Genomic DNA, 142,260 nt, shown 5'->3' with positions numbered 1-142,260 from the left:
AGCTCACTTAAGTGTGTCCTCGCATGGCAGCACTGGAATCGGAGCTATTTCATTGGCTTTAATGTTATATATTTGGTTGATCATTGTAATGGACCCCACTATGTGTCGGTAGCTCCCTATTTATTATATCTATAAAATTTACTGGCAGCAATGAATATATAACATTTCCTCTTTCTTATCTGCCAAGTCAAGCAATAAATCATAAAGGATTGGTAGATTCATCCCACAAGACAAACACATAACAACAAATTTATGGTTTATGCATCAAGCTGTTTTATTATCAGTTAGGTAGGAAGCATTCTCTGCACAGTCTGACCAGCCCCAACATGGAGTAGGCAATCCAAACACAGACAAAATACATACATCTGATGATGATATTGTGTGTAGTATAAAGGTGACAAGAGTAGAGCAGAGGACAGAGAGCGGGAAGAATAAGTGGAAGGTGCTCACAGCTAAGTAAAGTCCAGAGGTTTAGAGTAAACAGTTTGGTGTTTTTTTGTCAATTAAAGCAGAATGACCAGGTGTCTACAAGGTGGCCACAGATAGGGGGACGACTACGCCTATACCATGCTCATGCATGGAAATAACACCAAACTTGTCTATAGGTTATATCTGGTATTCTCTATCAGCCCTATACAAATCAATAGATTGAATGCTCAAAAATGTTTTTATTGCCTGGTTCTTCTGCTTTAATATAACAAGACCATAGAACATAATAAATGTGGCTAGGGTATTCTATCTAATTCTTAGTCTGGGAATAGGATCCACTGCCTGTGCTTCCCATGCCACTTATGCTTCCTGAGCTTCCCATGCCACCCATGCTTCCTGAGCTTCCCATGCCACCCATACCTCCTGAGCCTCCCATGCCTCCCATGTTTACTGAGCCTCTCATGCCACCCATGTTTTGTGAACCTCCCATGCCACCCATGTTTGGTGAACCTCCCATGCCACTCATGTTTGGTGAGCCTCCCATGCCACTCATGTTTGGTGAGCCTCCCATGCCACTCATGTTTAGTGAACCTCCCATACCACTCATGTTTGGTGAACCTCCCATGCCACTGATGTTTACTGAGCTTCCTGAGCTACTGGATATCATTGTTGTGTTTCGGGAAAATGGGCCCCTCCTGAAAAAGAAAAAATAGAAGTTTCAACTAAAATTCATTCTATAATATATACACATGTACATTTCATCAATAACATGGACATGGTCCACAAATGTGTCATTGGGGAATTCTAAATAACCGCGGTCTACTTTTTATGGCCCCATCTACTATACTAGCAAGAGTGGAAACCCATTTTAGCAGAAAGAGAGTAATTACATTTTTGTCCTGCGGAGGCACTATGGAGAGATCAAATATCCACATATATATAACAACAGATTAGGTTTAGAAGGCCGTAATATATGTTAGATAATACTGCACCTCGGTTGCAAGATGCAAGTGAGCCATATTATACGCTTCTACTTAGAACGTTGCCACCATACACAGATACACTCAATATGCTTTTACATTCAGTTGGTTAATACTTACTGTGTGCCTTCTCCATCAAGCAGCTGTCTGTATGTTCTTATCTCATTCTCCAGATGTGTCTTTGCATCCAGGAGACATTTGTAGTCGAAGTTTTGTCTTTCCAGGTCAGACCTCAGCTCTGACAGTTGGACCTCAACATTGGAGATCAAGTCTTGAAGTTGGGAAAGTTGGCAACTGTATCTAGCTTCAGTCTCAGCCAATGCTTTCTCCAAGGCTTCTCTCTAGTTATGGATATGGAAAAGTTACGTAAATGTGCACACTGTAGAAATGTCCACTAGGGACACATAAACCATTTAAGTTGAACTCTTCACTATGCTCATGCAATTGGACTCACCAGGTTGATCTGAGCTTGAAGGTCTATTTCCATGGCTTGGGCTGTTTTTCTGAGTTCGATGATTTCACTGCTCCATGTCTGAAGTTGTTGAGCGCTGCTTGTCATCTGTTGGTTCAGTTCTTCACTCTATGGTGGAAGAACATCATGGTCACCTTCCACTTCAAAATGATCTTGATGATTGCTCAGTGTCCTATCATTGTCCTACCTTTTCTAAGAACCACTTCTCAGCTTCTTGTAGGTTTTTGGCCATTATGTTCTCATATTGATCCCTTATTTCTGATAGGGCTTTGTTGAGGTCCATGGCGGGAGCAGCATCCACTTCTACATTGACTCTGGCACCAAGCTGAGAACGCAGGCTGTTTACCTCCTGCAAAGAAGTTGAAGATGTAAGTTCTCACCTCTAAGGCATAGTCTATGATTCTAAATGGTTACTTATGAGTCTCTGTATAAGCCTAATTCTAAAACATATTTTATGTACTGTATAAAACACAACATTTTAATGCTTATTCCTAATATTTTAGTAGTCTTCTATTGCTTTTACCTCTTCATGGTTTTTCTTCAAGGTGGCCAACTCATTAGTCAGGATTTGGAGTTGTCCTTCTAGATCTTTCCTAGTCAGCACAAGGTCATCAAGGACTCTACGAAGTCCATTGATGTCAGCCTCTACACCAGCACGGAGAGCTGCTTCAGTTTCATACCTGAAATTAAATAAAACCGTAATATTTTAGTATAGGGTAATACACAATGTGCTCCAAAACTTTCCTTCCTGTGGTGATGAGCCTATTTGGATACCGTGTCTCAGAACCTGCAAGATAAGCTTAGACATATATTACAAATATATTACAGATATTTGTTGAGTTCACATTTAGGTAAAGAATGAATTACCCTGAAATCTATCACCCTGGATACACAGTACATAAAAATAAGCAAAAGTCAAAGAACATAACATCTAAGAATGCACAAGAACCTACTTGGTTCTGAAGTCATCAGCAGCCAGTTGAGAATTGTCAATCTGAAGAAGGATGTTAGCATTGTCGGTGCTTGCTTGTAGGATCTGAAAGATGTTTGAGACATTGAGAGTGAGACATTGGCAAATTTGTAAAAATCTGGTACATTGGGTATAAAAAGAACCATTAGAAGTGGCAATTCCATTCGAATATAACTGATTTAGTTCAATAGAATTTGGTAAACTTAAATATAAAATAACTTAATAACTTATATTATATAATGTGAAGATCCATACCTGATTTTGAAGGTCCTCAATAGTCTTAAAATATCTTTGAAAATCAGGGGATATGTATGGGGTCTGCTTTTCATACCACTCACGAATGTTCCTATCAAGTTCGGCATTTTTCATTTCCAATGAGCGCACTTTGTCTAGGTAGGTAGCCAATCGATCATTCAGGACCTGCATGGTTTCTTTCTCATTGGTGCTTAGGATGTTTTCCCCTGCGTTAACTACACTGTTGGCACCACCAAAGGCATACCCAGTTCCACAGGCTCCAGCACTTCCTCCTCCATAACTAAAACTAGAGCCAAAGCCCCCAAGACTGCCAATACCGCAGCTTTGCATGCTTGGGGATCGGAAGGAAGAGTTTGAGCGTACAGATGAGATACGGGAAACACCACAACTTCCACCTCCTATTCCCCTCTGGGATCCGGCTGATGATAGATGCTTCATACTCATGGTCATGGTTTAAGTGGACAAATGCAGTGAGTGGCAAATGCTTCCTACAATGAACCGGTGTGAGTGAGCCTCTTATATACCTCTCTGTAGGGTGGTGGCCACTATGGGTTTAGTCTCCCATGTAAACACGTAATACAGGTTTCTGCATAAATCGTGAAAATCTGTGGCCATAAAAAACTCTTCATTTGGGGTTCCTGGTTGTAATTCTGAGGACACCATATTATTTCTCTTATAAAACAGTTGTATGGCACACCCTATAAGAAATAAGAATGAATGATAAATTGCTGAAGCAGATCTTCTAGACACATTTTTATCTTGGAGTACAGTATAATATAATTACATTGGGATGCTACCCTCTCATTATTTGTCTGCTTACTCTGAAGTTACGCACAGCTGTTTTCCCTTGCATCCTATTTAATGTCATAAAACTAAATATGTAGTCACACAAAGGGCACCACATCTCATGGATCCTGAGCCACACTATGGCCACTATGTGCATAGACAAGTGTTCTGACTGTACGTCCAGCTACATTGCATATGCATAATCTTCATAGTTTCACAAGGCAGTGGGGTAGGTTTGGATAGGGATCTAGTAGAGAATGTACCCTAGAGCTATGTGCTAGGTGACACCTTGGCACGATATTTGGATATCTATCCATCTAAGGTTACTTCTGGTTGCGCAGATGAAAAAAATCTATCTGAGATTGGGACTGTGACATAGTGTGACACAACAGTTGCAAAAAAAGCCATTTTTGATGTACTTTTGGTCACAGGTGTACCAACTGACCTCAATGCAGTCGTGCGCAACTGTGACTTGCTTGTGATTTCTCAACGATTTGGCTATTTTGTAAACAGCCAGGTCGCAATTGGAAAAAGGACACACAACACAAGTCGCACAAAATATTTTGCTTGTACAACTAGAATTGGACTTGCTGTCACCCAACAAGTCACCATGGAGCCCTAAGCATTAAAAAAAAAAGGTAAAGTTAAAGGGGAGAACTCTGGGTCACAAGTTTAAATCCACTGCAGGCAAATGGTGAGGGGGTTGGGGTAGAAAGAATGTATACATACTTGTCCCTGTGCCCCTGTAGCACCTCACTGCCGCTTCTGGACCCCCGCTGGCCTCCTCTGGCTTCCACTTCTGCCACATCCTGACCCAGACTTAGGACTGCCCGCCCAGGCAATCAGCGACTGAGCGGTACATGAGAAACCAGGAAGCCGGGAGAACATTAATCTAGCACCTGTCAGAGAGGTAGAGCTGCAGAGCTAGGGGGGCATGGGGACAGGTAAGTATACATTCTTTATTACAGTATGTTCTTGCAAAAAACCCCATACCACCACCTGCCTGCAGTGGATTTTTAGTTAAGTCTGGACTTAAATAACTGTTCTCTACTGACTATAAGATTACAAGGGATTCTAAGAGAATGAACTGATGCATTTCATGGTTCACATTTACTGTTGGGATGTTAGGCTATGTTCACACTACGTAAAAGTACGGCCGTTGTTGCCTATGCGTACTTTATGCAGCATGGAACATTGCCTATTCCTCTATGGGATCCCGGCCGGAGCATATACACATCGTATACGCTCCGTCCGGGATCCCCTGCTGAACTGACATGTCAGTTTTCTGCGGCCGCAATTCAGTGAATTGCGGCCGTAGGAAACCCTGTCGGTTTACACAATGAAGCGAGCAGCTCCAGCCGCTTGCTTCATTGTGCATTATGGGAAGTTCTGATGTGGACACGCGCTGATGCGCCCGCATCAGAACACTACGGCTATAAAGATCATCCGGCCGATACTGCAGTACCGGCCGGGATGATCTTTGCAGAGACCTGCCGTTCCGCGTTCACATGTACATTGTATGGGGTTTAGGCAGTGGAAAGGGGTCAGCAATGTGCGTTCTAATACTTTTTTTTATATACCCAGCAATAAACATTTTAACCTGTGCATCAGTATCTCTTCTGTGAAATCAGAACAGACAGTTTAGCGTCCCCCCCCCCCATGGGTCAATAAACTTTTAGTGCCCATGACCATTTTACCAATTCACTGGTTGCCCTTCTACAGACAACTTTTGGTAGGTACATACCAGGAACACCCAAGATCTATAGTTTTGGAGATGCTCAGACCCAGTCATGTGGCCATCACCACTGACCCTTGTCAAAGTCCTTTAGATCCTTATACTCACACTTTTCAATATTGTCAGTCTGTCCTTGGTCTGGGACTTCACCTCCTATATAATATAGCCTGTCTATTTCCCTCCCTCCTTGGCCGCGATACAGCCTCAGTTCCTGAGAGTTACTTGACCTAGCATTCCTTCTGACTGTTATCCTGGTTCTTAGATTTTGGCTTTTTGACTACTCTTCTGACTACGTTTTTGTACTGTGTTGACCGACAACTTTGCCAACCTTGCTACTCTGACCACGAGTTTTGCATTTATTTATCTTGTTCATGTTTTTGTGTCACACCTGTGCAGACCAGTGACTGTCAACCAGTTATCCGCTGCCAGTTAGGGCAGTCAAGGTAATTAGGCAGGGACAGCTGGGCGGGTGTCAGTGCTAGGGCATCACCTGTCTTGTGTCCTCTAGTCCCCAAGTCCTGACATCTGCCCTACAACAGCAAGACATTTATAAGTTTTGGCATAAAGTCTGTAAGTCAAACCTAGTGGTTATGTTAATTATTCAGCTGGATGCTTATAGAAGTGAGCACAAGGGTGTTTGTTGCAGGGAAGCAGTGAAATGTTGGGTTTTTGCATTGAGAATGGAATTAACAGCATTGGTTCTATCTTGCAGCTGACACCAAGCTTTGTAGTACAGTACAGTCTATGAAAGATGTTACAGGATGACTTAGACGCACTGAGTGTTTGGGTATTTACTTGGCAAGTAAGGTTCAATGTGTATAACTGTTAAGTTATGCACCTGGGTACTAATAACTAGGGATGAGCGAACCGAACCGTTCCGAACCAGATTCGTTACAAACTTTGCAAAAAGTTTGGTTCGGTACCGAACCGAACTTTCAAAAAGATTGTTACGAAGTTCGTTAAAACCCCAACGGCGTCGCAAAACTGTATTGTTTTCACAGAATGGAAGAGGATATAAGGAATTATTACTCCTATAATCCCTTTTATCCTTTTATTATGTGAATATCAAGATGTGTGACGTCACTACAGGAACAGGAAGTGCCTGAGCGTCCATGCTCTTTCTCATTGTGTGTCTAGACTGCAGAGAGAGAGGAGCTCTGTGCTAGTTAGGGAGGGAAAGCACATATATAGATAGGCAAACAAGTAGATAGCTACAGGGAGGTAGAGAGAGGGAGAGATAGGCACAGATAGAAAGTAAAAAACTTGTGATATCAAGGCAGAGATAGGGATATAAAAAAAAAGACAGAGAAAAGTGAATAGAGTCAGAACCAGCTACCGTTCTGTGACTGAGAGGAGACGCTAGTTGTTGCTGCTTTGGTCGGTGCTGTCAACCCCCATATAGCTGCAACCAAAAAACTTCATTAAAAAAATTAAAAAAAAAAAGCCAAAAAACTAAAAAAAAAAAAGTTTGTTTGTTTGTGATACCCTGTACATTGCTGCTTTGTTGGATGCTGTCAACCCCGTATAGCTGCAACCCACAAAGTTGTTAAAAAAAAACTAAAAAACTTTAAAAAAAAAGGTTGGTTGTTTGTTCGTTTGTGATAACCTGTACATTGCTGCTTTGTTGGGTGCTGTCAACCCGTTATAGCTGCAACCCACAAAGTTGTTAAAAAAAACCTAAAAAACTTTAAAAAAAAAGGTTGGTTGTTTGTTCGTTTGTGATAACCTGTACATTGCTGCTTTGTTGGGAGCTGTCAACCCCATATAGCTGCAACCCACAAAGTTGTTAAAAAAAAACTAAAAAACTTAAAAAAAAAAGGTTGGTTGTTTGTTCGTTTGTGATAACCTGTACATTGCTGCTTTGTTGGGTGCTGTCAACCCCGTATAGCTGCAACCCACAAAAATTAAAAAAAAAAACTAAAAAAACTTTTAAAAAAAGGTTGGTTGTTTGTTCGTTTGTGATAACCTGTACATTGCTGCTTTGTTGGGAGCTGTCAACCCCGTATAGCTGCAACCCACAAAGTTGTTAAAAAAAAAACTAAAAAACTTTTTTTAAAAAAGGTTGGTTGTTTGTTCGTTTGTGATAACCTGTACATTTCTGCTTTGTTGCGTGCTGTGAACCCCGTATAGCTGCAACCCAAAAAGTTGTTAAAAATAAAAAATAAAAAACTTAAAAAAAGGTTGTTTGTTTGTTCGTTTGTGATAACCTGTATATTGCTGCTTTGTTGGGTGCTGTTAACCCCGTAAAGCTGCAACCCACAAAGTTGTTAAAAAAAACATTAAAAACTTTAAAAAAAAAAGGGTGGTTGTTTGTTCGTTTGTGATAACCTGTACATTGCTGCTTGGTTGGGTGCTGTCAACCCCGTATAGCTGCAACCCACAAAGTTGAATCGATCAACTGCTGCCTCCTCCTCAAGTAGCCTCTCTTCCATAATACTGGCCTTGAATCGATCAACTGCTGCCTCCTCCTCAAGTAGCCTTTTCTCGATAATACTGGCCTTGAATCAATCAACGCTGCCTCATCCTCCTCAAGTAGCCTCTCCTCCATAATACTGGCCTTCAATCGATCAACTGCTGCCTCCTTCTCAAGTAGCCTCTCCTCCATAATACTGGCCTTGAATTGATCAACTGCTGCCTCCTCCTCAAGTAGCCTTTCCTCGATAATACTGGCCTTGAATCAATCAACTGCTGCCTCATCCTCCTCAAGTAGCCTCTCCTCGATAATACTGGCCTTGAATCGATCAACTGCTGCCTCCTCCTCAAGTAGCCTCTCCATAATACTGGCCTTGAATCGATCAACTGCTGCCTCCTCCTCAAGTAGCCTCTCCTCGATAATACTGGCCTTGAATCAATCAACTGCTGCCTCATGCTCCTCAAGTAGCCTCTCCTCGATAAAACTGGCCTGGAATCGATCAACTGCTGCCTCCTCCTGCTCTTCAAGTAGTCTGTTTTTAATTATACTGGCCTTGAATCAATCAACTGCTGCCTCATCCTCCTCAAGTAGCCTCTCCTCAATAATACTGGCCTTGAATCGATCAACTGCTGCCTCCTCTTCAAGTAGCCTCTCCTCCATAATACTGGCCTTGAATCGATCAACTGCTGGCTCCTCCTCAAGTAGCCTCTCCTCAATAATACTGGCCTGGAATCGATAATCTGCTGCCTCCTCCTCCTCCTCAAGTAGCCTCTCCTCAATAATACTGGCCTTGAATCAATCAACTGCTGCCTCATGCTCCTCAAGTAGCCTCTCCTCGATAATACTGGCCTGGAATCGATAATCTGCTGCCTCCTCCTCCTCCTCAAGTAGCCTTTCCTCAATAATACTGGCCTTGAATCAATCAACTGCTGCCTCATGCTCCTCAAGTAGCCTCTCCTCGATAATACTGGCCTGGAATCGATAATCTGCTGCCTCCTCCTCCTCCTCCTCAAGTAGCCTTTCCTCAATAATACTGGCCTTGAATCAATCAACTGCTGCCTCATGCTCCTCAAGTAGCCTCTCCTCGATAATACTGGCCTGGAATCGATCAACTGCTGCCTCCTCCTGCTCTTCAAGTAGTCTGTTTTTAATTATACTGGCCTGAAATCAATCAACTGCTGCCTCCTCCTCAAGTAGCCTCTCCTCAATAATACTGGACTGGAATCAATCAACTGCTGCCTCCTCCTGCTGATCAACTTGTCTCTTCTCAACAATACTGGCCTGAGAGGCGAGCAATCTACTGCTGTCTCCTCCTGTTCCTCGACTTGTCTCTTCTCAACAATACTGGCCTGAGAGGCGAGCAATCAACCGCTGCCTCCTCCTGCTACTCAACTTGTCTCTTCTCAACAATACTGGCCTGGGTGCAATCAAGTGCTGCCGCATCTTCCTTGTAAACTTTTTTTTTCCAATATTTTTGTCACTATTTTGGCACTTTTATTTACTATATTTTATTATTATTTCTATAATTTTTTTTTTTCTCATTATTTTTGCACTTTTTTCCCCCCACTTTTTTCATTGTAATATCAACTGCAACCAAACGAAACTATACCCTATCACACTCCCACTATTGTAGCTGCAATTATTCAGCCGTTAGAGCAAGGTTCGTTTTCGGTTCGGTTCGGACCAATTCGAACTTCACGAAAGTTCGCCGGATCGAACCGAACCGAACTTTTCAAAAGTTTGCTCATCCCTACTAATAACCCACATGCATTATATGTCCTAGGGGGAGTTATTCTGGGAGCATCACTGATAGAGAAGGATCTGGGTGTACTTAGATAATAGACTACAGAACAGCACACAATGTCAGTCAGCTGCTTCTAAGGCCAGCAGGATATTGTCATGCATTAAAACAGTAATGGACTCTAAGGATAGGGATATAATATTACCGCTTTATAAAGCTTTGGTGCGGCCTCATCTGGAGTATGCTGTTCAGTTCTGGGCCATGATTCATAGAAAGGACGTCCTAGAGCTGGAAAGGGGACAAAGGCGGGCAACTAAACTAATAAGGGGAATGGAGCATCTTAGTTATGAGGATAGATTAAAATAATTGAATTTGTTTAGTTTCTAGAAGAGATGTTTGAGGGGAGATATGATTAATTTATTTAACTAAATAATTGGCCCCTACAAGAAATATGGGGAAAAGATGTTGCAGGTAAAAACCCCTCAAAAGACAAGGGGGCACTGCCTCTGCCTGAAGAAAAAAAGGTTCAATTTCCAGAGGCAACAAGCCTTCTATACCATGAAAACAGTGAATCTGTGGAATAGTCTACCCAAGGACCTGGTCACAGCAAAAAAAGTAGAGGGCTTCAAAACAGGCTTAGAAAAGTTCTCACTTCAAAATAACATAAATGCATATGTATAGAACCTACCCATCATCCATCCCCCTCCTTGGTTGAACTTAATTAACATGCGTCTTTTTTCAACCGTACTAACAATGTAAGGGGGAACACCCCCTGGGCTTTTGGAGCTCATTTTCATATTAATAAAGAGACAGCTATCTTTGCACTGGAGGTCTTAATCTGTAACAACTGAGGCAGGACACTGCTACAGTCACTGATTGGCTGAGCAGGTACTTTGTCCTGGATCATGGCGTACCAGGAAGCCGGGAAAAAAGTCCAGCACCTGTCAGAGAGGTAGTGCTCAGCTGATGGTCTTTTAACATGTCCTATTACACCAAACGATTATCGGCCGGAACGACCCCTAATCGGCCAAGTACAGCCGTTAATCATTTGGTGTTATAGGGCCTTTGAATATATGCCTGGAAGTACTGTCAGAACACTAGTCTATTTACATAGTGGCAGTGTTGTGGCTCTGGATCTATGAAGATGTGGTGCCCTTTGTGTGACTCCTGCATTTTCAGTTTTATGACATTATATAGAATATAAAGAAAAACTGTGTGCAACTTCAGAGTAAGCAGATAAATAATGAGAGGGTAGCATCCCATTGTAATTATTTTATACTGTACTCCAAGATAAAAATGTGTCTAGAAGATCTGCTTCAGCAATTAAAACTTTTTTCTTATAGGGTGTGTCGTACAACAGTTTTATAAGAGAAATATTATGGTGTCCTCAGAGTTACAACCAGGAACCCCAAATGAAGAGATTTTTATGGGCACAGATTTTTATGATTTATGAAAAAACCTGTATTACATGTTTACATAAGAGACTAAACCCATAGTGGGCACCACCCTACAGAGAGGTATATAAGAGGCTCACTCACACTGGTTCATTGTAGGAAGCATTCGCCACTCACTGCATTTGTCAACTTAAACCATGACCATGAGTATGAAGCATCTATCATCAGCCGGATCCCTAAGGGGAATAGGAGGTGGAAGTTGCGGTGTTTCCCGTATCTCATCTGTACGCTCAAGCTCTTCCTTCCGATCCCCAAGCATGCAAAGCTGCGGTATTGGCAGTCTTGGAGGCTTTGGCTCTAGTTTTAGTTATGGAGGAGGTAGTTCTGGAGCCTGTGGAACTGGGTATGCCTTTGGTGGTGCCAACAGTGTAGTTAACGCAGGGGAAAACATCCTAAGCACCAATGAGAAAGAAACCATGCAGGTCCTGAATGATCGATTGGCTACCTACCTAAACAAAGTGCGCTCATTGGAAATGGAAAATGCCCAACTTGATAAAAACATTCGCGAGTGGTATGAAAAGCAGACCCCATACATGTCCCCTGATTTCCAACGATACTTCAAGATTATTGAGGACCTTCAAAATCAGGTATGGATCTTCACATTATACACACATTGAATATAAGTTATTTAATAGTTTAATTTACTAAATTCTGTTATTTGAAATCAATTTTTTTTCTAAAAAAAATGTTCACTTCTCATAGTTCCACTGTTTATACCCAATATGGCAGATTTCTCAAAATTTAACAATGTCTCAAACATCTTTCAGATCCTACAAGCAAGCACCGACAATGCTAACATCATGCTTCAGATTGACAATTCTCAACTGGCTGCCGATGACTTCAAGACCAAGTAGGTTCTTGCACATTCTTGAATGTTATGTTATTTGATTTTTACTTGAGCTTGCTCAAAAAATATAGCCAGGTGTACGAGTTTCTGAGCAATTCATTGCTGCAATATTGGGTTTATTCAATTTCAGGTATGAAAATGAAGCAGCTCTCCGTGCCGGTGTAGAGGCTGATATCAATGGACTACGTCGTGTCCTTGATGACCTTGTGCTGACTAGGAAAGATCTAGAAGGACAACTCCAAATCCTTACCAATGAGTTGGCCACCTTGAAGAAAAACCATGAAGAGGTAAGGAATAGAATACTGAAAAAAGAATACTGTATTCACAATTTTTCATTAAATTTTGTGTTTTATATAAATGAATATATTAGATAATAGGTATTTTCTTAATATAGGCTTATCATAAGTAACACTGCAGAATCATTAACCATGCCTTAGAGGCGAGAACTAACATCTACCACTCCTTTGCAGGAGGTAAACAGCCTGCGTTCTCAGCTTGGTGCCAGAGTCAATGTAGAAGTAGATGCTCCTCCTGCCATGGACCTCAACAAAGTTCTATCAGAAATAAGGGATCAGTATGAGAACATTATGGCCAACAACCTACAAGAAGCCGAGAAGTGGTTCTTAGAAAAGGTAGGACAATGATAGGACACTGATCAGTCAAAAAGATAATTAATTCTGAAGCGGAAGTTGATCATGATGTTCTTGCATTATAGAGTGAAGAACTGAACCAACAGATGACAAGCAGCGCCCAACAACTTCAGACATGGAGCAGTGAAATCATCGAACTCAGAAAAACAGCCCAAACCCTTGAAATAGACCTTCAAGCTCAGATCAACCTGGTGAGTCCATTTGTGTAAGCTTTGTGAAGGTTTTCACTTAAATGGTTTATATGTTAATAGAGTATTTCATGCATCCCAGTCAGCCAACAAAGTATATCCAGTTTTATATTGTGTATATTCACTTGTTTTTCCATGTCCCATAACTAGAGGGAAGCCTTGGAGAATGCGTTGGCTGAGACTGAAGCTAGATACAGTTGCCAACTCGCCCAGCTTCAAGACTTGATCTCCAATGTTGAGGTCCAACTGGCAGACCTTAGGTCTGACTTGGAAAGACAAAACTTCGACTACAAATGTCTTATGGATGCAAAGACACATCTGGAGAATGAGATAGGAAAATACAGACAGCTGCTTGATGGAGAAGGCACACAGTAAGTATTAACCAACTGAATGTAAAACATATTGATTGCCCTTATGTATGGTGGTCAATGCCCAACGTAGAGGTCCACAGTAAGACACCCTCACATCTGGTATTATAAATAGCAGACAATGGGTGAGGCAGCTCTGAATCAGATTTTGTACTGAAAACCGAGTGATTTAGGTCATGCCTCTGTTAATGGATACTCTATTACACAGTACTAAATAATATTAGATAATGCGGCCTTCTAACCATCTAACAGCAATCTATTGTAATAAGTGGGAGAATTAAGCTGCAATTATTTTATTTCCCTACAGTGCCTCCTCAGGACAAAAGTTGAATTACTTTTTTCCTACTTAAATAGCTTTCCATTTAATGAAGAGAAATACTATGTCCTCTATAGTGAGAGGTGCTTCTTGCACCTCTTGTCCACTCTGTATTGTACAGTAGATAAGGCCAGAAAAAGTTGACATCCCTATTATTTAGAATTCTCTAATGACACATTTATAGACCATCTCCATGCTATGGTATGTGCATGTGTATATATTATTTTAGCTGAACTTATATTTTTTTTCTTTTTTAGGAGGGTCACCTTTTCCTAAAACATAACAATGATATCCAGTGGCTCAGGGGCCTCAGTTAACATGGGAGGCACAGGAAATATGGGTGGCAGCTCAGGAAGCACTGGAGGAATTAGCGTCAGCAGAAGACCAAGGATTCTAACCAATGATGCAATATAAACCTATTCTTAATGGAAAAATTCGATAGAATACCCTAGCCACCTTTTATATTATCTATGGTCTTGTTATATTAAAGCAGAAGTACCAGGCTATAAAATATTTTTGAGCATTTGTCCAAAATCTTGTGATGGTAAAGGGGGAGTTGCCCCCTATCTGTGGCCACCTTGTAGACACCTGGTCATTCTGCTTTAATTAACACAAATTACCAAAGTGTTTACTCCAAACCTCTCAACTTTACTTAGCTGTGAGCTCCTTCCACTTATTCTTCCCGCTCTATGTCCTCTGCTCTACTCTTGTCACCCTTATACTGCACACAATGTCATCATCAGTTTGTTGTATTTTGTCTGTTTTTGGATTGCCTACTCCATGTTGGAGCTGGTCAGACTGTGCAGAAGATGCTTTTTACCTAATTCATAATAAAAGAGCTTGATGCATTAACTATGAGTTTGTTGCGGCGTGTTTGCTTTGTGGGATGGATTATTAAATCATATATCATTTATTGTTTGACTTGGCAGATAAGAAAGAGGAAGTGTTATATATTCATTGTGGACCAGAGGACCTGCGCGGTGGTACACGGGGCAATATGGCTTGATCAATTCATATACAGACACTCTGGTGTTGATTTTTAATATAGGCCTAGCGGCATTAGTAGATGGGATGTGCAGCGGTTCCATTCTCTCCAGTTCGTGTTTCACAGTTCTCCCTCTCTGAACAGCTAGCACTCCTTTATAAGACCCACATGACCAAAATTAGCAGGATATGTCTGTGCTCACATGTCCGGACCTTATGTCTTCCCCATTCTGTGAGAGCAGCAATGGTAAGTGTAATACCATATCCATACTTGTGTCGTTTGGGGGCAGCCTTCCCCGCCGGTGGTGCTGGCTGGGTTTTGGTGGGGCTTTTTGGGTCTGGTCCTGTGACATTGGGGTTGCAGGGCCGTTCCTGGGCCTCCCTTCCCTGCATGTGCACGCTTTGCGGGGTTGGCGGTCGCTGACCGACACGGTGTGGAGTTAGCGTAGGGACCCGTGTGGACCAGAGGACCTGCGCGGTGGTACACGGGGCAATATGGCTTGATCAATTCATATACAGACACTCTGGTGTTGATTTTTAATATAGGCCAAGCGGCATTAGTATCAGCCATAGATGGGATGTGCAGCTGTTCCATTCTCTCCAGTTCGTGTTATATATTCATTGCTGCCAGAAGTTATCGTAGAAATAGTAAAAAAGGAACTGTAAAACCAGGGTCAGACTGGGACTAAAAAACAGCCCTGGCATATAAACCCTTCTAAAGCCCCCCCCCCCCCCCCCCCCCCCCCCCATGGCACAAAATCTCCAGTATTTAACCCAGGTGTCGGGAAGGCAGGCTGTGGGATGAAAAAAGACGAGTGCAGCCCTAGAACGGACACCTTCCCCAGCTGTCCCTGCCTATTGCCTCAACAGCCCTAATTGGCAGCAGACAACTGGGTGACGTTCCCTAACCTGATGCAAGTGAAAATACAGAACAAATACAAGTTGTACACAAGAAAGGGATAGTCAGAGGTCCTAGATGGTAACAGCCGGTCAAACAAGGTACAAAATTGAGATCCAAGGAATAGTCTGGGTACACGCCAAAGGTCGGGTAGTTAGAAGTACCAAACAGTATAAATTGCTAGGTCAAGAAACACTAGGTAACTAGGCTCTAACGCTGGCAAGGGATGGGAAACAGGGGAAGGTGCTTTTGGAACCTGTAGTCCTGATTGGGGCTGAAGCTCTAGATCCTGCCCAGATACCAACAGCTGACTGGTGTCAATCAACAGTCAGTAAACCCACTACACCTTGTGCTGATCGGCCAGGGGAGCCCTAGCCACTGCTACAACAAATATCAGAGTAAAACATGAGAAGCAGTCTGGCCGCTATGGACGTCGTCGTCACACCCCTAAAAACTGGCCTGAGCGGTTGTTATGTCTGCTCCACAGTGATTATTTTTGTCATGGTGTCTGCCATTTTAAAAAAAATAAAAAATAATTGAGCAGCATGCTTCAATGTTTTGATAAGCAGTTTTTTTTGTTTTGTTTTTTCCCCATGAAACCTGAAAAAGATTTTCTGTAACTGATAAATGACTTTAAAATACAAAGAAAACTAGTGAATGTCACTCAAGCACCCAATCTGGGCCTGACATGATGTGAAAGAAAATGTGATTAATCAGTCCAGCTTTTTCCATTGCTCCATGGTCCAGTTTTGACGCTTATATGCCCACTGCATAGGTAATTTTCCTTTGGTATTGGACCAGGAAGATTTACTCACCTTCACTCATGGGTCAATTTGCTTTTGGTGCCCATGACCATGCTGCTAGTTCACTGGTTGTCCACTTTTGGAAGGTACTAAGAATATACAAAAAATTGTTGTTTTGGAGATGCTCTGACGCAGTCATGGGGCCATCACAATTTGGCCCTTGCCACAGTCCGTTAGGTCCTTACACTTTTCCAGTTATCTGCTTTCAGTACAGTACTGTACATCAACAGTCAACACCAAGAATTGACTGATCACTAGAGATGAGAGAATTTACAGTAGGAACAAAGCGAAGCACTTCAAAGTCTGCAGCCTGATGAGTAGAATGACGATAGGAACAAAGCACTTCACTTTGTTCCTCTTGTAAATTTGCTCATCTCTACTGATCACTTGCAGGCACATGTCAGGTGCCAATGTCATATTGTTTGTGTCCCCCCCCCCCCCCCTTAGTCACATTGTGCATAGTGCATGGTTCCATGAAGGCCCGGACTGACAATGTGCCTGACCAGGCAGATGCCCAGCGGGCCATTTGGATCTTCAATCAATGTATCATCTGAGTTCCTTTCTCATTATTATTTATTATATTTAAATAATACCCAAAAGACGTGTCTAATTAAACAGTAATTAAAGTTTTGAAGTACGGCTGTCAAGATATATGGGACCAGCAAGACAAAGGACAGCTGCAGCCCTAGCACTGGTACCCGCCTAGCTGTCCCTGCCTACTTGCCCCAACAGCCCTATACGACATCGGATAACTGGTCGGCTGTCCCGATCCCATATAGTGTGAACATGTAAATAACGAAATCTGATAGATTGGTCCAAAAAGCCAAAAGTCAGAAGTACCAGATATACCAAAATGCAGGAAACGCTAGGTCAAGACACACTAGTAAACTAGGTTCTATTGCAGGCGAAGAGGGAGGGGAATAGACAGGCTTAAATAGGAGGTGAAGTCCCAGTCCCAGAACTGATTGGGGCCTGGGACATTAGCGGCCGGTTACCACGAACGTCATCGTTGCGTCTGACAGGCCGGCCCGGCAGTGCCAGGAGCAAAGCGTGTGGCCCAGCTCGTGACAACGGCACTTATTTGAATGTATGTTGTTCGCTGGTCAAATGCTAGTAGGGGACTCTGTACCTCCAATCAAAGACTCGATAGAATAAAATATATATATGCATTTAGTGCCGCAGACTGGATATGGATAAAACTTTATGTACCTAACTGTAACTTGCAAGCATTGCAGGAGACTTACTGTTCAGATGACATGGAGTGTGGCAATTCCGCCTTTGGACTCCGGACAACAAAAGGCAACAAAAAGCGCGTCGGGGTGGTGGCGTCCCAGAGGCTATACACCCACAATATACTAAAGGTATACTTTTTTCTATATGCCTAGGAGCTAGTGGGGTTAGTGACTACAAGGCGGTGTTTCAATAGTTGCACCATTGATGTCGTAAACCTTAACCCTTTCCCGCAGGAGGACGTAACTGTACGTCCACGTGCGGGTGTGGGCGTTCAGAGCGGAGCCGCGCCGTGACCCCGCTCTGAACCGCTGCGATCCCGAGTGCCTCATGTAGCCCGGGATTGCGGCTATTAGCGGGCACGGTCCGATCACCGTGCCCGCTAATTAGATAATCGGAGGCAGTTGTCAAAGCTGACAGCTGCCTTTGATTACCGGATTCAGCCGTTCCCTGGTGTCTAGTGGTGGAGATCGCTCCTCCGGGACGTTGTCCCGGAGGAGCGATCTCCGTTACTGAAGCCGGCCGGGGACCGCTCCAAGATGGCGCTGTCCCCGACTCGGCACTTGTTTGTTTTCGGCTGCAGCAGCCGAAAGCAAACGAGTGCTGATCTCATTGATCTTTGCTGTATAAGTATACAGCAAAGATCTCAATGAGAGATCAAAGTGTATATACTAGAAGTCCCCCAGGGGGAATAACCCTAACCCCAGGGGGGCTTCTAGTATATGTGTAAAAAAATAAAATAAAGTGTTGATGTCAATAAAAGGCCCCCTCCCCTAATAAAAGTCTGAATCACCCCCCTTTTCCCAGGTTATAAATAAAAGTAAATAAATAAATAAACATGTTTGCTATCGCCGCGTGCGTAATCGCCCAAAATATTAATTAATCACATTCCTGATCTCGCACGGTAAACGGCGTAAGCGCAAAAATATCCCAAAGTGCAAAATTGCGCATTTTTGGTTGCATCAAATCCAGAAAAATTGTAATAAAAAGCGATCAAAAAGTCGCATATGCGCAATCAAGGTACCGATAGAAAGAACACATCATGGCACAAAAAATGACACCAGACACAGCCGCAAAGACCAAAGGATAAAAGCGCTATAAGCCTGGGAATAGAGCGATTTTAAGGAACATATATTTGTTAACAATGGTTTGAATTTTTTACAGGCCATCAGATACAATGAAAGTTATACATGTTATATATCGTTTTAATCGAAACGACTTGAGGAACATATGTAACATGTCAGTTTTTCCATAGGACACACGGCATAAAAACACATTCCCCCCAAAGAAAAAAAATTATGTTTTTTTTTTTTTAAATCACTGCGCATATAATTTTTTTCTGGTTTCGCAGCATATTTTATGCAAAAATTCAGCCTGTCATTGCAAAGTACAATTAGTGACGCAAAAAATAAGGGCTCATGTGGGTCTGTAGGTTTAAAAATGCAAGTGCTATGGCCTTTTAAGCACAAGGAGGAAAAAACGAAAACGCAAAAACGAAAATTAGCCTGGTCCTGAAGGGGTTAATGCTTGATATGCACTGTGCACTTTACAGCCATATATGTTGTTTACCCTATGAATTTTCCATGTGATCCGCCCCCATATATTTATTTATATATTTATTTATATACTTTCATCAGGGATTTTAGCATATGTCATTATAATAATCCTCTGTTGCGAAGATTCGACCTCTGCGCCAGAGGCTGCGCTTTTGACATGAAGTCCGTGCCTGGTTTTCTTATGTTCTTTGCTTATGTCTTTTGTAATCCGGTCCATGTTTTCTCAGTTCTCCCTGCACTTTCCTTGTTGTGGTCTATTCACTAATTGTGTCTGCTGTGTTGTGATTGACAGGTCTCCTCACCTCTGTGATTCTCTTGTGTGTTTCTCCTGCTCAGCCTATTAGCTTGGAGTCCGGGACTTCTGCTGCTTTATAAGCTTCTCCATCCCTTCAGTCTGGGCTCTTGATAGCGTTGTCTAGCTAGTCTGTACTGCTAGATCCAGCCTTTGCTATACTGCCTGTTTTCTTGCCATTCTTTGTCTTTAGGTTCTGTTATTGTTTAGTCCTCAGTGTTCCTTGTGCTGTCCCCAGTTCATCTTGCTACATTCTCTGGCTTTGGCTCCACTGTTACCTTGTTGCATCTCTGGCTTTTGTCCTCCATTGGTTTGGTCCCCTGTTCCTTGCTGCCTTATTTGTCCTGTCCTTCTGTGCCCCTTTGATTTGTCTACTGTCATTGTACCTTGTACTTCCTGTACTGTGTCTTGTCTGTGTTTTGCACTTATTCGAGTGCAGGGATCTGCACTATATATTTATTTAAATGAAGTTTAGATAAGCGGCAGCACTAGTGTGGTGTTCACAATATGGGATACATAATGTCATATTTACTGTGTACCTGGAATTTTTTTTTATAAAGAATGATTATCAGGCAGCTCTGGGCTCAATCACCATTTTTTAAAGTACTTCCCTATGTACCTTATCGGAGGCGCCGTTGTCTCCGCTCCCTGCTGTCTGTACCTCAGGAGGTGCCGTTGTCTCCGCTCCCTGCTGTCTGTACCTCAGGAGGCGCCTTTGACTCTGCTCCCTGCTGTCTATACCTGAAAAGGCGCTGTTTTCTCCGCTCCCTGCTGTCTGTACCTGTGAATTAGGAGGCGAATCTTCCTGATCTATCTCCAGTGTGACACCCAGTGTAATGTGATTCTGTGGTGCCGTCTCCTAATGCACAGGTACGCTCAGCAGTACAGTTGATCGAACCTCGGGAAATCCTAGTTTTGATCGAACTCGAATATTCACGAACCTGCCACATTATATTGCTGATGCCTGCCTAGTCCGTGGGGAAGGAGAGTGCCCGGGTACTGCCTGGAATTCCGGGATTCAGCCTATTACCTATTCCAGGCGGTACCCTGGCACACTCCTCCTTCCCCACGGACCAGGCAGGCATCAGCAATCTAATGCGGCAGGTTCGTGAATGTTCGAGTTCTATAGAACCTAGGATTTCCTGAGGTTCAATCAACTCTACTCAGCAGCGGAGATAACAGTAGCAATACCTCCAGTAAAGTATTCCATCACAAAATTCAAAATAGAAATAATTTAGAAAAATGGCTCTTGTATCATGGTCGCTGTATATATAGATACAGGTGCTTTATAGATCGGTGTAGGGAAGCTTGGCTCCCCAGCTGCTGCAAAACTACAACTCCTATTATACATGGACAGTCAAAGCTAAAACGTTGGCTGTCCAGACATGATGGGAGTTGTAGTTCTGCAACAACTGGAGAGCCAGGGTTCCCTACCTCTGCAGATGTTAGGTAAGGTTTATATAAATGTAATATATATTTGGAGAGGGCAGTTATTAAGGGGTTAAGTATATAATAATGTACAACCAGACCAGACCCCTAAATAGACACCAGACACTCTCTTGTGTGTCTCCCCCCCATCCCAGAATGGTGTCACCCTGTACCCGCCTGCCCCCCTCCCCACTCCAGACTGGGCACCCTTCACCCCCCTCCCCAGACTGTGCACCCCTGATTGTCCTCCCCTTTCCACACACCTGTATTTTCTTTCTTCCTCCTCCATAGTGCAGTGTACATACAGGACCTGCGGTGACATCAGTGGCGGATTATAATGTGGGCGGTTTGGGCGGCCGCCCGGGGCCCGAGGCTCCGGGGGGGCCCATGCCACGCCGCCCACATTATAATGCCTCCCGGGAGGCCCCCTTCCCCTCGCCACTGCACTCTTGTGACCGCAAGCATTGTTTCGCTTGCGGTCACAAGAGTCTCCGGCTGATGCGCGGCTGCCGGCGGTGTCCCGTCCTCTCCCCGGCAGTGCGCGCATCACACAGCTCCTAGTGCCGCCTGGGGCCCTGACTTCCGGTACTGGGAGCGCACGTACCGGAAGTCAGGGCCTGAGGACCGGACACCGCCGGCAGCCGCGCATCAGCCAGAGACTGCAGAAGGAGAGAGGATCGACGGGGGAACGCAGGGTAGGTGAGTTGTATTTTGTTATTTTTGTGTTATTTACTGACTGAGGGGGGGGCATCTATAAAGGGGAGAGGAGGGGGACCATCTATTAGGGGGAAAGAGGGGGATCATCTATAAGGGGGGAAAGAGGGGGATCATCTATAAGGGGGGAAAGAGGGGGATCATCTATAAGGGAGGGGGGAGAGAGGGACCATCTATAAAGGGAGGGGGAGAGGGGGACCATCTATAAGGGAGGGGGGAAAGAGGGGGACCATCTATAAGGGGGAGAGGGGGACCATCTATAAGAGGGGGGGAGAGGGGGACCATCTATAAGGGAGGGTGGAGAGGGGGACCATCTATAAAGGGGGGAAAGAGGGGGACCATCTATAAGGGAGAGGGGAGCATCTATAAAGGGAGGGGGGACCATCTATAGAGGGAGGGGGAGAGGGGGACCATCTATAAAGGGGGAAAGAGGGGGACCATCTATAAGGGGGAAAAAAGGGGGACCATCTATAAAGGGGGAAAGAGGGGGGCCATCTATAAGGGGGGAAAGAGGGGGGCCATCTATAAGGGGGGAAAGAGGGGGGCCATCTATAAGGGGGGAAAGAGGGGGACCATCTATAAGGGGGGAAAGAGGGGGGCCATCTATAAAGTGGGAAAGAAGGGGACCATCTATAAAGGGGGAAAGAGGGGGACCATCTATAAAGTGGGAAAGAAGGGGACCATCTATAAGGGGGGAAAGAGGGGGACCATCTATAAGGGGGGAAAGAGGGGGACCATCTATAAAGTGGGAAAGAAGGGGACCATCTATAAGGGGGGAAAGAGGGGGACCATCTATAAGGGGGGAAAGAGGGGGACCATCTATAGAGGGGGAAAGAGGGGGACAATCTATAGAGGGGAAAGAGGGAGACCATCTATAAGGGGGACTATCTCCTATAGGATTAGCACCCTCCTCTCCTGACATCCTCTGTGCTGCTGGGCGCTGCGACCTCCCCTATAAGACCAGCACCCTCCTCTCCTGACATCCTCTGTGCTGCTCGGACCTCTCCTATAGATCAGCACCCTCCTCTCCTGACATCCTCTGTGCTGCTGTGACCTCCCCTATAGATCAGCACCCTCTTCTCCTGACATCCTCTGTGCTGCTCGGACCTCTCCTATAAGATCAGCACCCTCCTCTCCTGACATCCTCTGTGCTGCTGTGACCTCTCCTGACATCCTCTGTGCTGCTGTGACCTTGGGGGGGCAACATCAGGGGACCAGGTGAGGTGGCAATATGTTTATTGGGGGCAGTGGAGGTGGGGTGGGCAATGCTTACTGGGGGTAGCAGCAAGGGACCAAACATTATGTTTATTGGGGCCATCAGGGAGGGGAGGCAGGCAGTGTTTATTGGGGACAGTGTGTGTGTGTGTGTGTGGGGGGGGGGGGGGGGCAGTAGCAGATTATAATGTGGGCAAATTGACTGGGGGGGGGGGGGCCAGGTTGGGTGGACAGCCCGGGGCCCAGGGTACATTTAATCCGCCACTGGGTGACATCATAGTCACATGTCAGGACATGTGAGGACGCTTCCAGGCTGCCTCATCCACTGTGATCCTTCTCTCTCTGCTCCCTGTGATGGCGCCCCCCCCCCCCCCTGCACCCGGGGCTGCTGCCCCCCCCCCCCTCCCTACGGCCCTGCTGTGCTGTGTTGTTCCCACAGACACTCCTCCTCATAGCCAACAACTGGTCACACCGGCGACACACCTTAGTCACTGATTGGCTGAGTAGGCAGGTTTTGAAGGGACAACATGTCACAGAAAGCGGCAGGCAGCAAAGGGGGCAGAACACTCTAGAAACATGAACTACAGGAGGAAACAGGGCAGGAGAGTATGGCTTGTTCTTTATTTTTTTCTGAGGTAACTATAAGTAATTTTATGCTGCAGGAGCTCAATAATGTTTGTACGCTGGTAGAATTTGTGTGTCAGGACTGCTCTTTAGTCGAAGACTGTCCCTGGTTCTATGACTTTATTTTTTTTGCTATTTTTACAGTATCTACTGGCAGCAATGAATAAATAACAAAACCAGAAGCCCTCTGTGATCCTTCCCTCGAAACAAACAACAAATTCATGGTTAATGCATCAAGCTGTTTTATTATCAGGTAGGAAGGATTCTATGACAGGCCCCAACATAGACTAGGCAATTCAAAAATACATAAAGTACAAAAATCTGATGATGACATTGTTTGTAGTATAAAGGTGACATGATAGACAAGAGTAGAGCAGAAGACAGATAGCAGGAATAATAAGTGAAAGGAGCTCACAGCTAAGTCAAGGTAAGGTTTAGAGTAAACAGTTTGGTTATTTTTGTTAAGTAAAGCCGAATGAATAAGTGTCTACAAGGTGGCCACAGATTGGGGGCTCAAGGCTTCGGCCAACATGCCAAATAACTTTTCCATCTCAGCCATATACAGATCAGTGGATTTAATGCTCAAAAATGTTTTATTGCCTGGTACTTCCGCTTTAATAAAACAAGACCATAGAAAATATTAAGGGTGGCTAGGGTATTCTATCTAATTCTTAGTCTGGGAATAGGTTTCTTTTGCTTCATCAATTACGATCCTTGGTCTTCCACTGCTGCCAATTCCTCCAGTGCTTCCTGAGCCTCCCATGCCACTTATGCTTCCTGAGCTTCCCATTCCACTTATGCTGCTTGAGCCTCCCATGCTGCCCATGTTTCCTGAGCTTCCCATGCTGCCCATGTTTCCTGAGCCTCCCATGCCACTCACGCTTCCTGAGCCTCCCATGTTTCCAGAAGCTCCCATGCCACCCATGTTTCCTGAGCCTCTAATGCCACTCATGTTTCCTGTGCCTCCCATATTAACTGAGCTCCCGGAGCCACTAGATACCATTGTTGGGTTTCTGGAAAATGTGTCCCTCCTAAAAAAAAAAAAGAAGAAAAAATATAAGTTCAGCTAAAATTTATTCTATAATATATACACATTTACATTTCATCAATAACATGGACATGGTCTACAAATGTGTCATTGGAAAATTCTAAATAGGGTCAACAATAGGGTCCATAATAGGTAAACTTTTTATGGTCCTATCTACTGTAGTAGCTAGAGTAGAGAACAACTACAAAAGGCAACTCTCACTATGAAGGAAACAATTGTTCAGTTTGCTGAATGGAGAGCATTTTTTTTTTATTTCTTTAATTATTTTCCATAGTACAAAATCATGTTAAAACCTTCAATTATCCACATCCTACCCCATACAATCTCCATTTGCTAAATATACCCGGTCTAGTTCATTACCATTCATTATAAAACATAAAAACATAACCAAACAACATTATGCTCCTGAGGGGATTTCACCAGGGGGCTCAATCCATCCCTTTACCAGGTACTATCCAATTTTTAAACATCTAAAATCTTACCATCTTAACATCTTACCCCTTACCATCACTATATCACAGTTTACTTACACCACCACTATATCTTACTATACTAACCGCAGAACCCCTACACCGCCGGGAGAGCACAACAAACTAGCTTAAAAATTTAATTAAATTTAAATTTAAAAATTATAAAGTTAACTCATTTAACGCATTTTTAATAGTAGGGGACTTAGTAGGGGATTTAGTTTGTCCTGTGGGGGCACTGTAGGGGAATAAAAAAACTTGCTGCCAAATTCACCCACAGATTACCACGAATTGCTCTTCGTTTTTAAAGGCTAAAATATATAATATATAATACTAAACCTATGTTGCTAATGGACTAGATTATCTAAGACCCCAGGCGTTCTCCACTCATCATCTCTTATTTATAATACTAGAAAACCATTGTCTTCTTGAATAGTAAAGGAGTCTTTGAGTCTCCTCAGTTTCATCCTACAATGGGCCACATGTAATCTCCGTGTTTATTATAGACCTCTACGTAGGGCATTGGCCACCATACATAGAGACAATCAATATGCTTTAACATTCAGTTGGTTAATACTTACTGTGTGCCTTCTCCATCAAGCAGCTGTCTGTATGTTCTTATCTCATTCTCCAGATGTGTCTTTGCATCCAGGAGACATTTGTAGTCGAAGTTTTGTTTTTCCAGGTCAGACCTCAGCTCTGACAGTTGGACCTCAACATTGGAGATCAAGTCTTGAAGCTGGGCAAGTTGGCAACTGTATCTAGCTTCAGTCTCGGCCAATGCTTTCTCCAAGGCTTCTCTCTAATTGTGACATATGGCAAAGCCAAGTAAATATACGCACTAGAAAGGTGACTAACATGCTTTGCTATCTGACTAAGATGTATGAAAGGGTCTTTTATGGATATATCAACCATTTAAGTGAAAACCTTCACAAGGCTGACCCAAATATACTCACCAGGTTGATCTGAGCTTGAAGGTCTATTTCTAGAGTTTGGGCTGTTTTTCTGAGTTCGATGATTTCACTGCTCCATGTCTGAAGTTGTTGGGAGCTGCTTGTCATCTGTTGGTTCAGTTCTTCACTCTATGGTGCAAGAACATCATGGTCACCTTCCCCTTTAGAATTATCTTGATGATTGCTCAGTGTCCTATCAATGTCCTACCTTTTCTAAGAACCACTTCTCAGCTTCTTGTAGGTTGTTGGCCATAATGTTCTCATATTGATCCCTTATTTCTGATAGGGCTTTGTTGAGGTCCATGGCAGGAGGAGCATCTACTTCTACATTGACTCTTGCACCAAGCTGAGAACGCAGGCTGTTTACCTCCTGCAAAGGAGTGGTAGATGTTAGTTCTCACCTCTAAGGCATAATCTATAATTCAAAAGTGTTACTTTTGACAAGTCTGTATTAGGCCTAAACTCTAGAACATTAATTCTAAGCATAAAACACATCATTTAATGCTAATTCTTAATATTGTGAATAAAGTAGTCTTAATTTCTTTTTACCTCTTCATGGTTTTTCTTCAAGCTGGCCAACTCATCAGTCAGGATTTGAAGTTGTCCTTCTAGATCTTTGATAGAAAGTGTAAGGTCATCAAGGACACGACGTAGTCCATTGATATCAGCCTCTACACCGGCACGGAGACCTGCTTCATTTTCGTACCTAAAATTGAGTAAAACCTTAACACTATAGCACAGAGCTATGGTATAATTCACAATACTGTGTTCTCCAGAACTTTATTTCCTGTGGTTAGGAGCCTACTTAGGTACCTTGTCTCAGCACCTGCGAAAAGTCAAAGAACATAACATCTAAGAATGTGCAAGAACCTACTTGGTTCTGAAGTCATCGGCAGCCAGTTGAGCATTGTCAATCTGAAGTGTGATGTTAGCATTGTCAGTACTTGCTTGTAGGATCTAAAAGATGTTTGAGACATTGTCAAATTTGAAACAATCTGTTACATTGGGTTTAAATAGTAATTATTTTAGAAGTTGCAGTTGTATTTAACCTTAATTGATTTTCTATAATACAATTTCGTATATTTAATTATAAAATAATCTATATGCATTCAGTCTATTCAATGTCAAGATCCATACCTGATTTTGAAGGTCCTCAACAGTCTTAAAATATCGTTCAAAATCAGGGGACATGTATGGGGTTTGTTTTTCATACCACTCACGAATGTTCTTATCCAGTTCTGCATTTTTCATTTCCAGAGAGCGCACTTTGTCTAGGTAGGTAGCCAGTCGGTCATTTAGGAACTGCATGGTTTCTTTCTCATTGGTGCTGAGAATGTTTTCCCCTGCGTTAACTACACTATGGCCACTTCCAAAGGCAAGTCCAGATCCACAGGCTCCAGCACTACCTCCTCCATATCCAAAGCCCCCAAGACTGCCAATACCGCAGCTTTGCATGCTTGGAGATCGGAAGGAAGAGCTTGAGCGTACAGATGAGTTACGGGAAACACCACAACTTCCACCTCCTATTCCCCTCTGGGATCCGGCTGATGATAGATGCTTCATACTCATGGTCATGGTTTAAGTCGACAAGTGCAGTGAGTGGCAAATGCTTCCTACAATGAACCGGTGTGAGTGGGCCCTATTATATACCGCTCTGTAGGGTGGTGGCCACTATGGGTTTACTCTTTCATGTAACCACGTAATACAGGCTTGTGCCTAAATAATGAAAATTTGTGCCCATAAAAAAGTTTTCATTTAGGGTTTCTGGTTATTCTGAGGTTAATATATTATTTCTCTGATTAAACAGTTGTACGGCACACCCTATAAGAAATAAGAGCAGCACTAGACACATTTTTAGACACATTTGAGTACAGGTTGATGTAATTACAATGGGATGCTACCCTCTCATTATTTGTCTGTTAACTTTAAAGTTACGCCTACTCTACCTATACGTTTGTATGTTCTTTATTGGTGAAAAATGAATCTAGCTTAGCAGTAGCAATTTAAATGCATTCACCTAAAACACCTGAGCATGTACATTACACATACAGTCTATGACACACAATAAAAGGAACATTTCATGTTTTTCCTTCACTAAAACATGGGATACAAGTTTATTTTTAGCAATGTATCAGATGGCAAAATTTGCAGCTCATATTTATTGTTTAGTAGTGATAGAAACTCTATACTCTGCTGTTCTAGAGTAAGTGGCATGTAAATTTGAAGAAATGTTCTCTCCGTGTTCTTTACATGGAGTATATGTAAAGGTAGAAGACGGCACTCTGTCCAGTAGTGGGGCTCGTGGTAGGAGGCAATCCTAGGCAATGTAGTAGAAGAATCCCGGCACTCACAGATAAATTATGCTTAATTTATCTGTGAGTGCCGGGATTCTTCTTCTACTTTACATATAGTAAACATTCACAGTGTAGGGAGAAAAGATAAATAAATCCTTAAATTTAATCAGATCTAAAGCCAACTTTAGTGCTGACTGGTCATCCTATATATTACAATAATTCCTGGGGGTATATGAGTACTAAGAGCTATTACTACAGGTGATAGCTAGTTCTGCCTGTTCATATTTGCACAGGGCTGTGGTACACAGTTGTAATATTGTAAGTGCCCGTGATGCTAGAGCTCTGTACATATGATCAGGGGTGAACATACAGAATGTAACATAAAATCAAGAAAACTACATGAACAAAATAAATAACAGGCTGGTACGTAGTGAGAAAAGACCCTATCCGCAAGGGTTTATAGGAGAGGCTGAGGAAGGGGAGAAAGTAGGTAAGGGAAGAATATTGTGCTTGCGACTACATTAAAATAAATCTTGTACATGTATAGGCCACGTTCACACAACGTATATTTTAAATTAATCATTAATTCAAAATATGAATTGCACTATAATTAATGGAATCCCGGCCGGAGTGTATACACACAGTATACACTCCGGCTGGGATCCCTAGCGGTCGCAAGTAAAACTGACATGTCAGTTTTGTGCGGCTGCTATTCATTGAATAGTTGCCACACAGAACTGTCAGTTCACAAAAGGGCAAGTGCAGCTCTGGCCGCACTCTCCATTGTGTGCGCCCGCATCCCTTTCAACATAAATGAAGTTCATCCGGCCGGTACTGCAGTTACGGCCGGGATGATCTTCACTGTCGCCGGCCATTCTGTGACTCAGCCGGGTCAAAGAACGGCCAGTGTCTTACACTGTGAGAACCCGGCCATATAGTGTATACTCATATTAGACAGTACTAGTCACTGTGGGTCCAGAGTGTATTTATACATTAGCATTTCAAAGGCCTTGATTACAGGAAGCAGCCATTGAAACCAGGTATGGGTGTTGGTCAACCCCCACTGAAAGGTGTATGAGTGGTCTAAGGGTGGTGACCATGGAGTGGGTGGTAACAATATTTAGGTGATTTGAGCCATGTGATACCCTCTGTTGTCTCGCTCTTCTTCTTCTGCCACCCTTGGACAAACATGAATTTACTAGGAAATAATATATTTGTACCTTCGTTGTGTGTATATAGAGAGGGACCATGCAGTATATTATCAGTGCACCGTTCAAATGCTTGCATCTCTGATGGTATAATGGTATAGGCTTGTATTAGTGCCTATACTGTGCGCAGCTTACACATCTGGAAAGGCACTATCAGCGCTGAACAGTATATAGAAATTTTAGGTCAACGTTTCTTTCAGGGAATGCCAAACCACATACTAAATTCATCACATTGGCATGGCCTCACTAAATAAGAGCCTGGATGTTGAATGGCCTAGACTTTGGTCTAAACATTTGACGTATTATGAAACAAAGTTATTCAGCAAAGAAGACCCAAGACCGTTGAGTAGCTAGAATCCTACAGACGAGAATGGGGTAACTTTCCTCCAAAACTCTGGCAACTGGTCTCCTATTGCCCCTGATATTTACTGTGTTGTAAAAACAAGAGGGGATGCTACGCAATGGTGGATATGGCCCTGTGTCAACTTATTTGGCTCGTGTTGCTGCCATCACGTTCTAAATGAGATAATTTCTTTTCATGACACAGTAAAATGTCTCACTTTCAATGTCCGATGAGTTTTCTATGTTCTACTGTGAATAAAATTGGAGTCTATAGGATATGCAAATCATTGTTTTGTGTTTTTCTTTACATTTTACATGGCATCCCCACTTTGGAATTGGGGTTTTGGATAGCAATATGGAAAATTAAAAAAAAGAAAGAAAAAGGAACTTGATTGCTGGGGCCAACTTTAATCTCGAGATGGGAACCCTGAAAGTCCTGCTGAATAGAACTGTCGCACATGTGTGCTGTCACCCCATTCATTCATTCTCTATGGAGTTGCCTAAGATAGTAAAAATGCTGCATATGTCTATCTTTGTCATTTTTATAGAGAATGAATGGAAACATGGTGCAAGCTAGGATTTCATGGCCCCCAGTTGTTGAAGCCCCCACGTTGGCTTAGTTTTTCACTATCCCGTGGATACTGTGGATAGGGCAAACCTTGTCAAAATGTGAATGCCCCTTTACATTTTAGGTCATTTTCTAATGGTCATTCCTACTAATGATATTCTTTCTCCTCCTTTCTATATAAATTACATTACCTGGGTTGCCCCTTGACCCCCTTTTCTTCATATTAGTAATGAAAACTTTAGTATAAAATACCTTCAACACATTATATGGCTGCATTTATGGGCAATCATTTAACTTTTATTTTAAAAAAAATAGTCTCCAAAGCAGAATCCTGAGTGTGACCTGAGTGTGAACCTACTACACAGGACTGCTCATCACTTTAAGGTTTCCACTCCCTTCCCCTGGCCCTCCTTGTCCATGAAATGTTTGGGTGTGAGCCTTCTGCCTGACCCACGGAAATTATATAAATATAATTACAAGTCCTTTCTTTAAAAATGAGTAACACAACTAACTCAATTCAATGTCTAATGATAATCTTGGTTAGGGACATTTCGGTACAAGATTTCCTTTAGGCAAATATCCAGGAAGTTTGACAATCAATTTTCAGTTGTAACATAGCTATACCATTTGCAAGGTTTGCAGCTGCAACCAGACCCAGGCCCATGCAGCAGCACTGACAGGAGCAGACACAATTGTTAAGGATGTCTTGATTATATTTAGTATTTTTAGTGAAGCCATTACAATATGGTGCTGACCTTCTAAACAGGTACAGATCTTTACATTCCTTAAAGCTTAAAAGGAAATACTAGTGCTGCACAAGGTAACTCAGCCAATGAAGTACTGACACGAGCCTTAGTACACTCGCCCCCATGATATATACTGCCTGCCATCTTGGATATATATATTGCCTGATGTGATAGTGATAGTGTGATTCTTCTGTGCATGAGACAGTCATTATGACAGCACTCTTGGTATGGTATCCCATGCTTCCAAGTTACTTTCAAAATCTTATAAAGCCCTTTTGACAAGGCCAGCCCAACTTCCAAAAAAATGATATTGCGTAAAGGTGATTCTAGCAACAAATGCTATCCTGTCACAGATATGTCGCTAGAATTGATCATATTGTAGCTTTCCACCAACTAAGTTCACCCACTAAGTTCATTCATAACCTTCACACCTTCTAATGGTGCAGAATTGCTAATCATACTTAGGTGGAAGGATAGAGACCCAGCAACTCAATGGGTTTCTAGAATGGAGGAATTCGACAATTGAGAGTAGGGCTCACATATTATGTATATGACAATCTAGAAGCTGGGAAAAGTATTCTTTGCATGTTAGAATTAAGTTTACTTTGAATCTCCTGATGTGCACCAATTGGCCTGGAAGTAAGCAAAGGTTTTCCTGTTTCTGTATGTACTTGGGTGCTACACAATTGGTGCACTTTTGGAAGTATCTCTGGTTTAATGCAAAGTTCTGGTTAGTAGGTTTTTGGTCCAGTTGTAGTCTTATATTAATGTCAATCTGGATTTTCCTGTTATGTGTTTGTGGTTACACTTTATCTGGACCACTCTGTAGGGCAACTACTCTTAGCAAGGCTACTACTTCCTTTGGCTACTGGCATCTCATGGTACGTTGCCACTTGTTTTTGCTTCTAACATTTGATACAATCTTGCATGAATTATTTGGATGACTGCTGATTTTTCTACAATAAGTCCTAGGAGTATCTGAGTACTCTGAGCCATTGTTTGGACACAGGAAAGGTGACTGCTAAGGGTGAAGCCTAGTTATGCAGTCTAGTGGCCTTTCAGCATTCTTACACAATGTAGTGACCCTTCAATATGTCTGATTATAACCTACATGGTTACTCATTGTTTGGAGGCTGTCATTACTTTTGATTCTTAATATAAATGGCTTACATATTATTATGTCAGGTCTGTGTGCCTAACAACTGTCATCCTTTCTCTGACATCTGTTTCACCTTTTATTATGGTGCTCTAATTTTTTTTTTACCTTTAACTGAGGGCACAATAAAAAAAAAAAAAAATAATAATAATAATATTCTTACAAGGTGATACTCACCTACCCTGTTCTCCTACAGCTCCCATTTCAGTGTCTTCTAATCCAATTTTTGAATCTGCTTGTTGCTACTTCTCAGAAAAAAATATTATTAATATTTATTTTTAAAGTGCCCTTGATTCCAGAGCGCCATACAAGCTATAGGGGGTGGGTTGACGACGACAAATAGAACATTACAAAATCACAGTTTACATGAATGGCAGACTGGTACTGGTAGGGACAGGGGACCCTGCCCGTGACGGCTTACAATCTATAAGTTAAGGAAAAGGAGACAGTAGGTAAGGGGGCAGGTAGTCAAGGTGTGGTGCAAAATTATTGTAGGTTGTAGCCTAGTTTAAAGAGATGTGTTTGATGGTCTTAAGAGCCAGATGTGTCGGGGTAGTGAGTTCCACAGTTTGGGGAGACTCAGGGAAAATCTTGGGGGAGGTTGTGTCAGGTACAAACAAGGAGAAAAACCAAAAGGAGGTCATTGGAGAATGCAAGGTTCCCTGAGGGACGGTAGCGGGATATCAGGTCAGAGATATATGGAGGGCACAGGTTGTGGATGGCCTTGTACAGTCATGGTCAACAATGTAAAATGAATTTGTTGGGCAATGGGGAGCCAGTGAAGGGATTGGGAAAGGGACAGAGGTGTCAGAGCGAGGGGAGAGGTGGATTAGATGTGCAGCACAAATAAGGATAGACTGGATGTGGGCAAGAGTGTTAGATAGAAGGTCAGAGAGGAGGATGTTGTAGTAGTCCAAGCAGAAAATAATGAGAGCATGTACCAGCAGTTTTGTTGAGTCGGGGGTAGAGAAAAGAGCAGATTTAGAAAATAAGGTGAAGGTAGCATGAGGTGGTCAGGGCCTGAATGTGTGGTTTAAAAGACAGGGTAGAATGAAAGGTGACCTCAAATGGACTTGGGGGATGGAGGGCAGAGTGCAGCCTTTCATAGTGATTGACAGAATAAATAAGGAGTGGAGCTATTGGGGGGATTAGCTCTGTTTTGTCCATGCTGAGTTTTAGAAAGTGGGAGGAAAAGAAGGAATATATAACCAATAGACACTCTGGGATCCATGATAACAGATAGTTGACATCCAGACAAGGTCAGGAGGACGGGTCACAGTGACGTAGTTTGCTGTGGCCGGCCTTCCCCTCGGCGCGCGCGTCTGGTGACGTCACATCCGGCGGGGCGGGCCTGGACCGTATACTGCATGCTGCCGATTATGGACTACAGGTGCTTTTTCCATCACACACGTGATGTGGATCAGGTATATAAGATGTGTCCTGCTGTGATGACGTCACCCCCTGATGAAGGAGACGAAACGTACGTCGGGGTTTGGCGGCATCCAGGACGGGCAGTGAACTGTAGATGGGTATGCTCTGCACATTGCTTTATGCACTTTAGCACTTAGTCACTTTGCCATGGATGGTTTACTTAGGTTATTGTATAGGCTCTAGAGCCGTTTATCCTGATTATATATAGTATTAGTGCATGGTTATTTGACAATCCCCCAATATCTCACAGCGTGTTGCAGCCTGCATTATCAGGTTACCCGGACCTGCCCATACCTGTGGTGCTGTTTTCCATGTGTGGTTTTTGAACTTTTTACTGCTATTGTTGTTAATTTTTTAACTAATAAAATTTTGAACTTTCATATTCTATTTGGATTGATTTCAGTTGAATATTACACATAAGGTCTTTTTTTGCTTCATAGGATTATTATTGATTTAAGACTGTGTTTGTGATGTATATTATAATAACTCAACATTGAGTATCTATACATATGTGCATGTGTGTATCCATTTTGGATGTATATAAGAGAGATGAGAGTAGATTTGCATGTCAGTGGCATAGAGGTGGTACTTGAAGCTGTGGGATTCTATGAGGTGTCCCAGGCCAAAAGTATAGATGGAGATGAAAAGATGCCCTAGGACAGAGCCTTGAGGCACACCAACAGTAAGGGGGTGAGGAGTGGAGGGGGTGTAGAAGTGGCAGTTGGAGAGGTAAGAGGAAATTGAAACCCAGGAGAGGGGCAAGCTGGTGACACCAAGGATTAAAGAGTTTTTAGGAGTAAAGAGTTATCAACTGTGTCAAAGGCAGAAGATAGGTCAAGGAGAAGTAGCACAGAATATTGCTGTGAGACTTTGGCAGTTAACAGGTCATTGGCCACTTTGGTGAGGGCAATTTTGTGGATTGGTGGGGGTGGAAGCCAGATTGCAGGGGGTCGAAGAGAGAGTTGGACGAGAAGTTAATGAACAGTTCAAGGTTGACATGTTGTTCAAGTAGTTTCGAGGCAAAGGGGATAAGTAAGATAGGGCGGTAGCTGGACAAGGAGATAGGGTCAAGGGATGGCTATTTAAGAATGGCTGTGATGGTTGCATGCTTAAACGGAGAGGAAAAAATACCATTAGTTAGTGATAGATTAAACACATGAGCTAGTGCTGGGACAAGGTTGGGTATAAGCTGGGATAGGATTGGGTCAAGTGTGCAGCTGGTGAGGTATGATGTGGAGAGTAGTTTGGAGAGGTGTTCTTCAGTTATGGTGGAGAGGTGGGTTAGTGGGAAAGAGCACTGAACAGGGATGAGGGGTACCTGATGGGACTGCAATGTGAAACTTTCTCTGTTGTTATTAATTTTCTGTTTGAAGTCCTTGGCAGAAATGGGAGATGTTGTGGGGAAGGAAGTTTAAGGTGTTGAACAGTTGCCTAGCGTTATAATACAAAGAAGATATGAGGGAAGTAAAGAAATCCTGTTTAGCATGAGGTAAGGGCAGATCTGGAAGTCTTCTTTGAAGTATGTTTTCTTCCAGTGCCATTCAGCAGCCCTAAACACTTGCCTTAATCGTTTGGTTAAGTTGGTGTACAGGGCTGTCCGTTGCTTTGTCCTGTTCTGTTGTGTGTTAGAGGGGCGACAGAGTTGATAGCTGAAATAACATATTTTCTGTTGGTTTTGGTTTATCTGTGTTCTCCTGGTCCTATGCATCTAGGCTGTTTTCTGGTTTACCCTTTGCTTATTGTCTTGGTTTATCCAACTGTTTGCCTATCGTATGTCCTCTAGTTTCTGGCACTGGCTAGTTGACAACTCTCTACCCATCCTGAACCTTCAGGGTTTGTTTTCACCCTAAATTTTTTAGCTGACATCATCCTAACACCATAGTGCATCTTAACACCTGCTATGTCACTGCTCCTGTCCATACTTTCTGTGACACCCTATCAGCGTATAGTAAACTGAGCTTATTCTTTTGCTTGGCTAGTGGCTGGCTTAGTGAATGTACTGAGCCTAAGTGGTCATGAATACAGCATTGCTGCTCATTGTACAGGAGCAGGGACTTCTGCCTTTGATAAGAGTCACTGCTCCTCCATATACTTTCTATAGGACAGGTGATGAGCAGCTGAATGCAGGTCTATGAGACTTCCTAAGATAGCCAAGTGCTGCCCTTTGGCGATGGCAAAGTCAATGGAGAGTGGCAAAGCATGTGCACTGCTGCGATATTCATTTAAAGGTCAAAACATCCCTATTCTTTTGATCATTGGGGATCCTAGCAGTCAAATCCCGATCTGTCAGTTACTGTATTTACTACCTATCCTGTAGTTCTTAAACTTTAACCCCTTAAGGTCAAAGCCAATTTTCGTTTTTGCGCTTTTGCTTATTCCATTTTAAGTTTAAAAGTCAACAGCGCTTGCATTTTTTCACCTAGAAACGTATATGAGCGCTAATTTTTTGCGAAACCAATTGTACTTTGTAATGAGAGGCATTATTTTTCCATAACATATGCTGCGAAACCGGAAAAAAATCATTTGCGCTGTCAAATTGAAAAAAAAACTAATTTGTTTTGATTTCGGGGAGTTTTGCATTTACGCTGTTCGTCCCATGGTAAAACTGACTTGTTATGCATGTTCCTCAAGTCGTTATGATTACTATGATATACAACATGTATAACTTATATTGTATCGGATGACCTGTAAAAAATTCAAACCGTTGTTAACAAATATATGTTCCTTAAAATCGCTCCATTCCCAGGATTATAGCGCTTTTATCCTTTGGTCTATGGGGCTGTGTGAGGTGTCATTTTTTGCGTCATGATGCATTCTTTCTATCGGTACCTTGATTGCGCATATATGACTTTTTGATCACTTTTTATTACATTTTTTCTGGATTTGATGCGACCAAAAATGCGCAATTTTGCACTTTAGAATTTTTTTGCGCTGACGCCGTTTACCGTGCGAGATCAGGAATGTGATTAATTAATAGTTCGGGCGATTACGTGTGCGGCGATACTAAATATGTTTATTTATTTGTTTATTTATTAATTTATATTTATAAAATGGGAAAAGGGGGGTGATTTGGACTTTTATTAGGGGAGGGGATTTTTTATTAATAAAAACACTTTTTTACTTTTTTTTTTACATGGACTAGAAGCCCCCCTGGGGGGCTTGTATGTATATAGACAGCACTGATCTCTCATAGAGATCAATGCTGTGTATATACACAGCAAAGATCCATGAGATCGGTCATAGATTGCTATGGCCTGCTGCAGGCCATAGCAATCTATTGCCGAGCCGGGATCAGCGTCATTCCAACGCTGAGGCCCGGCACGGGCAGAAGAACGGATCTCCCCCCCGCGATCGCATCGCGGGGGGGGGAGATCCGACCCACTAGGCACCAGGGATAGTGTGCATAAAGCACTTCAATGCAGCTGTCAGGTTTGACAGCTGCATTGAAGTGCTTAATTAGCCGGCGCGGCAACGGGACCCGCGCCGGCTAACAGAGGCACTGCCCGGCTGCACATGTCAGCCGGGATCAGCGCCGTTCAGAGCGGGGTCCCGGCGGGACCCCGCTCTGAACACCCCCCACGGCACCATGACGTATCAGATACGTCATGGGTCGTTAAGGGGTTAAATAACTGAAATGTTGTTTTCCAATTAACTCTTGCTGAAGTTTTTAGTAGATTTACTTACTTTTTCCCCCTGTATTGTATTGTGGATGTTTACCCAGTGTGTTCAATAAAGGACATAAACAGTACAACCGTCTGTTTATTATTAGCCTACTTAGAGTTTATTTGTTCAGAATCGTGACTTTGTTCTGACCGCTATAACTTAGTAATACTTTTTCCTTGAAACTGTACACTGTTTTTATAAGGGGGAGTCAAAAGAGGTGTGCATCTGCCCATGTTCAGACTATATTTGGCCCTTGTTAGTACCTACTGGCAGTGTTGAATGTGTAACAAATCCTCTCTTCGATTTATTGACTTTAAAAACAACGGACCCATCCCAAAAAGCAAACACAAAGCAAGAACCAATCGTGATTGATGCATCAAGCTGTTTTATTATGAATTAGGTAGAAAGCTTTCTCTTCAGAGTCTGAAACAGGCAATTGAAAAACTGACAAAATATAAAAAATGTGACGATGACAAAGATCGACCTCCGAGAGTAGAGCCGAAGACAAAGAGCAGCAAGTATAAATGGGGAGTGCTCATAGCTAAGTGAAGTTGAGTGGTTCAATATATATATATATATATTTATTTCAGTAAATGTTTGTCAATTAAAGCAAAAGCATTAGTGTCTATGTTGGCCACAGATATGGGGTAAAATGTGTTTATGGGTTCAGCCAGAATACTTGTAAACAAGGTTGTTAAGATGCTAGCTCTTTCCAGAATCAGTGCCAATCCTGTCTACAAGTTGTGTTTGGTATTGCATCTCCAATACCAAAGACAACCTTGGACAAAAATGGCACTATTTTTGTAAATCACTTGACATCTAATATTCTAGATTGTTCTAAATTGGATGCCTCCATTTAGTGACATTCACAGAGATTCAACAGCTACTTCTACACCCACAATGGCATCACAAAGAAATAACCAACACACACCAGATTTTTCTTAGACGTGGTTCGTAACATTGGTAGGTGTGACAACAATATCTGACTTTAGTTTTCGATTTAAGTTTTTTTTTCTTTTATTGGCTAGCTTTTGCTTTAATATAACAAAATCACAAAAAATATAAAAGAGTGGTTAGGGGTTTTTGGCTAACTCCCAATTAGTTTTTTCCACTGCCACCCACACCAACAGAGCCTCCCATGCCAACTGTGCCTCCCATGCCTCCCATATTCATTGAGCCATTGGAACTACTGGACATAACTGTTGTGGTTCTGGAATATGTTCCCCTCCTGAAATAAAAGATGTATAAGTTTAAGTTAAATCAATACTATAATGCATAAACACATAATAAAATGCACATCTCTCACTATGGAGGAACCAGTGGTTCTGCACATTAAATGAATAGCCCTTTGATTTAAATGGCAAACGTGTAATGCAGCACTTGTCCTGTGGTGTCACTGTAGGGAAACAAAACTCTTGCTGCCAATGGTTTACTGGTGGTTTGGACGGTGGACTACATATCATTTGTCAAAATGATAACTTGTAGAATAATAGTACTGCTCCTCTAGTTCTCATAGAATAGAATATCCATAAGTAGAGGAATTACTATACCAGGCCTACCCCACAAACCATGAGCCATGTATAATACTAGTGTCTTCTTACATGGCAAAGGAGCCTTTGGGTCTTTTCATACCCAGACCAAGCCCAATGTGCATAGCTCCCTCCAACTTTCCTACCAGATCACTGTGGTAAAAAAAATCACCTCACCATAGATGTCAATTATGGACACCACCAGAACTTCACCCACCTAATACTTTTTACAGATTTAAAGGGAATGTATCATCTCATTTTTCGTTTACTGGTTAGAGTCAGATAATACAATGTGCCACATGAAATGTGAGTCCTGTTATAGATCTATATATGGGGCATTCTCCACCATGTATGGTTACAATGTTCATTGGAATAATGATCAGTTGGTTAATACTTACTGTGTTTCTTCTCCATCAAGTAGGTGTCTGTATGTTGCTATTTCTTTCTCAAGATGTGTCTTTATATCCATGAGACATCTGTATTCGAAGTTTTGTCTTTCCAGATCAGACCTCAAGTCTGCCAGTTGGACCTCAACATTGGAAATCATATCTTGAAGCTGGGCAAGTTGACAACTGTATCTAGCTTCAGTCTCAGCCAATGCATTCTCCAAGGCGTCTCTCTAAATGTATAATATTTGAAAGCTATGTAAATACACACCTTACAGAGATGTCTTGCATGCTTCTATTATCTCAGTGATATGTTTAAAATGATTGACTTCAAGCTCTAGACATACAGTTTGTAGACTTACCAGATTGTTCTGAGCTTGAAGGTCTATTTCTAGGGTTTGGGCTGTTTTTCTGAGTTCGATGATTTCAGAGTTCCATGTCTGAAGTTGTTGGGCGCTGCTTGTCATTTGTTGGTTCAGTTCTTCACTCTATGGTGCAAGAACATCATGGTCACCTTCCGCTTCACAATTATCTCTATGACTACTCAGTGTCCTATCATTGTCCTACCTTTTCTATGAACCACCTCTCGGCTTCTTTTAGGTTGTTGGTCATAATGTTCTCATACTGATCCCTTATTTCTGATAGGACTTTGTTGAGGTCCACGGCAGGAGCAGCATCTACTTCCACATTGACTCTGGCACCAAGCTGAGAACGCAGGATGTTCACCTCCTGCAAAGAAGATAGTGAATTTTGGGATTTTTTTTAGCCCTCAACCTTACTGCATAGGCTATGGTTATAAATAGAGTCCATCCGAACCCGATCGTTTGGTATTTGATTAGCTGGGGCTGCTGAACTTGGATAAAGCTCTAAGGTTGTCTGGAAAACATGAATACAGCAATGACTATATCCATGTTTTCCACATAGCCTTAGGGCTTTATCCAAGTTCAGCAGGCGCCGCTAATCAAATGCCGAACGTTCGGGTTCGGATCGACTCGAACCTGAACCCGGTTCGCTCATCTCTAGTTATAAACTGTTATTTACAACAAGTCTAAGAATATGCCTAACTTCTAGAACATTCATTTCAAGTCTGAAACACAATTTTCAATACAAATACTTGTTGAGTGTTACAAACATCCAGTTCCTTTTACCTCTTCATGGTTTTTCTTCAAGGAGGCCAACTCTTCAGTCAGGGTGTAGAGTTGTCCTTCTAGATCTTTCTTGGCAAGCAGAAGATCATCAAGGACACGACGCAGTCCATTGATATCAGCCTCTACACCAGTGCGGAGAGATGCTTCATTTTCATACCTGAAATAAAATTTAAACTTAAAATAATAATAATAACAACAACTTTATAATGTAAAGAAGAACAAGAGCATCAATGTAGTAGTACAATGTTCTTCTGAACTTCAAGTCCTCTAGCTAAATGTTTACCTGGATACTTTCTATCAGCACCTGCTAGAAGCTACAAGAAGAAGTTACAAACAATACTGATACTAACTGAGTTGACTATACGGTAAAAATGATTTACCCAAAAACCTATAAACCTATTACACACTGTAATGACTAAGAATGTGCAAGAACTTACTTGGTCTTGAAGTCATCTGCAGCCAGCCGAGCATTATCGATTTGAAGCACAATGCTAGCATTGGCTGTGCTTGCTTGTAGAATCTGAAAGGTATTTGAAAAATTGTGAAATGAACAATTCATATGATATATTTTTGAAAATATAATTTTTGTATACTCAACATATAATTCGACTGTTGACCTGTTTCTAAGCCGGATACAGTAGGATGCCAAAACCCTTAGTCATACCTGATTTTGAAGGTCCTCAATAGTCTTGAAGTATGGTTGGAAGTCAGGGGATGAGTATGGGACCTGTTTGTCATACCACTCACGAATGTTTCTCTCAAGTTGGGCATTTTCCATTTCCAAAGAACGCACTTTGTTTAGGTAGGTAGCAAGTCGATCATTCAGTACCTGCATGGTTTCTTTTTCATTGGTGCTGAGAATGTTTTCCCCTGCGTTAACTACACTATGGCCACCACCAAAGCCAAACCCGGATCCATAACCAGAACTACCTCCTCCATATGAGAAACTAGAGCCAAAGCCTCCTGCATTGCCAATACCACAGCCAAGACCTAAACCCATACTCCCCGCACTTCCTCCTCTACCTATCAGACCACCATGCATGCTTGGTGATCGGTAAGATGTACTTGAGCGCACAGATGAAATACGGGAAACACCAGAACTTCCACCTCCTATTCCCCTAACAGATCCAGCTGAAGATAAGTGCTTCATACTCATGATGATGGCTTAAGTCAACAAGTGTGGTGAGTGGCAAATGCTTCCTATGGTGAACCAGTGTGAGTGAACCATATTATATACCCCTCCATAGGGTGGTGCCCACTATGGATTTGGTTTTCCATGTGAACATGTCATATCAGGTTTCTACATAAACCTAAAAAATATGCCCATTAAATCCTTTGTTTGGGGTTCCTGGTTATAATTCTGAGGATACTATATTATTTCTCTTATAAAACAATTGTATGGCACACCCTACCAAGAAATAACATTTTATGATAAATTGCAGCATCAAAACTTCTAGACAAGTAACAATTTTGCTTGAAATACAGTACAACGTGCAATGAATTTACAATGGGTTGCTACCCTCTCATTATTTGTCTGCTTACTCTAAAGTTACACCTACTTGCGTAGAGTTTATTCAATGCCAAAAAGGAAATTTTCTTGCTGTAGCAATTTGAATGTGGTCACATAAAACACTGCAGCTTCAACATGACTAAATACTACGTTGTTTATGACACATATTTAAAGAAATATCCTTCTTCTTGACCAAATATTAGCTACCCTTTCTGGCCTGTTGGTGCCTAAAAGATGCTTGACATCAAGGATCCAATGCACATGGCCATGCTACAAAACTATGTTGTATGGATCCATAATGTGCCTCCAATACCATAACTTGATATATGGGAGCACCAAAAGAATTTTTCATTGTATCCCATATAACATTGATATTCCTCTGTAAAGGTATGTGCACACTATGGAATACTCACAGAGACTTCAAGCGAATTCCACTGCTCGGCCTCTGCTTCAAGTTCCACCTGTCCCATAGACTCAATGACATTCGCCGGCTAATTCCGCTGTTCGCCCAAAGAATTGACATGTCAATTCTTTGGGTGGACATCGGAATTCATTGATGGAGGCCATGCATCGGAATCCAGCTGAAGTCTCTGCGTCTATTCCGTAGTGTGCACATACTCTTTGAGAATTGTTTTTATGAGGGAATACTGTCAGGATGGTATCTTTGCAGAGCATTATGCGCCCCTCGGCTCGTGCTGTGCGGCCGAGAAGGCGCTGATATTCTTGTCTTCTGTTTCTGTGTTTTTGTTTGCAATGTGTGAACACTGGTTTATATGTTGGGAGACACACCCGACTTCACCTGCTGAGTTCTGTCTGGCCATGTCTGGGTTAATCTGTGTTTTGGTTCTGCTGTGACTGACAGGTCTTCCTGCCAGTGGATCTGTTTTGTTCTCAGCTGCCTGTGCTTGGAGTTCAGGGGGATGGTCCAATTACGTTCTGGACCAGAGCCCTGGTCTCCTATATAACAAACCTCAGTCTCTGCACTCATTGCCGGTTATTGACTTAGTCTCTGCCTGCTTGTGGATTCTGATTCTTTGCATCTCCTGACTACTGCTTTGTATCTCTGACCTCCCTTGCTTGCTGCCTGCCCCTGATCATATTGCCTGTTTTCTGATTTCGCCTTTGGATCCTGATTTTGTACTTTTGCTGCCCGACTGTTGTGACCCGGATTGTGGACTTTTCTTCATTGTGTTTGTCTGTCTGTTTTGTATTTGTGTCCCACCTAGCCAGTGCAGGGACTGCCGCCCAGTTGCTCGCCGCCATCTTAGGGCGGATAGTGGCAAGTAGGTAGAGGACAGTGGGCGGGGCTGAGCTTAGGGCTCACTGTCTTGTCTTGTCCTGCTGTCTGGTTCCTAACAGAATAACCAGCCATACTTTTTTTTTTTTCTCTCCACCTGGCTATGGACCCCATGGAAGCTCTGGTTGGGCAAATGCAAAGTCTCAACCAGCTTGTTCTGGACCTTACGCAACGGGTGCAGCAGGTAGAGTCTTTCCTGGGCCAAAATGCCATGCTATCTGCTGCTGCTCCCCCAGAACCTCCTGTGCAGCTTCCTGATAGGTTCAAAGGCGAGAGAAGGGCCTTTCGAATCTTCAGAGAGGGATGTAAGTTGTTTTTTAGACTTTGTCCCCGGTCCTCTGGGGATGAGAGCCAGAGAGTGGGCATCATTATGTCACTCTTGCAAGGACCTCCGCAGGAGTGGGCCTTTTCTTTGCCTCCAGATGCCACTGAATTGTCTTCTGTGGATCAGTTTTTCTCGGCATTGGAACTACTCTATGATGACCCTGACAGGGCAGCAGCAGCTGAGAGACAGTTGACAGTTTTGAGACAGGGCAAACGACCGGTGGAGGAGTATTGTGCAGAGTTACGCCAGTGGTGCGTTCCATCTGGGTGAAATGATCCGGCACTTAGATGCAAATTTAAGCAGGGGTTATCTGATGGCATTAAGGATGCCTGGACAGGACATCCAGATCCTTCCACCCTAAAACAGGCCATGAATTTGGCTATTCGCATAGACCGTAGGCTCCGTGACAGACATAGGGAGAAAGTAGGCTCTGACCCTTCTAAGACCTCTGTCCCCTGCTCTGTCAAAAACTCTGTTGATATCCCTGATATTCATGAGGACGAGCCCATGCAGCTAGGACTATTGGACGCCAGGACTAGGCGAGAATACCGGAGACACAACGGTCTATGTTACTACTGTGGTGACAGTGGCCATTACATCAGTTTCTGCCACAAGCGTCCCAAGCGGCAAGCTAACCGGCTCCCGGATCATCGGCGTCCAGGTGACTCCCAGGAAGGTCACTTGGGCGCACAGGTACCCTCATGTGAAATTAATATTTCAAGTCCTACTGTAACTGATTTGCCCATATCTGATGTGAATTTATCATGTTCTTCTGCTCGTCCTGTCAGTAAACCTGTTCTACATGCCATGGACTCTTCTACTGATGAATGGGAGTCAGATGGCAATCTTCTAAGTGAAGTTGAGTCCTGTGAGGGTCCTGAGGCCCCTCGTAAAAGGGGGGGTACTGTCAGGATGGTATCTTTGCAGAGCATTATGCGCCCCTCGGCTCGTGCTGTGCGGCCGAGAAGGCGCTGATATTCTTGTCTTCTGTTTCTGTGTTTTTGTTTGCAATGTGTGAACACTGGTTTATATGTTGGGAGACACACCCGACTTCACCTGCTGAGTTCTGTCTGGCCATGTCTGGGTTAATCTGTGTTTTGGTTCTGCTGTGACTGACAGGTCTTCCTGCCAGTGGATCTGTTTTGTTCTCAGCTGCCTGTGCTTGGAGTTCAGGGGGATGGTCCAATTACGTTCTGGACCAGAGCCCTGGTCTCCTATATAACAAACCTCAGTCTCTGCACTCATTGCCGGTTATTGACTAAGTCTCTGCCTGCTTGTGGATTCTGATTCTTTGCATCTCCTGACTACTGCTTTGTATCTCTGACCTCCCTTGCTTGCTGCCTGCCCCTGATCATATTGCCTGTTTTCTGATTTCGCCTTTGGATCCTGATTTTGTACTTTTGCTGCCCGACTGTTGTGACCCGGATTGTGGACTTTTCTTCATTGTGTTTGTCTGTCTGTTTTGTATTTGTGTCCCACCTAGCCAGTGCAGGGACTGCCGCCCAGTTGCTCGCCGCCATCTTAGGGCGGATAGTGGCAAGTAGGTAGAGGACAGTGGGCGGGGCTGAGCTTAGGGCTCACTGTCTTGTCTTGTCCTGCTGTCTGGTTCCTAACAAATACACTGCCATTTGGTGGTGCCATATAGTCTTCATATGAAATTCACTATATGCTTGAGGTCAAAACACTTTAGGATCAGACAGATAACTGACTAAAATCAGTTTCAACCCTCATGGTGTCACCATGAATACTGTTCATAATGACGATGACTTGTATTATGTTACAGCGACTATAGTTATATGTAGTGCAAATATAATAATGAGTTGAGCGAACTTGCCAAAAGTTTTTGTTCACATTAACCGAAGAGAATGTCATGTGGATACAGCCGTAAGCAGTAAGCAGCCGTAAGCAGTCTAACCATCCCACCACAAGAAGTTTGGAACAACCAGGTCTCACCATCCCACTAAACTAAGTAATCAGGGAAGAAGAGCCTTGGTAAAATAAGTGACCAAGAACCCAATGGTCCAAAGATCCTATGTGTAGATGGAAGAAACTTCCAAGAGGTCAGCCATCACTGCAATACTCCATCAATCAGGACTTAACGAAGCCCCTCCTAAAAAAAGACACATGACAGTCTGGAGTTTGGAAAAAAACATCCAAAAGACTCTCATAATGTGAGAAACAGGACTTTTCTGGTCTGATGAAACCAAGATTGAACTTTTTGGCCTAAATTATAAGCATCTTGTCTGCAGGAAGCCAGGAACTGCCCATCACCTGCCCCATACATCCCTACAGTGAAATGGTGGGAGCAGCATCATGCCTCAGGGAGAGAGACTGGTCATAATATAGGGAAAGCTGAATAGAGAAAAGTACAGACATATTCATATTGAAAACCTGAGGGATTTTTACCTCTGAGACAAAGGTTCGACAAGACATTGACCCTAAGTACGTAGCCAAGACAACACAGAAGTAGCTGTGAATGTCCTTGAGTGACCCAGCCAGAGTCCTGCTTTGGAGAGACCTGGAGAGACCTTGAACATCTCTGTAGAGACAGCGTCCAACAACGGCCCCCATCCAACCTGACTAGAGGATCTGCAAAGAAGAGACCGAGTAAAGAGTCGGAATACTTAATACAATGTTTTTTATTTAATAAATTCCCAAAGATTTCTAGCCTTCCATTTTTACTTTCTTTGGGGCATTGAAGGCAGAATGACAGGGATACTGGATTTTGTTTTCATTTTAGGGCAAGTCCGTGACATAACAAAATGTGAAAAAAGTGAAAGGGTTTGAAGACTCACCAAATGTATTGTATATATATATTTTTTTAGCATTTTTACGTTAGTTAAATGGTTAACCCGCGTGCCCAATAAAAGTACAAACAAGCAGAATTATTTTTTTATGAAAATCATGTGCTTATATTCTGATGTCTTTTTATGAGCTTTGACATATGTTTCCACTAGCCTTATTTAATTGGCTTCACACTAAAATTAAGTTGCCTATTATTTTAGGTGTAAAAGATGACAACTACTAATAGAATTCAGAGATTTATACCTCATGCGTTCTCCTCTTAACACCCTGTCTGCAATAAAAAGGTTACCAAAGCATAAGGCTTATGTCTAATCGATCACCTCGTTGTGTATTCGTACAAAATTGATTTGGATAACATCAAATTTGCTTAAAATTTTGCAAATCAATCAGAATCAGCCTAATCTCTTTTTTCGGGATTTGTGAAACCAGTACTGGAAGAGGGCACTGTGGTCAAACTTATTATGTGTGTAGATATACCTGAAAAACTTGATAATTTGCACACCGAACCATAGATGTCCCTATTTTACCATTCAAAATTTTGGTTGGCTTGCCTATGGGGTCTAAATAGGGGCAGACCAAAGTAGACCTAACTCAGATGTCTTTATCTAGTGACATGGGAAGATAAGAGAGGAACTGAATATAAAGATCAAACATGGCCTATTATGGGGAAAGGTAATTGTCTCCTCCTCCATGTTGAACTATCTATTTCATACCTGAACTGTTTTTTTTTTCCCCAGTTCCGCCGAACCTGTGAAACCTGAATATCGACTGGTCCGCTCATCCCTACTGCTGACTTTAATCCAGCTCTCCAGATAGTTGACCCTGTTAAATTTTGAAGTGTCCTACCCAGTGAATAGCTGCTGCTGGAGCTATCTTAAACAGCCTGCCCCTTCCTTTTAAGGCTTTGAGGCAGGTGATATACTAAAGGCAGGTGTATACTAAATTAACATTGACTGACATCCACTGAAGGTGTATAGCATGTTCGCCTTGAGGCCGGGTTTACACAACGTATGACACCGGCCGTTCTGTGACACGGCCGTGTCACAGAATGACTGGTGTCAGTGAAGTTCATTCCGGCCAGATAAACTTCATTTCTTTTTAATTGGGAGGTGGGCACATTCGGGTGTGCCCACATTTCAATTACCCAAAGCCGACAATGTAAAGTGGGCCGGAGCTGCACTTTAGATTGTTTGCTCTGTCAGTCTTGTGTGGCTGCTATTCAATGAATACCAGCCGCACAAAACTGACATGTCAGTTTTTTCTGCGGCTGCATTGACTCCCGGCCAGAGTGTATACAGAGTGTATACACTCAGGCCGAAATTTCCCTAGTAATCAATGTGATCGGCAATTTCATTAAATAATGGCAGTGGTTTCAAGACTGCAACTACAGCCACTGTTTAAAGAAATTATATGTAGTGTGAACTTAGCTTGAAGGCATTTTCCAGGATAATACAATTAATCTCACTGTAATATGGTCAAATATCAGCATGGTACTTTCACTTTAAGAACAAAGTAATATTCAAGAAGTTGTTAGACAATAAAATTGATGCTGAGTTTACCTGTACAATTACTGGTCTATTTTTGTATAATAGCCAAAATAGTCTCATAAAAGTCTAAACCTGACTGGCTGCTATGTGCTATATATATTATGAAAAATAATTGGGTGATTTATTAGGTCGTACTTCCATGTTGTTTGGATTTCCTTTCTTTTTCTTATAGTAGACAGGCATTAAGTGAACTCAGCAGGGGTGATGGTGTTTAGTTAACCCTTTCATGACCGAGGCCATTGGTGCCCAGTAGGGATGGTCCGAACCCGCCGAAGTTCGGGTTCGGCTGAACCCGAATGCTCGGCATCGGATTCCCGCTGTCTGCCCGCTCCGTGCAGCGGGCGTATCCAGCGGGAGGACCGCCTGGAAAACTTGGATACAGCCTATGGCTATGGCTGTATCCCAGTTTTCCAGGCATTCCTCCCGCTGGATCCGCCCGCTGCACGGAGCGGGTAGACAGCGGTAATCATTGCGGATGGTTCGGGTTCATACGAACCCCGTCTGAACTCGGTTCAGACCATCCCTAGTGCCCAGATATCTGGGTCAAATTAATGCAATGTTCTTCCCTGCCTTCCAAGAGCCATAGTGCTTTTATTGGGGGGGGGGGGGGGGTTATAAGGGTTTTTATAAAATACTTTTAAAAACTTTTTTTTAATTACACTTTTTTAAATGCTTTTATTTTACAGTTATACATGCAATCATTAGATTGCATATACTGATGAATGCTATTGGGATGAATACCGTTGGCGATCTGTACATAGAGTCTGCCTGAGAGCAGACTCTATGAACAGAACGCCGATCAGACATGACGGAAAATGTCTTACCCCAGCCCGTCGGTACAAGTGATCAGTCAGTGACAGGTGCTTAACCTGTTATTGACTTCCTTAAACGCTGCGATCGCTATAAAGGGGTTAATGACAGGCAGCTGCGGGATTGCAGCTTTCTGTCAGTATCCTTGGCTCTGGACACATTGATAGGCCCCTCACAGTCAGGAACGAATATATACGTTCCTGCAGCACTGGGCATCTGCGTAAGAACGTATGTATACATATTACTGACTTGAAGAGGTTAAAGTGTCACTGTAGTTTTCACTTTCAAAATTTAAATTAACAGTAGATTGCAAGTTTGCAATTTAAATTCATTATTGTTATTTTTTAATTATCATGTGAAACATGGCACTTCCTGTGCTTAGACTCTTCGGAAAAAAAGAGTCGGAACACAGGAAGTGCCATGTTTTCCATGATAATTAAAAAAAAATTAAAAAAGAGTGTATATTGCAAACTTGCTTCATACCACATCTACTGCTGATTTAAATTTTGAAAGTTATAACGACATGTACACTTTAAGGCTGGGTTCACACTACGTATATTTCAGTCAGTATTGTGGTCCTCATATTGCAACCAAAACCAGGAGTGGATTAAAAACACAGAAAGGATCTGTTCACACAATGGTGAAATTGAGTGGATGGCCGCCATATAACAGTAAATAAAGGCCATTATTTCAATATAACAGGCGTTGTTTTAAAATAACAGCAAATATTTGCCATTAAATGGCGGCCATCCACTCAATTTTAACATTGTGTGAACAGATCCTTTCTGTGTTTTCAATCCACTCCTGGTTTTGGTTGTAATATGAGGATAACAATACTGACTGAAATATACGTAGTGTGAACCCAGCCTAAGGCCTCGTTCACACAACGTATATTTTTAAGTAATCATGGCCGTTGTTGCGCTTTGCATCAATGTCCGTGATTAATTCAAAATATGCATTGCGCCAAAATCAATGGGATCTCGGCCGGAGTGTATACACACAGTATACACTCTGTCCGGGATGCATAGCAGCCGCAAGAAAAGCTGACATGTCAGTTTTGTGCGGCCGCCATTCATTGAATAGCGGCCACACAGAACTGTCAGTTCAAACAATGGAAGGTGCAGCTCCGGCCACAATCTCCAATTCAACATAAATGATGTTTATCTGGCCTGTACTGCAGTATTGGCTGGGATGATGTTCACTGACACTGGCCACTCTGTCACACGGCCGGGTCACAGAACGGCCAGTGTCTTATGTTGTGTGAACCCGGCCTAAGGCAGAACAGTAAGTAGATATTGGTAGGTACACAGATGTGGATTCTTCCTGCCTCCTACAGCTTCTACCTGCCTCCTACAGTTACCACCCCCTGGGCTATCATAGCAGCTAATAACAATCTAAGTAAAGAAATGCTCTAAGAATCATAATGTGACTATAATGAATGGAAGTGCAAAGTGCAATAATACCTGCAAAAATACGTAATGCCATTATTAGGTGATATTCTTATATCATAGAAAGTGTGCCAGCCCACAATGTAAATTACATAAAGTGAATACAATGCTATAAATAATAATGATAGTACATGATCGAATGATGAATTAATAACTAGTGTGCAACCTATAATCATAAAATAAAATAATACATGATAAAAACTATAATTGTACAATCCAATCCAATTATCACCAATAATAAACCTATATTGATAGATGTACAATAACATATTTCTGTGCCTACATAATCGTCTAACGTGTCATGTGCCAAAGCAAAAATGCACAATAAAACACTCAAGTGAATATTTTATGTAGATGTTTTTCTGATATTTGCGCACGTTCTTTTATGTATTTGACTTATCTGATGAACACATGGCTTGTAGGGTCTAGTCTTCTGTCTTGTGTGCCAATCCATCATATATGTTGTGGATAGGCTGTAAAGGTAATGGTTGTCTGGAGGCACAGGATAAAGTCACAGCAATATATATCCTCATGGACCGACATGGACCACCAGCTAGGACAAAACACAGAAGGTAGTTTTCTCTATCTCTTTCTCTGCGGCCGCAGAGCTCTGATGCGGGCGCATCAGCACGCGCCTGCATCAGAGCTTCCCATAGCATGCAGTGAAGCAAGCGGCCGGAGCCGCGCGCTTCACTCTGTGAACTGGCAGGGCTTTCCTACGGCCGCAATTCATTGAATTGCGTCAGCAGAAAACTGACATGTCAGGTATTTGCGGCCAGGATCAACAACGGCCTTACTTTTACGTAGTGTGAACATAGCCTATATGAAGACCCCAAGTCATAGGAACCATCCACGAACCTTGGCTACATCAACTTACAAAACATAGCCTATAGTTGAACTTTAACACACTGATGTATAAATGGAACGCACCACTCGTGCACCGGTGCATCGGTTCTCCCTCCACTGCTTAGTTTAGCAATGTGCAAACGCCCCAGAGAGATTAATTGAAGCACTGGCCATACATACATACATGGTGTCCTCTTACCATTTAGAGACAGTTCACTGGATCGGGGAGGTCCCAGAAGTCAAGCCTCCACAAATAAGCGTGTTATTTCCTATCTGACAAGAAGGGTACCTTGGAAGGAAGTTAGGGCCCTATTACACGGAGCGAAAATTGGCCGAATGGTCCCGAAATGGAACGATTATTGCTCAGTGTAGTAGAGACAATGATCAGCCGATGAAACAATTGTTGGCTGATCGTTTCTTTAGGTCCAGACCTAAAATCATCAGCCGCCAACCACACATCGCTACATGTAAGAGCGATGCACGGCCGATGAACTCTCCTGCACTCTGCATGTTTCCTGATTCCGTGGCTGCAGGAGCGTGGACAAGTAAACTATTAACTGTTTGGGCAAGGGTTGCATGGACATCGATAATGATGTCTGTGCAGCCCTTGCTAAACGATTGTCGGGCCGTGTATTAGACCCAGTAATCTAGCAGATCGGTGCTAGTTTACAATATTGATTGGGCCTTTATTGACCCGTATACTAGGACCTTTACAGTAGTTGTAGTGGTCTATAAGATATCATAGAGACTGATCTTCCTTGCAGTTGCTTGCAAGTAATACTTTTTGGTTGGCTTAAAAAATATCACAGTGATGTGATTTTTTTCCCCATTTTTATTATGTCTATTTTTGATGACCAGCCGGGAACTATGGCCCACAGCCTTTACTGGACTAGGGTCTATAGATACAAGTGCTATGTATGTAGGTCCAAAATGTCTAAATCAACTATGGTAAGATCATTCCATTGTTTAAACAAATCTTAAAGGGGAACTCCGGGTACAGGTAAAAAAAAATGAAACTTCTGCTGAAGCATATAACAATACTTACCTTTCTATCCCAGTTTTGAAACTACCAAAAATCCATTTGTTTGGGGTTTTTTTGTTCTGTTTTGTGTTTCTGTATTTCCTGGTTGAGCAGATGTACTCAGTACTACAGGTTCCAGAATGCATTGCTTTCCCTCAGCTGTTCCATCACAGTCCTCCACCCTGCCTATTCCCCGCCCAAAGCTGTTGCAGAACATCTAGGCTGTGTTCACACATTGCAGTTTCATTGTGTTACTGAATTATCTGCAGTACTTTATCATTTCATTGTGGTCCTGTAATGCTGATATTGGAATAAAGTAAAGAACTTTTTAAATTATATATTTTTTTTCTTTTCTTTTCTGTTCATCTCCACGCACATATTATCATCAAGCATCTTTTCTCTTTGAAGTTGAGCCCCACAATAAGGAAATTATCCAATATTATCTTACATTGGTTATACTGTTTATGCCTTGTTTTTTGTGCAGGTGGGATTGGCAGTGCCGTTTTTTATCCTCTCTGCTGTTTAGCATTATCTATTTGTGTTACTGTATCATTTTTGTGCAGATGCTGCAGTACTGCAATGACACTCCAACATGTGTGAACACAGCCCTAATTTCTCTGTAGACTTTTACACAATCAGCGAAGTTGAAACACCTGCTTCTGGCCAGTCTGAGATGGTGAATCACACCCTGCCCCCTGTCTGCATCATCAGCCTGATCTCAGCAGACACACACAATGTGAGACAGAGGCATGGAACATTTGTCTCCTAAGGTAGGAGAGCAGTGGGAGTAAGAGACAATGTGGATTGGCACAGGGGCCATATTTCTTCACTTCTTCGATTTCTATCAGCTACCAGTGTGGCAGAACCGTACAGATACGGTAATACATTGTATATACACATCTATATAACTTTTAATGTACTTTTAGTAGAAAACAAGTTTTTCTTATCCAGAGTTCCCCTTTAATACTGTATGGGTTAAAGGAAATGCCTACTGGTTGCCCATACAATTTCCAACCAAGTAATACAAGAGTTAGCAATTATAAGATGAAAAATTGTATGAAAAGCATTACAATGTATATGATGTCTAATGTTCAAAGACTTTAATGACTTTCATTTGCTTCTGATGCCAAATACGTGTAAGGTCACGCTGATGCTGCTACAGAGTTGTGAATCCACTAGATGTCCTCAGCTGCTGCTAAGAGAAGTTTCACTCCAACCTGAGCATGATATTTTTATACTATATAACAGTGTTTCTTAAACTGTTCTGCCTGAGAACCCCCATGCCGTTCTAACCGAGTACCCGCCAAGGAAGCGATCAGTTATAAATGTTGACTAAAAGGGCAGAGATCACACTGCCACCATAGGCTTTGTTTACTGTCCAGCAGTCCCTTCCCAGATCAGATTCCCTTTAAAAATTGGACTGATCTGTATGTCCCAGTAATAATATCCCCCTGAAGCCCTGAAGCCAGACACAGTTTCTGTCACCAGATAGGTGCCATGTAGCCAGTAAAAATTACTCAGTAGTGTCACGACTGGAGGCAGTGGATCTGCGTAACCTACACAAGCGATGGTATTTAAGATGTACCAGGGAGCGGAGTCCAAGGGGCCGCTGGTCTTCACAAGGAAGGATGCGTTTGCTGCGGCTGGGGAGCCTCAGGTTGCTACCTCTGGCGCAACTTGCTTGTGTTAGTGGCGAGGAGAGGTAGGATACAAAGTCGTAGGCCAGGGACGTGGTCAGGTACAGGCAGGAAGGTCAGGGCTGGCGGCAGACAAAACAGAATCGTGGAACGTAAGCAGGAGGACTGGTACACTAGGAATCACTGTATAATGAACGCTTTCTCTGATAGGTAAAAGGGCACTATAGATCGGACAAGGAGGAACAGGAAGGGGCAGACTTTATTAGGGCAGGGAATGGCCAGACCAATAATAGGGATGCAGTCCCTTTAGGACATAGCAGAACCGGAGTGTGCGTGCGCCCTAGGAGCCGGGGACGCGCTCACCGGCTCAGAGATGCAGGGACGCGGTGGCGCATGGACCAGGCGCCGGGAGCTGGAGAAGAGACAGAAGCAGCAGCCCGAGGGGATGTGTGAGAGCTCCTGCGGTGGGTGAAAGAGAGCGGGCCGGTTGGTGAGCGTAGCGGGCGGCCGTGATAAGTAGCCAGGTATTCCCCATGTAGCTAGATATACCTCCTTTAGCCAATTTTCCTCCCTGTAGCTGGTTATACCCTCTGTAGTCAGATATACCTCCTGTAGCCAGTTATATCCCCTGTAGCTAGATATACCAGCTGTAGCCAGTTATATCCTCTGTAGCTGGTTATTCCCCCTGTAGTCAGATATACCTCCTGTAGACAATTATACCCCCTGTAGCCGGTTGTCCTCCCTGTAGTCAGATTTGGCTCCTATAGTCAATTGTACCCCTTGTAGCCGGTAATACCCCCTGTAGTCAGATACAGTATACCTCCTGTAGCCAATTGTACCCCCTGTAGCCGTTTATAGCCCCTGTAGCCAGGTGGTGGTCACTGGGGGTGCAGGATGGTGGCTGTTGTGGACTTCGTAAGGGTGGTTGGAAATGCTGGAGGAGGACATCATTCCAGTATCAAATGCATGCTGGACAGAGACTGATGGAGGAAAGAAGGTGGGTAGGTGGGTGGCCTTAGCGATGACTGGCACTTCGGGATATTGCTGAATACTAGCAAGTTTTAGGCACTAGCATCATGCACAAAGTCCCTTGTTTTGTATGTATATTTCCTTGCAGAAACACTGAATGTATCATTTTGCTTAGTAGAGTATATATTGGTAAGGAAGACACATGACAACCATTTGCATGAAACAGAAAAAGAGTTTAATGTACAATGACATGAGAGACATGACTTCTACACGTGATACATGGGAAATAGTAACATATACTGTACTTGTCTAGCTTTTTATACAATACTGTATGTGTTCATTTTCGAAAGCATATACTATTAGAATTATTTATTTATCCAATATGACTATAAATATGAAAACAGCTATGCTGCCTCTGTATATATATAGCCTATAACTCTTTATTTACCACCTACCGCAATCTACTCCAAAGAGTTTTGGTGTCTATCACATGTGAAGTGTAGTGTATCTCATTCATGTCCATCAGAAGCTTAGCTCATAAAGGGTGTGTAGAATATAGACAGAGGTTCATCTAGGAGTGACGAACAATCTTTAAAGAAGGGTGGTCAACCATTAGCATTTGCTATGGACATGGCTTGCAGCATGGTAAGTCTTCACTGAGTGGTGGGATCCTGAAAGTAAAAGATGAATTTTATTCCACGAAAGGTCAAACTAAAGTATTAGCATATTAAATAGTGCTAACAAACTCAATAAAAAAAAAAACAACACAATTATAGAAGGTCTGTGTGTAAAAGTTTGAAGGGACAAAGCATTAAAGGGAATCTGATAGCTTTATATCATGCTTATAGCTGCAAACATGGTTAGATAGCTGATAGAGGTAGATAAAACACACAATACTTGTTTCTTAGTATATGACTACTTGCATGGTTATAAAATCATGTTTTACTGCCAAGCCAAGTGTCATAGAGGCTGTGCTGAGCTGCAGCATGCATGCTTTCTCCATCCTTTCTATGCTCTGCATGATTGATGTACAGGCTTTGGCTTCCAGCTCTGTGAGGAGGCATGAATGCTGCTGCTCAGCACCTTTATCACACTTGGAAAACATGATTTTATTACTATACATCTTTTAGCTAAATGTCAGGTATCCCTTGTTTTGTCTTCCTATGAGGTATCTGAACATGTCTGAATCTCTATACATGATCTAGAGCTGATAGCTTCCCTTTAATACGCAGGGGAGAGAACCTGTTTGAGGTGAAAAAGAGAGTTCACAAAACAGAGGCCCCTAAGGTTCTTTAGTCCTGCATGGGATGAAGTTATACAGAAAAGACATAGACATGTGGCTGTTAGAGGCCCCTTAGAGAGAGGGGACCCCATGCCCTTTACTATAAGGTGTAGAAATTAATCCTGGCACTCACCTCATATAGTTGCTTACTTATTCAGTGTAGTGCACATCAATACAGATCAAGTATGTGTTTCGGCCTACATGGTCTTGATTAGCTTGGCCAAGCTGATAAAGGCCATGCAGGCCGGAATGCGTACTTGATCCGTATTGATGTGTACTACACTAAATAAATAATAAACTGTATGAGGTGAGTGCCAGGATTCTTTTCTATACTTCTCTGGATTTTTTTTGAGCACCACCAACCAGCGAAGTGCCATCTTGTCTTGTTATACTACATTGCTATAAGGTAGCCTGTGCACAACCTCTGTATCCAGAGGAAATGGATAGTTTACAAACAAGGGGTTGGGAATTGATCCAAGGAGAAAGAATAGCTATAGGAAAGCATAGAAAGTTATGTCTGTACCTAAGAGTTAAGGAAAGGACACAGTGGGTACAACAAACACCAGGTCCAGGTATCATAATGAGGGGCACAGTTTAATCTAAGCTATAAAGAAAATATTACGTACCATGTTTGGCCAAAGAAACATGATGATCTGATGCACTGAAAAAGTAAAAAATGAGCAACTTAAGTACAGCAATATTTTTTTAATAATAGGATAAAGTCTAACACTAATGTCACTATACTCAAAAATCAAGGGTTTAGTTGATCTAAAATCTGACTTTAGATACTTGGCTAGATACTTACTGGATATCATGACCTTCCAGCAGACGTTTGTAGGTAGCGATCTCCATCTCCAGGTGGGTCTTTTGGTCCATAAGGATTTTGTACTCATGGTTCTGACGTTCTAGATCAGATCGGATCTGAGTCAGTTGACATTCTACGTTGTTGATGAGACCTTGTAGCTGGGCAAGTTGGGATCCGAATGTAGCTTCTGTCTCTGCTAATGTGCCCTCCAGAGCAGATTTCTAGAATGGTATTGAGAAAGTATTAGTAAAAAGTTATCATTAAATAGAGTTTATCAAATAATTTATTAAATATGTTTTTTCTTGAGCATGATCACATAATGACCATGGTCATATAATAGGAAACCAATGTTATGCATGATGCATAATAGATAAAGGGCCCAGGAGCTTCAACTTCAATGTTCTGCAGCACCTACCATGCTCAACTGACTCTGTAGTTCAATCTCCAAGGTTTGAATTTTGCGTTTCAGATCAATGACTTCAGTTTGGACAGACTGCAGCTGCTCAGAACCGGATGCAACCTCTCGGTTGAGTTCTTCTGTCTATATGTAGGGAAAAGAAGAAATTCTGACTTTCTGAATGAGACTACAACTTTGAGTAAGAAAAAGGGGCATTAGACCTTTTTTTAATTGTCGTAGTGGCCCTCTTTGGGTAAAACCAGGTAGGTAAGGGACTTTATGTCACCTTCACATATTGAATGATATGAGGTACAAATAGCTTCATGGTGATGGGGACCAACATGAGGTTTAAATGTTGAAAATGTAAAAAGGACCATAGTATAGGCCTCAAATGTGAGGTGGTCAAAAAATTAAATGGGTTTAGAAATGTATGCAAAGGTAACTGGCATGGAGATATACAACTTAAAGTATTAATATTGCTCACTGAGGAGTGAGACCCAGTGAGATCAATAAGTTTTGACATGGCCGAGGACATGTAAAAAGTGACTAGAAATAACAGTAATGTTTTATGTTTCCTTTACCTTCCACAAACTAACATCTGAGATATGATGGGTCTATTGGCAGTCATGCACCTGTCTGGATATAAGCAGTTAAACACAACATACCCTTTGGCGAAACATTGCTTCTACTTCTCTTAGATTCCTTTCCATCAGGTTCTCATATTGTTGTCTTATCTCATCTAAGGTTCTGTTCAGATCTACAGATGGAGCTGCATCAACTTCTACATTGATTCTGGCACCCAGTTGAGCTCGTAGGGAGTTTACTTCCTGTGAATAGAAAATCCATGATGTCCAATATCATTCTATTAATGTAATGAAATATTGGTATAATTGACAAAAGAAAGTGTGGTAGGACGTCCTTCTGCCATGAAGCTCCTTGGTTCAGGTTTGGAACGCCATCAATGGTTCTTGAAGGTTGATGTTCTTCAGCATATATATCATTATATAAATTGTGATGAAGATGACTTGTCAGTAACGCTCAACTATCGTAATACTGTCACCCCCCCCCCCCCATGTTATCTCTTCAGATAATGAAATGCAATAGTTTTAGAGCAGAAAGAAGACACAGACAAGCTTTATACAGAAAAATATCAAATGTGCAGGATCTAAGTTTGTGGATGGTGTGGATAATTTCACAAAGAGTAGGGGGAGGGGGTTGACAATATCAACTCTTTAATAGGGACCACAAACATTTTCTATAACAATACTTGTTTAGAACATCATGGTCTTGCTGTGTTCTACCACTAAATATTTTCCATGATGATCTTTTGGGGAAATATCTGTATACATTGGTTACTTTGGATGATCATTTTTCCATGTATTTTACCTCATCATGGTTTCTCTTCATGTGTTGCAGTTCTTCTTGGAGGTGTTGAACCTGACTCTCCAGGCAGCAGATCTCCCGATTCAGCTCTTCTAGAAGTATCCTCAAGCCATTCACATCAGCCTCAACAGTCTGACTTAACTGGCGTTCCATTTCAAACCTTAAGACGTGAGAATAAAAGTATAATATATCTTCCCTTTTATAATCTATTACGTCTTAAACACATGTCACATTTATAACTTACTTGTTTCTGAAATCATCTGCTGCCAGCCTAGCATTGTCGATTTGGAGCTCAATGCGAGCATTTTCTACCCGTGTTGAAAAAATCTATAGAAAATTAAGAAAAAAATTTAGAATTGGAAACACACTTAGGGAATTCATAGCCATTGACCATATTGTGTACATGGATCATTTTACCTGGTTTTGTAGCTCTTGGATAGTCCTGAAGAAGCAGCTGAAGTCAGGTAAGAAGCTTGGTTGATTCCTCTCATACCAGTCACGAATATTTCCTTCCAGTTGGGCATTTTGTTGCTCTAGAGATCGAACTTTATCCAAATAGGATGACAGACGATCATTCAGATGCTGCATGGTTTCTTTCTCATTGACACTAAATAGCCCATGGCTGTGGCTTTTCCCATGACTGTGGTGACCAATATGAATGGTCCCATGGGAAGCATGATGCTTGGAGATAGAGATTCCTTTGCCTCCTGATCCTCCGTGAACACTTGGAGCTCTGTAATGGCTTTCATGGTGGCTTTTGTGGGAACTTCCATGATGTGAGAGATGGGATCCTCCACCATAATGGACTTTGTGAGAATATCCATGGTGAGAAATGTCGGATCCAACGTGATGAGAAGTATGAGCACTTTTTTGATGAATATTGTGAGATTTTCCATGATGAACACCAAAGGCGTGGGTTGAGATCCTAGGTGAATGACTGCCAACATGACATCTTCCATGATGGGATCCAGCAGATGTATAGGCACCGTGGCTCATGATTGAGGAATATGAGAAGTTACAGAAGATTAGGTTAACTAAATAATATCAGTCTTACTGATGCTTTCTTGTTATGTCCTCAATCTGCTCTAGTTCCTTATATAGGGAAGACTGGGAGTGTTGCATAAAAATAATTTTTATTACGGTAATACACATTTAACTAAGGCATTCATGTGTTTTATATGCTTTCTGGAAGGAATTAACATTAAACATTTTGTGAGCTGTATAAAAAGCTTTAGACCTTATAAAAGTTCTTACAATAAATCAATCTTTGACCAATACATGAAAGGACCAAACACTCCCCACCCTGACAGTAGCACTGGAAGTCAAAACAAACTCTAACTTGTAACATTGTAGCCTGATTTGTCCTTCTTCTTCAGTGTTTATTCATCTTTCTACAGCACCATTGAGGCCAAAGTCACGGCCAATAATTTGTTGCTATTGTCTTCTTCATTTATTCTCCTCTGTACATTTCTTAAGAACAAGATATCAGATTTCAAATACAAACATACTGTATGTCAAACATGTCATTAGGAAAGTTATTAATCACAGCTGGTCCTACTGTGGAGAGATTGCGGCTGCCGCCATCCCCAGCTGACCATGCATTCTGTTGATATTTTTCAATATAAGTCTATGAGAAAACACTGACGGAATGAGTGGCCGGCTGGTGAATGGCTTTCAATCTGTCCATGGCTATATCTCCTGCAAACCTGCTGGTGCTAGTGCCTGCTGGTACTAGTGCCGATTGCCTGGAGCAGCTATCTATGGGTTAATTAATAGAAAAGCAGCAGGTATAGACCATCCGGCACCATGTGTATGCAAGATGGTGGTGACTTGGTGACATATGCATGGCAGTACAGGGAGATGTTTAGACTAGGTCCTGGGCAGTTAAAGCATTCACTGCTTGGGTTATGTCTGTGAACACAGAATCTAGACTGCCTGAACTACCAAAACTACTGCCTGAAAATACTAAGACGGTTTAGAGGTCTACTTACAATGATCCTACTATAGAATAAATTCATTCAGTCTTAGTTCATGTAAATTATATTGAACTAGGAGATATGATAGATTGGCAGCTTAATCTCAATAAAATGACATAACACTATGGTCAACATTTGTATCATAACAGATTGCAGCAGCATCTCTCGAAAATGTGAGGATTGTCCTCCAGATTGATAATTCAAGACTGGCTGCTGTCCAAGATATGAAATCGAAGTTAGGCCGAGAAGATTTGTCAAGAATGACTTAAATGTATTACGCAAAGTTCTTGAAGGCCTAACCATAGAGAGGGCAGATCTGGAGATGCAACTTCAAAGTTTACAGGATGAATTGCTTCAGATGAAGAAACACCAAGAAGAGGTAAACTATATTAGAGCTCATCCAGAGTACCCTTAAAGAGGACCTGTCACCCCAGTGCCGGGGTGACAGGCTCCTGACCCCATGCTAGAGCCCCCTATACTTACCTGAACGCACTGGGTCCCGCTTCCTGATCCGGTCCAGTGATGGAGATTTCAGCACCCGAAGTCCGGCCCGCGCTCCTGAGATGAGTCTGATGCCCATAGAGAATGAATGGTGAGTCCGACACTCCATTCATTCTCTATGAGCGTCTGACTCATCTCAGGAGCGTGCGCGCCTGGCTTCGGGTGCTGAAATCTTCGTCACTAGACCGGATCGAGAAGGGGGACCCGGCGTGATCAGGTAAGTATAGGGGGCTCTAGCGGGGGGGTTGGGAGCCTGTCAGCCCGGCACAGGGATTTACAGGTTCTTTTTAAAATGGAAATGGAGCTTTTGAGTCAAGCCTAAAATTTAACCCAAACTGTACCCTTCTTGAGATAGCAATGTGATGTCTGTAATGGCCATAACTACATGTCAACCGAAAAGCTTTGCTGTATGGGAGTCCACAGTGGCTAGTAGCTGTAGTATTTCCAATGAAACTTATGGCTGGTTCACAACAAATTTCTTTGTCTTGTGTTTTGGAAGGACATTACTGCTCTTTGCAGCCAGCTGGGTGCAAGGATCAATGGGTGCCAGTCCATGCTGCACCATCCATGGACCGCAACAGAGTCCTATTTGAAATTTGGGAACAGCATAAAAAACCTGATGGACAGAAACCTCAAGGAGGTTGAGAGCATGTTCAATGTTAGGGTATATTGCTGTTACCAGTTTTACTTTACTTAGTAGAATGTGTTTACTCTCTTTCTGTTCATTTGTGACTTAAAGGGGTACTCCAGCGTGGGGGCACATTTGCGCTGGGACCGGGGCCGAGGTGACCGAGGGAAAAAACGTCCACTCACCACCCCGGTTCCAGCGGTGGGTCCCGCATCGCGGCGCCCCAGTGCCCGGTTCCCGCCTGCTTCTGGGTGTCTGACGCGCGCCCGAGACGTGATGTCTCAGGTCCGCTCAGCCACTCAGTGAAGGAGGCGGGATCTTAGCGGACTTGAGACGTCACGCCTCGGGCCCGCGTCAGACACCCAGAAGCAGCCGGGAACCGGGCACCGGAGCGCCGCGATGCGGGACCTACCGCTGGACCCGGGGAGTTGAGTGGACGTCCTTTCCCTCGGCCACCTCATCCGGTCCCAGCGCTTAAGTGCCCCCACGCTGGAGTACCCCTTTAACCCCTTAAAGACAGAGCCAATTTCTATTTTTGTGTTTTCGTTTTTTCCTCCTTGTGCTTAAAAGGCCATAGCACTTGCATTTTTCCACCTAGAAACCCACATGAGCCCTTATTTTTTGCGTCACTAATTGTACTTTGCAATGACAGGCTGAATTTTTGCATAAAGTATACTGCGAAACCAGAAAAAAAATAAATGTGTAGTGAAATTGAAAAAAAAAAACGCATTTTGTTTACTTGGGGGAAATGTGTTTTTACGCCATTCGCCCTGGGGTAAAACTGACTTGTTATATATGTTCCTCAAGTCGTTACAATTAAAACGATATGTAACATGTATAACTTATATTGTATCTGATGGCCTGTAAAAAATTCAAACCATTGTCAACAAATACACTCACCGGCCACTTTATTAGGTACACCATGCTAGTAACGGTTTGGACCCCCTTTTGCCTTCAGAACTGCCTCAATTCTTTGTGGCATAGATTCAAAAAGGTGCTGGAAGCATTCCTCAGAGATTATGGTCAATATTGACATGATGGCATCACACAGTTGCCGCAGATTTGTCGGCTGCACATCCATGATGCGAATCTCCCGTTCCACCACATCCCAAAGATGCTCTATTGGATTGAGATCTGATGACTGTGGAGGCCATTTGAGTACAGTGAACTCATTGTCATGTTCAAGAAACCAGTCTGAGATGATTCTAACTTTATGACATGGCGCATTATCCTGCTGAAAGTAGCCATCAGATATTGGGTGCATTGTGGTCATAAAGGCATGGACATGGTCAGCAACAATACTCAGGTAGGCTGTGGCGTTGCAACGATGCTTAATTGGTACCAAGGGGCCCAAAGAGTGCCAAGAAAATATTCCCCACACCATGACACCACCACCACCTGCAGCCTGAACCGTTGATACAAGGCAGGATGGATCCATGCTTTCATGTTGTTGACGCCAAATTCTGACCCTACCATCCGAATGTCGCAGCAGAAATCGAGACTCATCAGACCAGGCAACGTTTTTCCAATCTTCTACTGTCCAATTTCGATGAGATTGTGCAAATTGTAGCCTCAGTTTCCTGTTCTTAGCTGAAAGGAGTGGCACCCGGTGTGGTCTTCTGCTGCTGTAGCCCATCTGCCTCAAAGTTCGACGTACTGTGCATTCAGAGATGCTCTTCTGCCTACCTTGGTTGTAACGGTTGGCTATTTGAGTCACTGTTGCCTTTCTATCATCTCGAACCAGTCTGCCCATTCTCCTCTGACCTCTGGCATCAACAAGGCATTTCCGCCCACAGAACTGCCGCTCACTGGATGTTTTTTCTTTTTCGGACCATTCTCTGTAAACCCTAGAGATGGTTGTGTGTGAAAATCCCAGTAGATCAGCAGTTTCTGAAATACTCAGACCAGCCCTTCTGGCACCAACAACCATGCCACGTTCAAAGGCACTCAAATCCCCTTTCTTCCCCATACTGATGCTCGGTTTGAACTGCAGGAGATTGTCTTGACCATGTCTACATGCCTAAATGCACTGAGTTGCCGCCATGTGATTGGCTGATTAGAAATTAAGTGGTAACGTGCAGTTGGACAGGTGTACCTAATAAAGTGGCCGGTGAGTGTGTATGTCACTTAAAACCGCTCCATTCCCAGGCTTATAACGCTTTTATCCTTTGGTCTATGGGGCTGTGTGAGGTGTCATTTTTTGCGCCATGATGTGTTCTTTCTATCGGTACCTTGATTGCGCATATGCGACTTTTTGATCGCTTTTTATTACAATTTTATTACAATTGCGACCAAAAATGCGCACTTTTGCACTTTGGGATTTTTTTGCGCTGACGCCGTTTACCGTGCGAGATCAGGAATGTGATTCATTAATAGTTCGGGCGATTACGCACGCGGCGATAGCAAACATGTTTGTTTATTTATTTATTTATTTACTTTTATTTATTACCTGGGAAAAGGGGGGTGATTCAGACTTTTATTAGGGGAGGGAGCTTTTTATTAATAATGATACTTTTTTTTTACTTTTACACTTATACTAGAAGCCCCCCTGGGGGACTTCTAGTATAAGTGCACTGATCTCTCATAGAGATCTCTGCAGCATAGATATGAGCCGGGGACGGCGCCATCTTGGAGCGGTCCCCGGCCGGCTTCAAACAAGGAGATCGCTCCTCCAGGATAACGTCCCAGGGGAGCGATCTCCGCCACTAGACACCAGGGATAAGCTGAATCCGGTAATTGGATGCAGCTGTCATGTTTGAAAGCTGCATCTGATTACTGTGTTAGCGGGCACGGCGATCGGACCGTGCCCGCTAATACCTGTAGTCCCGGGCTACAAGCGGCACCCGTGACCGCCGCGCGGCCCCGCTCTGAACACCCTTACCGGCAATAGGGCGTAAATATACGCCCTTTGTCGTTAAGGGGTTAATATCCATTCTCTTTCAGAGTGAAGAACTGAACCGCCAGGTGGCTTCTGGTTCTGAACAACTGCAGTCAGTGAAAACTGAAGTTATTGACCTGAAGCGATGCCTGCAGACCATGGAGATTGAACTGCAAAGTCATCTTAGCATGGAACATATGGCTTTCCATTAAAATGCATTTTATCAGTAGAACATTGAGCCAACAAATGAGGAAAACCAACCCTACTAAAGAGATGAGTGGTTGTAGCACTGACAGTCAATTTTATTATTTTAGTTGATTATGTAGATATAGATTTATCTCCTTAAAAAGAGACTATAGTGGCTAGAAGATAAAATGGCTTCATCTGCCCTGCCTGGCTATGAACAAGCATGGATATTTCATTGATGTTTCTTCAAGGAATTTTCGAAATCAGCACTCGAGTGCTCCCTTGCAGAGACCGAAGCAACCTTTAGCTCTCAACTTTCAAATTTACAAAGTCTGATAGACAGTGTAGAAGATCAGCTCTCGAAGATCCGTTCAGAACTAGAGCGCCAGATCCATGAGTACAAGATTCTTATGGACCAAACCACCCATCTGGAGATGGAGATCACCACATACAAAAGACTGCTTGAAGAACAGGACATCCAGTAAGTAAAATTTCCATAATACATACTGTATGATAGTTATAAGTATACAGCTTCATAGAGCCACCAAAGAATGAATATGCCATTTTTTTTTTTAAATAGTTGTTGGTTCTTGAAACTTTCAAGCAAATACCTTCAATAAAGCATGATTCCTAATACAATGAAAATGAATATTATGGACAGAATTAAAGTGGACCCAGAAACATGACTTTTTGGTGATATTTACGACCTGAGTATTACAGTCTGGTAAAATAGAAAAATGTCAATTGTTGTGTCCCACTGTGGGTGTTGCTATTATTTACACTCTTCGTAAAAGCCTGTACTTGTCTGTGATTTTGCTAAAGCTGTTGTGTTACTAAAGATGGCCACTAGAACGCTCGCTATAGTGTGTAACTAAGGTTTAGAAACTGCATGGCTGAAGTAAACTAAAAGTTTATTGTTTATGTATATACCAGATTCTGTTGTCCAGTAGGATTTCTCCTTTCTTCTGCCCTATTCTCTCTTTTCTTTCCCGTTTCCCAATTGCAGTCTTTCCACCCAACCACAACACAGCACACGCGCTGGTTAGGAAGTTAGTCCCTTGGGAGAGGGGGAGTCTTAGCTGAGCTTTGGAGGAGAAAGGCCGAAGCTCAGATAGCTCTTCTTAGTGGTTCTACATGGGCCCTGGCCCTCTGCCAGGTCCCCTCTACAAGTTAGTTCTTAGTCAGTGCCCCGCATGGGTAGGACGCAGAACAGACAGCTCACACAACCCCTTTTCATGAAGCACCAAACATTCTATATGATGCGCTGCTAAGCCCTTCAGGAGAGGACTAGCCTACAGATAACTTCAACCCACGCCGAGGACAAGGAGTCAGTACAGTGCAGGATAGTCTTTGCAGAAAAGCCAAAGAGCTAGGAACTGATCCGAGTGGAGCAAAGTTACTAGAAAGTCGATGTTCTTAGAAACTCTAACCATTTCGCTCATCCCAGGTAACAGGGTCTGGGGCCTGTGTCACCCATCAGTACGGTTCAGCCAAAGCTAGTGGGCAGAAGGCGGTGTGAAGACTATAGGAAAGGTCAAAACGCAGGCACAGGCTATTTCTTCCTTTTATTACTATTCTACAAGTATTCTTCTAAGCAATTCAACCTCCGGGCAGAGCACATTACTAATTAGGTTGAGACTCTCACGGCACCCTCCTCTCTACTACCTCAGTACAACCCTATCAACTCTGCTACATCCTACTCAGCATTTATCCCACAGATCTGGTGGTTCTATGTACGTGTATGTATTGGAACTGTTTCAAGTGTACCTGAAGATTCGTTGTATTACCTGCTGCACGTTTACAAAGAGTAAAGCAAGGCAACGTTATTACTGGATCTGTGATTACTGGCTACCACCTGCACAGCACTACACCGCAACCTTGGGACATTTCCCTTTTCTGTGGGTGGCGGATCCTACCACTATTAAGGAGGGTTACTACACCCCTCTGGACACCTGTGACATAATCCCAAGGGACCCTGCAGCAACCCGGCAGGACACCGACCACAGGGGAGAAGGGTACAACCGGCCTTACACTATAAAAGCAGGCGTGCCATCACACCTGTGTGCCCACCAGGCACTGGTGTCACATGACAAAACCCTTATGGTCTGGCTGTATCTCGGCCATCCACCACCGGAGTGGCGTCACACTTCCAACTTGACCTATAGAATAATGGTATCATGCCACTTTTACCATATAGTGCATTATGTAGACACAGAACCCCCCCAAACGTTACCATATTGCATTCTTTTTTATGATTTCACCTATTTATATCTTCATAAATAATATATTTTGGATTCCGTCATACATGTTATGGTAAAATGAAAGACACCATTACAAAGTACAACTATTCCTGTAACAAATAAGCCCTTACATGGCCCTGTAGATAGAAAATTGAAAGTGCTAGAGCTCTTAGAAGGGGAGGAGGGAAAAAGGAAAGCGCAATTATCAAAATTTGCGCGGTCCACTGGGTCATTTTGGGCCTGGTCCTCAGAGGGTTAATTACAAAATGAACCTATTGATTCATTACTTGTAACAGCCTTTGACTCGTGCAATATTTTTCCAATGACATTAACGGCCCGTTATTCGACTATATGTCCTAAAGTCTATCAATTGCTTGAGTTATCACTAGTATTATCTGTTTTTTTGTTACTTCAATAGTGCTGCAATTCCCATTTAACACTTCATAAATAAAAAGTTACTTCTGCCTACTGCATATTGTTGTAGTATGTATTTTTTCTATAATCGTTTATTTACTCAATGTAAAAGGTTACAATTGAAGGGGGTTGCATGAGATTAAAAAATGGGTATGATTAGGATGACTTAAATGGGCACTGTGTAATACTTGATTCCCCCTGCGATGGTGCTGCAGGCTAATGAAACTGCTGGACTGTTAACCACAGATTACACCTGATCCCTGGGGATACCAGCATTGAAATACACAGTAATCAATCTAACATCAGTGGATAGGAGTTAGGTTAGCATCCTCCTTCATGGCTTTTTGGTTTTTAAAGGGAATATATTGCTTTTAAAGGGAATGTATTATTATTATTATTATTATTATTATTATTTTTATTATTATTATTATTATTATTATTATTATTTTTATTTTTTTTTACTAATTGAAGCCAGGTACTGAACCATTTTATTATTTTCTAATCTGTTTCTATCTTCTGATTGTATTTGATGATGCAGAAAAGGGATAGAGAGGATGGTGCAGCTATAACTGTATAACCACACAGTTCTGTCTAAGAACATAAAAATTAGTACAGGGAGGGGAAAGAAAGGACTGTGCAGCTGTAACTGCTCAGTGACCTTTAAATAGGTCATTTTACAGGGAGAGAGTGAGTAACAGCTCTGTTATCTATCTACTGGTATCACCTCTCATTGTACTCCTGTCTGTGTTGATAAGGAGGAGACTGCTGGGAAAGGATCTGTGCAGAACAGGAAGCCTCAGCATAGTTTTAGAAGTAGTGTCCAGAATAGAAACTGCAAGATTTCCTGAGTATTTTTAAATATAGATGGTAAAATAGAAAAACCATCACACAAAAGTCATTAAAATGTGATTTAAACAATGTCATCTTCTAACCACACATTCCCTTTAATATTTTCATTTTCTTAGAAGCAACATTTTCAACATACATCAATAGCCTTAAATACTCTTTCATGTGTCCATAATGCTGACTTCCAACCCTTTCAGTTTAGCTCAATAGGTGTGGTGAATATAATGCTGTTGAGCGCAACTCCAATAAACTCGTCACAGTTTCCACCTTCCTTATGATCTTTCTCAAGCAGTCACACAAATGACTTCAATATAAATTCCATTAGCGGCTAAATAAAACAAAATATGAAGCTTGTAAAGCATTTTGCCTTTTTGCAACACCCCCTGTGCTTTTTATAAAATGAGCACTTCCACTTGGATTTTCGAAGCAGTCTTGCAGAACTCTCAACATGAGCCACTGTATCAAGTCAAATCATTCTACTGCTGGTTCCATCAAGGGGACCAGCCATAGGATCACCAGCCATATCTCAACTCTCCACCATAAGATGCATCATGGAGATTCACATAAAATGTCCCATCATGGACCATCTCACGGGTCTCTTCATGGTGGATTTCATAAAGTACATCATGGTCATGGAAGCTCCAGCCTATCCCACTACAGGACCCCAAGTGTTCATGGGGGATCTGGAGGAAAAGGAATCTCAATTTCCAAACATAGTTCATTTGGCCATGGCTATGGATTTGGAAGTGGTCATGGTCACAGCAGTCATTTTGGTAGCCACAGCATTTGGAAGGGTGATGGTCTCTTCAATGTCAATGAGAAAGAAACTATGCAACATCTAAATGATCGATTGGCTTCCTACCTTGAGAAGGTCCGATCCTTAGAACAAGAAAATGCCCAGCTGGAGAGGAATATAAGAGAGTGGTATGAAAAGCACCAACCCAGCAGCCTTCCTGATTTCAGCTGCTACTTTAGGACTATCCAGGAGCTTCAAGGCCAGGTGAGGATCTGAAGATAAGTTGTGGCATCTACAATGTATTCACAAATGTATTGTAATTCTAAATAGTATTTTCTTAATATATTTAAAGAATTGTTCCATCACACTAAAGGCAGAATTGGCCCTTGCCTAAGGCTGCAAGGCAAATTGTGGCAACATATAATTGTTACCAGGTTGACTGGCTGCATTACCTCATAGATCCATGAGGACATGACTATATATTCTGTTACCCCCTACTGGGTAATTTACCATCATTTTCTTCAATTTCATATAGATTTCTTCTGCTACTCTTGAAAATGCCAGAATTGTGCTGCAAATCGACAATGCCAGGCTGGCTGCAGATGACTTCAAGAATAAGTATGTTACATCAGTACAGTAGACTAGGCGAATATCTCAGTCATCACTGAAGGTGGTTGTCCTAAACCTCAATCTTGTGCTTGTCCTTCTTTTTAGGTATGAGATGGAGCTAAGACTTAGAAACAACGTTGAGTCTGATGTTAATGGTCTGCGCCATGTTCTAGAAGAGCTGAATAGGGAGGTATGCCACTTGGAGAGTCAAGTCCAGAGTCTTCAAGAGGAGCTTCTACAGATGAAGAGGAACCATGAGGAGGTGATTACTTATAATATGATCTTATCAATGACTGTATAGACCATTTTCCATATAATAGTATAGTGTACGAAAATCCACTTCTACTGGAAAGAAGCATATGAATTTTTACTGATTTGCCATTATTTTATTGTAGGAAGTAAACTCTCTGCGTGCTCAACTGGGTGCCAGAGTCAATGTGGAAGTGGATGCAGCTCCATCAATGGATCTAAACGGAGTATTGTCTGAGATCCGCGAACAGTATGAAAACCTGATGGACAGGAACATGAGGGAAGCTGAGAGCATGTTCCTTCAAAGGGTTTGTATTAAGATACCAATACATGCATTATAGGGATTCCCAGGGCATTTTACTGACATTGCGTGAAATTCTAAGCTTAGCCAATGCAAAAATTTTCATGAGAACACAGCGCTTTTCTTCATCGGTAGTTTTTTTGTTCCGATCACCATCATATGTTAGAAGTATTAATCAGATTTATTTGCATTTTACGGTTTACAAAAGGTGGATTGTGCTGTACAGTATCATCTACTGGATGGTCAATCCTTGAAGAGCCTTAAAACATGATTGGGGGTTATATCCTATCCAGAATCTCCACCCCTAATCATGTTTTAAGGCTTCTTTAAGCTCCAAAGCTACCTACAGTAGGCGGCACTGTACAGCAAGTTCTAGTCCTTCTGATAATTAGCTACTTTTAATATTTTTTCCCCCATGAAGCATTGCATTGCCAAGAAGGCAAACCATTTCCCTAGTCCCACCTCAACTATAGCTGAAATAAGGTAATGGAAAAAAATAAAAAATATTTAATTGATTGTCTATATAACATAGTCAATAAAGTTTTCATATAGCTTTTATTATTTACCAGAGTGAAGAGCTGAGCCGTCAGATGGCATCTGGCTCTGAACAACTCCAATCCGTCCAGACCGAGGTCATTGAATTAAGACGCAGTGTCCAGACCCTTGAGATCGAACTACAAAGCCAACTGAGCATGGTAAGTGTGGACCTAGTACAACAAAGTAAGATAGAGGTTAGTATAGACTAAGGCTATGTTCCTATGATGGGATTTGATCGGGAAAAGACTTCCATTTATTGATAATGACAACAGCAAAAACTGGTCATCATGCAGCTTTTTCTTGATAAATGCCGGACTGTTCCCATAGTGGGAACATAGCCCAAGGCATACTAAATGGACCATGAGTGTCAGGGAATCCACTGGTGGGCCCCTGCTCTTACACAATAGGACCTGAGAAGTCCAGCAGAAGACAACCCATACTCATTCTTGTTTTTGTTTCATGCCACAGAAATCGGCTCTGGAAGGCACACTGGCCGAGACAGAGGCAACTTTTGGCTCCCAGCTTTCCCAGTTGCAATGTCTGATCAACAACATTGAGTCAGAGTTGTCACAGATCCGTGCAGACCTGGAACGTCAGAACCACGAATATAAGATCCTCATGGACCAGAAAACACATCTGGAAATGGAAATCGCCACATACAAGCGCCTGCTTGAGGGTCACGACATCCAGTATGTTATAACTTTTTTACTGTATTTTATTTTTATTAAATTTGTTCTGATACTTTATATAGAAGATCTTTACATAGACTCCAAATGTTTCTTGTAGGTGTCACTTTAAGACTATTCTCCAAACATTATAATGACATTAAAATATAATTACTGCATATTGTTGTAGTATGTATTTTTTCTATAATCGTTTATTTACTCAATGTAAAAGGTTACAATTGAAGGGGGTTGCATGAGATTAAAAAATGGGTATGATTAGGATGACTTAAATGGGCACTGTGTAATACTTGATTCCCCCTGCGATGGTGCTGCAGGCTAATGAAACTGCTGGACTGTTAACCACAGATTACACCTGATCCCTGGGGATACCAGCATTGAAATACACAGTAATCAATCTAACATCAGTGGATAGGAGTTAGGTTAGCATCCTCCTTCATGGCTTTTTGGTTTTTAAAGGGAATATATTGCTTTTAAAGGGAATGTATTATTATTATTATTATTATTATTATTATTTTTATTATTATTATTATTATTATTATTATTATTTTTATTTTTTTTTACTAATTGAAGCCAGGTACTGAACCATTTTATTATTTTCTAATCTGTTTCTATCTTCTGATTGTATTTGATGATGCAGAAAAGGGATAGAGAGGATGGTGCAGCTATAACTGTATAACCACACAGTTCTGTCTAAGAACATAAAAATTAGTACAGGGAGGGGAAAGAAAGGACTGTGCAGCTGTAACTGCTCAGTGACCTTTAAATAGGTCATTTTACAGGGAGAGAGTGAGTAACAGCTCTGTTATCTATCTACTGGTATCACCTCTCATTGTACTCCTGTCTGTGTTGATAAGGAGGAGACTGCTGGGAAAGGATCTGTGCAGAACAGGAAGCCTCAGCATAGTTTTAGAAGTAGTGTCCAGAATAGAAACTGCAAGATTTCCTGAGTATTTTTAAATATAGATGGTAAAATAGAAAAACCATCACACAAAAGTCATTAAAATGTGATTTAAACAATGTCATCTTCTAACCACACATTCCCTTTAATATTTTCATTTTCTTAGAAGCAACATTTTCAACATACATCAATAGCCTTAAATACTCTTTCATGTGTCCATAATGCTGACTTCCAACCCTTTCAGTTTAGCTCAATAGGTGTGGTGAATATAATGCTGTTGAGCGCAACTCCAATAAACTCGTCACAGTTTCCACCTTCCTTATGATCTTTCTCAAGCAGTCACACAAATGACTTCAATATAAATTCCATTAGCGGCTAAATAAAACAAAATATGAAGCTTGTAAAGCATTTTGCCTTTTTGCAACACCCCCTGTGCTTTTTATAAAATGAGCACTTCCACTTGGATTTTCGAAGCAGTCTTGCAGAACTCTCAACATGAGCCACTGTATCAAGTCAAATCATTCTACTGCTGGTTCCATCAAGGGGACCAGCCATAGGATCACCAGCCATATCTCAACTCTCCACCATAAGATGCATCATGGAGATTCACATAAAATGTCCCATCATGGACCATCTCACGGGTCTCTTCATGGTGGATTTCATAAAGTACATCATGGTCATGGAAGCTCCAGCCTATCCCACTACAGGACCCCAAGTGTTCATGGGGGATCTGGAGGAAAAGGAATCTCAATTTCCAAACATAGTTCATTTGGCCATGGCTATGGATTTGGAAGTGGTCATGGTCACAGCAGTCATTTTGGTAGCCACAGCATTTGGAAGGGTGATGGTCTCTTCAATGTCAATGAGAAAGAAACTATGCAACATCTAAATGATCGATTGGCTTCCTACCTTGAGAAGGTCCGATCCTTAGAACAAGAAAATGCCCAGCTGGAGAGGAATATAAGAGAGTGGTATGAAAAGCACCAACCCAGCAGCCTTCCTGATTTCAGCTGCTACTTTAGGACTATCCAGGAGCTTCAAGGCCAGGTGAGGATCTGAAGATAAGTTGTGGCATCTACAATGTATTCACAAATGTATTGTAATTCTAAATAGTATTTTCTTAATATATTTAAAGAATTGTTCCATCACACTAAAGGCAGAATTGGCCCTTGCCTAAGGCTGCAAGGCAAATTGTGGCAACATATAATTGTTACCAGGTTGACTGGCTGCATTACCTCATAGATCCATGAGGACATGACTATATATTCTGTTACCCCCTACTGGGTAATTTACCATCATTTTCTTCAATTTCATATAGATTTCTTCTGCTACTCTTGAAAATGCCAGAATTGTGCTGCAAATCGACAATGCCAGGCTGGCTGCAGATGACTTCAAGAATAAGTATGTTACATCAGTACAGTAGACTAGGCGAATATCTCAGTCATCACTGAAGGTGGTTGTCCTAAACCTCAATCTTGTGCTTGTCCTTCTTTTTAGGTATGAGATGGAGCTAAGACTTAGAAACAACGTTGAGTCTGATGTTAATGGTCTGCGCCATGTTCTAGAAGAGCTGAATAGGGAGGTATGCCACTTGGAGAGTCAAGTCCAGAGTCTTCAAGAGGAGCTTCTACAGATGAAGAGGAACCATGAGGAGGTGATTACTTTATAATATGATCTTATCAATGACTGTATAGACCATTTTCCATATAATAGTATAGTGTACGAAAATCCACTTCTACTGGAAAGAAGCATATGAATTTTTACTGATTTGCCATTATTTTATTGTAGGAAGTAAACTCTCTGCGTGCTCAACTGGGTGCCAGAGTCAATGTGGAAGTGGATGCAGCTCCATCAATGGATCTAAACGGAGTATTGTCTGAGATCCGCGAACAGTATGAAAACCTGATGGACAGGAACATGAGGGAAGCTGAGAGCATGTTCCTTCAAAGGGTTTGTATTAAGATACCAATACATGCATTATAGGGATTCCCAGGGCATTTTACTGACATTGCGTGAAATTCTAAGCTTAGCCAATGCAAAAATTTTCATGAGAACACAGCGCTTTTCTTCATCGGTAGTTTTTTTGTTCCGATCACCATCATATGTTAGAAGTATTAATCAGATTTATTTGCATTTTACGGTTTACAAAAGGTGGATTGTGCTGTACAGTATCATCTACTGGATGGTCAATCCTTGAAGAGCCTTAAAACATGATTGGGGGTTATATCCTATCCAGAATCTCCACCCCTAATCATGTTTTAAGGCTTCTTTAAGCTCCAAAGCTACCTACAGTAGGCGGCACTGTACAGCAAGTTCTAGTCCTTCTGATAATTAGCTACTTTTAATATTTTTTCCCCCATGAAGCATTGCATTGCCAAGAAGGCAAACCATTTCCCTAGTCCCACCTCAAACTATAGCTGAAATAAGGTAATGGAAAAAAATAAAAAATATTTAATTGATTGTCTATATAACATAGTCAATAAAGTTTTCATATAGCTTTTATTATTTACCAGAGTGAAGAGCTGAGCCGTCAGATGGCATCTGGCTCTGAACAACTCCAATCCGTCCAGACCGAGGTCATTGAATTAAGACGCAGTGTCCAGACCCTTGAGATCGAACTACAAAGCCAACTGAGCATGGTAAGTGTGGACCTAGTACAACAAAGTAAGATAGAGGTTAGTATAGACTAAGGCTATGTTCCTATGATGGGATTTGATCGGGAAAAGACTTCCATTTATTGATAATGACAACAGCAAAAACTGGTCATCATGCAGCTTTTTCTTGATAAATGCCGGACTGTTCCCATAGTGGGAACATAGCCCAAGGCATACTAAATGGACCATGAGTGTCAGGGAATCCACTGGTGGGCCCCTGCTCTTACACAATAGGACCTGAGAAGTCCAGCAGAAGACAACCCATACTCATTCTTGTTTTTGTTTCATGCCACAGAAATCGGCTCTGGAAGGCACACTGGCCGAGACAGAGGCAACTTTTGGCTCCCAGCTTTCCCAGTTGCAATGTCTGATCAACAACATTGAGTCAGAGTTGTCACAGATCCGTGCAGACCTGGAACGTCAGAACCACGAATATAAGATCCTCATGGACCAGAAAACACATCTGGAAATGGAAATCGCCACATACAAGCGCCTGCTTGAGGGTCACGACATCCAGTATGTTATAACTTTTTTACTGTATTTTATTTTTATTAAATTTGTTCTGATACTTTATATAGAAGATCTTTACATAGACTCCAAAATGTTTCTTGTAGGTGTCACTTTAAGACTATTCTCCAAACATTATAATGACATTAAAATATAATTATTAGTTTATAATTTATGAATTTGCTTATTGAAATAGAAATGTATATAATTTTGACTAAATTCTGTTTTCTAGTGTTTCTGGGCATCATCTTTCAGGTTCCAAAGAAGGTAAGTTTTTAAGTAACTGCTCCTCTCCAGGCTCCGTGTCATGTGATTAATTTGGCTCCAACTGATTGTCTATGTAAGTCTATGGAGCCCAACTGATATCACATGACACACAGCAGGGAGAGGATTGCACTTAGATCCCATGTAAATGCCAAAGGCATGCACATAGCACGTACAGTAGAGTCACTATGGGGTGAAATCCAAGCATTGTCTTATTATGTGCTTATAGGGGCCAAGTTGTCCCATTGTTGCATGGTTTTTGGGGAAGAATATCTTATAGGCTAAGTTCACACAATGTAAAAAAATGGTTACATTTCAGAGGCAACTTGAGCCAAGACCAGTTGATCTTCTACTTCTCCCAAAAAAAATTATTATGGGAAACCCACTTGCCATGTGCCACTTATAATGCTTGTGTCTTCTTATGTGGCAGAGGGGCTTTTGGGCCCATTTAGGTATAAAGGCCTGGGTGTTACTGGTTCGTCATGAAAATATAAATGAAAACCTATCTTCTCCCTTGCTTTATTCCCCTGCAGTGTCTCATCACTCTGTGAAGATCCATACTCCCGAACACGTCCACCACTCCAAATGTTAATATGTGAACTGTCAGGAGGACATCGTATAAGGCTGTAGAAACTCATGACAAATGCTAGTAACATGATATGGATGTAGTCATTGTGGAATTCTTTGCTTCTTCTTCTAAGCATTGTTATGGGTGCTTTAGTTCAATAAAGATTTTTCTTGTGCAAAATGAAGTGTTGTGGCCATTTACTGTGAGGGTATTATCATTATACTAATAATTCTATCTATTATAAGCCTCGATCAGCCATGGGTCGCACATCACTATTAAAGGGGTAGTCCACCCCAAAAAATTTTCTTTCAAATCAACTGCTGCCATGAAGTGCCAGAGATTTGTAATTTACTTCTATTAAAAAATCTCAAGCCTTCCAGTACTTATCAGCTGCTGTATGCCCAACAGGAAGTTGTATTATTTCCAGTCTAGAGAGCAGGAGAGGTTTGCTATGGGGATTTGCTACTGCTCTGGACAGTTCCTGACATAGACAGAGGTGGCAGCATAGAGCACTGTGTCAGACTGGAAAGAGAACACCACTGCCTGCTGGACACACAGCAGCTGATAAGTACTGGAAGACTTAAGATTTTTTAATAGAAGTGAATTACAAATCTCTGTCACTTTATGGCACCAGTTGATTTGAAAGAAATTTTTTTTTGGTGGACTACCCCTTTAAACGCAGCGATGCACGGCCATCGATCAGTCAATGGGGGGGATTTTGCTAGGGAATAGCAGTATGAGTATTATGGTTAACCTTTTATTTTACCCCAGGACACCCCTACTGAATAAAGTTCTAAAAAAATACTAAAGAAACGTCATTCAGTGACTCACAGGTGACGTCTTTTTTGATCTGAGGTGTTACTTTCCCTTTTCCTCTCCATCCGGCCAAGACCACCATAATTAGTGATGAGCGAATAGTGAGATATTCGAATATTCGACTATTCGATATTCGTACGCATATCCCGCGAATATTCGAATATTCGATCGAATATCTATTCGATCAAACAGTATTCGCTCATCACTAACCATGATGTTTTCTTTCAGCTACACTTCATCTCTTGAGAAAGGGGTTATCTGGAGAGCAGAAATAGTCCTACCTCTTCTGCTCTTTGGCGCTCCACTTCCTTCCTCTCACTGATAAATTCTGCATGCTAGAGGGGGGCGGGAATGCATTGAGGGAAAAGATTAATAGCTTCCCGATGTTATAGAGGTCGCAGCGACATCAGGCAGCTATTGGAAATGTTCCCGCCGCCCTCTTGCATGCAGAGTTTATCAGCAGAGATGGTGAAAGGGAGGAAGTGGAGTGCCGGAGAGCAGAAGAGATAGGACCTTTTCTTCTCTCCAGATTACCTCATTAAGGAAGCAGTCCAGGCAAAACTAGACCAGGTGTCCTAGGTAGTAAGTGTCTTTAACAAGGGAGTAGATCATCCATGTCTTTCCTTCCTCCTCTCTGACTGGCTGTAGTGGCCCCCATGCAAATTAAAAATGAATAAGCCAAAGGCCCTCTGGATTTGTGACGCTGAGATGTGGCAGTAAAGGGATACTCAAATTTCATACTCACAAAGGAGTTAAAGTGTCACGGCCGCGTAATCAGCTGCTCAGCCGCGATTGGCTGAGCATAACTGTGCTCAGCCAAACGCGGCTGAGCACAGTTGTGAAGTGGCGGAGGGGGGACGGCAGCAGAGATTCGTCCGTCCGTCCGAAGATGACGTTTGGCACAAGATGGTGGACGGCCTCGACACGGATCAGGTAATGTATAATGCACCACACACTTCCGGGTACACAGGCGGGGGTGGTGGGACACAGGGAAGGGGGCGATTCACAGACATAACATACATTACAAAGTTGTATAACTTTGTAATGTGTGTTTTTCTGTGAATAATTTTTTTAGCGCCGCAATACCCCTTTAAGCGCACCCAACACCCCAGTCCACACACCCCTCTCTACATATGTTATTAGTTTGGCAAAAAAAATCAGTGTGGCAGAATTGTTGAATTACTGGACAGCCCTGCACAGATAGGTTGCCTTTCTTGAGTCTGACCACTTGGGATTTTCCTTAACTGACTTTTGGGTAGTTTTAGGCTGGCTTCACACTGCCTTAAAATCTTGGAAAAATGCCAATAAAAAAGGCTTGTTTTTTGTTCAATGAAAGTTTATGATCTGCCTTACACACATAGGGGGAGATTTATCAAACTGGTGTTGAGTAGAATTGTCTCAGTTGCCCCTAGCAACCAATCAGATTCCATCTTTCCCTTTTCAAAGAATCTATGAGGAATGAAAAGTGGAATCTGATTGGTTGCTAGGGGCAACTGAGACAATTCTACTTTACACTAGTTTGATAATTCTTCCTCATAGTGTTTTTCTTTTGGTGTGGTGTTTTCCTCTCTTTTCTGGCATTTTTGAGGCTCTTATTGTGGCAGTTTTTCAAAACACAGCATGCTGAGGGCGTGGTTTTTTTGTGTAAACTGTGTTTTTTTCCCCCTATAGATTTCAATGGGAATGTTCTGGTCATCTCAAAAACGCTTTTATTTCTGGTGTTTTGTACCCTTTTGGTCCAGCAACTAGGTCATGTGATGGCAGTGGAAAAAGAAGTTAAGCCATCTTGGTACAAACAAAAAGACCTGAACCACAAAAAAGTAAAAAAAACACCAGAAAAAAATGCAAAAGCATGGAAAAAATTCATCCCCCACATTGCCTTTTTTCTGGCGATTTTTTTTTAGGCCGAGAATTTGGCACAAAAAAACAAGTGTGTGGGCAGTCTTTTCCAAACCCCCTTAACCCTCCTAATAGTTGTATGCACAAAGCACTGTTCTATGACATAATTTTTCTTTTTGCCATAACTCTTTAGAAGGGTGATATGACTACTTGATTTGCAGTATCAGTATTTTACTAACTGGTCAATATTTCATTCTTCCCTCTGAGGCCAGGAAAGTAGCTGAGTTTGTGGATCAAAATTATATGGGCTGAAAACATAAATTATAAGGAGGTGGCTCTGTGGCATGTGGGACAAAGAAGATGAACTATATCTAGGTGTTATAAGCATCTGCTTTGTCCTGGCGACTTTTAGTGTCTGTCACTCAAATCTACTAAGGTCACCCACTCAATAGGGATTTCCCCACTCAGTAATTGGCCTAAAAATGGCCTTTAGTTTCCAGTCTCAGTAATGGTGTCTCTATAATGCAGTTCTGAGACCCATAATGCCCTTGACTAAGTAAAAATGCCTTCTTAGTACCCACCACTCACTACCTGTGTCCCTCACTGACAATGCCCACCTTTGTGCACCCCACTTAACAATAATGCCCTTTTCATTCTTCTCACCTGAAAACAATATCACATGATGCCTCCCACTCATGCCCCCCCCTTATTGCCCCTCCCCACTTTTTGTAATAATAATCCCTTTTGTGTTCCCTGCTTAAGTTTCCAAAACAAAACCTAATACACAATTAGTACTATTCCCATAATGCCAGTATGTGTCTGTACAGGCCTACAGCTGGTGAGATGTTGCACAGGATCCCTTGGCAGGCGTAATGATTTTATATTATTCCATTGGCCTATTCAATGTCTATTTTTCCTGTGGGCTCGTAGGATGCAGGCATGTAGTGCCAGCAAATGGTGGAGCGGGCATTTGACAGCTCTCTGCTTCACCACTGTATTCAAGGTTGCATACGCAGTTGAAGGAGATCTTTAAAAAAATCTGGAGCTTGCACCCAACCATTTGCCCATTATATTATAAAAAATATTTGTGGTTAAAAAAAATCTTTCTAATTCTAATAAGTCTTCGTTAGTGATGGACGATCTTACTAAATCCAAAGGCTTGGGACTATTACTTTACTGAAATATTGACGTTACTAAGACTAAAGATGAGCGAACTTTCGGGTTATTCAGCTAATGCGAATGCTCAGTATTTGACTCTTGATGGCTGGAGAAGTTGGATGCCGCCTTAGGGAGTGCTGGAAAAAATGGATACAGCCTATGGCCTACGGCTGTATCCATGTTCTTCTGGCAGCCCTAGGGCTGCATCCAACTCCAGTCTCTGGGAGTCAAATGGCGAGCATTCAGGTTAGCTGAATAACCTGAAAGTTCAACAAGTTTGCTTCTCACCGGTCTTAGTAATGGGAATGTTTTTGGTAAAGTAATAGGGAACATCATTAGTATATATGTTATATTTTGACTCCTAAGTGACTCTTTGGTGTTCTTTGTATCACTGTGTCAGACATCGCCCCTTCAGTGCTTGCACAAAACATACTATAGTATATTACTTTTAGCAACCTGCTTGGTGATATGGCTTCCCCCACAGTTTGTGATTTTTCACCCACTGCGATCTTTATGATTCAACCCATTAAAAACTATAATTCCAACTGTAAATGTATTATTATTATTATTATTATTATTATTATTATTATTATTATTATTATTATTATTTGTTATATCTACATTTTCCAATGATTTAGAAATCAAAACCAACCAAATGGAGACTTTTGGAAGAAGGTGAAATTTTATTAATTTAAAGGACAAGTAAATAAATATATATTTTTTTAATTTAGTAGTTGCCATCACACATTCCCTATGCCCAAAATACTGTTTTCTACAGTATAAATTCCTTATAACCATCCCAGTTTGTAATTTCCTATTAGAAAGTTGCTTCTAGTGCTCTAGCGTTAATATATGCCATATTAAAATTTGGTGATACAGTCACGAACATGCAAAAGAATATACCACAGATAGCAGAGATGGCTAAATAACTGACTATCCCTATGAAAATGTGCTGTTTTTAAGAACAGAATATATTAGCTAAAGATACTTTACTTTACAAGAAGAGACTTAATATAATACTTCATGTTTATAGTATTTTACGTAGATATTTTTATATAGACATTTAGTATTACTGTAGACATTACTGTATATAGTCATTTATATGGTCATTTATATAAATTAAAGAGATAAAAAAAACTGGGGGTATTTTGATCTGATGGGGTTATCTATCCACAGAATATGCTGATCATTTTTTTTTATTATTTTTTTTTTTGGGGGGGGGGGTAACCATTGGGGCTCCCACTGTTTCTGAGATGAGGGACAAAGTTTCCCCCTGAATAAATAGCTTGCATGGTTTTACCTAGGGATGGTCCGAACCAAGTTCGGTTCGGGTTCATACAAACCCGAACCCTCGGTAATGATTCCCGCTGTCTGCCCGCTCCGTGGAGCGGGCGGATCCAGCAGGAGGACCACCTGGAAAACTGGGATACAGCCACAGCCATAGGCTGTATCCCAGTTTTTCATGCGTTACTTCCGCTGTATCCGCCCGCTCCACGGAGCGGGCAGACAGCGGGAATCTGCTGCCGAGCTTTTGCGTTCATACGAACCCAAACCTCGGCATGTTCAGACCATCCCTAGTTTTACCCTTGGAAATATTCAACAATCCCATAGAGAATAAAGACATTGATGCACATTTAGGGCCCGTTCACACTGAGCAAAACAGGTGGAATCCCTCCTGCCACAGTGTCAGTGTCTCTATGGGATGGCTCACATGCCTATACTTCCGTACCTCTCTGATCAAAGAATTGACATGTCAAGAGCATCGGGAGTGGAGGTGCGGGAGCCTTCTCATAGAGATAGTAAGGCGGACGGTATCTCTCTGCTGCAGAATTCCACCTGTTTTGCTCAGTGTGAACATACCCATATGGTGTACGCTTTTAATTCAAGTGTTAATTTTGACCAGTTGGACCTCCATCAATTAGCCTGTTATTCCCTATCTTGTACATAAGGGATAAGTTCTTTAGGACAATCAGACATAGAAGGGTCCAGGCTTTGAAATGATAATGTGGCTCAGACTCACCAGGACCCATAAGGTCATGTGCTGGAAATCTGAGTAGATGGAGAACCTGATTACTTGTGCAAGGTCTTTACTTTTTTCCCATGTCTACAAAAATAAGTATAGAGATAGAAATAAAGTTTATATAATTATGTTCTAGAGAGGAGACCTTCAGAATAATGTCCTCTGGTGAGCCAAAGTTATCTCAATCCATTACTATGAGTGGGAATCCAAAAGATCCTACTTTAGTGGAGAGTTGGCTTCATCTGTGTGTGTAGGGAGTAATGAAAACTAAAAGGTTTTGGGGGGAAAGTGGGTTTCTGTAACCCTTTTGATTGCAGAAACTCCTCCACTGAGAACGGGGCTTGCTTTCTCTCTAGACTGATTGACCATTTGGATTTTGACCATTCGGACTTCTATGACATTTCTATATCAATGTGAAGCCCTCCTTAGAACATCGGAAATTAACATTCTTCTACATACTGTACTTCAACAGCTCATTGAATTTGAAACTTTCAAAAATATCATTCTGCTGCCTGGCTGGCTTTCATGGCTACATATCTCGAGGCCTTTGATATTTTACTTGTTTTAGCATACACATGTCATTTTTACATTCAAACATGGTAGACTGGCCCACCTACATAAAAGAGGATAGGCACAACCTCTCTGGGCCCATCTAGAACAGACTTACTAGACGAGGGATGGAGAACCTTCTGCCCTCCAGCTGTCGCAAAACTACAATTCCCATCATGCCTAATACAATTGTAAGTGGATGTGCCCACGTTCCGTATGCATGGACCATTTCCTTTGCTGGGTTATACCCCAAAACATATAATCAAGATCCAGGCATGATATAATTATGTACAGTTTGCGAATATTCTCTAAAACAATCCAATTTTTAGAAGCCTATAGGGCACAATGTAATATTTACCTTATAAAAGACGACCACTGACTTTTAAGAAGATTTTCAGGGAAAATACTAACCTCTGCCTGACCACAGTGGGGTTTAGTAGCTGGAGCCCTGCTGCAGTCAAGCAGGGGTAAACTGAAGTTGAAGGAAAAAAAACAAAACAATCAACTCACCTGTCTCCCGTTTCTAGCAGCCGCGCATCTCCCATCATGTTCCCGGGTGCAGGCAGTGTGATGCAGAGACACTGCCTGCGCCAGAGGTCCCCAAAGCTCTCCCGGCAGCTGAGCATCTCATTGGAGAAGTTTGGAGATGCTCAGCTGCTGGGAGAGCTTCAGGAGAATGACAGAGACCCCGGAAGTCCTCAAGACCTCTATCATTCTCCAGAAGCTCTCCCGGCAGCCGAGTGTCTCTGAGCTTCTCCAATAAGATGCTCAGCTGCCGGGAGAGCTTCGGGGACCTCCAGCACAGGTAGTATCTCTGCATTAGACTGCCTGCACTGAAAACATGACGGGAGACGTACAGCTGCTGGGAACGGGTCACAGGTGAGTTGAATTGTTGTTGTTTTTTTATTGCTGTCACCGCACACAGTGGGGATGTGGCCATTTATGAGCACCCCCACCGGATGTGGCGACCATAACCGTATAAGATTACCTCCGACTTCTGAGAAGATTTTTTTAGGGTTAAAAAGTCATCTTATATGCCCAAAATTACAGTATTTGCTATGATGGTGAATCCTCATAATTTTCTGGATAGATATGCTTTTTTTATTAGTAATGCAGATTATATGACTACTTTTGATGACTCCATAACTTCTGGATCATTTTAAACCAGTGACAATGACACATATACAGTAAAAGGCAAACCTTCTATGAGTTGCCACCCACCAGCATGCCTACAGTAATTTAGCCTCTCCCATAGATCATAGTTTACTCATAATACTGATGCATTGAATAGATATATTAATAGATTCTATGACTTAATAAATATAGAACTAACTAAATAAAGTGAGACCACCGCCCCTACCATGTATAAACAGAATTCCAAATGTTAATTGTAATATAGGGGGAGTGATACTATCTAGCTACATAAAATATTGTGAGGTTGAAGGTTGAAGCTATCATGTCAACAGGACCGGACTGGTCCACTAGAGTACAAGAGGATCCTTTTAATGGGCCCAAGCTCTAAAACAATAATGAGCCCCAAATTTCTACAGAGAGCGACCCCATTTTGAGGTGGCTGGAGCCAAATACTGTACTTGTTAGTAATGTCTATTTCTTAGGAGTTGCTCACAGATAACCAATTAGACCATAGTAATTAAATGGATTATCCAGGATTAGTAAAAGCACAGCTACTTTCTTGCAAAAACAGCACCACCCCTGTCCTCAGATTGTGTGTGGTATTACAATTTACAAATGGTGTCTTCTAGTATTTAACACGCCTCTGTACCCTCAATCTCCCCCTCCCCCAAACCGATTGTACTATTGGATAGATGCTTTTAATCCAAGATCTGTCCTTGGATCAGTTTGGCAGGTGATGCAGCTATTGTCCTAAAAAAAAAGTTTTAAACCTGCAGCCCTGTGTCAAATTGGTGTGGCCTAGAGTGTCTGCGCCCTAGGCCTGCACCGCCACTTCGTCCCTCCTCCCCGCCCTCTTCATCATTAGGAATGCCCCAGGCAGGATTTCTCCTATTCATCAATTGTCTAAACACTGCACATATGCTTTGATGATCCAGCACATGTGCACTGCTAAGGGTCCATTTACACAGAAAGATTATCTGACAGATTATCTGCCAAAGATTTGAAGCCAAAGCCCGGGACAGACTATAAACAGGAAACAGGTCATAAAGGAAAGCCTGACATTTCTCCTCTTTTCAAATCCATTCCTGGCTTTGGCTTCAAATCTTTGACAGATAATCTGTCAGATAATCTTTCTGTGTAACTGGACCCTTAGGGTACTATTACACCAACAGATCTGACGACAGATTATCTGCCAAAGATTTGAAGCCAAACCCAGGAACAGACTATAAGCAGAGAACAGGTCACAAAGAAAAGACTGGATTTCTCCTCTTTTCAAATCCACTCCTGGGTTTGGCTTCAAATCTTTGGCAGATAATCTGTCCTCAGATCTGTTGGTGGAATAGTACCCTTAGACAAGTGATGAATAGGAGAAGTCCTGCCTGGGGGTGTTCCTAATGATGAGGAGGGCAGGGAGGAAGAAAGGAGAGGTGTCGCAGGCCTAGGCCACAGAAACTCTAGGCCACGCCAATTTGACACAGCGCTGCAGGTTTAAAAGTTTTTTTTTAGGACAATAACTGCATCACCTGCTGAACAGCATGGAGAGAAGTTAGTTACTTGTAATGAATTTCCTCCCTGCCAAATTTTCATTGGAGTACCCCTTAAATTTTGATGAATCTCAGCTGCAAAGCCATGCCAAAATTGAGGACGGGAGAGGTGCTGATTCTGGAAGAGAGTGGCCATGTTATTCAAAGGCTAAGTAACCCCTTTAAATGTAGATAAGTACAGTATAGATCGAGATTAACCCTCAGAATCATTTCCTCTGGTCAATCCAAGTAATCCGACATGGCATGTCAAAAATTCCTAATAGTTTCCTCTTGGGGATACAATTTTTCGGTGTTCGATTTCTTCTGTGACGGAGAGGACTCTTACAAGTTTTGAGCGAACTAAAAGAAAGAAAAAATACAAACTTTTTTTTAAAATTGTGGAATTTTTTAAGGTATCATAGATTCCATTGGGCATCCTACATATGAAAAACTGCTTCTATTACTTTGTGATTACTTATATTGCTTTCCCATATACCTTATTCTTTTGTCGGCTGTACCTGCCACTCATGGGTGTATAGAAAAATCATTGGCCAGCCAGCAATGTTCTTGGAGGGATTAGCCGCAGCCAGAGTGGTCTGGCTATGGCTTGCCCTTTCCTTAGAGAACCCAGGAACTCCGTTGTGCTGAATGTTCCTGAGTATAGGGTGGAGGGTAGAGATTACTGATGGCCTGATGATCGACCTTTAGAATGTTCTCTACTTTCAATTTTAATTTTTTTTGCTACTTTCTGCAAAGTTCTGAAGCTGAAAATTTTAGTAGGTCAGCATTAAAATATACTGCTTTTCTATAATATCAGTGTTGGCCATTGGCCAACCAACTTGGCCTTTAAAATGGTCAGGTCATATGTGACACACTGGTTACTCTAATATCTACTCATGCTGTCATATTGGGGGGCACATTAATATAACAAAGAAATCCAAGGAATACTATCAAATTTCTGATTTAGATTTCCACTTGCATGTCGTTGAGTTAGCCAAAGTTTTGGAAATGGATTACAACCCAATAGTGGTATTCTAAAAACTGGAATTTATCTTTGGCTGGTCTCCCTGAGATCAGTGATATGCTTATGGCTCTACCAGGCATTACTCCCACCTAGCCACAATCCTGCTCCACACTGATGAGGAGCGACACCCTGAAACAGCTGTATGTGGATGGTTACCTGGCCTTGGTTTTTCCCTTGCCATTACATTGACTTATAGGGCCACTTAATATGGTGGTTTTGGTGGTTTCCCTACAGGAGCCACCCCTTGGCTTGGTCCTTCCCAAAGGGCTATCTGGCTAGTCCTGTGTTTTGATACTCTTAAATGAGGATCCAATGGAACATGAGGCTTTGTTCACACACCATAAAATGTGGCCAGCATTTTGACTTTAAAATAAGGATGTAATTTCAATACAGTAATGCACTAAAGTGAGGTCAATAGGAAATTGGCAGTGCACACATCGTATAAAATATTGGCCGTAATTACATACAACTGTCCAAACAATGAACATGCTCATTAATTTCAATATACTTTTTTTTCTGTTCGCATAATGTTTTATTTCTACCCGAAATTACAACCTTATTTTTTTTTTTTGTATAAACAGCTCATTTTTCATACTCACGTTTTGATGCAGGTGGTGAAGACTCTGTTGTACTGCAAAACAAATCAGAAAAACACACTAACTAATCCTTGTATCTCTATTGTGTTTGGCTGTGATGTTTTCAGAGTATTTTGGACCCTGCCTGTCCTTTACAGCATTATGGGCCCCTGGGCAGACACACACATATGCAGCAGTCACACATATACATGCACATACAACAGTCACACATACAGCTCTGCTCTTCCCATCATTCCTCTTCTTCTCTTTCCTGCCCTTCATAGATACAGCAGCCCTGCTGGCCCGGCTCCCGAAAGTGTTGTTATGGAGGCTCCAGGGATTCTGGGAGGAACCTCCTGTTACTGGGAAACCATGTAGATCACGTGGCTACATGGGAGGGGTGAGTAGAAATCATTAAGAAAGAGAAGAGAGAGCACTTGATGTGTGCGGGAGAGAGAGGACTCTGCAATATTGCGCTCACAACTGTGTGCCCCTGTATGTCTGTCACTCATACATCTATATCCTTTGTGAGCTTCTCTGTACCCTGTGATCCCCTCTGTGTCCCCCATGAGCTCCTCTGTGTCCCTCGTGAACCCCTATGTGTCCCCCATGTTTGGAGAGCAGAGAGGCCCCCTATGAGTTATGGGCCCCTGGGCAGCCGCCTACCTTGCCCAATGGGAAAGATTTCTCTGCCTGCAGGTCTTTCACCTTAAATCTGGCCCTTCTTTCTTTTCTGTAGGTTACCCTTCAACAGGGGGAAGAGTAACACATAACTACAGTATCAGACTACACACAGTTTGTTTGTAGTCTGTATCCATGGAGACACATACAGTTGGTTTGAATATAAGCAGAATTTTTTTATTTAAAATTTGAAAATTAAGAAGTCGTTTGTATAAGTGTATAAACCCTTCAAGAGAATTTACTTACTGTGTGTCCTGGTCATCCAGCAGGATTCGATATGTAGATATTTCTCTCTCCAAATGCGTTTTCACGTCCATTAAAGTCTTGTAGTCTTTGTTCTGATATTCTTGCTTGTCTCGTATCTGTGACAGATTGGCTTGTACTTGATTGATGAGCTCTTGTAAATGTGACAGCTGGGAACCATAGCTGGCTTCCTTATCGGCTAATGTGGTTTCAAGGGCCAATTTCTGCCATGGTAAATACATAGTTTATTAATATGTCCTATAATGAGAGCAAAACAATGTAAAGGGGTATTCCTATTTCTCAAAGTTAAAGAGGATAACAGACTAATCAATGAGAGTCCAACGCCTAGGGATTCTATTATGAGATTCTGCTCCAATGGACTTGAGCCAATGACTCGACAATGTTTGGAAGCCTCATATGGAATGAATATAGAAATGGCTGCATATACAAGGTGGACTTTATACCTTTAGGGACACTCTGTTCCTTCAGACAATTTTCCCTATTCTTAAAATTGATAGGATCCTAGCTGTTGGACCCCCATAATCAGCATGTTTTCATCTATCTTTTGAATAGTGGATAGCTTTTGGGGATAGGAATACCCCTTTAATTACACCTTTAGCCATAGGAAAAATTTTTGAAACTGTAGGGGGGAACAAAGCAACCTATACTAACTCACCTCTCCCCATGCCTCTCCAGTGCTGGATTGCCGCTCCGGGATATCCAGCAGAGCCAATGTCATGACCAGGTTAATGAACTGGCGGCTTAGCTAGTCAATGACTGGGGCAGGCCACCGTTACAGTTACTGATTGGCTGAGCTGCTTGTCTATGAGCCGGGACTGGCTTAGCTGCCATTGTCAATTACTAGAGATGAGCAAACTTGCCAAAAGTTCAGGTTTGCACTCATCGGAATCCCGCTGTCTGGAGATGTTGGATGCAGCCCAAGGACTTCCTGGAAAACTTAGATCCATGTTTTCTAGCTAGTCCTCATGCTGCATTCACCTTCCCCAGGAAATGGGATAATTCGGGTTTGTGTCAACCTGAACTTTGGCAAGTTTGCTCATCGCTAGTAATTATATGTAAGTACTGGAATTACACTCTACAAAAAATCTCATATATTCAGGTCCTATTTACAACTCACCATGCTCAGTTGACTTTGTAAATCAATATCCAGAGTCTGAACCATTCTCTTCAGTTCTATTATCTCACTCTGGTAAGTCGGAATGTGATCAGACGAGCCAGTTTGTACTTCACGTTTCAGTTCTTCAGTCTGGAAAAAATTAATTCAGATCTCACACAGTAGCCAAAGTTATTCCTTACACAATAACTACCTCTATTTATAGTGAAGTCTTAATATAGGGATTATAGGATAGCACAAACCTTTGCCAGGAACCATTTTTCTGCCTCTGATTTGTTATTTTCCATCAGTTCTTCATATTGTTCACGAATTTCAGATAACAAATTGCTCAAATTCACGGTCTGGGGGGTATCCACTTCCACAGTAACTCTGGCACCAAGCTGGTTGTAAAGACTGTTTATAGCCTGGTAACATATTTAAAAAAAAAAAAAAAAAAAAAAAAAAAAGCAAATGTGTAATTTAAAAGATCACTGGGAATTCTGTAGAACCATAAACCCAAAAATGTATATGGCAAAAAATGGTCTTTCTCTAATGTCAAACTCATCACCCTACCAAAAAACACCCCAAAAGACCCCATGTATTTGGCCAAGTCACATCCCTTCTTGGTCCAAGAAACAAGACTTTTTTGGAATTTTAGAAGGCTATCACAATTACCAGACATTGTCTTAACTTAAATATACTTTGTCGAAGGAACCTTTATGTTGTACTAGTACATTACATCTTGATTGGTCTTCTTCTTCTTAAGCAGATCTTGTTGAAGCGTTTGATGATGCACATCGAGATCTTCAGCTTCGTCATTGATAGCCTCTAACTCTAAGCGCAGAGCCTTCACATCCTGTTCAACGTTAGTCCTTAACTTGACCTCCAGCTCATATCTTGGAACATAAAAAAGGGTTGTCTGTTAAAAATAAAATGTATATTCAGTTAATTACCCCCCTCCCCCACATTATTTACAAAAATTGCGATGTCCCCCTAGTAAAGTGACCATAATCAGATTTAGCCCAGGACAACACAACCAGGGTCAAAATGATCAAAACAATCACATTTAATTTTTACCCTAACATAATATTAGTAATTCTTCCTATGACAGGTTTAACCCAAAGATATATTTTGACCTGATCAACGTATGTAACAAGGTCTTCACAGCTAAAATGCACTATTTACTAGTATTAATCTCCTCTTATAAGTTAGAGGGATTTTTGGGATCTGGGTGCAACCACTACCTCTGCACCTCATATAGAAAATAAACTTTTATACAGGACCATGATCAATATGTATAAAATTGAAGACATTGTACTTACTTATGTTGGAAATCATCCACAGCTAAGCGAGTATTGTCAACCTGTCGAGACAGCCTTGTGTTCTCCATTGTGAACGTGAAAATCTAAAAATTAAAAATGTGGCTTGAAATAATTTGCACATCCCAAAATATGAAAAATGTCCCCCATAATACACCCAAAGAAATAATAACTTCATTCCATTATTACACAGAAACATAGAAGATTGTCGGCAGAAAGAGACTACTGGGTCCATCTAGTCTGCCCTTGTAGTATTTCCCTTCTTATGACCCTAGGATAGATATATGTTTATGCCAGGCAGGGTTACATTCTGTTGACTAGTGCTACTAGTGCTTAGCAAGCATGCTTGGTCGAGCATAGTCCTTGACCGAGCAACTTGTGGTGCTCGGGTGAATGAGGCCATACACCTTCAATAGCTGACGGCTAAATGATCATTCTGTTGTCAGTTTTATCTCCTGCCAACCACAGTTCCTTATTTAATTTTTGCATTCTAATTTTTGTATATTTGGGCCCTGAAAAAGAGTTCTGAAATTTGAACGGAAAAATACAATAGTTGAAGGTGAACAAGGCACCTTTCGCTGTGCCGAGCATTGTTTTCCCATTGTTTTCAGTTGGGTTCATTACTCGAGTCAAGCTCTTGAGCATTGAAAAACGCTTGGCTTGAGTAACAAGCTCTTGAGCATTTTAGTGCTCGTTTACCGCTAGTCAGTACTAGTCAGTAGTCCCTTTCCAAATGAGATCAACCATCTTAAAAACCCCCAAGGGAAAAAAAATGCCTATTTACATTGAGAAAATAGTAACTCAATACAGAGTTTCACCTAAAATGGACTAAAACCACAGACCACCTACAAAAAAATGCTGTACCGAAAAAACATGTAATAAAATAAATCTTTATTAATCATGATTAAAAATACCATGTTGTAAAAACAATAAATAAATGTTGTAAAAAATTAATCAGAACAACTGATTGCAGACACAAAGGCAAAAAAGAAAAACATAGTATGATTATGGTACCCATAATGACATTAAGTCAATGTATAGATAGTAATAATAAAGTGCCTAACACCAGTAATCCAAGTGTTCTACATAACCAGTAGGACTATGTACAATGTGTACAAGACACGTGTCACAATACAATTCTAACAATATTCTCTACTGAGCATTACCTAAGGCGCTGGTTCACACTATGCCCATGCGGTACGCCCTGACGCGTGTTTCAGCAACTCGCCTTTCTCGAGGGTTTTTACAACATGGTATTTTTAATCATGATTAATACAGATTTATTTTATTATGTGTCTTTTGGGTACAGCATTTTTTTGTAGGTAGTCTATATTGTTTTGCTGGGGTATAACCATGTTTATTACCTCTACAACTGTATTACATGCACTGGCTTTATCTATTTCTGAGGGGTTATTGGATTAGCTATTACATATTAGTTGTTTTTAACCACCGATCACATTAGTACAAAGGAAGCGTGCTGAACAGCCCCAAATATAAAGAATCATTATGGAAATCTGGAAAAACAAGATTAGAATCACCACCAACTGAGTCTATTGGTGTGGTATCCAACCACTTAGGTGATGTGGTAACTATACTTTGTCATCTAATTTATAGACTAATATCTAAAGTTTTGTAATTTCCATTAAAAAAATTTGATAATTTTAACATTTTCAAAGCATTGCTGCGCTCAAAACAACAAAATTTAGCTATGTCTACAGTCATGCCCAGCTATGACCAGTCTTAATGTTATCATGTATCATACCGACATTTGACTATTTGGAAGAATTCTACTTGGTGATCACCCATATTTTTAGTTTCTTGACTTATTAGTCCAAGGAAATTATTTTATAGAGAAGGAAAGTCATTAGGACTTCATTTTTGGACTTTACCACATAATATCATTTTTTAAATAACATTTTAGATTTTTTTTTTCTTGCTTACCTTTCTTTGCAGATCTTCAATTTCTCCAAAGAAGCCATTAAAATCAGGTAGCATCTGAGGACGATTCCTGTCATACCACTCTCGTATCTTCTTCTCCAGGTGAGCATTTTCTTCCTCTAAGGAACGCACCTTCTCCAAGTAGGATGCCAGTCGGTCATTTAGAGTCCTCATAGTTTCCTTCTCATTCGTGTTGAGTAAATTATGTTTTTTGGGATCTCTGTTAGGAGAAAGGTCCCTGATAAAGCTCCCATGTGTTTTTGCAAAGGTAGATCCATGAGTAAAAGAATTGTGTTTGACGATGGGACTTCCGGACGGTTTTGCTCGAAAACTAATCGGTCTCCAGGTAGAAGAAGCGGTGGCTTTACTGAAACCTCGGAGGTTAAGAGAATTAATCTGGTTAAAGATATTAGGAGATAGATTTTCTTTGAATTTTCCTGGCAGAGACTGCTTGGAATTGTGGCTCATGGTGTCAGTGTAGCATATATTATACCTGGCAGGCTTGACAGTACAAAGAATGTTTTAGAATTTAAGACCTCTTTTAAGAAGCATGGCAAAGGGTGTGAGAATAAAGCACCTTCTTTACAGGCAATATAATCTAATCATTTCCTTTCTTAACTCAGTAAGTGGATTTGTCAGAGTGAAAAAAAAAAACATCTAAGAGCATGGGGTGGCGGGTGAGATTGCAGACATTTACAAGTTTAAAATGCTCCATCCATGAAACTTTGACACACCCAACTAAGCAACATGACAAAAACAGAACAAAACCTTTAAAGCGAGAAAGCTTAGTATCCTTACAGAGTCATCTCCATTAATATCCATAATTGGTACACTGATTATTAAAGATATGGAAGTTCACAGGATGGTGATTCAGAAGAAGGAACGTATAAGCCTTCACATTAGATCTAAATCTCTAAAAATTCACGTAGTTGCGTGAGATGCAATCTGGTTTTCAGTAAAAGAGTTTCGGATTAAGCTTATGCGTGTTTGTTGCCTTGTTTGTTTCATGTTTTGATATTTTTCTCTACTACTTTACTACTGTGTCTTATGTGTATTTTATGTTTATTATGATGAGTCATATGTTACATAAGACAGGTAAGGGACAAAGAGGTGCCAGCAGACCTTACAACAGATGTGTCGGTAGGGGTAGGCTGGATATGTATAGTTAAAGGGGTACTCTGGTGAAAGAAAATAGTTTTCACATCAACTGGTGTCAGAAAGTTATACAGATTTGTAAATTACTTCTATTTAAAATCTGAAGTCTTCCAGTACTTATCAGCTGCCTTATGTCCTACAGGAAGTGGTGTATTCATTCCAGTCTGACACAGTGCTTTCTGCTGCCACCTCTGTCCGTAACAGGAACTATCCAGAGCAGTAGCAAATCCCCAGAGAAAACATCCCCTGCTGAGGACAGTTCTTGTCACGGAAAAAGGTGTCAGCAGAGAGCATTTACAAATCGGTATAACTTTCTGACACCAGTTGTTTTTTATTTATTTATTTATTTCACCAGTTTGACACCAGTTGATATGAAAAAAAAAAATATTTCACTGGAGTACCCCTTTAAATCTCAAGTTAGAACTATAGCTAAAGGTGGGTAAAATGTTCTCTTACAGAGACCAGATTTTTATTTTATTTTTTTTGCCATCTTGACACAAAATGGAGCTATATTGATTGTCACAGATATAAATATTCAGACAACTGTGGTCAGGCAGGGCAACTCTTTGGAATGGATGGATTTTCACTGCCCAACCCTTCTCTTTGTCAGAGAGTCACAAACAAAAAACAAAACAAACAAAGAGACAACCAGAGCGGACACAACCAGAATATTTATAGCCAAACTAACCTGGTGGAGTGCTGATATGCATGCGCAACTCTACAACTGTCTTAGGAAAATGATCCGCTGCTGGACAGAGGAAGAGGTGCTGGCATACTGAAGTGCAGGGGTGGATTATAATGTGGGCAGTTTATGCGGCCGCCCAGGGCCCAAGGCTATAAGGGGAGTCCATGGACGTACAAACACCAACATCATCATACACTATGCAGTGGCACTGTGGTGCAGCACATCAGCCTCAGATTCCTCGATCCTCCAGCAGGCCCCTGAGCGATGTACTGCACTACAGCGCTGTCCCAGGACATGTGTTTTCCCCTTTAAGGAGCACTGACATGCAAGCATGACATCCGGTGCAGGCAGCGACTGTAGCACATTCAGCCTGTGTCAGAAGACAAAAGAAAGTGCACTGGAAGAGGAGCAACAGGGGAGTACGTGGAAGGTGATTTTTTTTTTTTTTTTTTATCTAGTCTTTATGGGGGCCATCTATGAGCTATGTATTATTGGGGGCAGCAGCATATGGGGCAGAAGCACAGGGAACCATCTACTACAGGAAGACCACTCACGGGGAGATTTTACCATAGGAGGAGCCCTCACAGGGAGACATTTACTATAGGGGGAGCACTCACAAGGGGGGCATCTACCATAGAAGGAGCACTCACAAGGGGGGCATCTACTATAGAAGGAGCACTCACAAGGAGACATCTACTATAGAGGATCACTTACAAGGGGCCATCTATTATATTAGGACTAGTGGGACGTCTACTATAGTGGGCAGCACCACAGGGGGCAGACCACCTTCTATAGGGGGCTGCACATGTTTATACTGGACTGCACAGGGGGCCATCTGCTATAGCGGGCTGCACAGATTTATATGGGACGGCACAGGGGGCTCTGGGGTCCCACTGGAGGAGGGTTTGGAGTTTGCATCTTCTTGGATTCTATGCCTGTGACTTTTAGGAATTTTTTCTTATGCTGTCCATGTTCTCGGAGGGATATGCTGTTGCCAAAGCAGTTTAACAGCAGCTTACCCCTTCCCTTCCAATAGGCAACAAAGAAATGCCAAATGTCTATGTGTATGTAAAGGACGGGAGAGATTGACTGACAGTTATAGAAGGTATATAGGTTTTAGAGCCCCCCTTAACTGTAGTTTCAATAACATTGGTAGTGAAAACCCTTTATAGACATATTATAAAGCTGGTGACCCCTTTCAAGGCCTGGGCAACACAAGCTGGTCATTGATACACATCCAATATTGGAATATGTAAATATTACTGTCACAGTAAACCTAGTACATCTATTAACTATTACCCATCATGCTACTGAATCAGAAACAAACATCAATTCATTCTATCCTTGGTGGCAAAATATGGCTTTTTAAAGGGGTATACCATAACTTTTCATTTGTTGCTGCCCATGGTGAAACTAACAATTTATTCCATACTTGTTATTATCTATTCAGTCTCCTTCCCCCATTTCTGAGATGCTGCTTTCTGCTGAAAACACAAAAATCGGTGTGTGAGCTTTTCTCTCTGCCCCCCCCCCCCTCCCTTCTGAGACATAGGATGTAAACAAGTTTCTGACAGGCTTTATCTGCAACTTTGTAGCTTCTTTGTAATACTGGGATGTTTATTTTGAGGTCAGGTTGCTAATGGACTGTGACGAATCCTCCCAGCATTACAAAGAAGCTACATTGTTATAGATAAAGACAGTCAGGGGCTTGTTTACATCAGCTGTCTCAGAAGGGAGGAGGGGGACAAGGGGGAGACAGAGAGAAAAGCTCACACACCGATTTTTGTTTTTTCAGCAGAAAGCAGCAGCTCAGAAATGGGTGAAGGAGACTGAATAGTTAATAACAAGTATGAAATAAATTGTTAGTTTCACCATAGGCAGCAAAAAATGAAAAGCTTTGAAATACCCATTTAACCCCTAGACGACCTAGGGCGTACCGGCACCGGTACGCCCTGGAAGTCTGTGCCCAGACGACCCTGGGCGTGCCAGTACGTCCTGACCTGTGGCAGACTCAATGAGCAGATCGGCGATCAGACCGCACGGAGGAAGGTAAGAGACCTCCGGCGGTCTGGCTGAGCGATCGGGACCCTGCAGTCACACTGCGGGGGTTCCAATCCGTAATTGACAGCGCGATCGCTGCAGCCTGCCATTAACTGTGAGGGCCAGGCTACTGATTCCAGCAGGCCCCCACCTGCTATGAAGCGCGCTCCGCCACAGAATGCGCTTCATAACACAGGACGTACCGGTACGCCCAGAGTCGTCTGGAGAAAGGCACCCAAGGCGTACTGGTATGTCCTAGGTTGTCTAGGGGTTAACAGTTAGGATATTTGCTTATTGACCCTCCCTGTTTGTTAATACCATTGGACTAGCATTGTATACCATGATATAGTATGCTCTACTTTGCATACTGCATATGTATTCATTCATTTTAGAGATTTATCAAACATGGTGTAAAGTGAAACTGGCTCAGTTGCCCCTAGCAACCAATCAGATTCCACCTTTCATTCCTCACAGACTCTTTGGAAAATGAAAGGTGGAATCTGGTTGGTTGCTAGGGGCAACTAAGCCAGTTTCACTTTACACCAAGTTTGATAAATCTCCGCCAAAGTATCCAAAGAATTGAATTGTTAAACTATTTCATCTCATCTTAATTAGCCAAAATAACCAAATTATTAACTCGTCTCAAGAATGTTGACTGATACTTCAGTATGTCATTGGGAACATAAGTAGGAAAACAACAGATCATGGACGAATCTAGAGGTTTAAGTCCATCCTGCTGTAATAATAGCCTGTAATAGACAGATTATTCATCCTAATGAGCCATCATTATGGCTTCTTGTAAGTGACATGTGTTGATTTGATGCTTTGTGGTTTTTTAAGTCAACAAAATTTAGAGCAGGGTATATATTACATGAACCTTGTAAAAGGACAGTGATACACAGTGCAGTGGGTGGATATGAATAGATCACCTTAGCTACCAAACACCTCATCTTTTTAATTTTTGGAAACTAATGGAAATTCTACGTCCGATCTTCACAAATATGGTATTAATAAAAACTAGAGATCATGGCGTAAAAAATGACACCCCATACAGCCCCATAGGTGAAAAAAGAAAACTGTTATAAGCGTCACAATAGGCCCATTTTATTAATAATTAATTGCCAAAAAAAAGGATTTCATTAAAAAAAATATATATAACATTAGAGAATCTGTGTAACCTGCATATGGTTGTGTTCGGACTGACCTATAGAATAATGGTATCATGTCGCTTTTACCATATAGTGCATTAAGTAGACACAGGAACCCCCCAAAAGTTACCATATTCCATTGTTTTTTATGATTTTACCCATTTATATCTTCATAAATAATATATTTGGGATTCCGTCATACATGTTATGGTAAAATGAAAGACGCCATTACACAGTACAACTATTCCTGTAAAAAACAAGCACTTACATGGCCTTGTAGATAGAAAACTGAAAGTGCTAGAGCTCTTAGAAGGGGAGGAGGGAAAAACGAAAGCGCAAAGATCAAAATTTGCCCGGTCCACTGGGTCATTTTGGGCCTGGTCCTCAGAAGGTTAAATTACGTCCATTATTTTGAGTCTAAAATACCAGACGTCATGTAGCTGTCTAGCCAACCGTAGTCCAATGATACATTATTCTAGTTTTGATTACTAATTGGCCTTTGGGTGTGTCTTAAAGGAGAAGTCCAGCAAAAAATTGTATTAAAGTATTGTATTGCCCCCCAAAACTTATACAAATCTCCAATATACACTTATTATGGGAAATGCTTATAAAGTGCTTTTTTCCCTGCACTTACTACTGCATCAAGGCTTCACTTCCTGGATAACATGGTGATGTCACTTCCTGGATAAAATGGTGATGTCACTTCCTGGATAACATGGTGATGTCACGACCCGACTCCCAGAGCTGTGCGAGCTGTGGCTGCTGGAGAGGATGATGGCAGGGGGACACTGAGGGACACAGGGCACTGGAGGGACACTAAGCATCCCTCTGCCATCATCCTCTCCAGCAGCCACAGCCCGCACAGCTCTGAGAGTCGGGTTGTGACATCACCATGTTATCATGGAAGTGACATCACCATTTTATCCAGGAAGTGACCACCATTTTATCCAGGAAGTGAAGCCTATATGCAGCAGTAAGTACAAGGGGAAAAAAACACTTTATAAGTATTTCCCATAATAAGTGTATATTGGTGATTTGTTTAACTTTTGGGGGGCAATACAATACTTTAATAAAAATTTTCGCTGGACTTCCCCTTTAACCTCTTAGGGACATATGCCGTACCCGTACGTCATATGTCCGCAAGAGGAGTTCAGCTTTGAACTGCCGCGATCCTTACTGCTTTCTGCAGCACGGGACCACGGCTATTAGCGGGAGCGGTCCGATCGCCGCTCCCGCTAATTAACACCATTGGATGCAGCTGTCAGACATGACAGCTGCATCTAATAGTGTTAAGTGCAGCCCATCCCTGGTGTCTAGTGGCGGATTCTCTCCCCCCATGATGCGATCGCGGAGGGGGGATCCCTTTAGCTTACAGGGCCGGGCCTCAAGCGGCGTAATGACGCTGATCCCAGCTCGGTATTCTATTGTATTGGCTTGCAGCAGGCCAAAGCAATAGAGCACCAATCTCATGGATCGGTGCTGTGTTATACAGCTACACTGATCTCTATGAGAGATCAGTGTAGCTGTATTAGAAGTTCCCCAGGGGAACTTCAAATTAAAGTGAAAGAAAAAAGTGTTTCCATTAATAAAAACCCCCTCCTCTAATAAAAGTTTGAATCACCCCTCTTTTTCCATTTTATCAATAAAAATAAATAAATAAACATGTATGGTATCACTGCGTGCGTAATCGCGCGAACACATAATTTATTACAATCCTGATCTCGCACGGTATACAACGTAAGCGCAAAGACCCGCCAAAGTGCAAAAATTGCGCACATTGTAATTAAAAAAAAAGCAATCAAATAGTCGCATATACGCAATAAAGGTACCGATAGAAAGAACACATCATGGCGCCAAAAAAGCATAAAAGCGTTATAAGCATGGGAACAGAGCAATTTTAAGGAACGTTTTTTTGCTATTTTTTTTAAAGCCATCAAATAATATAAAAGTTATGCAAGTTGCATTTCGTTTTAATCGTACCGACGTGAGGAACATGCATAACATGTCAGTTTTTCCATAGGACAAGCAGCGTAAAAATAAAAACTGCCCAAAGAATTTCACCGCGCACATAATTTTTTATGCAAAAATTAAGTCTGCCTTTGCAAAGTACAATTAGTGACACAAAAATGGGGTTTATAGGTGAAAAAAAATGCAAGTGCTATGGCCTTTTAAATACAAGGAGGTAAAAACGAAAATGCAAAAAAAAAAAAAAAAAAAATTGCTCTGTCCTTAAAAGGTTAATTGAAAAATCCATTGAATTTAATAGTAAAACGGCAAAAGAACAGTGGAAAAAGAAAAACTGTGTGTGAACAACTAATAAAAAACGTCCGCTGTTTGCAAAAGACGTCTGAAAATAATGATAATGTTCATTATTTTGACGTCCACAGTAAAAACATCCATTATTCAATACATTGCGTGCATTGGATGTCTGTCTTTCCATTTATTTCAATGCCTTGCCATTGCAGGCAGTTAAATCGCGGCAATAAAGAATGCTACTTTAAATTGCCAATTTAAATTTTTGCATTTTTGTTTTTTTCCTCCTTGTGCTTAAAAGGCCATAGCACTTGCATTTTTTCACCTAGAAACCCACATGAGCCCTTATTTTTTTGCGCCACTAATTGTACTTTGCAATGACAGGCTGAATTTTTGCATAAAGTACACTGCGAAACCAGAAAAATTTTTTATGTGTGGTGAAATAAAAAAAAAAACACACGCATTTCTTTTATTTGGGGGGTATTTGTTTTTATGTCGTTTGCCCTGGGGTAAAACTGACTTGTTATAAATTTTCCTCAAGTCGTTACGATTACAACGATATATAACATGTATAACTTTTATTATATCTGATGGCCGGTAAAAAATTCAAACCATTGTTAACAAATAAATATTCCTTAAAATTGCTCCATTCCCATGCTTATAGCGCTTTTATCCTTTGGTCTATGGGGCTGTGTCAGGTGTCATTTTTTGCGTCATGATAATTACTTTCTATCGGTACCATGATTGCACATATACGACTTTTTGATCGCTTTTTATTTCAATTTTTCTGGATTTAATGCGACAAAAAATGTGCAATTTTGCGCTTTGGTATTTTTTGGCGCTTGCTCCGTTTACCGTGCGAGATCAGGTTAGGGTTATTCCCCCTGGGGTTAGGGTTACTCCCCCTGGGGGACTTCTAGTATAAGCACACTGATCTCTCATTGAGATCTATGCAGTATAGATATACTGCATAGATCAATTGCTGCAGCCGAAAGTAATCGAGTGCCGAGCCGGGATCATCGCCATTACAGCGCAGACCCCAGCCGGTGCCGGATGTGTGGATCGCTCCCCCGGGACAAAGTCTCGGTTGGGCGATCCACCTCACTAGACACCAGGGATGGCTGACAGCAAGTAATCAGATGCAGCTGTCAACTTTGACAGCTGCATCTGATTACATGATTAGCATGCACGGTCCGATCGCTGTGCCCGCTAATCAAGTAATCAGATGCAGCTGTCAAAGTTGACAGCTGCATCTGATTACTTGCTGTCAGCCATCCCTGGTGTCTAGTGAGGTGGATCGCCGCTGCTAATAGCTGCGGTCCCGGGCTACACGCGGCACCCGGGGCCGCGGCGGTTCATAGCGGGGGCCGCCATGCGGCCCCCCTCTGAACACCCGTAGACGATCCTGGACGTACCTGTACGTCCAGGGTCGTCTAGGGGTTAAGCCCATCCTCTACTACTGCCATAGTCCCTAATTCGAGGTTAAAGGGGTACTCCAGAGAAGAAGAAATAAAATCTGTTTAAATAGGATGGTGTCAGAAAGTCATACAGATTTTTAATTTATTTCTATTTAAAAATCTCAAGTCTTCCAGTACTTATCATCTGCTGGATGTCCTGCAGGAAGTGGTGTATTATTTTCAGTCTGATCAAGTGATCTCTGCTGCCACCTCTGTCTGAGATAGGAACTGTCCAGGGCATTTTCTCAACCCAACCATCTACACAACCAATCATTCCTTCATGCATTCATTTATTAATTCATTCATTCATTCATCCATCAGCCAACCTAAACATTTATTCATACACCAACCAGCTAAACAGCCAGTTCATTCATTCATTTATTTATTCATTCAAGGGGTTATTCAACTTTAGATAAACATGGCCACTTTCATCCAGAGACAACACAACTCTTGTCTCCAACTTTAATGTAAACCCCTGACGTCATGCTCAGCTAAGCAGCGGCTGCGACGAGACAGCACACTGATTGGATAAGTGGGACACCAGGGAACTGGGAGCCACAGAAGCAGGCCGGAGCACGGAAGGGTAATGTATTAGCCAGGCCGGGCAAACTTAAGGGGGCTTTACATACCTGCAGCGGAATAAACAATTGGCTGCGAGTATATAAACCTATAGAAAATGACAGGACACAGGATCGCAGCGGATTTTGCTGCAGAACTCGCAGTGTGAAATCAGCTATGATACTGTATGTGTGAAACTCACCCTAAACTGACTTTGTAAGTACTGTAAGTACACTCACATTTTACACCTTTTGAGCTTTCTGTAGGTTTTAATTTTAATTATTGCACATGGACAGACTATCCTGTCTGTACATATTTTGGACATCTTTTTATTTAAAAAATGAATAGGAAAATGACATATCTGAAGGCTATGTCCAGAACATGGCCACAATCTTGAAATAAAGATATTGGATTAAGGGCAAGTTTCTAATGTGGCAATTGATTTCTGAGACAATTCTGGTCATAAGGGACACCGATGAGACAAAGGTCATAAGGGACACCGATGAGACAAAGGTCATAAGGGACACCGATGAGACAAAGGTCATAAGGGACACCGATGAGACAAAGGTCATAAGGGACACCGATGAGACAAAGGTCATAAGGGACACCGATGAGACAAAGGTCATAAGGGACACCGATGAGACAAAGGTCATAAGGGACACCGATGAGACAAAGGTCATAAGGGACACCGATGAGACAAAGGTCATAAGGGACACCGATGAGACAAAGGTCATAAGGGACACCGATGAGACAAAGGTCATAAGGGACACCGATGAGACAAAGGTCATAAGGGACACCGATGAGACAAAGGTCATAAGGGACACCGATGTGACAAAGGTCATAAGGGACACCGATGAGACAAAGGTCATAAGGGACACCGATGAGACAAAGGTCATAAGGGACACCGATGAGACAAAGGTCATAAGGGACACCGATGAGACAAAGGTCATAAGGGACACTGATGAGACAAAGGTCATAAGGGACACCAATGAGACAAAGGTCATAAGGGACACCGATGAGACAAAGGTCATAAGGGACACCGATGTGACAAAGGTCATAAGGGACACCGATGTGACAAAGGTCATAGGGGACACCGATGAGACAAAGGTCATAAGGGACACCGATGTGACAAAGGTCATAAGGGACACCGATGAGACAAAGGTCATAAGGGACACTGATGAGACAAAGGTCATAAGGGACACCGATGAGACAAAGGTCATAAGGGACACCGATGAGACAAAGGTCATAAGGGACACCGATGAGACAAAGGTCATAAGGGACACCGATGTGACAAAGGTCATAAGGGACACCGATGAGACAAAGGTCATAAGGGACACCGATGAGACAAAGGTCATAAGGGACACCGATGAGACAAAGGTCATAAGGGACACCGATGAGACAAAGGTCATAAGGGACACTGATGAGACAAAGGTCATAAGGGACACCAATGAGACAAAGGTCATAAGGGACACCGATGAGACAAAGGTCATAAGGGACACCGATGTGACAAAGGTCATAAGGGACACCGATGTGACAAAGGTCATAGGGGACACCGATGAGACAAAGGTCATAAGGGACACCGATGTGACAAAGGTCATAAGGGACACCGATGAGACAAAGGTCATAAGGGACACTGATGAGACAAAGGTCATAAGGGACACCGATGAGAAGTAGGCTTGAAGGTCAGTGAGCAATAGGATGTGGTGGATTTTTAATACAATGCAAAGGTTTTTCAATCTTTGCTTTTTTTCCCTCTTAATACTAGATATAGATATTTTATATATGAGCATCAGAAGCAAAACTTCAGAAAAAGTCGGTGGATAGACCTTTTGTGTGATACAGTGCTCCCCAATCAGTGCTTAACCCTTAGGCCCCCTTCACACGTCCGGAAAAAACATCCGGATTTCCTATCAGGAAATCCGGACGGATTTCCGGACCCATAGACTTTAATTAGTCACGGACACCCTTCCGGATTTTTCCGGAAGGGTGTCCGTTCCGGAAAAAATAGGACATGTCCTATTTTTATCTGGAATTCCGGCCCGGACGTCACCATAGAAGTCTATGGAAGCGTCGGAATCACGGGCACTTTCCTGATGTACATCAGGAAAGTGCCCGTGATCTGGATGAATGAGAGCCCGCCGGACCCCGCAACCACTGGCACCCCTGTCCACCGCCCGATCAGCCAGCCGCGCCTCCCTTCCAACACCCCCCCCCTCGGACCAGACATCAGCCGCCCGCCGCCCAGAGACACCCCCCGACAGGACCCCTGCATCTTGTGGCCATCCAGGTTGCAGAAGTACAACTCTCATTATGCCTCTGCTAGCAGGCCATGATGGGAGTTGTACTTCTGAAGCCTGTGGCCATCCAGGTTGCAGAAGTACAACTCCCATCATGCCCTACTGACAGGTCATGATGGGAGTTGTACTTCTGCAGCCTGTGGCCATCCAGCAATCCATTTGCTTTTAGAAGTTTGGGTACCCATGGATACACATAGGTCGGATCTTAAGGGGAACGAGCCAAATTGGATCAGAATGTGGTGCGTGCGCAGTACTGGCCCGGTCATCTCATGCATAGACACACTTACAGTTACAAATGGATTAAATAGGTTTGGAAAGGTTTAAAAAGTAATTTTATAATTTCTAGAGAAATCCGCAGACAAGCATGCTCAAGTCCAATCGTTCAGCATTTGAACACCGTTGGCATCTAACTTCTACCAGTCACCAGTAATCAAATGCCAAACGATCAGACTCGAGCAGCTCAAGTTGCGCTCATCTCTAATAATTTCTTCACTCAATTTTAGTTCAAAACAAGTTGGTTAAACCAATCTTTATTTTCTTTTCATTTGTAAAAAGTGGATGTGCCATATCAAAAATCCACTCAAAAAAAAAAAAAAAAAAATGCTGCCATTTTTATTGTATTAGTAGCTGTTCACAAACAACAATGAATTTGTATCAGATTTTCACCATGTGAATATTACATAATGAGAGTAAAGTGAATGTTTTGATATAATAATTTTTTTATTTATTTTATATGCACAACTTCACAAATACATAAAAAATACAAGTCTGCATCGAAAAGGGATTGTTGTTGAGTGATTTAAATCACCATAAGAAAATCTTGACAATACAGTCCAATACCATCGCACATCACGAATACACAAGCAAACGTTTAATTCGTTGCGAACACTTTCAATGTCCCAGTGGTTTTGCTTAGTGGGTCTCTTTGTAACACTATATTCTGCTTAACTTGTTCTTTGCATTTCAGATCTAGAAGAGGATCTACCATCTCTGTTGTCATGCCCCATGCCCATACCTTCTCATAAAGGCTCAAGATGATCAAGAGATCATAGAAATTAGATACATTCATAGAGAACTTTGTACATATACTATTCATGACGATGCCCTACAGTATCTCTATCCCATTGTTGACCTTGTATTACAAGTAGGGCTACACATAGAACAGAGAGGATCCAATAGAATAGGCTCTCTATTATGGTGCCAAGTTTTGCCACCAAATTACACAAAATTTCACTGTTTGTCTCCATGTCCATTTCTTGACCCTTGGGCTAAATGTTAATATTGCAGTACCTCTTAAGAGGAGGGACTTGTACAGGTGCCAGCCAAACCTATTAAAACATTATCTGATATGCCAATGTCTCACGTTCTTCATGGTCTTCATGGTCTAGGCACCTGTTGCACTGATAAAATATTACCCCAAAGTAATAAATATATCCATGAGATATTTTTTTCAACGTGACGCAATTTCTTTCATATGTTTCCAAAAGTTAAGCATTTTCTGTATGGAGTTCCCACAAGCCAATGGATTTATCACATGCTATATGCCTTCTTAACTGTTATAAAGTGGAAAAGCGTTGTCTCCAAACCAATTTAGAGGAAAAATTTGAAGGTTCATAAATATAATATAATAATATAGCAATAACAATTACTTATAAAATGGTTCTGGAGGACCCAAGCTGCCCATACACCTTTGACAACTGAGCTAATGAGAAAACGTGCATGGGAGGTGCCAGAAGTTTTGTCACGGACACTAAAAACCTTAGGTTAATCAACATGTCTATAGGGATCTCCTAAATGCCCCCTAATGGCAGATGTTGGGGCAAAAAAATTTATTGCAGAAATAAACAATTGACCAACCAATCGTGTGTGCCTAGCGGAGGAAGTGGCTGTAGTGTTAACGTGTATTGGCGAACAGCTATCTAAAAAGTATGGTTGGCTTTAGGGGGCGCTTTACATAGATTGGACTTTTTTGTTCCTAAGACATACCCTATTCTGCTTTGCAAAAAAAAAAAGTAAAAATTATTCTAGTAAATTAAAAGCTTATTCCTTAGCTGGTTGATTCAAATATATCAATATGCAGTCACTGGCCTAAAACTACATAGGATAGGGCATCAATAGTTAAGAAGTGGGATGGTGAGTACCCAGCTTCCCCACTGATCAAATGATCGGCACCACCACAGCACTAGAAATAAACAGTGTACAGAAGCATACATTGTACGTAGTGGTGAAACTGTGTGACTGCAAAGCAACTCCCATTAACTAAACGGGGATTGCTAAGCCATTATACAGCACTGCCACTGTATTTAATGTACACAGCCAAGTCTTCTGTTTATTTCTGGTAGTGTTGTGGAACCAATCAATCAATTGACTGGGGTGCTAGGTCCTAATACCCCATTCATAGGTCAATAATAGTTTCAGGCCAGTAAACTTCTTTAAGTTCTATGTTAAAAGAGATCATGGCTGGAATAAAAAATCCAGTGCTGGCAGGGCACGATGGAAAAACATTTAAAAAAAAAAAATCATACTTACCCGTCTGTGTGCCACTGCAGTTGCCACACCACCAGTACGCTGACAACCTCCAATGTCTTGTTTTCTTCCAGTTCGCATGCAGGAACTACCTGCACTTTCTTAGCCGAGTTGTGATGTCATCACATCAGAAGCTACAGGAGGCTAGCAAGGGATGCGGAGACAGGTAAGTATGACTTCCTTTTATGTTTCCACCCCACCCTGCCAGCACTGGATTTTTTAGTTTTCTCAGAGTCCTCCTTTAAGATAAGATGTTGACAGTTTGGTCCTAGTTATAGTTTAGTTAGTTTTCTCTTCTTTTTCCATTTTTTTCTCTTGTCTTCTGTTATTTAATCCTGGTGCTGATTGAGAACTCGAATCCCACGCAGGTCCTTCCACAGCTGGATAAGGTGCTGAATGCAAATCTGGAATTTTAAGATTGCTTGTTAGTTGTTTTATTCAGGTGTATGAGATGAAAAGTCAAGGGCACTTGTCACCAACAACTACTCTACCCCGTAAAAAGACACTGGTATTATAATAGGTTAAGGTCCCTGTTACAAATTTGACATTTGGGCTACGTAGGTGTAAAATACTACTTCTAATACTACTAATAATAATAGAACAACTACAAGGATACATATTATGTAAAATAATAATTAAATGTTAATCTGTAAACTTTATGTACTATGTAATTACTACTGTAATGGAATTCTCTTTCTAATCTCCATAGTTTTACATTTACCTTCTGGAGGGCTTGATGTCATTGGGGGTGATTCTTTAAATCTTGTAAATTCTTTAACTCTAAATTGTAAAATAAAGATTAAAAAATGAGATCGTTTTCAGACCCAAATATCTGAAACAATGAATTATTGAAAATTTTTTTTTTTTTTTTACCATCTGTGTACAGGACAAAAATATGTGGACCCATACAATGCTTTTAGTGCTCCACTGTCTTGTTTTCTTGCGTCACACAGGTAGACATATTGGATCTTGGAGCTGGGGTCTAACCAGTGGGACCTCCCCCCATCATCTTAAAGCGAATGTATCATCAGATACATTAGTTGTTAGTGTTGCCCATGGATAGAACGGCGCTGGTGTGAGGAAGCCGCTGCCGCAGTCCTCTTTTCGAACAGTGGCCCAATACCCGTATACGGCACTGTTCTATTTACAGGCACTGCGAGGGGGTGAAACTGATGGTACATTAGCTTTAAAACAGGGCTCAGAGTATTTGCTGTAAATCGAGCAGTGATTAGCTCATGTGTGATTAGCTCAATGCATTGTCTATTGAGATAGTTGAGTACAAAACATGGCTACCTTCTGCTGTATTAATGGAGCCAGGGGGAAGTGCATGGACCACTGACCACTCTATTCACACAAAAGCTCAGAGCCCTACTCTCAGACCCTCGCAGTGTCACACATCCAGTATCCTATGGACAGATCACCTGTTCTATCTTACAGTGTGAGCATGACTGGTGTAGTTACCAAGTCAAACCAATGGCCTCAAGTCTGAGAGCCAAAAGTGCAAACCACTGATAAAATGGTGTTATGCACTCATGCAATACAATAGTGTTACAGTATTAGGAAAGATCATGAAGATTTTAATAATCTCCCATGAATATATACAGTAGAGGATATACTTGGTTTTTGTATTGCCCAAGCCACTATTACTGACACTATTCAATATATTGGATAAATAATATGTTAGTTTGATCAGGTTTCCACTCACACATTGTCCTGTTCTTCCAGCAACCTCTTGTACGTGGCAATTTCCATTTCTAACAGATTCTTCTGGTCCATAAGATTTTTATACTCTGCATTTTGGCGTTCCAAGTCATATCTGATCTGCACAAGTTCTGCCTGCACGTTGTCAATCATGTCCTGGAGTTGAGCAAGTTCTGAGCTGTAGTTGGCCTCGGTTTCTATCAGATTACTTTGTAGAGCAGATTTCTGCAATTAAAACAGTATCGGAGTCAGGAAAATCTTGTTTATTAGCATAGAATGCCACGTCGATCAAAAAGTGGTTATCCACCAGGTCTCTAAGTGTATGTTAGTGCTAACCCTACCATGTTCAGTTGACTCTCCAGGTCAGTCTCCAGGTTCTGTACACTTCGCGTTAAGTCAATGATTTCAATTTCCAATGACTGTAGATTGGCGGAGCTTGACTGGACTTGGGAACTCAGTTCTTCAGACTGTAGAAAGAAAGAAAGTCTGGTGACCATGTGATGGTTTAGAAAGTGGTAAAACAAGATCAAGAAAATAGAAGAATATTACCCTTGCAAGAAACATGGCTTCAACATCTTTAAGGTTCTTTTCCATCAGGTTCTCATATTCATCTCGAATCTCAGACAGGACTCTGGTTAGATCTACAGCTGGGGCAGCATCTAACTCCACATTTACTCTGGCACCAAGCTGACCTCTTAGTGCGTTGACCTCCTAGAAAAATAGAGATACAGTGGTACCTTGGTTTAAGAGTAACTTGGATTGAGAGCGTTTTGCAAGAAGAGCTCAGTTTTTCAAAATTGTAACTTGGTTTAAGAGCATTGCTTTGATTTAAGGGCTTCCTGTACTGGGTGGGAGGGCGAATGGGGGAGGGGAATGGTCTGCATAGCGGGGTCCACAGCCCTGTACTCTGACCCAGGAAGATCCATAGCAGATCCACTTCAGGCTGGGGCTTACATCAGGGGACAGGAACGTGGAGGTAATCTCTCCATAGCTGTAACCCCTCTCTTCCCAGACAGAGTGCTGCATGTATGTGCCCACATCTGCCCTGTTCATTCCTTCATGCTCCCTGCAGTCTCTGTAAGCCCTTGGTGTTCCAATCCTCTACATTACTGTACAGTAACTTATAACATGACATATTCAGCTGTTTTATAAATGTTTGTTTCATTTGTTTTACATGTTATTCAGAATAAAAAAAACAAAAAAAAAAAACATTATTTTTGGGGTGTGGAACCAATTGTCTGCATTTCAATTATTTCTTATGGGAAAATTTGCTTTGGTTTAAGAGTTATTTTGATTACAAGCGCGGTCCCGGAACAAATTATGCTCGTATTCCAAGGCACCACTGTATAATGTTCTGATAAAAAAAAAAAGTATTATTCATGGTATGGTACTTATTACATTGTTAAAGCGAATGTAGAAGTAGTGATTTTTTTTTCACTACCCACTGGGATCCTGGTGGCAGGGTCCTTTTTTCAAAACACTGCCCAATTCCCCGCAATAGGTTCCATTTTCTTCTTTTGCAGCAGCCCGCTCTATGCACTGGAGGTGCTCCCTGGGTAACGATATCCCCTCCCCTCAAAGATGCGACTCTGATTCTAATGAAGGTGTGTCCTGGGAGGGCATGGCATTACACTGGTGGCACTGGACCCACCTGGACTGCACAGAACCCAGTGTGCAAGAGTAAAAAAGCAGCGTTTTGAAAAAAGGACCACCCCAACAGGATGAACAACTCTTCTCCATTATCTAGTGACTATAACCTGTAATATTAGATATCACAAATGTATCCAGGCCCCTTTTGAAGTCATTATTAAGTTCACTTGACATCTGGCATCTGGCGTTCCATTGCACATACAGAATGCATGGTGCTCATTTTATTGTTATGTTACCTCCGCATGGTTCTTTTTTATTTGCTGTCGTTCTTCTTCCAGGTCCTGAACCTCTGTATCAAGGGTAGATTTCTCCTTGGTGAGTCCGTCTAACATACTACGAAGCCCACTCACATCTGCCTCCACGTTGCGTCTTAATCCAAGTTCAATATCATACCTTGGGAAAAATAAAAAGTATCACAATTGGTTTATGTATTCTAATTCCCAATTTCTTAGTAATTCTTCTTGGACTTTTTATCTTCACTTTAAAGTCTGTGGGGGGGGGATTTACGAAGACCAGTGTACAAGTACGCCGGTGTTATATTAGGCCCCGCCTTCTTTTTTGTGGCAGGAGGCGTATGCCTCCTAGTGAATCTGACCGGCCGGGCGCATGAATCTGTGCCTGGCGTAACAAATCTACACCTGCTTCCAGGTGTAGATTTGCGTTATGATTTGTGTCTGCGAGCAGGCGTAAATCATGATAAATGAGGCGCAGGAGAAGGCGTACGCCAGGGAGAAGGGGCGAATTTTCGTAAATCCCCGCCTATGAGTCTCACCACTATTGGGGACTGTGCACCCTCTATCTGCTGTAAACAGTGAACAGGCTTTTGTGTAGTAAGTGAAACATATTAAACATCCAAAAAAACATCCAAGGAACTGGTCTATGACATTTTGTTTCCCAATCAGTTGGTCTTCCTCTATCACAAACAATACCCTATTGTTTCAGATGATCATAATGGGGGTATACTTTGTAGTGTCCATGTTGTCACCACAACAGTCAGTCCCTTCCTAATTCTACTGAAGTTGATCTGGTTTGATTCCAAAGAACCTTGGAAAGATGGGAGGTCTTCTGGCTTTATAGCTGTAATACAGATGATAAAGGTGGACAGGGGAAAAAACTTGGATAATTTTCATTTATATGACTATTTTTTTTTTTCTCCACATACTCACTTATTTCGGAAATCATCAGTGGCCCACTTAGCGTTGTCTACTTGGAGGGCAATTTTTGCATTTTCTCCAGTTGACGTGCGGATCTATGTGGAAATAATTTACTTTAGGTATGTTGAGTAAAGAATCTTTAAGGAGAACATCTTCCAACAAAACTGTATGCAGTACTGTGCAAAAGTTTTAGGCGGGTGTGGAAAAAATGCTGCAAAATAAGACAGCTCCTGTCATGAGGAGCCTGATTGCCTCCCAATTTTTATTCTGCAGGAGGGCAATGACCCCAAACAAACAGAAAAAGTCATTAAAAACTACAATCTACAATGTAAACATGAACAAAGAATCTTGGAAGGGATCTTTTGGTCCCACAGAGCTGTCTGGGATTTGTGTAGCATGATCCACTGAATATCTGAGGTTACTTCTCCAAGATGTCTGGAACAACCTCCCTGCCAATTTCCTTCAACAACTGTATAAAAGTGTATCTAGAAGAAGGTGATTGAACCAAATGTTGATGGGATTCTTTACTTTAATTTTATTAATTGATAAAAATGAACTAAATTACCAATTCTAAAAACAATCTTACTGAGCAGAACCCCCCACACACACACACACACACACACACCACCACCACCACCACCTAAAACTTCTGCACAGTTTGTTGCCAGAAGCATAGTGTAAATATCTACCAAATACATACAATAAATAATTTCAAAAAGTTTACCTGATTTTGTAGCTCATCAATAGTGTTTAAGTACTGAGTGGAGTCAGGGGGTGTGGTTGGAGCATTGCTTTCATACCACTCAAAAATCTTCTTCTCCAGTTGGATATTTTCCTGCTCTAGAGATCGAACCTTATCAAGATAAGATGCTAAACGTTCATTCAGATACTGCATGGTTTCCTTTTCATTAGCACTAAGGAGTCCCACCATCTTCCAAGTTTGATGGTCCTCCGAGTGACTTCCGTGGCTTTGAGCATCATAAGAATACCCATGACTTTGTCCAGCACCCAAAGATGTATGAGTTCTTTCTTTATAGGTTGAACTTCCATGAGCACTTGTAGACTTGAGGTGATCTCGAGTAGGGCTGTGGAATCTCTCATGGTGAGAACTGTTGGAATAGTGGCACTTGTAGCTTTTCACAAGAGAATCTCCACCGCTTCCAGTGCTGGATTTATGGGTAGAGTATCCAGACTGGACTCCACCAGTTTCAGGGAAATAAAAGCTTCCATAATTGAACTTCTGGGATGAAGCTGGGGAGTAACTTTTCTTGATGTTGTATCTCATGGCGTTGGTCAAGGTGAAGTCTTGATTAAAGAACAACTATACTTTGTCTGAAGAACCCTTTTATATTGAATACAAGGGTGTTGTGGATTACTGAGCAATGTTTATAGGCTTTTTACAAGCATCTAATTCCTTTATCTATGGTTCATTGAAGCAAGAATGACGTTTGAGCCGCAAGTGACTTATATATACGGTCTGAAACATAAACATATTGGGAGGCGTAGAGTCTGTCATACCTTTATTGTGCTCAATAGTTTACAGCTTTTAGGGTTGTGTCAGCATCAAGGAATCATTCATACTGGATGTTTACAAAGATGTTATTACAATTGTTATTAAAGTAGGAATGCTAACTTTATTGTTATGATTTTTTATGCTACTCCTAGGGCCTGTTTTCCATTGTCTCAGGGTTAGAGATTATTATAAGGGAATAGGATGGGTTCACATGATTACATTTTTTTTCTATCTTTATCTATAGAAATTATCACAACTCGAGCATGCTCAAGTCCAAATGTTCAGCATTTGAATACCAATGGCTGAAAGCGTTGGATGCAACCCTAGGGACTCCAGGATGGCCTATGACACTTTGGCAAGTCCGATGGACGCTACCCATAACTTTTTTTCCGCCAATAGGACATCAGACATTAAAGTATTGCAATGCTAACCATACTAACCAATCAGATCCCTGCTTCAATTGTCAATCCTGCCCTAAAAAGTTATAAGCACTAATCTGATTGGCTGCCACAGTAACATAACAAGCAAAGTGATGCCATGATGCTTCTAAATGACATCACAATATTTCAAGGAATCAGGGATCAGAGAAACAGATCTCATCCGCACCTTGCTGCCACCATTGAAAATAAACCACAAAATATTAATTACAGGACCATCCTCCAAATGCTCTGCTACAAAGACAACTGGATAAACCGGATGTCAACTATGTAACTATTAACCAATATTAATATTTGGACATTACAATGTTATAAATGTCAGAGAGATGAAAGCTGAGCTCTAATTGTTTGCTATAGGGATATACACATATTATCTGTTAGACAGTTTTGATAAATTCCCTGAAGGGTTTTTTTTTCTTTCTTTTGAACATGCCGAAAACTGGAAAGAGGATGACCCTTGTTCAAAGAGTACTGGTGACATATATATGCAACATTACTAGGGGGGGGGGGGAATGATTTTATGAACAATGGTTCTATTAATGTTATTTAGAAGAGGATAGATATGATAGATAATATTTTTGGTCATGTGAGTGTTATATGATGTATGATAGTTGCGGCTGATGTCTGTGATCATGTGCTAGGAGTGGATATGGGTTTCTATCTGCAAGATCTGAAGACTGTTATCATACCCACAATTTCTCAACACAGGCTATCTGTAACATCTGTGCCCATGGCGGGATTAAGCGCCAGCCTTTGTCCATATGGTATGGCAGAGGATGCGCTATTGACTGTGGTTTTGTGCACATTTTGTATTTTGTATTACACTGACAAGAACACTGCTTTATGTGTTCCATTGCTGTGGATTCCACCACACCCATCTGTTTCTTTGGCTGACTTTTTTTCTGGGCTTCATACGATTAGGGCCCTATTACACGGCCCGACCTCATTCCCCGCTCACTGTTATATGCTTCGACAGTGATGGGCAAGGGCGAGGGGGGGGAGGCTGCGGGAGGGGCTCCCCAGACAATATTTAGATCATCCGGGTGGCCTATAGAAGAGAGCTCTGGTGTCCCTTGCCTCTTCCGAGCTGACCACAGCCGCTGATAAAGTTTTTAGAACTATCTTTGAAGTGACAGGCAGCTCAGCCCCCCCCCCCCCCCTTCAGAACAGAAAGCCCTGCCCCCTGTTGTTTCAGGAAGCCCCACCTCAATATGTTTAACCAAAAGCACTCCTAATGAGTGCTTATAGTTGAAAAGTGCACTGACAGAGGGAGGAATCATTGGCTCCCTTCTCTGACAGCAACTCTTAAGGCTACATGCAGTATTCTGCCTCCAACCACAAGAGGGTGCTCTCTTCTCCTGGCTCCTGGGGCATGAGTTACTTCACTCATGCAGAGCAGGGAGATGAGTGCTTGGAGGAGAGCTGCAGGCAGATGAGCATGCCTTTGTGTTTTTTTATTACAGATAAGGCGATGCCTATATGGTTGGGAGCTGGTGAGGGGAGGGTTAACTAACAAGGGAGATGCCTAACCTCATGGGGGGGATTACAGGGGGGTGTTTACAGTGGAGTCCCAACAGAGGGTGGCTACCTACAGGAGGAAAAGGGGGACACAGGGACCTAACTACTGTACGGGGGGCAAAGAGGGGGACTAAGTACTATATTGGGGCACAAAGGGGGCTTATCTACTATATGAGGGTACAGATGAGAGGGCTTATTACTGATGCCTGTACTGAGGTCTGTAATATGCTGGGGTCTATAATATGCAGGGAACCTGATACTGGGGTGTGGTTATATGCTGGAGGCCTGATACTGGGGTTTGTAATATACTGGGGGGCCTGATACTGGGGTGTGTAATATGCTGGGAGCCTGATACTGGGGTGTGTAATATACTGGGGGCCTGATATAATAGGACAATATAAAACTGGAAAGATTAAAAAAAACACCAGGGGCGCACCTAGTGTATTACCTAGTGTATTACTGCAAACTGTACATTCAAGTAAAAATGGTGGCTTTGGAGCCGCTTACCTGGGGTGGTGACAAGCTCGACACCGCAGATCGCAAAATCAAATAACAAGCCTTTTTTAGGTTAAGGTCCCTGTTACAAATTTGACATTTGGGCTACGTAGGTGTAAAATACTACTTCTAATACTACTAATAATAATAGAACAACTACAAGGATACATATTATGTAAAATAATAATTAAATGTTAATCTGTAAACTTTATGTACTATGTAATTACTACTGTAATGGAATTCTCTTTCTAATCTCCATAGTTTTACATTTACCTTCTGGAGGGCTTGATGTCATTGGGGGTGATTCTTTAAATCTTGTAAATTCTTTAACTCTAAATTGTAAAATAAAGATTAAAAAATGAGATCGTTTTCAGACCCAAATATCTGAAACAATGAATTATTGAAAATTTTTTTTTTTTTTTTTACCATCTGTGTACAGGACAAAAATATGTGGACCCATACAATGCTTTTAGTGCTCCACTGTCTTGTTTTCTTGCGTCACACAGGTAGACATATTGGATCTTGGAGCTGGGGTCTAACCAGTGGGACCTCCCCCCATCATCTTAAAGCGAATGTATCATCAGATACATTAGTTGTTAGTGTTGCCCATGGATAGAACGGCGCTGGTGTGAGGAAGCCGCTGCCGCAGTCCTCTTTTCGAACAGTGGCCCAATACCCGTATACGGCACTGTTCTATTTACAGGCACTGCGAGGGGGTGAAACTGATGGTACATTAGCTTTAAAACAGGGCTCAGAGTATTTGCTGTAAATCGAGCAGTGATTAGCTCATGTGTGATTAGCTCAATGCATTGTCTATTGAGATAGTTGAGTACAAAACATGGCTACCTTCTGCTGTATTAATGGAGCCAGGGGGAAGTGCATGGACCACTGACCACTCTATTCACACAAAAGCTCAGAGCCCTACTCTCAGACCCTCGCAGTGTCACACATCCAGTATCCTATGGACAGATCACCTGTTCTATCTTACAGTGTGAGCATGACTGGTGTAGTTACCAAGTCAAACCAATGGCCTCAAGTCTGAGAGCCAAAAGTGCAAACCACTGATAAAATGGTGTTATGCACTCATGCAATACAATAGTGTTACAGTATTAGGAAAGATCATGAAGATTTTAATAATCTCCCATGAATATATACAGTAGAGGATATACTTGGTTTTTGTATTGCCCAAGCCACTATTACTGACACTATTCAATATATTGGATAAATAATATGTTAGTTTGATCAGGTTTCCACTCACACATTGTCCTGTTCTTCCAGCAACCTCTTGTACGTGGCAATTTCCATTTCTAACAGATTCTTCTGGTCCATAAGATTTTTATACTCTGCATTTTGGCGTTCCAAGTCATATCTGATCTGCACAAGTTCTGCCTGCACGTTGTCAATCATGTCCTGGAGTTGAGCAAGTTCTGAGCTGTAGTTGGCCTCGGTTTCTATCAGATTACTTTGTAGAGCAGATTTCTGCAATTAAAACAGTATCGGAGTCAGGAAAATCTTGTTTATTAGCATAGAATGCCACGTCGATCAAAAAGTGGTTATCCACCAGGTCTCTAAGTGTATGTTAGTGCTAACCCTACCATGTTCAGTTGACTCTCCAGGTCAGTCTCCAGGTTCTGTACACTTCGCGTTAAGTCAATGATTTCAATTTCCAATGACTGTAGATTGGCGGAGCTTGACTGGACTTGGGAACTCAGTTCTTCAGACTGTAGAAAGAAAGAAAGTCTGGTGACCATGTGATGGTTTAGAAAGTGGTAAAACAAGATCAAGAAAATAGAAGAATATTACCCTTGCAAGAAACATGGCTTCAACATCTTTAAGGTTCTTTTCCATCAGGTTCTCATATTCATCTCGAATCTCAGACAGGACTCTGGTTAGATCTACAGCTGGGGCAGCATCTAACTCCACATTTACTCTGGCACCAAGCTGACCTCTTAGTGCGTTGACCTCCTAGAAAAATAGAGATACAGTGGTACCTTGGTTTAAGAGTAACTTGGATTGAGAGCGTTTTGCAAGAAGAGCTCAGTTTTTCAAAATTGTAACTTGGTTTAAGAGCATTGCTTTGATTTAAGGGCTTCCTGTACTGGGTGGGAGGGCGAATGGGGGAGGGGAATGGTCTGCATAGCGGGGTCCACAGCCCTGTACTCTGACCCAGGAAGATCCATAGCAGATCCACTTCAGGCTGGGGCTTACATCAGGGGACAGGAACGTGGAGGTAATCTCTCCATAGCTGTAACCCCTCTCTTCCCAGACAGAGTGCTGCATGTATGTGCCCACATCTGCCCTGTTCATTCCTTCATGCTCCCTGCAGTCTCTGTAAGCCCTTGGTGTTCCAATCCTCTACATTACTGTACAGTAACTTATAACATGACATATTCAGCTGTTTTATAAATGTTTGTTTCATTTGTTTTACATGTTATTCAGAATAAAAAAAACAAAAAAAAAAACATTATTTTTGGGGTGTGGAACCAATTGTCTGCATTTCAATTATTTCTTATGGGAAAATTTGCTTTGGTTTAAGAGTTATTTTGATTACAAGCGCGGTCCCGGAACAAATTATGCTCGTATTCCAAGGCACCACTGTATAATGTTCTGATAAAAAAAAAAGTATTATTCATGGTATGGTACTTATTACATTGTTAAAGCGAATGTAGAAGTAGTGATTTTTTTTTTCACTACCCACTGGGATCCTGGTGGCAGGGTCCTTTTTTCAAAACACTGCCCAATTCCCCGCAATAGGTTCCATTTTCTTCTTTTGCAGCAGCCCGCTCTATGCACTGGAGGTGCTCCCTGGGTAACGATATCCCCTCCCCTCAAAGATGCGACTCTGATTCTAATGAAGGTGTGTCCTGGGAGGGCATGGCATTACACTGGTGGCACTGGACCCACCTGGACTGCACAGAACCCAGTGTGCAAGAGTAAAAAGCAGCGTTTTGAAAAAAGGACCACCCCAACAGGATGAACAACTCTTCTCCATTATCTAGTGACTATAACCTGTAATATTAGATATCACAAATGTATCCAGGCCCCTTTTGAAGTCATTATTAAGTTCACTTGACATCTGGCATCTGGCGTTCCATTGCACATACAGAATGCATGGTGCTCATTTTATTGTTATGTTACCTCCGCATGGTTCTTTTTTATTTGCTGTCGTTCTTCTTCCAGGTCCTGAACCTCTGTATCAAGGGTAGATTTCTCCTTGGTGAGTCCGTCTAACATACTACGAAGCCCACTCACATCTGCCTCCACGTTGCGTCTTAATCCAAGTTCAATATCATACCTTGGGAAAAATAAAAAGTATCACAATTGGTTTATGTATTCTAATTCCCAATTTCTTAGTAATTCTTCTTGGACTTTTTATCTTCACTTTAAAGTCTGTGGGGGGGGGATTTACGAAGACCAGTGTACAAGTACGCCGGTGTTATATTAGGCCCCGCCTTCTTTTTGTGGCAGGAGGCGTATGCCTCCTAGTGAATCTGACCGGCCGGGCGCATGAATCTGTGCCTGGCGTAACAAATCTACACCTGCTTCCAGGTGTAGATTTGCGTTATGATTTGTGTCTGCGAGCAGGCGTAAATCATGATAAATGAGGCGCAGGAGAAGGCGTACGCCAGGGAGAAGGGGCGAATTTTCGTAAATCCCCGCCTATGAGTCTCACCACTATTGGGGACTGTGCACCCTCTATCTGCTGTAAACAGTGAACAGGCTTTTGTGTAGTAAGTGAAACATATTAAACATCCAAAAAAACATCCAAGGAACTGGTCTATGACATTTTGTTTCCCAATCAGTTGGTCTTCCTCTATCACAAACAATACCCTATTGTTTCAGATGATCATAATGGGGGTATACTTTGTAGTGTCCATGTTGTCACCACAACAGTCAGTCCCTTCCTAATTCTACTGAAGTTGATCTGGTTTGATTCCAAAGAACCTTGGAAAGATGGGAGGTCTTCTGGCTTTATAGCTGTAATACAGATGATAAAGGTGGACAGGGGAAAAAACTTGGATAATTTTCATTTATATGACTATTTTTTTTTTTCTCCACATACTCACTTATTTCGGAAATCATCAGTGGCCCACTTAGCGTTGTCTACTTGGAGGGCAATTTTTGCATTTTCTCCAGTTGACGTGCGGATCTATGTGGAAATAATTTACTTTAGGTATGTTGAGTAAAGAATCTTTAAGGAGAACATCTTCCAACAAAACTGTATGCAGTACTGTGCAAAAGTTTTAGGCGGGTGTGGAAAAAATGCTGCAAAATAAGACAGCTCCTGTCATGAGGAGCCTGATTGCCTCCCAATTTTTATTCTGCAGGAGGGCAATGACCCCAAACAAACAGAAAAAGTCATTAAAAACTACAATCTACAATGTAAACATGAACAAAGAATCTTGGAAGGGATCTTTTGGTCCCACAGAGCTGTCTGGGATTTGTGTAGCATGATCCACTGAATATCTGAGGTTACTTCTCCAAGATGTCTGGAACAACCTCCCTGCCAATTTCCTTCAACAACTGTATAAAAGTGTATCTAGAAGAAGGTGATTGAACCAAATGTTGATGGGATTCTTTACTTTAATTTTATTAATTGATAAAAATGAACTAAATTACCAATTCTAAAAACAATCTTACTGAGCAGAACCCCCCCACACACACACACACACACACACACCACCACCACCACCACCTAAAACTTCTGCACAGTTTGTTGCCAGAAGCATAGTGTAAATATCTACCAAATACATACAATAAATAATTTCAAAAAGTTTACCTGATTTTGTAGCTCATCAATAGTGTTTAAGTACTGAGTGGAGTCAGGGGGTGTGGTTGGAGCATTGCTTTCATACCACTCAAAAATCTTCTTCTCCAGTTGGATATTTTCCTGCTCTAGAGATCGAACCTTATCAAGATAAGATGCTAAACGTTCATTCAGATACTGCATGGTTTCCTTTTCATTAGCACTAAGGAGTCCCACCATCTTCCAAGTTTGATGGTCCTCCGAGTGACTTCCGTGGCTTTGAGCATCATAAGAATACCCATGACTTTGTCCAGCACCCAAAGATGTATGAGTTCTTTCTTTATAGGTTGAACTTCCATGAGCACTTGTAGACTTGAGGTGATCTCGAGTAGGGCTGTGGAATCTCTCATGGTGAGAACTGTTGGAATAGTGGCACTTGTAGCTTTTCACAAGAGAATCTCCACCGCTTCCAGTGCTGGATTTATGGGTAGAGTATCCAGACTGGACTCCACCAGTTTCAGGGAAATAAAAGCTTCCATAATTGAACTTCTGGGATGAAGCTGGGGAGTAACTTTTCTTGATGTTGTATCTCATGGCGTTGGTCAAGGTGAAGTCTTGATTAAAGAACAACTATACTTTGTCTGAAGAACCCTTTTATATTGAATACAAGGGTGTTGTGGATTACTGAGCAATGTTTATAGGCTTTTTACAAGCATCTAATTCCTTTATCTATGGTTCATTGAAGCAAGAATGACGTTTGAGCCGCAAGTGACTTATATATACGGTCTGAAACATAAACATATTGGGAGGCGTAGAGTCTGTCATACCTTTATTGTGCTCAATAGTTTACAGCTTTTAGGGTTGTGTCAGCATCAAGGAATCATTCATACTGGATGTTTACAAAGATGTTATTACAATTGTTATTAAAGTAGGAATGCTAACTTTATTGTTATGATTTTTTTATGCTACTCCTAGGGCCTGTTTTCCATTGTCTCAGGGTTAGAGATTATTATAAGGGAATAGGATGGGTTCACATGATTACATTTTTTTTCTATCTTTATCTATAGAAATTATCACAACTCGAGCATGCTCAAGTCCAAATGTTCAGCATTTGAATACCAATGGCTGAAAGCGTTGGATGCAACCCTAGGGACTCCAGGATGGCCTATGACACTTTGGCAAGTCCGATGGACGCTACCCATAACTTTTTTTCCGCAATAGGACATCAGACATTAAAGTATTGCAATGCTAACCATACTAACCAATCAGATCCCTGCTTCAATTGTCAATCCTGCCCTAAAAAGTTATAAGCACTAATCTGATTGGCTGCCACAGTAACATAACAAGCAAAGTGATGCCATGATGCTTCTAAATGACATCACAATATTTCAAGGAATCAGGGATCAGAGAAACAGATCTCATCCGCACCTTGCTGCCACCATTGAAAATAAACCACAAAATATTAATTACAGGACCATCCTCCAAATGCTCTGCTACAAAGACAACTGGATAAACCGGATGTCAACTATGTAACTATTAACCAATATTAATATTTGGACATTACAATGTTATAAATGTCAGAGAGATGAAAGCTGAGCTCTAATTGTTTGCTATAGGGATATACACATATTATCTGTTAGACAGTTTTGATAAATTCCCTGAAGGGTTTTTTTTCTTTCTTTTGAACATGCCGAAAACTGGAAAGAGGATGACCCTTGTTCAAAGAGTACTGGTGACATATATATGCAACATTACTAGGGGGGGGGGGGGAATGATTTTATGAACAATGGTTCTATTAATGTTATTTAGAAGAGGATAGATATGATAGATAATATTTTTGGTCATGTGAGTGTTATATGATGTATGATAGTTGCGGCTGATGTCTGTGATCATGTGCTAGGAGTGGATATGGGTTTCTATCTGCAAGATCTGAAGACTGTTATCATACCCACAATTTCTCAACACAGGCTATCTGTAACATCTGTGCCCATGCGGGATTAAGCGCCAGCCTTTGTCCATATGGTATGGCAGAGGATGCGCTATTGACTGTGGTTTTGTGCACATTTTGTATTTTGTATTACACTGACAAGAACACTGCTTTATGTGTTCCATTGCTGTGGATTCCACCACACCCATCTGTTTCTTTGGCTGACTTTTTTTCTGGGCTTCATACGATTAGGGCCCTATTACACGGCCCGACCTCATTCCCCGCTCACTGTTATATGCTTCGACAGTGAGTGGGCAAGGGCGAGGGGGGGGAGGCTGCGGGAGGGGCTCCCCAGACAATATTTAGATCATCCGGGTGGCCTATAGAAGAGAGCTCTGGTGTCCCTTGCCTCTTCCGAGCTGACCACAGCCGCTGATAAAGTTTTTAGAACTATCTTTGAAGTGACAGGCAGCTCAGCCCCCCCCCCCCCCCCTTCAGACAGAAAGCCCTGCCCCCTGTTGTTTCAGGAAGCCCCACCTCAATATGTTTAACCAAAAGCACTCCTAATGAGTGCTTATAGTTGAAAAGTGCACTGACAGAGGGAGGAATCATTGGCTCCCTTCTCTGACAGCAACTCTTAAGGCTACATGCAGTATTCTGCCTCCAACCACAAGAGGGTGCTCTCTTCTCCTGGCTCCTGGGGCATGAGTTACTTCACTCATGCAGAGCAGGGAGATGAGTGCTTGGAGGAGAGCTGCAGGCAGATGAGCATGCCTTTGTGTTTTTTTTATTACAGATAAGGCGATGCCTATATGGTTGGGAGCTGGTGAGGGGAGGGTTAACTAACAAGGGAGATGCCTAACCTCATGGGGGGGATTACAGGGGGGTGTTTACAGTGGAGTCCCAACAGAGGGTGGCTACCTACAGGAGGAAAAGGGGGACACAGGGACCTAACTACTGTACGGGGGGCAAAGAGGGGGACTAAGTACTATATTGGGGCACAAAGGGGGCTTATCTACTATATGAGGGTACAGATGAGAGGGCTTATTACTGATGCCTGTACTGAGGTCTGTAATATGCTGGGGTCTATAATATGCAGGGAACCTGATACTGGGGTGTGTTATATGCTGGAGGCCTGATACTGGGGTTTGTAATATACTGGGGGCCTGATACTGGGGTGTGTAATATGCTGGGAGCCTGATACTGGGGTGTGTAATATACTGGGGGCCTGATATAATAGGACAATATAAAACTGGAAAGATTAAAAAAAACACCAGGGGCGCACCTAGTGTATTACCTAGTGTATTACTGCAAACTGTACATTCAAGTAAAAATGGTGGCTTTGGAGCCGCTTACCTGGGGTGGTGACAAGCTCGACACCGCAGATCGCAAAATCAAATAACAAGCCTTTTGCAGCCAGTCCGCGGGGCCGGGAGATCCCGGTGGAGAATCAAAAGAAAAATTATGCCAGCTGGAGGTACAAGCGTGCAGGAAGGTCTGGGACTTTCGGTGGTGCTGACGGCGCCAATGCGTGATTCTTGTAATAAAGCTTTGATTTTACATCAAGTACTACTACTCCCATCATTGAAGGAGTGATTTCCATCTGATGCCATCAGCGCCACCAAAAGTCCTGGACCTTCCTGCACGGTTGTTCCTCCAGCTGGCATTAACCTTCCTTTGAATAGGACAATATAGGGAGCATTCTGGGGGAAAAAAACACTAGCGACCATCCACAGCCTACAAACCACACCCACAATAAGCCACACCCCTCTCTCAGCCTGTTCAGTATCCACGTGTAACCATCTATTGGCTGGCTGAATAAACTTTCCATGCTGAAGGCGAATGAGTGCTGCGGTTTTCTGTTTCTCCAGTGAACATTCATTAAAAAAAGGACACCTTCCCTCCCAGGCCCCCCACTTTCTAAACAGATGCTGAAGGCCCTGCCAGACACTTGCGCTAGCAACAAAATATAAGACAGCGCACCATAGCGTAATTCAGACAGGGCTGAGGTGGTGAAATTAAGCACATAGAACAAGTGGCGTAGCTATGACGCCATGACGACCGGGCCCTAAGCTAAGGGGGGCCCGCCGACTCCCACCCCCCACCCCCCTCACCACTTTCTGTCACTTGCAATTCTCCCCAATTGGCTGTGATAATGACAGTCGGTTTGGGGGGACTGCACTAAGCAGGCCGCATATTAAAAAAGGCGTCGGCCGTGCAGCGGACACCCTCCCTCCCAGGCCCCCAGCTTTCTAAATATGCAAAACAAGAGTCCGTGGAGCCTCGGTTGGGAGTCTCAAAACACGGGATAGCCAGATATCTCTAGCCTGTTGCCACAGGGTGCCTCCATGATGGGGAGAGCACCACACCATACCTGATAGATAGCCCCTTAAGTCCCACTCGGTTGCGAGTATTGGAACATAAATAGGGAAACAACAGGGTGGCCCTTTTTTGTCAACGTCTAACTAAAGGTGCGAGTATTGCGATCATGACAAGGGCTTGCCAAGGCAGACATCCATCCACAGACAGCCGTTTCGGGGTATTTGCCCCTCATCAGTGTGGAGCAGAATTCAGTTCAGTGATTGCTGTGTTTTGTTGGTTGATTTGTCATTGCCCCAACCAGCCAGAATCCTGCTCCCCACTGACGAGGGGCAAATACCCCAAAACTGCTGTATGTGGATGGATGCCTGCCTTGGCAAGCCCTTGTCATGATCGCAATACCTTGAGTTAGACGTTGAAAAAAAGGGTCCACCCTGTTGTTTCCCTATTTGTGTTCCAATACTCGCAACCGATTGGGACTTAAGGGGCTATCTATCAGGTATGGTGTGGTGCTCTCCCCATCATGGAGGCAACCCTTGGGTACAGGCTAGGGATATCTGGCTATCCTTTGTTTTGAGACTCGCAACCAAGGCTCCACGGACTTCTGTTTTGCATATTTAATTTTTTGGGGGCATCAGTGGAGACTCTTGATTGAGTACTTCATTGGAATTTTTTCACTGATCTCCTTGAGTTCAGTGATTACTATGTTTTGTTGGACCCCTGCAGTATCAGTCCTCTGAGTGCTGACAGCCCGACCCTATTACATGCTCCAGGAGGAGGAGAAGGAGGCACGAGATCTGCTGCATAAGGTCTGATGCTGATCAGGGGGGAAGAGGACAGGAAACAGCTTACGGGGGTTACAGGGCAGTCCCGTCCCCCTGCAGTGGAAGCTCCGCCCACACACTGCCCGGCAACATACAGGAGAAGAGAGGAGGACTATGTAAGTGCCTCAGTGTACTGAACTGTGTGTGTGTCTGTGTCCCTGTATGATTATATATGTGGCTGGCTGTATGTGTATGCCTCTGTGTAAAGCGTGTATGTGTGTGTGTGTCTCTGTCCTTGTTTGAGTATTTATGAAGCCGACTGTATGTATGTGCCTCTATGTACAGCATGTATATACGTGAGTGCCTCTGTGTACAGTGTGTGTGTTTGTTTGTGTATGTGTGTGTATGACTGTATGTAAGGGCCTGTTATACAGCATATGTATATACAGTATACATACACATATATAGAGCCACACGAGAAATCCCATTGAGGAGTTGTAGGTTTGCAGCATGTGGCTCTCCAAGTTGCAGATCTTTGACAGCCAAAAACTACAACTCCCATCATGAACTGCCAGCAAGACATGATGGAGGTTGTAGTGCTACAACACAGAGAGGCACAGACTGCAAAACTACAACTTCCATCATGACCTGTCAACAGGACATGATGGGTGGTGTAGTTCTGCAACTACACCACCCATCATGTCCTGTTGACAGGTCATGATGGAAGTTGTAGTTTTGCAGTCTGTGCCTCTCTGTGTTGTAGCACTACAACCTCCATCATGTCTTGCTGGCAGTTCATGATGGGAGTTGTAGTTTTTGGCTGTCAAAGATTGGAAAACAATGATTAGAGAATGAAACAGTACAGTCCATTAATTATAGGGGACAGTGGCACAGTACATGAGGGGGAAGCAGTGGCACAGTACATTAGGAGACACGGTAGCCAAATACAAGAGGTGGAGGCAGTGGCATGGTACTTGATAGGACATAGTGGCACATCAGGGGGACGTCACCTTAGAGTAATTGGATATTACGTTTTTTTGGCCTCTGACTGCGCCTGATTGGGGGAGCAAGCTAAAAATTTTGCACCAGGGCCCATCAGCCTTAAGCTACGCCCCTGCCTGTGGGTGTAGTGGTTGATGACCTATCCTGTGGGTGTGGTGGTTGATGGCCCATCCTTTGGGTGTGGTGATTAGTTGCCTATCCTGTGGGGTGGTGATTAAATGCCTATCCTGTAATTGGGGTGATTGATGGCCTATCCTGTGGTTGTGGTAATTGATGGCATATTCTGTGGATGTGGTGATTGATGGCTTATCCTGTGGATGTAATGACTGATTGCCTATCCTGTGGATACAATGACTGATGGCCTATCATGTGGATTTGGTGATTGATGGCCTATCCTGTGGTTGTGGTGATTGATGGCTTATCCTGTGGTTGTGGTGATTGATGGCCTATCCTGAGGACTTGGTGATTGATGTCCTATCCTGTGGATGTGGTGACTGATGGCCTATCCTGAGGACTTGGTGATTGATGGCCTATCCTGTGGATGTGGTGACTGATGGCCTATCCTGAGGTTTTGGTGATTGATGGCCTATCCTGTGGATGTAGTGATTAGTTGCCTATACTGTGGTGTGGTGATTAATTGCCTATCCTGTGATTGGGGTGATTGATGGCCTATCCTGTGGTTGTGGTAATTGATGGTCTATCCTGTGAATGTGGTGATTCATTGCCTATCCTGTGGAAAAGGTGACTGATGGCCTATCCTGTGGATGTGGTGACTGATGGCCTATCCTTCGGATGTGGTGATTAGTTGCCTATCCTGTGGTGTGGTGATTAATTGCCTATCCTGTGGTGTGGTGATTAATTACCTATCCTGTGATTGGGGTGATTGATGGCCTATCCTGTGGTTGTGGTAATTGATGGCCTATCCTGTGTATGTGGTGATTCATTGCCTATCCTGTGGATGTGGTGACTGAAGGCCTATTCTGTGAGTGTCGTGATTGATTGCCTATCCTTTGGATGTGGTGACTGATGGCCTATCCTGTGAATGTGGTGACTGATGGCCTATCCTGAGGATTTGGTGATTGATGGCCTATCCTGTGGATGTGGTGACTGACGGTCTATCCTGTGGATAGGCAATTAATCAGTCTTGCCTCAAAATCCCCTGAATTAAAGTAAAGGCATATACATGTGGATGTGGTGATTCATTGCCTATCCTGTGGATGTGGTGACTGATGGTCTATCCTGTGGATGTGGTGACTGATGGTCTATCCTGTGGATGTGGTGACTGATGGTCTATCCTGTGGATGTGGTGACTGATGGTCTATCCTGTCTTGCCTCAAAATCCCCTTAATTAAAGTAAATGCATATACAGAACACTCAAGATCATTATGTTGCTGGAAAGAATAGATTTTATTAGATAATAGATAATAAATAATGTTCCGGAACAGGATAATGACTTTACAGTCTGGTCTCCACTTTGCACATGATCCATGAGCTGCTCAGCTACATGTATGAGAGAAGATCTCACTGATCACCGAACAATCACAATGGTAGCAATGATAGGGGTACATACATACATACATATACTGTTGGCTGTCTGAACATGCACATTACAATACTTTGTTTTAGTTTCTGAAAGAAAACCTCTGTATAAATATAAGGCTATGTTCACACTACGTAAGTGCCGCGGAAATCCCGGCCGTTGTTACAACGGCCTTGATTCCTGCGGCACTTACGCAGTGCTGAAGCCTGAGGGAATCCTGTCCGGAGTTTATACACATAGTATACACTCCGGCCGGGATCCCTAGCGGTGCCATAGAAAACTGACATGCCATTCAGTAAATAGCGGCCGCAGAAAACCCCTATCAGTTCACACAATAGAGAGAGCGGCTACGGCCTCTCGCTCTATTGTGTGCTGTGGGGAGTTCTGATGTGGGTGCGCACAGATGTGCCCGCATCAGAACTCTGCAGCCCGAAATATCATCCGGCCGGTACTGCAGTACCAGCTGGGATGATCTTTTCAGAGACCAGCCATTCCGTGACCTGGCCGGGTCACGGAACGTCCGGTCTCTTACTAAGTGTGAACATGGCCTAAAGCTTTACCAGAGCACGGAATAAAGAATTTGTAGCAATTCTTCCCCATTGTGTTCCTCTTCAAATTTTTTCCATCCCTTTTTTTTAGGCTAAGTTCACACAAAGTTTTTTGGGACGAAAATACAGCCGTATTTTGTTAATTACGGTCTTGAATACTGATCGTGCTCTTTATTTACAGCTGAAATTTTTAAATGCAGTTGTATTTTCACCTCAAAAATGTTGTGTGAACATAGCCTTAAAATGTTTCTAGTGTTCCCTCCTATTGTGCATGTCTTTACCCATTTGTGCATTTTTTACCCTTGTGCCCCCTCCATTCGCTTCAATCTAACATGTTTGATTGAAAGACTTCTGAGGAGTGTAATGCATGCAGTAGGGAAGTGGCATCAGAAGCCAATCAGTAAATGGGAAACACTGAAGTAGAAGGTGATATGTGGAACCAAAGGGTAAGCATCTGACTTGGATGCCATTTTGCCCTACAACTAAATTGTACCCTATAGGCTCCTGTAAATTATTTACCACTGGGGAACTACTTGGCTTTCTTAACCCAGTCCCTCACATGGTACACCTTAACCGCTTTCCTCTGTTTCATCAAGATGTTGTACCCCAAGCCATTGGATTTTTCATCACTTTCTTTTGCCACCTAAAATTAAAGATAAAGGCAAGATAGAAGACAGAAAGGATATATATGATAATATAAATGGGAGCAAAGTGGAGCATCATCTTTTACTTTGTTGGATGATTTCTTAAAGTGTCCCCCAGGCACTCAAGGTTTTAACACTTTTCATGACTTTAGTGGTGTCCTCCACTTTGGTGTCCAGAGGAGTGATGACCTCCATGGTGGTGACCTCCATGATGGTGGCCTTCATGGTGGTGACCTCCATGATGGTGAAGACCTCCATGGTGGTGGCTTTCATGGTGGTGACCTCCATGGTGGTGGCTTTCATGGTGGTGACCTCCATGGTGGTGGCTTTCATGGTGGTGACCTCCATGGTGGTGGCTTTCATGGTGGTGACCTTCATGGTGGTGGCTTGCATGGTGGCCACCAGAGGAATGATGTTCTCCTCCATGATGTTTTAGGTGGTGGGAGCTCCCACTATGGTGACCTGAAAAATGATGTGTAATATTAGGTAAATATTCTGACCCATACCACGCACGTAACTATACACTACACCTAAAAATTGGATATTAAAGGTTTGTATAGGACTATAATAAAAAAGCGCCCAAACTGTCCACAGATTGTTTGCATGACTGCAGCTTATTCCCATTTACTTCAATGGAACTCTGCTGCAGAGGCAACCCATGGACAAGAATAAAACTATATTGTAGAACTATATGGGGTAATGGTCACACTCAGTTCCTTGTCCAAAAACTCTTCTGCCCCATACGGATGAATTCATACATGATAGTCGCAGACATTTATTCAACTCTAAATCAGTTCCAGTGAGGTTCCTTTTGCAACATAGCTTTCTGCAAGCATGATGAGACTAATGGGACAGAGTCAGTCTGCATCATATTTGACACTTGTGAATTAACCTATTGTAGATTTTACATTGAGACACAGAAACTTCAAGCTAAATCTTTTCCTATAGACAGGTACGGTGCTCCTTAGAGAAGATAACAGCCATGTTTTTTTTAACCCTGTAGAACCTTTTTAAAGCATACCTGTAACAAAAGAAAAACTTTTGACATGTCAAAAGTTTTTATTGGTCAGAGTCTGGGTGTTCAGACCATGACCGATCAGGAAAACAAGCAAGGAGTTTTTCCATTGATCAATAGCACCTATTCCACAGAGCAATTTTTGGCCTTTTCAGCTGATAATGTCCCCATGCAATACGGCCCTTACCCCCTTCACTCTATAGAGAACATATGAACATTTAAAGGAGAAGTCCGGCGAAAATTTTTATTTAAGTGTTGTATTGCCCTCCAAAAGTTATACAAATCACCAATATACACTTATTACGGGAAATGCACATAAAGTGCTTTTTACCCTGCACTTACTACTACATCAAGGCTTTACTTCCTGGATAAAATGGAGATGTCACAACCCAACTCCCAGAGTTCTGTGGGCTGTGGCTGCTGGAGAGGATGATGGCAAAGGGATGCTCAGTGTCCCTCCAGTGCCCTGTGTCCCTCAGTGTCCTCCTGCCATCATCCTCTCCAGCAGCCACAGCCCTCACAGCTCCGGGAGTCGGGTCGTGACATCACAATTTTATACAGGAAGGGAAGCCTTGATGCAGTAGTAAGTGCAGAGAAAAAAAGCACTTTTGGGGGGCAATACAATACTCTAATAAAAATATTCACCGGACTTCTCCTTTAAGCTGTTCAGTCAATTAAAAGCTTATAGTCACCTTATGTCTATTGACAATAAGTATAAGACTTGTGTTCCTTAACTTTACCATTCACACTTCATCAAAAATCCTCAAAACCTATAACATTTACAAGGCACCTCATTCCAAACTATTAAAACAATCATAATCCCATCCTATGCTGAGACCATGGTTGGCTCCAAGGGTAAACTTGGCTCCAGTAGTATTATATGCTCATTTCAGATGTGTAAAAAAAAAAGACAAAAACTGGTAAGATTGAAGAAGAATTAAATTAACTCATTAGTGACTTACCATGCTTCCCATGTGACACGCCATGTTCTGAAATACTGTAAAATAGACAACAAAATTCTACATTTAACAAAAAGAACTTCAAGTAGTTATTAACTATCCTAATATGAATACAAGTTTGGCATTTGCATGACGGGATGGCCAATGAGGGAGTCCGTTAAAGGAACTTAGAAGGCCTGCCCACCTATTTTACCAAAGGCATTGAAAACCAGTGTGAAAAAAGGTGCAAAAATGGAGACTGGGAACGGCTTGTCCTTTTTTTTATGTAGCAATAAGGTCTTTTGAAGTCAGTAGGAGATGAAAGCTGTTTAATTGGGACGATCCAATAAAGTAGAGTCTATTGTGTCCTCTGGACCTTACTTAAAACCCTACAGGAGATATGCAATTTTACATTTCCTCATATACATACTTAATATCATGTCCATCCAGCAAGCGCTTGTATGTAGCAATCTCCATCTCCAGGTGGGTCTTCTGGTCCATTAGAACCTTATACTCATGGTTCTGACGTTCTAGATTAGCTCGAAGTGTAGCAAGCTCAGCCTCCATATTGTCGATCATGCACTGTAATTCGGCAAGCTTTGATCCAAAGGTAGATTCGGTTTCGGCCAAAGTGCCCTCCAGTGCTGCTTTCTGGAATGCAATAAATCTGCAATAAGTTCATCCGCGTGTTCCCTCCTGTACACTTATTAATCATTAATCACAAGCTAAGCCACCTACCAGACTCAGTTCACTTTGTAGCTCAATTTCGAGAGCCTGCAGAGAACGCTTCATTTCAATGAGCTCAGTTTCAATGGACTGCAGTTGTTCTGAGCTAGAGGCCACCTCGTGACTGAGCTCCTCACTCTACAACATGAACAAAAATAAAAACAAAATTGTATATATCACAGCTTAATATATCACAACATATGTCATATATTGCTATCCCCTCCACATCCCCTTCTTAGAATTAAGCCATCTCAATGATGAGCTACTTGCCACAAGGTTTGGCTCTATAGAATCCATATGATCAACTAGGAAGCTCCATTAAGCTGCTCACTTTCCTTGTGGTTGCCGCTTCGTTGCTTCATTGGGCCCATTTAAATCAGTTGACCATCGCGTAAGTTTTTCAGATGCGGATCTGCTCTCTTCTGAGGCTTGAAGAGTCAGGTCCCACATGGACTGCCACCTTCTATGACACTCATGGAGCTTTGGTGACTGATCCATTTGCATATTTGACTCATGTTTTATCATGCACACTATATCAAGAATATATATACAAATGGGTTCATCATTGCGAGCTATATAGAAAAAGCTCTAACATATATATAGGTACAAACGCCACCTGCTCATTAAAGAGGTGGTGAAACAGGGGATGAGAATCTTTGGAGTTGCCTCCTCCGAGCTTGGCCCTCTCTCCCAGGCTCAGTACGGTTGGCAGAAAAATGGGAAGGGGGCCAGGTGGTTACAAATTACACAGGTTTTAAAAGTTAAAAATGATCTCATAGGGGGAGATTTATCAAACTGGTGTAAATTAGAATTGTCTTATTTGCCCCTAGCAACCAATCAGATTCCACTTTTCGTTCCTCACAGATTCTTTGGAAAATGAAAGGTGGAATCTGATTGGTTGCTAGGGGCAACTAAGACAATTTTACTTTACACCAGTTTGATAAATCTCCCCCATAGTCTTTACTAGGCAATGCCAAATAACATACCATTTCGAGGAACATCTGTTCTGCTTCTCTAAGATTTTTTTCCATGAGATTTTCATATTCCTCCCGAATCTCAGACAAAGCTTCATTTAAGTCAATGGATGGAGCTGCATTCAGTTCCACGTTGATTCTGGCACCCAGCTGGGTGAGAAGATACTCGATCTCCTATAGTGAGACGTGAAAATTTCATATGTAGATTTTGAAGAAACCATATTACTTTAGAGATTTATTTTTATATGTACTATAACTGTTATTTTTACCTCCTCACTGCTACTCCTAAGACCATTCACTTCTCCCTCAAGGCTTTGGACATGCATCTCCAGATTGCCATTTTCTCCATTCAGTGCTTCCAAAACTCTTCCCAGATTATTAATATCCATATCTGTGTTGTTACTCTGAGTGAGTTCTTGCTCATACCTTTAGGATACAAAAAGTCACATGTTTACATTCATATTAGGTTAGTCTATTAATCCAGTGAAAAACTTGGATGTTTTCTAGAATACAGTATACTTTCAGAATGGAACACAAGCATGGGTGCTTATGGTGGGAAGGTGGTGTAGGAGAGCATCAATGTGAAGCTAGCAGTGGTGGGAGACAAACTGTCCTTCAGTAGATGCCAACTGAATGTTTGACCAAAAGTAAAGGACATGTTAAGAATGTTACCCTTATTTGATTAAAAATAAGAAGCCTAGAAAAGAGTTGTGTCGGATTAAGATTATAAGAAGAATCTTGAGCAAATAATTTGGTGGAGGCCCACCTACTGCATAACATATGCCTTGTCTATGTTAGTCATCAATGTTAGACCATTCTTGGAATATTTCGACAATGGAAGTTCTTCTAGTTAACAGTTTCAGCAAACGGATTTGGGAGACAGCAAGGAAGGCCACTGGGCAATTGCTCCATGCCCATGTAGTGGACAGCATGTTATGATCATTACAAGGACATCAAAACACAGCACTTACTTGTTTCTGTAGTCAGCAGACGCCAACCTGGCATTGTCAATTTCAAGCATGATATTAGCATTTTCCAGGGTTGCCTCCATAATCTAAACAAAAAATTTACATGGTTTGCTTAAGGTTTTCCATGCTGACAATTATATATAACAAATAGATATGATAGAATATCAAAAGTCATTTATATGCGTTATATATGTCTTACCTGGTTTTGGAGTCCATTAATGATTTTGAAGTATTGAGTACCATCAGGGGGTGTTTTTGGTGGATTGTTTTCGTACCATTCAAAGATCTTCTTTTCCAGCTTAGCATTTTCCATCTCCAGTGTTCGAACCTTACCAAGATAGGATGATAGGCGTCCATTCAATAGTTGCATGATTTCCTTCTCATTTACATCAAAGAGACCATCAACCTTGGAACTACTATGATGTCCAGAGCTGCTAGAATGACCCTCATGGCTATGGCAAATATACTTGGGAAAGGACACTTCTTTTTTGTGGTGACCACTGTGGTGAGACTTCTGAGAACTTTCATGGTGAGATGTATGGTGATGAGACACATGAGAGCCTCCATGATGAGACATGTGGTGGCCTCCATGATGAGATGTGTGAGAACCTCCATGATGAGACATGTGAGATCCTCCATGATGGGACATATGGGAACCTCCATGATGGGACGAGTGATGGCCTCCTTGATGAGATGTGTGATGGCCTCCATGATGAGATGTGTGATGGCCTCCATGATGAGACGTATGATGGCCTCCATGATGAGACGTATGATGGCCTCCATGATGAGATGTGTGATGGACTCCATGATGAGACATATGATGGCTACCATGATGAGGCATATGATGGCTTCCATGATGAGAAGTGTGATGATTTCCACCATGGGTCATATGGGAACCCCCATGATGAGACATGTGGGAACCTCCATGATGAGACATGTGAGAACCTCCATGATGAGACACATGAGATCCTCCATGATGAGACACATGGGAGCCTTCATGATGAGACATGTGAGATCCTCCATGGTGAGACACATGGCAGCCTCCATGATGGGACATATGTGAGCCTCCATGGTGGGACATATGTGAGCCTCCATGATGGGAAGTGCTGTGACTTGAAATATTTGGGTGGTGGATTCCAACATGAGTACTAGCCTTATGGGATCCAGCTGTAGAATGGCAATGCTTCATGCTGTGGCTCATGTTGACTTCAATGCTGAATCCTCAAAGTAACATAAATGTTACTGTGACCTGGTTAAAAACAGACAGAATGAGAAAGAATGGCTTGCTCCTTCATAAGCCTCCTTTTATAAAATCCTTAGTGGGTGGTATGTCTAAACTATTAATATTTATGGGCATGTTGTAAGCATCTTTATACTGTAGCATTACTCGAATGTTTTTACTGTTTAATAAAATAGTTTTGTATAACCTCTTTATATAAATGACTACAAAGAACAAAGGGCTCCTATAATTTTATGGCATTGATGCACCTCAGAAGTGGACATTTGAGTCATTTTTTTGAGATCATGTCATTTGTGTGGGCATCATAGGACCTTTTAGCAAATGGAAACACCCTTAAAGCCCACAATAGTAATTGTGACTAACATACATTGAAAGGCCACTGTATCAAAGACACCATCTCATATAGCCCAAAGAACGACAAGGTACAGTATGTGTTTAGACATGATAACTGGACACCAGTGCTGTAGTTTTCAACAGTTTTATCACTGGACAATCTTGACCTTTTTGTCCACAGATTATGTCTGCAGCGTCCCATCAGTTGGATGTTTTTCTCTCCACCACACCATTCTCTGTAAACTCTTAACATTGTTACTAGCGATGAGTAAACTTGCAGAACTTTCAGCCTAACCCAAACACTCGTAATTTGATTCCCAGTGGCTGAAGAAGTTAGATGCAGCCCTAGGTCTGTCAGAAAAATATGTATGTAGCTTATGGCTGTATCCACGTTTTCCAGGACTCCCTATGGCTCTACACAACTTCTTTAGCCACCATAAGTCAGATACTCATCATCAATTAAAAAAAAAATCCCACAAGGTAGGTACTAATGGCTAGTACTCCTTGCTTGTCCACGTTTTCCAAAACTCCCTATGGCTCTACACAACTTCTTTAGCCACCATAAGTCAGATACTCATCATCAATTAAAAAAAAAATCCCACAAGGTAGGTACTAATGGCTAGTACTCCTTGCTTGTCCACGTTTTCCAGAACTCCCTATGGCTCTACACAACTTCTTTAGCCACCATAAGTCAGATACTCATCATAAATTAAAAAAAAAAATCCCACAAGGTAGGTACTAATGGCTAGTACTCATTGCTTGTCGTTCCCATCACTTGATTTTTCCATTCCAATGTGGGTTCACTTGATGCTCCCTTAATGCTGTAGGTCCTAATATCTATACAGGAAAGTTCCAATTGTGATAATATTGGTTCTCCAATAAAGGAGCTATTCGATGTAGAAGTCTATAAATTTTAAAGGCTGTTTTAGGGCCCTTTTACCCAAAAATCGATAAAAGGTACCACAATTAGGGGAATACCAAGCAAATGCATGGGTAATCGGCTGACTGAATTTAAAAAATCATTATCAGGCATACATCTGCCTAAATAGGGGATGAATGGCCCATAAAAATGAACAAACCATCCTGCCTTGGGTTGGGTTGGAAAATACACATTTGGGTCTGAGGTGAAGGTTCAGGATACTGTGGCATTATTGGTAATACTAGGGGATACTCTGAACTGTAGCCTTGAAAACGCTTTGGCATAGTAGGCATCCTATGTTTGGTTTGGGCCGTTCACTCTACGGAATCGGAAACCCTGACCACACGCAGACTTAACGCCGACATGTCAATTCCCTCAGCGGAGAGGTGTGGAAAGCGGAGGCACGCAAGCCCCCCCGCCCGTTCAAACAGATAGAAGGCAGGATTCGGCACCGAGTACATGCGGGGGGACAGGGAGTTGCGCACGGAATCTCAGCGCTGATTCCATAGTGTAAACATGCCCTTACACCTATATTGACATTGTGCTGACATTTTTAATATATTTCTGCAGGCTATATGTATTAAAGTTTTTCTGCCATTGACATAGTGTGCAATATGGACTTATACTCTGACGTATTATTTCCTTATGGTCCCTGAAACGCCTCCACCCCCATGTGGCATTAGAATGATCATTGGGGTCTGAACATCCAGACTTGACCAATCAAAACACTTGACATGTCTTTATAACCTGAGAAAAGTTTTTTTTTCCTACTGTATATGATAGAAACTCTTTCAGAAGACTTATTTCAGGTGATTGGGCTGGGTCAGTTTATACAACAAATTTTCCATTGACCAGAAATAATAATTGTCATGTCACCAAAATTCCAAAGGGCTGACAGGCTAATATTTTTTTTACATGGCTTTAAAACAAATTCCAGGGTGTAATATGCATATTATATTGTTGAGGGTGGAGTAATTATGGATTATGTGCGTTAATGAGTAGAATGTGTAAAGCCACCCTGGAACATCATTCAGTTTATGTAAATCTTCATAGGTAGAGATGAACAAATCAATTCGAAACAATTGAAATTCATTTACAAAATTTAGAAATTTATGGAAAAAAAAAAGAAATTTGTGATTCACTTCAGATTAATCAATACAGGAGTGGGAGCATGTATTAACCCTTTTACGACCTGGGAGTCATTGATGCCTCAATGCCCAGGTCATGTTTGGACATCAGTTTATGTCATAATGATCCCATAAGCTGATGTCCCCTAGCTCTGCCCCCTCTCCACTGTCCCCTGCTGCTGTTACTATCTTATAACAGCGGCAGGGGAGAGAGGGGAGGGGGCAGAGCTCACGGGCGCGCGCCCAGCCTTCTCTCCCGAACCCCGCCGGCTTCCGTAGCCTGAAAACCGGAAGTCTGAGGCTTCCGGTTTCCATGGCTACCATCGGGGCTCTGCGATTACTTCGCAGAGCCCCGATGGACACCAGAGAGACAATTCTCCCTCTGTAGAGGGAGATTTCTCTCTACGGAGCCCTATAGATGCTGCGGTCTTGCTGACCGCAGTGTATATGGGGTTAACTCTCAGCACCGGAGCGCGGCTCCAGTGCTGAGGGTTGCATTGGGTCCCCGGCTATCACTGATAGCTGGGACCCACTGAGGATGACACAGACGCAGCTCCTATGCCTGTGTCATCCTACAGCATTAATTACCATCGCTGCAGCATCGGGCATAGGCTGCAGCGACGTTAATTAACAGTGGGGCGGCGGGAGGGGGTTAAAGACTTACTGAGCAGCAAGGCATACTACCGCCTGTGTGCTTAGCTGCTCAGTGATTGAATGAGTGCTTTTGGTACCTTTTAATTTATGTGTGCACCTGTTTGATTCATGATATGATTAAGCGCATGCCTGAAACTCATTGTCCTGTGTGCTCCCGAATGGAGTTTTTAATTACCGGCATGAAACAAAGATACAAGGTTTTACTTAATCCCCTTTTTTGTAAAGAGAATCTGATGAATTCAGTTTCGCAGCAAATCTGGCATTAAATTAGCTTTTGTAGCGATTCCCGAATTCGCCAGATTCGCCTCACAAATTCACTAATTCACTAACTCTCATTGTCGCTCTGATTCATTCCCGTCTTGACTACTGCAATTCCTTACTAATCGGCCTTCCTTCCTCTAAACTCTCCTCTCTCCAGTCCATTCTCAATACAGCAGCCAGGCTCATCCCCATGTCCAGCCACTATACTGATGCTTCCCCCCTGTGCCAGTCACTACACTGGCTCCCTGTTAAACACAGGATACAATATTAAGTCCTCCTGCTCACCCACAAGGCTCTCCACAGTGCTGCACCTCCATACATCTCCTCCCTCATCTCTGTCTACCGCCCTACCCGTGCCTTACGCTCCTCTAATTACTTACGATTAACATCCACCTTGATCCGCACCTCTCACTCCCGTCTCCAGGACTTCACCCGAGCTGCACCAGTTCTATGGAATGCATTACCCAAGACTGTCAGACTCACCACCAATACCCAAAGCTTCAAACGTGCCCTCAAAACACATCTGTTCAATCAGGCTTACCAGGTTCCCTAATTTTGACTCAACCCTCAACCCCCCCTCCACACACACACACACACACACACACACACACAGACACATACATACACGCGCACACACACACCAAGCATTTAAGCACTTAGACCTGTGCATGCAGGCATTGGCTGGTGACAGGTTCACCCCCCCTTACCCGCACTGCCTTATTTATAAAGATGGCCGGACCATAGTAACAATGATGCACTTTGCCCCTCTGCCATTTTGTCTCGCACCCCCTCCTGATAGTGTGTAAGCTCATGCATGCGAGCAGGGACCTCACTCCTCATGTATGGATAATTATATGTATCTCTGTAATGTCGATTTTTTGTCTATGTATGTACCTCCAGAATTGTAAAGTGCTGCGGAATCTGTTGGCGCTATATAAATAAAAATTATTATTATTATTATAGACCGCAATAGCAGCCACACATGTTAGCTTACAGCACTGTCTTTTGGCAGAAACAAGGGATCATCCATAATTTATTGTGCCCGTCCAATCAGCTGCAAACCCCACTGTGATGTCAGAAACCCCTCCTCCCTCTATATAAGGTGATTGGCTTCCTGGAGGCGGCCAGTCAGCTGTGTATAGTGGAGAGTAGGTTGCAGTAGGCAGTTAGAGGAGAGAGAGAAATACAGAGCTATACTGTATTGACAGGGAGGAGAGGAGGGTGGATTGTGGGTGGTTTTCCATTTGAACAGTGAAGCCATTGTCCAGTATACCAAGTAACTGGTTGACTGTTGTTTATTATACCAAGTCACTGGGTGCTGGGTGGGCATTATAGGCAGTAACTGGGTGCTGGATGTGCATTATAGGAAGTCAAAGTGATCACAGTGTCCATCCTAATAACTCACTGGGTGCTCATTTACCAATGTCCACTGCTGTCCTGGGAGAACATTGATATTACACCGCTGATCCACCAGCGTCCACTACTGTCCATGAAATTGAATAATTGACAGGCTGATTTTTTTTAAGTGTCATTTTCCCATTTTCCCATTAGTTATGGTTCAGCTATTGTACCATTCATGGACCCCCGGCAGCCTCCTGCAGCTCCCGCTCCTGTGATGTCACAACCCAGCTGAGGAATGCCCGCTCAGCCAGGCCGTCACTGATTGGCTGAGCAGGGAGTTCCATGAGTGGTAAGACAAAGCTGTGGGTCACCTGGATGGGTAAGTATAGCTGCTTTGGGTGAGTATAGCTGTTCCCCCACCCCATGCCAGCACTTCATTTTTGACAAGGTTTTACTTTCAGTTTCTAAGACCCTATTTACACATCAGTAATCTTGCCCGTAATTGCAGACCAGTAACTATGGACAGAAATCAGACATATATCCATCCCCATCCACATTTGCATGGACCACTTGATTGAAATCAGGAACAGTATAATACTGATGCGTGTGCAAGGGGCCTTATACAAAGTTCCATATCCAAGATTGTATCCAGTCTGGGCAATGCCCTGTCATCTAAATATGTTAGCAGCTGCTGCACATACAGTATTTTATCTGCTAGTTTATTTCAGTGTTTCTTTTTTACAGTTCAGCAAATTTAACTCATAGAGCATTGCCCAGACTGGATACAATTATTTGAAATTATCGGCAGAGTTTAGAACTAGATGCAGCAGGGGATGTAAAAGTTTTCAACCTGTGAATGTAAAAAGGAGTGTTTTCATTCACTTACAGTAAACCCATATTGTATCTATGGTAAAAAGTTTAAAAACAAAGCATATTAGAAAGTTGTAAAATTCTTCATTTATATAGTTTTAAGGAGCTATTTATATAAATCCAGAAGACCCCTTTAAAAAATGTAATTCTGTATATGTTTATATGAAAAAATGGGTTTAATGTAACATTTATGGATCTTATTAACTCTCATATATAAACGTGTGAGTTATGTTCTGCCTATATTAAAATTATATAGATACATTACTAATAGTACAATATGGTACTGTAAAGTATATTTGTGTGTAATGTAAAGATTAGAGGTCCCCATACGCTTTGTACTTTTATTAGCCATTCCGCTGCTCTTGGTGGGTTTAACCATCGGTAAACGGTGTATGGGATCCACCTGATCTTCCACCAACAGATAGATGAAGATAGGGGTTGGATGGAAAATCACAGCCTGATTCCTTTGTTCTCGGAGAGATAAATAGACTTGACTGCCACCAAAGCAACCAACCCCAATACTAAGAGATGCAATAAAAAAAATATGCAAAAAAAAAACTGGCTAAACCAGGGAATGCCTAGCCTCTAGACCAGACCCAGGCATTGTACAGCCTGTGGGCCACATTCGGCCCGTTGATTCAGCCTGGACTGGTCGCTTTTCCGCATCCCTTGAAGCTTTGGCTGCAAAGCATTTCTGTAATAGGTGAGTATGATCTATTTTTTTATGTTGGAGCACACCATGATTATTACTATGGGTGGGGGGCTGTATACAGCAGGAGGCATTATTACTATGGGTGGAGGCCTGTCTACAGCAGAAGGGGTCATCATTACTATGGGTGGGGGACTGTATACAGCAGGGGGCAATAATACTGTGGGTGGGTGGCTGTACAAAATAGTCACCCTAATATTTTCAGCGTCCTTGCCTGAGGGATCATTTCAAATCTTTTGGCTGAAGCATGAATATACAGAGGCCATGCTGAAGGTGCCTAGGCTGGATTTGATCCCTGGTCCTCTATGCTAATAGTATGTGACATTAAAATGTGTTATTTAAACATACTGTTGTGTGTCAAACCTCTTGTTTAGCAAGATGCAACTTCCCTGGATATTTTAGGACCCTGGCAAAACCTCTGTCGGGTGACGGAGATCTCAGCCGCTGCAGCCCAGCGCGCATGCTCCTCAGATGAGTCCAATGCTCATAGAGAATGACGGAGCGTCGGACTCTCCTGACATTCTCTATGGGTGTTGGACTCAGCGCGCGCGCCGGGCTGCAGCGGCTGAGATCTCCGTCACCCGGCGGGATTAGGTGAGTAAAGGGGGCTCTAACGGGGGTCGGGAGCCTGTCACCCCGGCACGGGGGTGACAGGTCCTCTTTAAGGTCTCTATAACTGGAACATGCAGATGATTCAGCAATCCCAATAAACTTGGGATTCATGTCTTAGCTGGCTGGTATTGTCTTTAGGCAACTCTTAAAAAAAAGTCAATCCATATAAATATCTTTACTTCACAAATATTCAAAGTCATCAGGATGAGTCTGACGCTTCACATTTTATGACAAAACATACATGTCTCTTTACTTTCCTCTCTTTTTCCTCCAAATGCATTCGCTGGACTCCATTTTTATTTTCTGTAGGGATATGAATTATTATTTCTATGCCCCTAGTGACTGTTCTCTAATGGGGTCTGAGAAGAGTAGGGGGTTAGCTCTAAATAAAGTGGTAGTTATACTGGGGGTATTACATTTCCACACCAGGGGACCGTAGTAAGATGGTTACCTCTCCAAACCAGGGGGCCATACCAGGCCCTTCTCTCTCACACCAGGACTAGGTAATGATATACAGCAATTATGTGTGATATTTCAGCCATGTCTGAAGTTAGTGAGGTAAACTGGAGCGGATCTCTCTACAACCCCTGTCTTCCTCCCTCATACCAGGACTCAATATACAACAATGATATATCAGTCATATGTCTGCAGGGAGTGTACGCAGCTCCATCTGCAGTGTGAGGTACGTTAGAGCAGAGATAAGAGATGATCGAACAGGGCTGAAGTTCAGGTTCATACGAACCCGAACCATCGGCATTTGACTCCCGCTGCCTTCCCGTTCCGTGGGGAAGGTGGAGACAGCCGGAGTACCACCTGGAAAACAAGTATTCCTGTATCCCTGTTTTCTAGGCGGTACTCGGGCTGTCTCCACCTTCCCACAGAACGGGAAGGCAGCGGGAGTCAAATGCCGATGGATCAGGTTCGTACGAACCTGAACTTCGGCCCTGTTCGATCATCTCTAGCAGAGATATGGTGACTGCAAGAATCCCGGAGGTAATACTGATCCCAGGCATGACATAGAAGAATAGAAACATACTGTAGAAGATTTTCAGCAGAAAAAGACCACTTGACCCATGTAGTTTGCCCTGTTAGTATTTTCTTATTATCATGTGAGGTGATGAGTACAACCTGAGATGCTGTTGTTGTTGACGCTTTGGGAATTGTTCTAAAGACAGTGTGGAAACTACTAAGATGGTATAACCATTTATTTAATTGTCCACAAGTTCATTCTCTGGAGTGAAACAACTTTTATTGCAGACATTGTAGAATATAACAAGAATTATTATATAGCATAAAATACAGGATATTTCTGATAATAAAGTCCATGAGTAACAATAGGAAAACAGAGAACATTCTTGCCTTGAAATAGCAGGTACGTGATCATTGCGGTCGTACATTGTAACTACAGCAGCTCTTCTAAACACAGGTACATCTGACATTGCTTTCTACATTGGCATTTTTATTGTGATCACTTATATATTTTGCCACCACAAGTCCAAATAACAAATGAGAAAC

General features: G+C 42.1%; 11 protein-coding genes and 1 pseudogene across 11 annotated transcripts; 4 read left to right on the top strand and 8 right to left on the bottom strand.

Moving 5' to 3' along the window:
- Positions 1-249: 249 nt before the first annotated feature.
- LOC138772896 (keratin, type I cytoskeletal 17-like) lies at positions 250-3,608 on the bottom strand. The gene is made up of 7 exons (XM_069953653.1): positions 3,107-3,608; positions 2,835-2,917; positions 2,405-2,561; positions 2,069-2,230; positions 1,864-1,989; positions 1,530-1,750; positions 250-1,124 (listed from the first exon to the last, which is right to left on the bottom strand). The coding sequence occupies exons 1-7, from the start codon at positions 3,554-3,556 to the stop codon at positions 740-742; spliced, it is 1,584 nt and encodes a 527-aa protein (XP_069809754.1). The 5' UTR covers positions 3,557-3,608; the 3' UTR covers positions 250-739.
- A 7,715-nt stretch (positions 3,609-11,323) lies between these two features.
- LOC138772897 (keratin, type I cuticular Ha6-like) lies at positions 11,324-14,462 on the top strand. Its single transcript, XM_069953654.1, has 7 exons — positions 11,324-11,822; positions 12,003-12,085; positions 12,213-12,369; positions 12,553-12,714; positions 12,798-12,923; positions 13,071-13,291; positions 13,862-14,462. The coding sequence occupies exons 1-7, from the start codon at positions 11,373-11,375 to the stop codon at positions 13,878-13,880; spliced, it is 1,218 nt and encodes a 405-aa protein (XP_069809755.1). The 5' UTR covers positions 11,324-11,372; the 3' UTR covers positions 13,881-14,462.
- Positions 14,463-23,573: 9,111 nt separating this feature from the next.
- LOC138772821 (keratin, type I cytoskeletal 17-like) lies at positions 23,574-27,440 on the bottom strand. Its single transcript, XM_069953539.1, has 7 exons — positions 26,954-27,440; positions 26,691-26,773; positions 26,366-26,522; positions 26,025-26,186; positions 25,820-25,945; positions 25,445-25,665; positions 23,574-24,379 (listed from the first exon to the last, which is right to left on the bottom strand). Exons 1-7 carry the CDS (start codon positions 27,389-27,391, stop codon positions 24,013-24,015), a joined length of 1,554 nt encoding a protein of 517 aa, XP_069809640.1. The 5' UTR covers positions 27,392-27,440; the 3' UTR covers positions 23,574-24,012.
- A 10,152-nt stretch (positions 27,441-37,592) lies between these two features.
- LOC138772754 (keratin, type I cytoskeletal 19-like) lies at positions 37,593-41,501 on the bottom strand. The gene is made up of 7 exons (XM_069953377.1): positions 40,952-41,501; positions 40,725-40,807; positions 40,288-40,444; positions 39,707-39,868; positions 39,502-39,627; positions 39,152-39,372; positions 37,593-38,452 (listed from the first exon to the last, which is right to left on the bottom strand). Exons 1-7 carry the CDS (start codon positions 41,441-41,443, stop codon positions 38,323-38,325), a joined length of 1,371 nt encoding a protein of 456 aa, XP_069809478.1. The 5' UTR covers positions 41,444-41,501; the 3' UTR covers positions 37,593-38,322.
- A 13,613-nt stretch (positions 41,502-55,114) lies between these two features.
- LOC138771850 (keratin, type I cytoskeletal 14-like) lies at positions 55,115-58,957 on the bottom strand. Its single transcript, XM_069951855.1, has 8 exons — positions 58,787-58,957; positions 58,614-58,696; positions 58,373-58,529; positions 57,652-57,813; positions 57,005-57,130; positions 56,590-56,810; positions 56,411-56,445; positions 55,115-55,173 (listed from the first exon to the last, which is right to left on the bottom strand). The coding sequence occupies exons 1-8, from the start codon at positions 58,955-58,957 to the stop codon at positions 55,115-55,117; spliced, it is 1,014 nt and encodes a 337-aa protein (XP_069807956.1).
- A 213-nt stretch (positions 58,958-59,170) lies between these two features.
- Positions 59,171-65,023, top strand: LOC138771849 (keratin, type I cytoskeletal 42-like; annotated as a pseudogene).
- A 3,829-nt stretch (positions 65,024-68,852) lies between these two features.
- Positions 68,853-72,311, top strand: LOC138771848 (keratin, type I cytoskeletal 42-like). Its single transcript, XM_069951854.1, has 7 exons — positions 68,853-69,038; positions 69,310-69,392; positions 69,489-69,645; positions 69,779-69,940; positions 70,503-70,628; positions 70,939-71,159; positions 72,299-72,311. The coding sequence occupies exons 1-7, from the start codon at positions 68,868-68,870 to the stop codon at positions 72,309-72,311; spliced, it is 933 nt and encodes a 310-aa protein (XP_069807955.1). The 5' UTR covers positions 68,853-68,867.
- A 604-nt stretch (positions 72,312-72,915) lies between these two features.
- LOC138771846 (keratin, type I cytoskeletal 19-like) lies at positions 72,916-83,179 on the top strand. Its single transcript, XM_069951853.1, has 9 exons — positions 72,916-73,101; positions 73,373-73,455; positions 73,552-73,708; positions 73,843-74,004; positions 74,568-74,693; positions 75,004-75,224; positions 75,448-75,482; positions 78,535-78,652; positions 82,957-83,179. Exons 1-9 carry the CDS (start codon positions 72,931-72,933, stop codon positions 83,177-83,179), a joined length of 1,296 nt encoding a protein of 431 aa, XP_069807954.1. The 5' UTR covers positions 72,916-72,930.
- Positions 83,180-86,692: 3,513 nt separating this feature from the next.
- On the bottom strand, positions 86,693-111,889 carry LOC138771845 (keratin, type I cytoskeletal 19-like). The gene is made up of 7 exons (XM_069951852.1): positions 111,329-111,889; positions 110,617-110,699; positions 109,687-109,843; positions 108,350-108,511; positions 88,748-88,876; positions 87,613-87,833; positions 86,693-86,741 (listed from the first exon to the last, which is right to left on the bottom strand). The coding sequence occupies exons 1-7, from the start codon at positions 111,887-111,889 to the stop codon at positions 86,693-86,695; spliced, it is 1,362 nt and encodes a 453-aa protein (XP_069807953.1).
- Positions 88,969-92,154, bottom strand: LOC138772826 (keratin, type I cytoskeletal 14-like). The gene is made up of 4 exons (XM_069953545.1): positions 91,984-92,154; positions 90,046-90,128; positions 89,463-89,619; positions 88,969-89,148 (listed from the first exon to the last, which is right to left on the bottom strand). Exons 1-4 carry the CDS (start codon positions 92,152-92,154, stop codon positions 88,969-88,971), a joined length of 591 nt encoding a protein of 196 aa, XP_069809646.1.
- Positions 111,890-115,821: 3,932 nt separating the features above from the next.
- Positions 115,822-119,542, bottom strand: LOC138771844 (keratin, type I cytoskeletal 42-like). The gene is made up of 6 exons (XM_069951851.1): positions 119,348-119,542; positions 118,635-118,717; positions 117,706-117,862; positions 116,371-116,532; positions 116,163-116,288; positions 115,822-116,046 (listed from the first exon to the last, which is right to left on the bottom strand). The coding sequence occupies exons 1-6, from the start codon at positions 119,516-119,518 to the stop codon at positions 115,822-115,824; spliced, it is 924 nt and encodes a 307-aa protein (XP_069807952.1). The 5' UTR covers positions 119,519-119,542.
- A 9,723-nt stretch (positions 119,543-129,265) lies between these two features.
- On the bottom strand, positions 129,266-133,076 carry LOC138771843 (keratin, type I cytoskeletal 14-like). Its single transcript, XM_069951850.1, has 8 exons — positions 132,879-133,076; positions 132,683-132,765; positions 131,981-132,137; positions 131,724-131,885; positions 130,750-130,875; positions 130,442-130,662; positions 130,036-130,070; positions 129,266-129,270 (listed from the first exon to the last, which is right to left on the bottom strand). The coding sequence occupies exons 1-8, from the start codon at positions 133,047-133,049 to the stop codon at positions 129,266-129,268; spliced, it is 960 nt and encodes a 319-aa protein (XP_069807951.1). The 5' UTR covers positions 133,050-133,076.
- Between the last annotated feature and the right edge of the window lie 9,184 nt (positions 133,077-142,260).

Source organism: Dendropsophus ebraccatus, chromosome 14 (genome assembly GCF_027789765.1).
Source record: "Dendropsophus ebraccatus isolate aDenEbr1 chromosome 14, aDenEbr1.pat, whole genome shotgun sequence".
Classification (NCBI taxonomy): Eukaryota; Metazoa; Chordata; class Amphibia; order Anura; family Hylidae; genus Dendropsophus; species Dendropsophus ebraccatus.
This window is presented reverse-complemented; position numbering and strand designations above follow the sequence as displayed.

Excerpts from the sequence above, each read along its gene's own strand:
- LOC138772896 (XM_069953653.1), bottom strand. The coding sequence starts at position 3,556 with ATGACCATGAGTATGAAGCATCTATCATCAGCCGGATCCCAGAGGGGA. Across the intron at positions 2,562-2,834 it reads GCTGATGACTTCAGAACCAA|GTATGAAACTGAAGCAGCTC; the intron begins GTAGGTTCTTGT and ends ATTTAATTTCAG. Across the intron at positions 2,231-2,404 it reads TGAAGAAAAACCATGAAGAG|GAGGTAAACAGCCTGCGTTC; the intron begins GTAAAAGCAATA and ends ACTTCTTTGCAG.
- LOC138772897 (XM_069953654.1), top strand. The coding sequence starts at position 11,373 with ATGACCATGAGTATGAAGCATCTATCATCAGCCGGATCCCTAAGGGGA. Across the intron at positions 12,715-12,797 it reads AGAAGTGGTTCTTAGAAAAG|AGTGAAGAACTGAACCAACA; the intron begins GTAGGACAATGA and ends CTTGCATTATAG. Across the intron at positions 12,924-13,070 it reads TTCAAGCTCAGATCAACCTG|AGGGAAGCCTTGGAGAATGC; the intron begins GTGAGTCCATTT and ends TCCCATAACTAG.
- LOC138772821 (XM_069953539.1), bottom strand. The coding sequence starts at position 27,391 with ATGACCATGAGTATGAAGCATCTATCATCAGCCGGATCCCAGAGGGGA. Across the intron at positions 26,774-26,953 it reads TTGAGGACCTTCAAAATCAG|ATCCTACAAGCAAGTACTGA; the intron begins GTATGGATCTTG and ends AACATCTTTTAG. Across the intron at positions 24,380-25,444 it reads CTTGATGGAGAAGGCACACA|GAGGGACACATTTTCCAGAA; the intron begins GTAAGTATTAAC and ends TTTTTTTTTTAG.
- LOC138772754 (XM_069953377.1), bottom strand. The coding sequence starts at position 41,443 with ATGAGTATGAAGCACTTATCTTCAGCTGGATCTGTTAGGGGAATAGGA. Across the intron at positions 40,445-40,724 it reads GCAGATGACTTCAAGACCAA|GTATGAAAATGAAGCATCTC; the intron begins GTAAGTTCTTGC and ends ATTTTATTTCAG. Across the intron at positions 38,453-39,151 it reads CTTGATGGAGAAGAAACACA|GAGGGGAACATATTCCAGAA; the intron begins GTAAGTATTAAC and ends CTTTTATTTCAG.
- LOC138771850 (XM_069951855.1), bottom strand. The coding sequence starts at position 58,957 with ATGCAGCATCTGAATGATCGTCTGTCATCCTATTTGGATAAAGTTCGA. Across the intron at positions 56,811-57,004 it reads TACAGAGTCAGTTGAGCATG|AAATCTGCTCTGGAGGGCAC; the intron begins GTAGGTGCTGCA and ends ATACCATTCTAG. Across the intron at positions 56,446-56,589 it reads CTGGAAGGTCATGATATCCA|TGCATCAGATCATCATGTTT; the intron begins GTAAGTATCTAG and ends TTACTTTTTCAG.
- LOC138771848 (XM_069951854.1), top strand. The coding sequence starts at position 68,868 with ATGCAACATCTAAATGATCGATTGGCTTCCTACCTTGAGAAGGTCCGA. Across the intron at positions 69,393-69,488 it reads GCAGATGACTTCAAGAATAA|GTATGAGATGGAGCTAAGAC; the intron begins GTATGTTACATC and ends CCTTCTTTTTAG. Across the intron at positions 69,646-69,778 it reads TGAAGAGGAACCATGAGGAG|GAAGTAAACTCTCTGCGTGC; the intron begins GTGATTACTTAT and ends ATTTTATTGTAG.
- LOC138771846 (XM_069951853.1), top strand. The coding sequence starts at position 72,931 with ATGCAACATCTAAATGATCGATTGGCTTCCTACCTTGAGAAGGTCCGA. Across the intron at positions 73,456-73,551 it reads GCAGATGACTTCAAGAATAA|GTATGAGATGGAGCTAAGAC; the intron begins GTATGTTACATC and ends CCTTCTTTTTAG. Across the intron at positions 78,653-82,956 it reads AAAGAAGTTAAGCCATCTTG|CAGCCGCGCATCTCCCATCA; the intron begins GTACAAACAAAA and ends TCCCGTTTCTAG.
- LOC138772826 (XM_069953545.1), bottom strand. The coding sequence starts at position 92,154 with ATGAGGACTCTAAATGACCGACTGGCATCCTACTTGGAGAAGGTGCGT. Across the intron at positions 90,129-91,983 it reads TTGAAGATCTGCAAAGAAAG|ATTTTCACGTTCACAATGGA; the intron begins GTAAGCAAGAAA and ends TTTAATTTTTAG. Across the intron at positions 89,620-90,045 it reads GTGGATGATTTCCAACATAA|ATATGAGCTGGAGGTCAAGT; the intron begins GTAAGTACAATG and ends TTATGTTCCAAG.
- LOC138771845 (XM_069951852.1), bottom strand. The coding sequence starts at position 111,889 with ATGAGATACAACATCAAGAAAAGTTACTCCCCAGCTTCATCCCAGAAG. Across the intron at positions 109,844-110,616 it reads ACTGATGATTTCCGAAATAA|GTATGATATTGAACTTGGAT; the intron begins GTGAGTATGTGG and ends ATTTTTCCCAAG. Across the intron at positions 87,834-88,747 it reads TACAAAGTCAACTGAGCATG|AAATTGGCCCTTGAAACCAC; the intron begins GTGAGTTGTAAA and ends TTACCATGGCAG.
- LOC138771844 (XM_069951851.1), bottom strand. The coding sequence starts at position 119,518 with ATGCAGTATCTGAATGAACGTTTAGCATCTTATCTTGATAAGGTTCGA. Across the intron at positions 116,533-117,705 it reads TAAAAAAGAACCATGCGGAG|GAGGTCAACGCACTAAGAGG; the intron begins GTAACATAACAA and ends CTATTTTTCTAG. Across the intron at positions 116,289-116,370 it reads AAGCCATGTTTCTTGCAAGG|TCTGAAGAACTGAGTTCCCA; the intron begins GTAATATTCTTC and ends TTCTTTCTACAG.
- LOC138771843 (XM_069951850.1), bottom strand. The coding sequence starts at position 133,049 with ATGCAACTATTGAATGGACGCCTATCATCCTATCTTGGTAAGGTTCGA. Across the intron at positions 131,886-131,980 it reads TTAGGAGTAGCAGTGAGGAG|GAGATCGAGTATCTTCTCAC; the intron begins GTAAAAATAACA and ends GTCTCACTATAG. Across the intron at positions 130,876-131,723 it reads AACAGATGTTCCTCGAAATG|AGTGAGGAGCTCAGTCACGA; the intron begins GTATGTTATTTG and ends TTCATGTTGTAG.